The 144,179-nt window shown below is 45.8% G+C and overlaps 5 protein-coding genes and 1 pseudogene across 7 annotated transcripts; 1 reads left to right on the forward strand and 5 right to left on the reverse strand.

Annotated features, from left to right (window-relative positions):
• The first annotated feature begins 49,919 nt into the window (after positions 1-49,919).
• Positions 49,920-53,397, forward strand: LIF2 (RNA-binding (RRM/RBD/RNP motifs) family protein). 2 transcript variants are annotated; one of them, XM_048685206.2, is made up of 10 exons: positions 49,984-50,075; positions 50,230-50,247; positions 50,382-50,807; positions 50,893-51,009; positions 51,086-51,226; positions 51,297-51,488; positions 52,226-52,430; positions 52,684-52,841; positions 52,923-53,008; positions 53,088-53,397. In XM_048685206.2, the coding sequence occupies exons 3-10, from the start codon at positions 50,397-50,399 to the stop codon at positions 53,194-53,196; spliced, it is 1,419 nt and encodes a 472-aa protein (XP_048541163.1). In that variant the 5' UTR covers positions 49,984-50,075; positions 50,230-50,247; positions 50,382-50,396; the 3' UTR covers positions 53,197-53,397. The 2 variants fall into 2 exon arrangements, with proteins under 2 accessions (XP_048541162.1, XP_048541163.1); XM_048685205.2 differs by lacking the exon at positions 50,230-50,247 and having other exon boundaries at positions 49,920-50,075.
• A 13,899-nt stretch (positions 53,398-67,296) lies between these two features.
• LOC125520521 (endoglucanase 19-like) lies at positions 67,297-69,177 on the reverse strand. Its single transcript, XM_048685475.2, has 2 exons — positions 68,886-69,177; positions 67,297-68,802 (listed from the first exon to the last, which is right to left on the reverse strand). Exons 1-2 carry the CDS (start codon positions 69,093-69,095, stop codon positions 67,528-67,530), a joined length of 1,485 nt encoding a protein of 494 aa, XP_048541432.1. The 5' UTR covers positions 69,096-69,177; the 3' UTR covers positions 67,297-67,527.
• Positions 69,178-72,656: 3,479 nt separating this feature from the next.
• LOC147959997 (uncharacterized) lies at positions 72,657-76,026 on the reverse strand. The gene is made up of 3 exons (XM_087535057.1): positions 75,817-76,026; positions 73,824-74,716; positions 72,657-73,355 (listed from the first exon to the last, which is right to left on the reverse strand). The coding sequence occupies exons 2-3, from the start codon at positions 74,685-74,687 to the stop codon at positions 72,807-72,809; spliced, it is 1,413 nt and encodes a 470-aa protein (XP_087391183.1). The 5' UTR covers positions 74,688-74,716; positions 75,817-76,026; the 3' UTR covers positions 72,657-72,806.
• A 1,995-nt stretch (positions 76,027-78,021) lies between these two features.
• LOC147959998 (uncharacterized) lies at positions 78,022-81,382 on the reverse strand. Its single transcript, XM_087535758.1, has 3 exons — positions 81,182-81,382; positions 79,189-80,081; positions 78,022-78,720 (listed from the first exon to the last, which is right to left on the reverse strand). Exons 2-3 carry the CDS (start codon positions 80,050-80,052, stop codon positions 78,172-78,174), a joined length of 1,413 nt encoding a protein of 470 aa, XP_087391884.1. The 5' UTR covers positions 80,053-80,081; positions 81,182-81,382; the 3' UTR covers positions 78,022-78,171.
• Positions 81,383-81,953: 571 nt separating this feature from the next.
• On the reverse strand, positions 81,954-86,910 carry LOC147959999 (uncharacterized). 2 transcript variants are annotated; one of them, XM_087535366.1, is made up of 4 exons: positions 86,627-86,910; positions 84,863-85,527; positions 82,555-83,341; positions 81,954-82,467 (listed from the first exon to the last, which is right to left on the reverse strand). In XM_087535366.1, the coding sequence occupies exons 2-4, from the start codon at positions 85,496-85,498 to the stop codon at positions 82,016-82,018; spliced, it is 1,875 nt and encodes a 624-aa protein (XP_087391492.1). In that variant the 5' UTR covers positions 85,499-85,527; positions 86,627-86,910; the 3' UTR covers positions 81,954-82,015. The 2 variants fall into 2 exon arrangements, with proteins under 2 accessions (XP_087391492.1, XP_087391493.1); XM_087535367.1 differs by lacking the exons at positions 81,954-82,467; positions 82,555-83,341 and adding an exon at positions 83,388-84,085 and having other exon boundaries at positions 84,554-85,527.
• Positions 86,911-96,501: 9,591 nt separating this feature from the next.
• Positions 96,502-98,896, reverse strand: LOC125518931 (L-gulonolactone oxidase 2 pseudogene; annotated as a pseudogene).
• Between the last annotated feature and the right edge of the window lie 45,283 nt (positions 98,897-144,179).

Raw genomic sequence — 144,179 nt, forward strand, 5'->3', positions numbered from 1 at the left:
TGAACCATGACATATTGCTAGAATATGAAAGCCACTGGCTTATTATTTTTAACTTGGGGTATGGTTATGACCACGACATTGCAATTCTCTGTCTATGATATGTGTCACTGTTATAATAATGTTAATTCCACACATACTCTAAACATGATTGTTTATTTTTGTCCTTTTGGTCTCCAATTTGAATTGTTGCAGTAGACGCGAATGTGCTGGCCTTCATGATTCTAGGACCTGGAATCATACCAGCCGATGGGTGGTGGTTTATCGCTCGTTCAGCTGACGGCGGTCATTTGATGCTCATTCGCATGTACCAAATTGACCAAACCATTACATCAAACCACATGCAGTACAATGCATGGGGCGTTCGTGACATTGATGTTTATGGTTGCTTCATGTTTGAGAAAGATCCCGGCTCCGTTGGGCCAGGCGTATTCAAATGGAGGCAGGTTTACAGCCTCGGCAACCACTCCATATTCCTCAGACTCAATTATCCGATTATCCAACCAATCATCGATCATATCACCAGCGATGATTATCGTGCTATGCAACTTCCATTCACCAGGGGGGCTGTGTTTACACATCATACCATGGGTTTCATGAATCACCATATCCAGAGATTCATCGACACAACTTGTTGCGAGATACTCTTCAATGTGTGAAAGGCATCAAGCTTCCATGCGATGGATGGCTTTTGCAAACCCAACATGCGGCGATGTGGTTCATGCCAACAATAAATATGCACAACTTGATTCATACTGATATGTAGACTGAGCCATGTATTCTGCTACTGTAGCACGACCCTCTTTTGTTGGATATTATGTATTGTTGTTAGTTTGAAGCACTCCTCTGGTTTGAAGGACAGATACCTTTCTGGGATCAAGTGCATCCTAACTCACCTACGCAGGATGTACTGATAATGATGATGGAGATGTTGTGCAGTATATATATATATATCAATTAGGCTTCAAGTGTGTACTTCTTAGTTAAACCATGGTTAGAATGTGACACTAAATACGACTAGTAAGTAGTACAGTAGCAGTACTAGTATACATCGGTCAAATTATTCATCATGTCCACACATTGAATTGACATGACAACATGCTGCGCATGAGGTGACACAAGAATCCCGGCGGCGTGTTCGGGTATTCTGGACTTCAGATTTGGAGTACCACTTATCTGTCGAAATCTTTCATCATTCAATTAAATAGTCGATTGATCATACATTGAGTACCATATAACTGGAATTAACTGATGCAAGTCGAAGAAGGATTGGTCGGTGTTGTCGGCTGGCGTCAAGTTCGATCCCATGGATCAGGAGCTGATCGAGCACCTTGAGGCCAAAGTGAGTGCTGACAGCGCGAGATCTCACCCTCTCACCGATTTGTTCATACGAACCATCGACAGTGAGCACGACATATGCTACACCCATCCTGAGAAACTTCCAGGTAAGACACCGATCGGCCGTCTACTTGCACAAACATATTCCTTTATTTATAGCTCTATTTTTCTTTTTAGACGCAACCTGGTGAAGCAATTACAATTTGATAGTTAATAAAAAGTGAAACAAGTGACTGTAACAAGCCAAAGATGTTATGAAAATGCCAACTACGTACACTAAAACCTGTATTCGACGATACTGCAGGTTTCACACTGAGTGGCCTAAGCAAGCATTTCTTCCAGCGCAATTCTAGGGTGTTTAAAAGGGGCACGTGGACGCGTTGCAAGATATAGTCGGAGTGCGGCATGCACGTGATGTGTCACAACACCGGCAATACCTTGCTGTGATGGTCAACGGCCGGCAGACCGGCAGCAAAAAGGTTCTGGTGCTGCACACCAACAAGAACTTCGACCAGCAAAGGACCAACTAGGTGATGCACCAGTACCACCTCGGGGACCTGGAGCAAGAGAAGGAGCGGGAGCTGGTCCTCTGCAAGATTTTCTACCAGACGAACACTAGGGCCAGGAGTAAAAAGATTATAAGTTAGTTTGGTATTGGTACTTGTACTACCTTATCGTCCGCAAGTTGGTATTGTTGTTAACGATCTTTTGGTATGAACTTAGCATTTGCTTCCAACCATCATGCCGACGATCGAGGTGGATATAAAGCTAAATCATTTGTTTCGTAACGAATTTTCAGGCACTTGTTTTTTATTATCATGATGAAAAAACAATATCCCTGTTGCATCCCAGTTATCAGTCTGTACTTGCAGAATTCTCTCGTTTATTGAGCACGTATATTGTTTTTTCAGGTCGAGTAAGTTTCAACTGGGCTGTAGACTGCCCGGCTTGGTTTTGTTTTTAACAGGCCCAGCCCATGACGACAATGGGGCACAAAGATCCAGCAGGTATCTACTTGCCTCTGGCCCGCCAGCGTTAGTTATATTTTGTCTTACAACATCCGTAGGCAGTTTTTTTTACTGAATGAAATACACAGCCCAGTTCTATTTTCCTCTTGAAACGCATGTCCTACATCCGTTTTCTAATCTCTACCTATAGTTTTACTAGTTCATATACATGTATCATTATATTGAAAATACATAAAATTTCCTTTTCATATTTACATCCTTATTTTTGTTGTTGTTTTCCCTCCCAGCGCTGATTCTTTTACCACTGGTTTTCCCTTAAACCAACTCAATTGTCCCACGTCTTATTTGCTTACAAAAACAAAATGATTTTTTTGGCAAATCAATAAGTTCTTAAAAATGTTTATCATTTCGGGATTACAAAAGTTCGGACTCCACCGAAATATGCAAAATAAGGTTGAACTTTTTGACCATGGTCCTAGGCAGAAAATGGGCTGTAATAAATTACTTAAGAATTAGCAAATGGGCTCCAAATTATTAAAAAAATAGCAAATAGGCTCTATGTTGTCTGCCACAGATTTGGAGGCTGACTTGTGGGTCTACTAAGTTCGTGCGTACACAAGGTTTCTCAAAAAAGAAACTTAGGCAACAATTGACTCTACCAGCGTCAGACCGTTAGATGTCAATCTAACGACAATCATGCTTCTTCAGTCTCTGATCTTCCTGCCCCAGCCGCACAAACCAGCGCCGTTGGAACCGCCTGCTCCCGCCTCTCGTGGCCGGCCGTGCTGCCGGGCAAGCCTCACGGCCCCATCATATACTCGCATCCCTGGCATGTCTATCCCTCTAATCACCTGCACCTCCTGTTATTTTCCGGCGACGGCAGCTGAACCAGTCAACCCTCATACTCTCCACCGCGTGGGCAGCCATTATCATGTCTTCCCTGGCTCCATGTCGTTCCCTTCGCAGGCCTCGCCGTCGTCCACAGCCCTGGTGCTCTCGGCGCAGCGTGGTCAACATGGTCAACGAACGACATCCATCAGAAGTGGACTGTACATGGAGAGGCTGACAGTTGGGTCCACGGTCGCACACAAGGAAATGCCTCCTTATTACGCGCAAAATAATGATTCCTCCACCTGACATCTGGGACCCGTCATAAGGGCCTCTGTATTTTGTGAAGAAAATGTTCCCTCCGCTGACAGGTCGGACCCACCAACTATATCTTCGCAGGCAAGGAAGTGCCTCCTTATTGCGCACAAAAAAATGAATACCCCCTGCCAGCTGGGACCCACCATAGTGGGAGGCTGACTTGTGGGCCTACTAAGTTGACGGGGACGGAGGGCTTTGTGAACTTAGTTAATATATGAACGATTCTAACTCCAGTGACCGTACGATGTCCATCCAACAGTTGTAGTGCTTCTTCAACCTCTGGTCTTCTTGCTCCAGCCGCCCAAACCAGCGTCGGTCGTGTCATGTGCTCCTGCCTCCCGTGGCCGGCTGTGATGTCGTAGAGGCCTCATCGCCCCCTACTACTCCCACCGCTGGCCAAGCCATCCCTCTACTCACCCACACCCCTTGTTATTCTGCGGCGACGACATCCTCACACCGCAGCCGAACCAGTGAACCCTCGTACTCCTCTCCGCATGGGCATCCACTGTCGCGTCTTCCCTGGCTCCGCGTCGTCCCCTTCCTAGGCCTCGACATCGTTCACCGCCTTGGTGCTCTCGGTGCGGCGTGGTCAATGTGGTCAACGACTGACTTCCATCGGAAGAGTACTATACGTGGAGAGGCTGACAGCTGGGTCCACGGCACCCGCAAGGAAGTGCCTCCTTATTACGTGCAAAATAATTATTCCTGCGCCTCACAACGGGGACCCACCGGACGGGCCAGCGTATTTTGCAAAAAAATGTTTCCCCCCTGACTGATGGGACCCACCAGCTACATCTTCGCATGCAAGGAAGTGCCTGATAGTCAGGACCCACCTGGTCGAAGCGTACGTAGCGTTGTCATTCTGGTCGCAAACGTGTACGTACATACTGGTCGATGTAGAGCGCGCACGTGTCATAGTAGAGGCACGCATGTAGCATGTGCACGTACGTACATTGGCCAATGTGCAAGAAAGAAAATACGGCCACATACGTACATACGAGTGGGGTCTCGAACGCCTACTCGCGCATACGTACGGCCAGGGCTCGTGTACATGACTAGGTCGGAACGGAAAAACTGCGTCGTCGTCGCCCGCAAAAAAACAACAGTGTCGTCGTCGTATTCATGGGGAGGCAACAGAATGCGTCATGTTCATCGGGAGGCAACGGAACGCGTGGGAGCCAACCGGCTTGGACGGAACAGCCGATGGAAATGAGGCCTGGCATACCACAGAACGGAGGAAACGGCCTTGTGTTCGACCGGCCACGTTCGAAACGGGTTCCTGTTCATCGGGAGGGGTCTAGCGTACCGCAAAACGGAGGAAACGGACCTCCTACAATCGAAACGAGGGTCATGTTCATCGGGAGGGGTGTGGCGTACCGCAAAACGGGACTCCACGGGATACTGTTCATCTCCACCGTCGACCCCCTCCAGCCTCCACGGGCTACTGTTCATCCACCGTCGACCTCCTCCAGCCTCCACCTGCGACTGTTCATCCAGCCTCCACCGCGCGCTACTCCATCGGCTATTGTTCAACCGGCCCTCTCCACGGGCTCCTATTCAACCACCCCTCCACGGGCTACTATTCATCCAGCCCTCCATCGTCTACTGTTCATCCAGTCCTCCACGGGGTGGTCCTGTTCATCCAGCCCTCCACGGGGTCCTGTTCATCTAGCCCCAACCGGATCGATCGATCGGGGTCCTGTTCATCCATAGGCAACACCACGGGGTCCTGTTCACCCACCCCCACCGGGAACTATTCAGCCAAACCCCCCCAGCAACGCTCATTGTTCATCCAGAGGCAGCATCGATCGGCTTCAGTTAGTAGTAGTAGCGAAGGAATCGCTCGACCGAGTTCAGTTAACAGCCATCGATCGATCGCTCGGGTTCAGTAACGCGTAGCCTGCAGTGCAATCGCTCGGGTTCAGTTAGAGCCCAACGCCTCGCACCCACACGTGCGTGTACGAGAGGAATGTGCAAACCTCCTTGCATCGCTCGGCCCCGACCACCCACCGTAACCGGGAACACCCCGATATTTTCCTCGCCCTTGCTTCTACCACGGTTTTTTCCGTCATGGACGGCCCAAAGAATGTCATGCAGCTGCGTCTCCGGCCCGCCCAGGACGAAAAGCCCATTTTCTGTCATGATTTTTTGTCATAGAAGTAGGAGCCCACCACATCTATGATGATACCGGGTTTTGTCACAGTTATCGTCATAGAAGTGTCATAAGTATGACAGAAAAAATTCGTTCGGCCCAAAATGTCACGGATGTGTCTTTTTTTCTGTAGTGGTCGCCACCGCGACAAGCGGATCTTGAGGACGTTTGGCTAGCATATATCCAGCGGATCTGAGAGGGTCATCACGCCAGAGGCAGCCTGGATGGCGAAGCAGGGCTACAGGTGGACTGATTATGAGGAGGACACGGAGGAGACCGTCCCAACTGCCGAGTCTGACGAGGAGCGTGTGAGTAATTACTCTGCTTGAGCCACCACTTGTGTTGTAGGTGTCCTCTCTGCCTTTTTGGTGTCTCGATGCCAAAGATGGAGAGAGTGTAGGATTTGCGAGTTGAGTCGTGTTTTCGTTTGCTTTGTCGTTGGACCTCGTTTGCTTTGGTTGGTTTGCGCTTGTGAGACCTTCTATCATATGGTGTAAGACATATGCACTCTATCGTACCTTATTGAGCTTATGCTATCTTGTGCTATTTATATTATGCTCATATGCACTATCTTGCTTAGTGTTAGCCTTATTGTTGCAAGATATGCCTTGTCTATAAAATATAGGGGGAGTGTTGATCCTAGTATGTGTGCCGTGCAGTCCAAAGCACTCATCTAGATAGCACACATCTAGGGGGAGCCCGTCTATATTTTAGAGGTATGGGGTTTGCCCATGTTCTATGTTATCTCCTTTTATGCAAATCCCGTATTGTCATCAATCCACCGAAAAGGGGGAGATTGTAAGGGCATATTTATCCCTTGGTTGTTTTGGTGATTGATGACAATGCTTTTGCGGACTAATCGTGTGCATTGACTATTTCAGACATTTCATCACTAGGCACAAGATGATTTGGTGCCCCTCAAAGACTATTGAAGAAGGCGTTTCTCTACATTTCTTTTCGGTGGATTTGAGTCGTAGGAAAGCCGTACTATTAAGAGGGGGGTCCGGTTTGGAAAGGTTTGGGTGGAATCATCACGTACACGTCTTCTCCTTTGCACCGCCTTTCCTCTGGCACTTTGGAGCATCCTCCGTCTTTTCTTGTCTATGCAAAAATGTCATGTTTGCTGATCTGGGGCATGCGGTAGTACTGCTCCTAGGAGCAGTAGTACCGCAGGCCCTTGCAGTAGTACCGGCCTCTGGCGGGTAGTACCGCAAGTGCCCACGGTAGTAACACTTCCTTGGAGCGGTAGTACTGTGGCCTCAGGCCAGGCGCTGCTACTATTGCGGTAGTAGGGGCGGATGTATTTTTTTACATCCGCACCCTACGCGGTAGTACCGCGCCGGGCGCGCGGTAGTACCGCACGCTCTGGCCAGGCTCAACAGCTAGCGCGATAGTAGGAGCGGATGTAATTTTTTACATCCGCATCCCGCACGGTAGTACCGCTCCTGGCTTGCAGTACTGTCGTGTCGGATTTTTGCATAGATCCCATCTCAGCGGAAGTTGCCACGGATGTATTTTTATATGTCCGTGCCTTCCCAAAATCTGGACCATCCCTGCCTTGCGGTAGTACCGCAAGGGGGAGCGGTAGTATTGCGCCAGTGGTTCTACCACCCTCTGCCTCATAGCTTCAGGGATGTTCTGGTTTCTGCTGCTCGGGCGGTAGTACCGCGGGGCACTACGGTAGTACCGTGTGCCCTTGTGGTAGTACCGTGTCCCCGGCGCGGTAGTCCCGTGCCACGCAGGCTAAGTTGGTGGATAACGGTTGGATTTGTTCTTCCACTATATAAGGGGTGTCTTCTTCTCCGAGTTGACTATCTCTTCCATCCCCAAGCTCCATTATTGCTCCAAGCACCATTTTCGCCTGATCTCTCTCCCTAGCCAATCAAACTTGTTGATTCTCTAGGGATTGGTTGAGAAGGCCTAGATCTACACTTCCACCAAGAGAAATTTGATTCCCCCACTCATCCCTTGCGTATCTTGTTATTCTTGGGTGTTTGAGCACCCTAGACGGTTGAGGTCACCGCGGAGCCATATTCCATTGTGGTGAAGCTTTGTGGAATCGTTGGGAGCCTCCAATTAAGTTGTGGAGATAGCCCCAACCTTGTTTGTAAAGGTCCGGTCGCCGCCTCCAAGGGCACCAATAGTGGAATCACGGCATCTCGCATTGTGTGAGGGCGTGAGGAGAATACGGTGCCCTAGTGGCTTCTTGTGGAGCATTATGCCTCCACACCGCTCCAACGGAGACGTACTTCCCCTCAAAAGGAAGGAACTTCGGTAACACATCCTCGTCTTCACCGGCTCCACTCTTGGTTATCTCGTGCCTTTACTTGTGCAATCTTCTTTGTGTTATATTCCTTGCTTGCTTGTGTACTTGTTCTTATTGCATCATATAGGTTACTCACCTAGTTGCATATCTAGACAACCTACTTTGATGCAAAGTTTAAATTGGTAAAGAAAAACTACAAAATGTTAGTTGCCTATTCACCCCCCCCCCCTCTAGTCAACTATATCGATCCTTTCAATACCGATGACAAAGTGAACAGCATATATTGGTATTTCGGTTTGACCAATAAAGATCTTCGTAGAATATGTAGGAACCAATATGAGCATCCAGGTTCAGCTATTGGTTATTGACCGGAGATGAGTGTCGGTCATGTCTACATAGTTCTCAAACTCGTAGGGTCCGCACGCTTAACGTTTGATGATGATATGTATTGTGAGTTATGTGAATTGATGTACCGAAGGTTGTTCAGAGTCCCGGATGTGATCACGGACATGACGAAGAGTCTCGAAATGGTCAAGACATAAAGATTCATATATTGGAAGGTTATGTTTGGACACCGGATAGGTTCGGGCATTTTCCGGAGTACCGGGGGGTTACCGGAACCCCCCGGGGGTTAATGGGCCTTCATGGGCTTTAGTGGAAGAGAGAGAAGGCGACCAAGAGGAGAGGCACACCCCCCAAGCCCAATCCGAATTGGGGAGGGGGGTCGGCCCCCCTTTCCTTCTTCCCCTCTTCCCTTTACTTCCCCCTCCTAGTTGGACTAGGAAAGGGGGGAACCTACTCCTAGTAGGAGTAGGATTCCCCCCTTGGGGCGCGCCCTATGAGGCCGGCCAGCCCCCTCCTCCACTCCTTTATATACGGGGGAGGGGGCACCCCATAGACACACAAGTTGATTTCTTAGCCATGTGCGGTGCCCCCTCCACAGATTTCCACCTCAGTCATATTGTCGTAGTGCTTAGGCGAAGCCCTATGTTGGTAACTTCATCATCACCGTCAACATGTCGTCGTGCTGACGAAGCTCTCCCTCAACCTCAGGTGGATCTAGAGTTCGAGGGACGTCATCGAGCTGAACGTGTGCAGATCGTGGAGGTGCCATGCGTTCGGTACTTGATCAGTTGGATCGCGAAGATGTTTGACTACATCAACCGCGTTACTCAACGCTTCCGCTTTCGGTCTACAAGGGTACATAGACACACTCTCCCCTCTTGTTGCTATGCATCTCCTAGATAGATCTTGCGTGATCGTAGGCAAAAATGCAAAATTTTGAAATACTATGTTCCCCAACAGTGGCATCCGAGCCAGGTCTGTGCGTAGATGTTATATGCACGAGTAGAACACAAAGGAGTTGTGGCCGTGGGTATATACATATTGCTTGCCGTCACTAGCTGTTTCTTGATTCGGCATTATTGTTGGATGAAGCGGCCCGGACCGACATTACTTGACTGCGTTCATGAGACTGGTTCTACTGACGTGCTTTGCACACAGGTGGCTGGCGGGTGTCAGTTTCTCCAACTTTAGTTGAATCGGATTCAATGAACATGGTTCTTTCTGAAGATCAAAAAGCAATCACTATACCGCATTGTGGTTTTCTGATACATAGGTAAGAATGGTTCTTGCTAAGCCCGTAGCAGCCACGTAAAACTTGCAACAACAAAGTAGAGGACTTCTAACTTGTTTTTGCAGGGCATGTTGTGATGTGATATGGTCAAGGCATGATTATATAAATTGTTGCATGATATGATCATGTTTTGTAACATAGTTATCGACAACTGGCACGAGCCATATGGTTGTCGCTTTATTGTATGAATTGCAAACTCCATGTAATTGCTTTACTTTATCACTAAGCGGTACTGATAGTTGTGGAAGCAATAGTTGGCGAGACGACAACGATGCTAGGATGGAGATCAAGGTGTCAAGCCGGTGACGATGGTGATCATGACGGTGCTTTGGACATGGAGATCAAAGGCACAAGATGATGATGGCCATATCATATCACTTATATTGATTGCATGTGATGTTTATCCTTTTTGCATTTTATTTTGCTTAGTATGACGGTAGCATTATAAGATGGTCTCTTACTAAATTTCAAGGTATAAGTGTTTTCCCTGAGTATGCACCGTTGCTACAGTTCGTCGTGCCGAGACACCACGTGATGATCGGGTGTGATAAGCTCTACATTCACATACAGCGGGTGCAAGCCAGTTTTGCACAAGCAGAATACTCGGGTTAAACTTGACGAGCCTGGCATATGCAGATATGGCCTCAGAACACTGAGACGAAAGGTCGAGTGTGAATCATATAGTAGATATGATCAACATAATGATGTTCACCACTGAAAACTACTCCATCTCACCTGATGATCGGACATGGTTTAGTTGATATGGATCACGTGATCACTTAGATGATTAGAGGGATGTCTATCTAAGTGGGAGTTCTTAAGTAATATGATTAATTGAACTTTAATTTATCATGAACTTAGTACCTGGTAGTATTTTTGCATGTCTATGTTGTTGTAGATAAATGGCCCGTGTTGTTGTTCCGTTGAATTTTAATGCGTTCCTAGAGAAAGCTAAGTTGAAAGATGATGGTAGCAACTACACAGACTGGGTCCGTAACTTGAGGATTATCCTCATTGCTGCATAGAAGAATTACGTCCTGGAAGCACCTTTAGGTGCCAAACCCGCTGCAGGAGCTACTCCAAATGTTATGAAGACCTGGTAGAGCAAAGCTGGTGACTACTCGAAAGTTCAGTGTGCCATGCTTTACGGCTTAGAACCAGGACTTCAACGACGTTTTGAACGTCATGGAGCATATGAGATGTTCCAGGAGTTGAAGTTAATATTTCAAGCAAATGCCCGGATTGAGAGATATGAAGTCTCCAATAAGTTCTACAGCTGCAAAATGGAGGAGAACAGTTCTATCAATGAGCACATACTCAGAATGTCTGGGTACCACAATCACTTGACTCAGCTGGGAGTTAATCTTCCGGTTGATAGTGTCATTGACAGAGTTCTTCAATCACTACCACCAAGCTACAAAAGCTTCATGATGAATTATAATATGCAAGGGATGGATAAGACAATTCCCGAGCTCTTCGTGATGCTAAAGGCTGCGGAGGTAGAAATCAAGAAGGAGCATCAAGTGTTGATGGTGAACAAGACCACCGGTTTCAAGAAGAAGGGCAAAGGGAAGAAGGGGAACTTCAAGAAGAACGACAAGCAAGTTGCTGCTCAAGTGAAGAAGCCCAAGTCTGGACCTAAGCCTGAGACTGAGTGCTTCTACTGCAAAGGGACCGGTCACTGGAAGCGGAACTGCCCCAAGTATTTGGCGGATAAGAAGGATGGCAAAGTGAAAGGTATATTTGATATACATGTTATTGATGTGTACCTTACTAATGCTCGCAGTAGCGCTAGGGTATTTGATACTGGTTCTGTTGCTAATATTTGCAACTCGAAGCAGGGGCTACAGATTAAGCGAAGATTGGCTAAGGACGAGGTGACAATGTGCATGGGAAATGGTTCCAAAGTCGATGTGATCTCCGTCGGCACCCTACCTCTACATCTACCTTCGGGATTAGTTTTGGACCTGAATAATTGTTATTTGGTGCCAGCGTTAAGCATGAACATTATATTTGGATCTTGTTTGATGCGAGTCGGTTATTAATTTAAATCGGAGAATAATGGTTGTTCTGTTTATATGAGTAATATCTTTTATGGTCATGCACCCTTGATGAGTGGTCTATTTTTACTAAATCTTGATAGTAGTGATACACATATTCATAGTATTGAAGCCAAAAGATATAAGTTTAATAATGATAGTGCAACTTATTTGTGGCACTGCCGTTTAGGTCATATTGGTGTAAACCGCATGAAGAAACTCCATGCTGATGGGCTTTTGGGATCACTTGATTATGAATCACTTGATGCTTGCAAACCATGCCTCATGGGCCAAATGACTAAGACTCCGTTCTCCAGAACAATGGAACGAGCAACAGACTTATTGGAAATAATACATACTGATGTATGCGGTTCGATGAGTGTTGATGCTCGTGGCGGGTATCGTTATTTTCTGACCTCCACAAATGATTTGAGCAGATATGGGTATGTCTACTTGATGAAACATAAGTCTGAAACATTTGAAAAGTTCAAAGAATTTCAGAGTGAAGTGGAAAATCATCATAACAAGAAAATTAAGTTTCTACGATCAGACCGTGGAGGAGAATATTTGAGTTATAAGTTTGGTCTTCATTTGAAACAATGCGGAATAGTTTCGCAACTCACGCCACCTGGAACACCACAGCGTAATGGTGTGTTCGAACGTCGTAACCGCACTTTATAGATATGGTGTGATCTATGATGTCTCTTACTGATTTGCCGCTATCATTTTGGGGTTATGCTTTAGAGACGACCGCATTCACGTTAAATAGGGCACCATCTAAATCCATTAAGACAACACCATATGAATTGTGGTTTGGCAAGAAACCCAAGTTGTCATTTCTTAAAGTTTGGGGCTGCGATGCTCCTACGTCTTGAGCTTACGTTGGTTTTCCCCCGAAGAGGAAGGGATGATGCAGCAGAGTAGCGTAAGTATTTCCCTCAGTTTTTGAGAACCAAGGTATCAATCCAGTAGGAGGCCACGCTCAAGTCCCTCGTACCTGCACAGAATGATAGCTACTCGCAACCAACGCGATTAGGGGTTGTCAGTCCCTTCACGGTCACTTACGAGAGTGAGATCTGATAGATATAATATTTTTGGTATTTTTGATATAAATATGCAAAGTAAAAAGGTAAAGGCAAAGTAAAAAAGCAAAGCAAGATTAAAGTGATGGAGATTGATATGATGAGAATAGACCCGGGGGCCATAGGTTTCACTAGTGGCTTCTCTCAAGAGCATAAGTATTCTACGGTGGGTGAACAAAATACTGTTGAGCAATTGATAGAATTGAGCATAGTTATGAGAATATCTAGGCATGATCATGTATATAGGCATCACGTCCGTGGAAAGTAGACCAAAACGATTCTGCATCTACTACTATTACTCCACTCATCGACCGCTATCCAGCATGCATCTAGAGTATTAAGTTAAAAACAGAGTAACGCCTTAAGTAAGATGACATGATGTAGAGAGATAAATTCATGCAATATGAAATAAACCCCATCTTGTTATCCTCGATGGCAACGATGCAATACGTGCCTTGCTGCCCCTTTTGTCACTGGGAAAGGACACTGCAAGATCGAACCCAAAGCTAAGCACTTCTCCCATGGCAAGAACTACCAATCTAGTTGGCCAAACCAAACGGATAATTCGAAGAGACTTGCAAAGATAACCAATCATAGATAAAAGAATTCAGAGAAGATTCAAATATTATTCATAGATAGACTTGATCATAAACCCACAATTCATCGGTCTCAACAAACACACCGCAAAAAGAAGATTACATCAAATAGATCTCCACAAGAGAGGGGGAGAACTTTGTATTGAGATTCCACGAGAGAGAAGAAGCCATCTAGCTACTAACTATGGACCCGAAGGTCTGAGGTAAACTACTCACACTTCATCGGAGAGGCTAGGATGATGTAGAAGCCCTCCGTGATGACGGCCCTCTCCGGCGGAGCTCCGGAACAGGCCCCAAGATGGGATCTCGTGGATACAGAAAGTTGCGGCGGTGGAATTAGGTTTTTGGCTCATGTTCTGATCGTTTGGGGGTACGTGTGTATATATAGGAGGAAGGAGTACGTCGGTGGAGCACCGAGGGGCCCACGAGGCAGGGGGCGCGCCCTAGGGGGGGCGCCCCCACCCTTGTGACCTCCTCTTTGACTCCTTGGAGTAGGGTCCAAGTCTCCTGGATCACGTTCGGTGAGAAAATCACGTTGACTCCGTTTGATATTCTGTTTTTCCGAAACACTGAAAATAGGCAAAAAAAAACAGCAATTCTGGGCTGGGCCTCCGGTTAATAGGTTAGTCCCAAAAAATAATATAAAAGTGGAAAATAAAGCCCAATATAGTCCAAAACAGTAGATAATATAGCATGGAGCAATCAAAAATTATAGATACGTTGGAGACGTATCAGGCATCCCCAAGCTTAATTCCTGCTCGTCCTCGAGTAGGTAAATGATAAAAAGAGAATTTTTGATGCGGAGTGCTACTTGGCATAATTTCAATGCAAATCTTCTTAATTGTGATATGAATATTCAGATTCAAAAGATTCAAGACAAAAGTTTATATTGACATAAAAAATAATAATACTTCAAGCATACTAACAAAGCAATTATGTCTTCTCAAAATAACATGGCCAAAGAAAGTTATCCCTACAAAATCATATAGTCTGGCTATGCTATATCTTCACCACACAAAGTATTTAAATCATGCACAACCCCGATGACAAGCCAAGCAATTGTTTCATACTCTAACTTTTTCAAAACTTTTTCAATCTTCACGCAATACATGAGCGTGAGCCATGGATATAGCACTATAGGTGGAATAGAATGGTGGTTGTGGAGAAGACAAAAAGGAGAAGATAGTCTCACATCAACTAGGCGTATCAATGGCCTATGGAGATGCCCATCAATAGATATCAATGTGAGTGAGTAGGGATTGCCATGCAACGGATGCACTAGAGCTATAAATGTATGAAAGCTCAACAAAAGAAACTAGTGGGTGTGCATCCAACTTGCTTGCTCATGAAGACCTAGGGCAATTTGAGGAAGCCCATCATTGGAATATACAAGCCAAGTTCTATAATGTAAAATTCCCACTAGTATATGAAAGTGATAACATGAGAGACTCTCTACTATGAAGATCATGGTGCTACTTTGAAGCACAAGTGTGGTAAAAGGATAGTAGCATTGCCCCTTTTTTGGTCTTTTTTTGGCCTTTCCCTTTTTTTATTTGGCCTTTCTCTTTTTTTGGCCTTTCTCTTTTCTTTGGGACAATGCTCTATTAAATGATGATCATCACACTTTTATTTATTTACAACTCAATGATTACAACTCGATTACTAGAACAAGGTATGACTCTATATGAATGCCTCCGGCGGTGTACCGGGATATGCAATGAATCAAGAGTGACAAGTATGAAAAAATTATGAATGGTGGCTTTGCCACAAATACTATATCAACTACATGATCATGCTAAGCAATATGACAATGATGAATGTGTCATGATGAACTAGATGGTGGAAAGTTGCATGGCAATATATCTCGGAATGGCTATGGAAATGCCATAATAGGTAGGTATGGTGGCTATTTTGAGGAAGGTATATGGTAGGTGTATGATACCGGCGAAAGGTGCGTGGTATTAGAGAGGCTAGCAAAGGTGGAAGGGTGAGAGTATGTATGATCCATGGACTCAACATTAGTCATAAAGAACTCATATACTTATTGCAAAAATCTAGAAGTTATCAAAGCAAAGTATTGCGCGCATTCTCCTAGGGGGGTAGATTGGTAGGAAAAGACCATCGCTCGTCCCCGACCGCCACTCATAAGGAAGACAATCAATAAATAAATCATGCTCCGACTTCATCACATAACGGTTCACCATACGTGCATGCTACGGGAATCACAAACTTTAACACAAGTATTCTTTAAATTCACAACTACTCAACTAGCATGACTTTAATATTATCACCTTCATATCTCAAAACAATTATCATGCTTCAATCTTTTCTTAGTATTCAACACACTCAAAAGAAAGTTTCACAAATCTTGAATACCAAGCATATTATTATTAAGCAAATTACCATGCTATTAAGAGACTCTCAAAATAATTTAAGTGAAGCATGAGAGATCAATAGTTTCTTTAAAACAAATCCACCACCGTGCTCTAAAAGATCTAAGTGAAACACATAGAGCAAAATTATAACGCTCAAAAGATATAAGTGAAGCACATAGAGCAAAACTACTTAGCTCAAAAGATATAAGTGAAGCACATAGAGTATTCTATCAAATTTTAATTCATGTATGCTCTCTCAAAAGGTGTGTACAGAAAGGATGATTGTGGCATACTAAGACACAAAGACACAAATAATACAAGATGCTCCAAGCAAAACACATATCATGTTGGTGAATAAAAATATAGCTCCAAGTAAATTACCGATGGAAGTGGACGAAAGAGGGGATGCCTTCCGGGGCATCCCCAAGCTTTGAATTTTTGGTGTCCTTGGATTATCGTGGGGGAGCCATGGGCATCCCCATGATTAGGCTCTTGCCACTCCTTGTTCCATAATCCATCACAAGAATTCACCCAAAACTTGAAAACTTCACAACACAAAACTTAAAGCAGAAAACTCGTGAGCTCCGTTAGCGAAAGAAAAAAAAGACCACTTAAAGGTACTGTAATGAACTCATTCTTTATTTATATTGGTGTTAAACCTACTGTATTCCAACTTCTCTATGGATTATAAACTATTTTACTAACCATAGATTCATCAAAATAAGCAAACAACACACGAAAAACAGAATCTGTCAAAAACAGAACAGTCTGTAGTAATCTGTAGCTAGCGCAAGATCTGGAACCCCAAAAATTATAAAATAAATTGCTGGACATGAGGAATTTATCTATTAATCATCTGCAAAAAGAATTGACTAAATAGCACTCTCCAAATAAAAATGACAGCAGTTCTCGTGAGCGCTAAAGTTTCTATTTTTTACAGCAAGTTCAACAAGACTTTCCCCAAGTCTTCCCAACGGTTCTACTTGGCACAAACACTAATTAAACACAAAAAAACACAACGAAAACAGAGGCTAAATAATTTATTTATTAATAAACAGGAGCAAAAATAAATAAATAAAAATAAAATTGGGTTGCCTCCCACCAAGCGCTATCGTTTAACGCCCCTAGCTAGGCATAAAAGCGAGGATAGATCTAGGTATTGCCATCTTTAGTTTTAGAGAAAAAGAGAGCAAACTTGTTGTCTATGAAATTAATATTTCTATTTTGATAGAGTACATGTCCATTCATGGTATAAGATAGATTAAGAATGTTGCGGAAATTGGCATCTAGGCTAGCTTTTATTTCTTTAATAGATTCTTTTTGGTAAGAAGCAAGAGAGATGTGATTTCAGCTTTCTCATTAATGGGGTGCCCAAATATAGTTTTCATCCTCTCGTAGGTATCTATGGGATCCCCTTAAAGAAAACCCCCCGTGAAAATAGAATCTAAAACTTGTTTGAACGAAGCGGGTAGCCCAACATAAAAGCTTTTTAAGTAAACCTCAATTTGATATTGGGGTACATAGCTAGCCCGGATCCTTAACAGCCTATCCCAAGCATCTTTCAAAGATTCATCAAGTAAATAACGAAAATTCCAGAATCATCTTCATCAAAATTACTAAGGTTCTCATTGATAACTCCGGCAAGTTGTTCCATAGCATTCCGATTCATGAGTTTAGATAAGATAGCAGGATTGTCTAAAGCACTAGAACTTGGGAGAGAACCCCCAACTCTTTTTGGTTCTGACATGGCGAGGGAAAAGAGGCAAATAGAGAGGGAGGATAGAGAGAGGGTGAATAAAACGGAAAGGGTGAAGTGGGGGAGAGGAAAATGAGAGGCAAATGGCAAATAATATAATGCGAGAGATAGGGATTGCGATGGGTACTTGGTATGTTGACTTTTTGCATAGACTCCCCGGGAACGGCGCCAGAAATCCTTCTTGCTACGTCTTGAGCTTGCGTTGGTTTTCCCTGAAGAGTAAGGGATGATGAAGCAGAGTAGCGTAAGTATTTCCCTCAGTTTTTGAGAACCAAGGTATCAATCCAGTAGGAGGCCACGCTCAAGTCCCTCGTACCTGCACAGAATGATAGCTACTCGCAACCAACGCGATTAGGGGTTGTCAGTCCCTTCACGGTCACTTACGAGAGTGAGATCTGATAGATATAATATTTTTGGTATTTTTGATATAAATATGCAAAGTAAAAAAGTAAAGGCAAAGTAAAAAAGCAAAGCAAGATTAAAGTGATGGATATTGATATGATGAGAATAGACCCAGGGGCCGTAGGTTTCACTAGTGGCTTCTCTCAAGAGCATAAGTATTCTACGGTGGGTGAACAAATTACTGTTGAGCAATTGATAGAATTGAGCATAGTTATGATAATATCTAGGCATGATCATGTATATAGGCATCACGTCCGTGGAAAGTAGACCGAAACGATTCTGCATCTACTACTATTACTCCACTCATCGACCGCTATCCAGCATGCATCTAGAGTATTAAGTTAAAAACAGAGTAACGCCTTAAGCAAGATGACATGATGTAGAGAGATAAGTTCATGCAATATGAAATAAACCCCATCTTGTTATCCTCGATGGCAATGATGCAATATGTGCCTTGCTGCCCCTTCTGTCACTGGGAAAGGACACCGCAAGATCGAACCCAAAGCTAAGCACTTCTCCCATGGCAAGAACTACCAATCTAGTTGGCCAAACCAAACGGATAATTCGAAGAGACTTGCAAAGATAACCAATCATACATAAAAGAATTCAGAGAAGATTCAAATATTATTCATAGATAGACTTGATCATAAACCCACAATTCATCGGTCTCAACAAACACACCGCAAAAAGAAGATTACATCGAATAGATCTCCACAAGAGAGGGGGAGAACTTTGTATTGAGATTCGAAGAGAGAGAAGAAGCCATCTAGCTACTAACTATGGACCCGAAGGTCTGAGGTAAACTACTCACACTTCATCGGAGAGGCTAGGATGATGTAGAAGCCCTCCGTGATGAAGGCCCTCTCCGGCGGAGCTCCGGAACAGGCCCTAAGATGGGATCTCGTGGATACAGAAAGTTGCGGCGGTGGAATTAGGTTTTTGGCTCCTGTTCTGATCATTTGGGGGTACGTGTGTATATATAGGAGGAAGGAGTACGTCGGTGGAGCACCGAGGGGCCCACGAGGCAGGGGGCGCGCCCTAGGGGGCGCCCCCACCCTCGTGACCTCCTCTTTGACTCCTTGGAGTAGGGTCCAAGTCTCCTGGATCACGTTCGGTGAGAAAATCACGTCCCCGAAGGTTTTATTCCGTTTGGACTCCGTTTGATATTCTGTTTCTCCGAAACACTGAAAATAGGCAAAAAAAACAGCAATTCTGGGATGGGCCTCCGGTTAATAGGTTAGTCCCAAAAATAATATAAAAGTGGAAAATAAAGCCCAATATAGTCCAAAACAGTAGATAATATAGCATGGAGCAATCAAAAATTATAGATACGTTGGAGACGTATCAGATGCTTATGTGAAAAAGCTTCAACCTGATAAGCTCGAACCCAAATCGGAGAAATGTGTCTTCATAGGATACCAAAAGGAGACTGTTGGGTACACCTTCTATCACAAATTCGAAGGCAAGATATTCGTTGCTAAGAATGGATCCTTTCTAGAGAAGGAGTTTCTCTCGAAAGAAGTGAGTGGGAGGAAAGTAGAACTTGATGAGGTAATTGTACATGCTCCCTTATTAGAAAGTAGTTCATCACAGAAATCAGTTCCAGTGATTCCTACACAAATTAGTGAGGAAGCTAATGATGATGATCATGAAACTTCTTATCAAGTTACTACCGAACCTCGTAGGTCAACCAGAGTAAGATCCGCACCAGAGTGGTACGGTAATCCTGTTCTGGAAGTCATGTTACTTGACCATGACGAACCTGCGAACTATGAGGAAGCGATGATGAGCCCAGATTCCGCAAAATGGCTTGAGGTCATGAAATCTGAGATGGGATCCATGTATGAGAAAAAAGTATGGACTTTGGTTGACTTGCCCAATGATCGGCAAGCCGTAGAGAATAAATGGATCATCAAGAAGAAGACTGACACAAATGGTATTATTACTGTCTACAAAGCTCGACTTGTTGAGAAAGGTTTTCGACAAGTTCAAGGAGTTGACTATGATGAAACCTTTTCACCCGTAGCGATGCTTAAGTCCGTCCGAATCATGTTAGCAATTGCCGCATTTTATGATTATGAAATTTGGCAATTGGATGTCAAAACTGCATTCCTTAATGGATATCTTAAAGAAGAGTTGTATATGATGCAACCAGAAGGTTTTGTCGATCCAAAAGGTGCAAACAAAGTGTGTAAGCTCCAGCGATCCATTTATGGACTGGTGCAAGCATCTCGGAGTTGGAATATACGCTTTGATAGTGTGATCAAAGCATATGGTTTTATACAGACTTTTGGAGAAGCCTGTATTTATAAGAAAGTGAGTGGGGGCTCTGTAGCATTTCTGATATTATATGTGGATGACATATTGTTGATTGGAAATGATGCTGAACTTCTGAATAGCATAAAAGGATACTTTAATAAGAATTTTTCAATGAAAGACCTCGGTGAAGCTGCTTATATATTAGGCATCAAGATCTATAGAGATAGACCAAGGCGCTTAATTGTACTTTCACAAAGCACATACCTTGATAAAGTTTTGAAGAAGTTCAAAATTGATCTAGCAAAGAAAGGGTTCTTACCTGTGTTACAAGGTGTGAAGTTGAGTCAGGCTCAATGCCCGACCACCGCAGAAGATAGAGTGTAGCGATCAGACCTCAAACAGTCTGATCTCTATGCTCCGGTGTCATCCCTGGATCAGTAATGCTGACACCACACAGTACTCGGAGGATTTATAGCAGAGTAGCAATCACACACTTATTACATCGAGTGTCTCAAAAGAGAACTTAAAACAATAAATATGGCTTAAGGCCATCTAATAACGATAACAGCGGAAGGCTTGGAAGATAAGTGAGTCCATCAACTCCAACGGCATCACTGAGTATAGAACCACGACCTAAAACTCCTCAATCGTCGTCTGAAAAGTCTGCAACATTAACGTTGCAGCCCGAAACGGGTCAGCACATGGAATATGCTGGCAAGATAACACATAGAGAGTAATGGAATGCAACAGCTATACTATATGCATATTTGGCTAGTGGAAAGCTCTATGGTTACAGTTTTTGCGTAAAGCCAATTTTTCCCTACTTTAAAGGAATAAAATTAATTACTATCATGGTGGTTGTGAAACATTGAGAATGGTTGACAGCATCCTCAATCCCAATTAAGTAACATCATTAAAATCCCACAAAATTAACTTAGAGTAACATGTTGAGATTCACATGATAATCCAGGTACTAGATACTCAAGATGTCCATAACCGGGGACACGGCTAATCATGATTAGTTTGTTACACTCTGCAGAGGTTTGCGCACTTTTCCCCACAAGACTCGATCGCCTCTGTTTGGTTTCTCGCACTACATGGTGTTTGAGAAACGGATGACCGAGACACAGTCTTTCAGAAGCGCTAGCACCTTACATGTGGGTAGACCGGTACACCTACTTTCCCCTAAATCTGCTAGTCTACCCGTAAGAGTTTGCACAACTTAGTCAACTATGCCAGAGCCCATATTGGCTTGTGGCTGCACACAGAAGTTTCTAGTATGAATAATCTCATGATCCCTTTGGGCCTGGGTGGTGGTCCAAAGAAAAACAGGCAAGTCCTGGTAACCCCAGGTGCCTCAATCCACCCAGATGTGTGTTAGGTTGCCACCTTAGATAAACCCTTAATTAACAATCTCACATCTGTCATGGATATCACTCACCCAATCCACGTCTACTAGCATAGCATGGCATAATAAGCAAACGTAGAAGTAACTCCCAAAGGTTTGGTAATAAACAGGTAATAGGTACTACCTCATCTACATCCCATCCCACAATTTAATTAGATCCTAATCATGCAATGTGTGAGGATTGATCTAATGCAATAAAACTGGGTTGTAGAAAAGGTATGATCAAAGAGTTACTTGCCTTGCTGATGATCCGAGAAACCTAGAGATTCAAAGTAACAGGCGGCGCACTCTGGGTATTCTATCGCAGACAAACAATAAGCATACAATAAGTACTCATCTAATGCACAGGTAAAAACTCAAATAGAAGATCTAACCAGAAAGTTCAACTTAAGAACCCTGGTTGGCAAAAAGAATCAAATCGAACGAAGCAAAAGAAATCAAACGGCGAAAGAAAACAACTTCGTTCTAGTAATCTGGATCTAGGGAAAATTTTACAGTATCAAAAACTTGTTTAAGTTGATTATTCGGAAAGAGGGTTTCGAGACGAAACTCCAGGCGCTTGAATCGCCTGATTCCGATAAACGAGCGAAAAGTTATACTAAAACGAAAATCGGATCAGAAATCGCGATCAGAAAATAACCGCGGAAAATCCGACGAAAAAGAAAAACAACGAACAGATTTTTTTAAAAAAAAAACTGCACAGAAAATGAGGCGGCGGCGAACCTCGAAAGTCGCGCGGCTCCGGCGGCGAGCGGCGGCGGCGGCGGCGAGGCTGGGGCTAGGGTTAGGGTTTAGGCGGCGGCGGCGGCGGCTGGGCTCTCCTCGGGCCGGGGCGGTCGCTATTTAAAGGCCCGGTCGGCAGATTCCTGGCCGGGTACGGCCCGAAGTCGGTTTCCGTTTTTTTTTAAATCCGCTCGGAAGAAAAATAAAAAGAAATACTAAACGGACTCCAAAAATCACGAAATAAATTTTGCCGGGTTCCTAAAATCAAGCCCGATAAAGTGAACATTTATCTGGGCCCAAACTACAACTTTGAAAAACGCGCATTTTTCCTAAATTCAAATAAAAATACCGAAAAACTCCGAAATAAATCTTTTTTGATTTTTTTATTAAATCCTCAATATTTCTATATTTTGGGAAAGTCATTTTATTCCCACTCTCATATTTTTGTAATAGAAATAATTAATGATAAAATAAATAAAATCAAATGATCCTGTTTACATAATTTGAGAAAACTCAAATATGTAAATAACGAAATCCCCAACTCTCTCCGTGGGTCTTTGAGTTGCTTAGGATTTTCTAGGATCAAAACCAAAAGCAAAATAAAATATGAAATGCATGATGACCTAATGTATAACATTCCAAATTGAAAATTTGGGATGTTACAAACCTACCCCCCTTAAGATGAATCTCGCCCTCGAGATTCGGGTTGGCTAGAAAATAGGATGAGGGTGGTCCTTGAGCAAATCTTCCTCTCGCTCCCAGGTGGCTTCATCCTCCGTGTGGTGGCTCCACTAAACTTTGCAAAACTTGATAACCTTGCTGCGAGTAACTCGGCTGGCAAACTCGAGGATCTTGATTGGTTTCTCCTCGTAGGTCAAATTGTTATCCAACTGAATTGCTTCTAATGGTACTGTGTCTCTCAAAGGTATGTCAGCCATCTCCGCGTGACACTTCTTCAACTAAGAAACGTGAAACACATCATGCACTCCGGCCAATCCTTCTGGCAATTCCAACTTGTAGGCCACTTCTCCCATACGCTCCAAAACTCGATATGGTCCTACAAATCGTGGCGCTAACTTCCCCTTAACTCCAAAGCGTTTAATCCCTCGAAGTGGGGATACTCGAAGATAAGCTCTATCTCCAACTTCGTAAACTGTCTCCTTGCGTTTAGAATCTGTGTAGCTCTTCTGCCTGGACTGGGCTACCTTGATCCTATCGCGAATCAACTTCACTTTCTGTTCAGACTCTTTGATCAGATCTGGTCCAAACAACTGGCGGTCTCCAACTTCGTCCCATGACAACGGTGTCCTGCACCTCCTTCCGTACAAAGCCTCGAAAGGTGCCATCTTCAAACTGGTCTGATAGCTATTATTGTAAGAAAACTCCGCATATGGCAAATTATCGTCCCAACTAGATCCATAATCTAGCGCACAAGCTCTCAGCATATCTTCCAAAATCCGATTGACTCTCTCAGTCTGTCCATCTGTCTGCGGGTGAAAGGCTGTACTAAATTCTAACCTGGTACCCAAAGTCTCATGCAACTGCTTCCAGAACTTTGAGGTAAACTGGGTTCCTCTATCCGATACGATGCTCCTCGGAACTCTATGCAGACATACGATTCTGGTCATGTATATCTTTGCTAACTTAGCACTGGTGTAAGTGGTCTTTACTGGGATGAAATGTGCTACCTTCGTCAATCGATCAACTACAACCCAAATCGAGTCATAGCCTGAACGAGTCCTTGGTAATCCCGTGATAAAATCCATGCCTAGCTTATCCCACTTCCATTTGGGTATCGGCAATGGTTGCAACAATCCTGCTGGCTTATGATGCTCTGCCTTTACTCTCTGACATACATCACAAACTGCTACATACTCCGCAATATCCTTCTTCATTCCGGTCCACCAGAAAATATCCTTCAAATCCAAATACATCTTGGTATTTCCTGGGTGAATCGAATACGGTGAATCATGGGCCTCTTGCAGAATCAACTTTCTGATCTCCGGGTCATTGGGCACGTAAACACGGTCTTCAAACCATAGGGTGTCGTGCTCATCCTCACGAAATCCTTTAGCTTTTCCTTTGCTCAGTTTCTCCTTAATAGTGGCAATCTCTTTGTCAGTTTTCTGAGCTTCTCTGATTCTATCCATCAAAGTTGACTGAATTTCCAATGCTGCTACATAGCCTCTCGGAACTATTTCTAAACATAGTTCACGAAGATTTTCTGCTAACTCCTTGGGTATTCCTCCCGTCATTAATGTATTGACATGGCTCTTGCGGCTTAATGCATCAGCTACTACATTAGCCTTTCCGGGATGATAATGCAATTTCATATCATAATCCTTGATAAGCTCCAACCATCTCCTTTGTCTGAGGTTCAACTCCTTCTGTGTGAAAATGTACTTCAAACTTTTATGATCCGTGTACACCTCACAATGATTTCCAATGAGGAAATGTCTCCATGTCTTCAGTGCATGCACTACGGCTGCTAACTCCAAATCATGCGTAGCATAATTCAATTCATGGGGCTTCAGTTGTCGTGAAGCATACGAAACAACTCTTCCTTCCTGCATAAGCAATGCTCCAAGTCCTCGACGTGAAGCGTCGCAATACACCTCATAATCCTTGGTTTGATCTGGCAAAATCAACACTGGTGAGGTAACCAAACGTTTCTTCAACTCCTGGAAACTTGCCTCACACTCCTCAGTCCATTTGAGCTTAGTATCCTTCTTCAACAACTCCGTCATAGGCTTTGCAATCTTTGAGAAATTCTCCATAAATCTCCGGTAGTATCCTGCGAGTCCAAAAACTCCGGATCTCTCCAACTGTTGTTGGGGCTTCCCACTTGGTCACGGTTTCAACTTTAGCGGGATCTACTGCTATACCTTCTCCAGATATAACGTGTCCGAGGAATCCTACTTCCTTCAACCAAAACTCACATTTGCTGAATTTGGCATATAACTGATGTTCTCTGAGCTTTCCAAGTACCAAACGCAAATGCTCCTTATGCTCCTCTTCATTCTTCGAATATACCAGGATATCATCAATGAACACTACAACGAACTTATCCAAAAACTCCATAAACACTTTGTTCATCATGTTCATAAAATAGGCAGGCGCGTTAGTCAGTCCAAATGACATAACGGTATACTCATACAGCCCATATCTGGTGGTAAAAGCTGTCTTAGGTATATCCTGTTCTCGAATCTTCAACTGGTGGTATCCTGATTGCAAATCGATCTTGGAAAACACTTTATCTCCTTGCAATCGATCAAATAGATCGTTGATCATTGGTAGTGGGTACTTGTTCTTGATCGTTACTTCATTTAATCCTCGATAATCAACAACCATCCTTAACGTTCCATCCTTCTTCTCCACTAGAAGTACTGGCGATCCCCAAGGCGAAGAACTTGGGCGAATATATCCCTTATCCAGTAACTCCTTAATCTGCTTCTTAATTTCCACCAAATCTTTTGCTGGCATCCTATATGGTCTCTTCGATATTGGCCCAGTGCCTGGCAAAAGCTCAATCAAAAACTCAATGTCTCTATCCGGTGGCATGCCTGGCAACTCTTCGGGAAATACATCTGGAAAATCCTTTACCACTGGTACTTCCTCCTGCACAACTCCTGATAAGGAATTTACTTGTGTCCTGTTTGGCGCATGTCGGGATACATACTTGATCCTTCTTCCTTCTGGCGTTGTGAGCAAAATTGTCTTACTGGCGCAATCGATGTTTCCTCCATACATCGACAGCCAATCCATACCAAGTATCACATCCAGACCTTGGGATTCCAAAATAATTAAATCCGTTGGGAAAACATGCCTTCCTATACTTAATGGCACTTGAAAACATCCTTGTCTGGCCATGTACTCCGCTCCTGGTGAGCTTACTAGCATAGGTGTTTTAAGAATCCTAGTGGGCAAACTATACTTTTCCACAAATCCCCTTGATATGTATGAATGCGATGCACCAGTATCAAAAAGAACGAGTGCAGTAAATGACTTAACCAAAAACTTACCTATTACTGCATCGGGCTGAGCTTCAACCTCCTCCACGTTAACGTGGTTCACCTGTCCTCTATTGAAAGGGTTCGGCTTCTTTCCAGAACTTCCATTTCCGTTTTGTCCTTCAGGACAGTCATTTGCATAATGTCCTGACTTCGAACACTTATAGCAAGTGACGTGGCTCAAATCCTTCTTGGCTGGGGTTGATGGGGTGCTGCGGTTCTGTCCATTACTTCCTCCATTCCCGTTACCATTCTTGGTGCCATTGTGATTGTGCGAGCTACCTACTCCATGGGTATGCTGAAAATGTCCTCCTGGTCTAGGGGTAAAACGAGGCTTCTGCTGAGCTCCTGAATTATACTTTCCTTGTCCATACTTCCTCTTGCGGTTCTCAATTTGCTGTTGCTTCCCTTCAATCATAAGAGCACGATCTACCAACTCCTGGTAGTTGTTGAAGGTGGCTACCATCAACTGCATACTCAACTCATCATTCAGTCCTTCCAGGAATTTCTCCTGCTTAGTTGCATCTGTAGCAACGTCATCTGGGGCATAACGTGCTAGCTTACTAAACTCCTCCACATACTGGCCAACTGTCCGTCCTCCTTGGCGCAAGTTACGAAACTCACGCTTCTTCATGGCCATTGCTCCTGTTGAAACATGGGCAGTACGAAAAGCTTGCTGAAACTGGTCCCATGTGACAGTGTCGACTGGAAAGGTGGCTGTGAAATTCTCCCACCAAGATGCTGCGGGTCCTTCTAACTGATGTGCGGCAAACTTCACCTTCTCCGCATCTGTGCATCCTGATGTGGTCAACTCCCTAGATATCTTGCGGAGCCAATCATCTGCTACTATCGGCTCAGTGCTACTGGAAAACACCGGCGGATTCAGCCTAAGAAAACGGGCTAAGTGGTCAACAGGTGGTGGTGGTGGGTTGTTGTTGTTGTTCCCCTGATTCTGATTCTGAACTAGCAACTGCATCAAGGTGTTCTGTTGCTGGATCAACTGGGTGAGCTCCGGCGGAAAGGCAAATCCGGGGTCACGTCTCGGAGGCATCTGAGGGTTTAGAAAAGATGAGATATAAGAATAGAGGGGGTCTAAAGAGAAAACACTACCCATATGCACATGAGGCAAAAGCACACAATTCACTTCGATCAATCAAACAAAGGCATACAATCGATCTAACTATCGCAAAAGTGCTCGGACTACTATATTTACATGGTGGACTACTACTACTGATGAGGTGGTCTACTAGAAATATTCTACGATTGTAGACTCCATGATGTCCGCTCCTGCTTCATCCACATAGTCATCATCGCTACTATCTTGTTCTGAGTCGGTGGCGTCAATGATGATGTAGTCTTCCGGACTAATCTCCTTGGGTTCCTCGTCTTCATCTACTGGCGTCGGGCCTCCCATAAATATTCCAATCTTCTTGATCAGATCGTCATTCTTCTCCACCAATACTTTAATTTCTTCTTCATAACCTTCGCGTGTAGCCTTGAGTTCTTCCTCCAGTTCCTTGATTCTAGTCTTAGCCTTCTTCAGATCTATCATGTCGGCGCACATCTGATTCTCCTGTCGTCGAATGTGCTGGTTTAACTTCTGAATAAAAGCTGCAATTGATCTATCCTTCCTGGTGCTGATCATCTCCCAATGTTCATCTCGGCGCCCACAAATCTGGTAGATAGTATCCTTGAGATCCTTGCGGTAGACTTCTCCAATGCGTCCCATGGCGATGTGAGCTGCCATACTCTTTCCTAGACTCCAAGTTGGTGCATCAAAAGAAAACTCTATGGGCTCAGTGACTGGCATGAACGTCCTTCCTGGAACTTGAACTTGAATCATCCAGCGCTCTTCTTCAGGTAAAGTGGCGTTGTAGGTTCCCGTGAAGCTTGGTATTCCTATGTTCAGGTATCTAGTGACTTCCTTCAAGTGGCGTCCAAAGGGTGTATCTTCATCTGGTTGAGTGAACCTATTCCTTGCATCCGCCATCCTAAAGAGTAGAAAAGATGAGAAGTCAGAAGAGAAGAGAGTGAGTAGTGATCTAGGTCTTTAGCTTAGTGGTCGTGTCCTACAGTCAGCGTGTGCTCTGATACCATCTCTGTAGCGACCAGACCTCAAACAGTCTGATCTCTGTGCTCCGGTGTCATCCCTGGATCAGTAATGCTGACACCACACAGTACTCGGAGGATTTATAGCAGAGTAGCAATCACACACTTATTACATCAAGTGTCTCAAAAGAGAACTTAAAACAATAAATATGGCTTAAGGCCATCTAATAACGATAACAGCGGAAGGCTTGGAAGATAAGTGAGTCCATCAACTCCAACGGCATCACTGAGTATAGAACCACGACCTAAAACTCCTCAATCATCGTCTGAAAAGTCTGCAACATTAACGTTGCAGCCCGAAACGGGTCAGTACATGGAATATGCTGGCAAGATAACACATAGAGAGTAATGGAATGCAACAGCTATACTATATGCATATTTGGCTGGTGGAAAGCTCTATGGTTACAGTTTTTGCGTAAAGCCAATTTTTCCCTACTTCAAAGGAATAAAATTAATTACTATCATGGTGGTTGTGAAACATTGAGAATGGTTGACAGCATCCTCAATCCCAATTAAGTAACATCATTAAAATCCCACAAAATTAACTTAGAGTAACATGTTGAGATTCACATGATAATCCAGGTACTAGATACTCAAGATGTCCATAACCGGGGACACGGCTAATCATGATTAGTTTGTTACACTCTGCAGAGGTTTGCGCACTTTTCCCCACAAGACTCGATCGCCTCCGTTTGGTTTCTCGCACTACATGGTGTTTGAGAAACGGATGACCGAGACACAGTCTTTCAGAAGCGCTAGCACCTTACATGTGGGTAGACCGGTACACCTACTTTCCCCTAAATCTGCTAGTCTACCCGTAAGAGTTTGCACAACTTAGTCAACTATGCCAGAGCCCATATTGGCTTGTGGCTGCACACAGAAGTTTCTAGTATGAATAATCTCATGATCCCTTTGGGCCTGGGTGGCGGTCCAAAGAAAAACAGGCAAGTCCTGGTAACCCCAGGTGCCTCAATCCACCCAGATGTGTGTTAGGTTGCCACCTTAGATAAACCCTTAATTAACAATCTCACATCTGTCATGGATATCACTCACCCAATCCACGTCTACTAGCATAGCATGGCATAATAAGCAAACGTAGAAGTAACTCCCAAAGGTTTGGTAATAAACAGGTAATAGGTACTACCTCATCAACATCCCATCCCACAATTTAATTAGATCCTAATCATGCAATGTGTGAGGATTGATCTAATGCAATAAAACTGGGTTGTAGAAAAGGTATGATCAAAGTGTTACTTGCCTTGCTGATGATCCGAGAAACCTAGAGATTCGAAGTAACAAGCGGCGCACTCCGGGTATTCTATCGCAGACAAACAACAAGCATACAATAAGTACTCATCTAATGCACAGGTAAAAACTCAAATAGAAGATCTAACCAGAAAGTTCAACTTAAGAACCCTGGTTGGCAAAAAGAATCAAATCGAACGAAGCAAAAGAAATCAAACGGCGAAAGAAAACAACTTTGTTCTAGTAATCTGGATCTAGGGCAAATTTTACAGTAGCAAAAACTTGTTTAAGTTGATTATTCGGAAAGAGGGTTTCGAGACGAAACTCCAGGCGCTTGAATCGTCTGATTCCGATAAACGAGCGAAAAGTTATACTAAAACGAAAATTGGATCAGAAATCACGATCAGAAAATAACCGCGGAAAATCCGACGAAAAAGAAAAATGACGAACAGAATTTTTTTTAAAAATAAACTACACGGAAAACGAGGCGGCGGCGAACCTCGAAAGTCGCGCGGCTCCGGCGGCGGCGGCGGCAAGCGGCGGCGGGGCTGGGGCTAGGGTTAGGGTTTAGGCGGCGGCGGCGGCTGGGCTCTCCTCGGGCCGGGGCGGTCGCTATTTAAAGGTCCGGTCGGCAGATTCCTGGCCGGGTACGGCCCGAAGTCGGTTTCCGTTTTTTTTAGTCCGCTCGGAAGAAAAATAAAAAGAAATACTAAACAGACTCCAAAAATCACGAAATAAATTTTGTCGGGTTCCTAAAATCAAGCCCGATAAATTGAACATTTATCTGGGCCTAAACTACAACTTTGAGAAACGCGCATTTTTCCTAAATTCAAATAAAAATACCGAAAAACTCCGAAATAAATCTTTTTTGATTTTTTTATTAAATCCTCAATATTTCTATATTTTGGGAAAGTCATTTTATTCCCGCTCTCATATTTTTGTAATAGAAATAATTGATGATAAAATAAATAAAATCAAATGATCCTGTTTACATAATTTGAGAAAACTCAAATATGTAAATAACGAAATCCCCAACTCTCTCCGTGGGTCCTTGAGTTGCTTAGGATTTTCTAGGATCAAAACCAAAAGCAAAATAAAATATGATATGCATGATGACCTAATGTATAACATTCCAAATTGAAAATTTGGAATGTTACATAGAGAGTCATTCCCTATGCCTCAGCCATAAGTTATATCATGTATGCAATGTTGTGTACCAGACCTGATGTGTGCCTTGCTATTAGTTTAGCAGGGAGGTACCAAAGTAATCCAGGAGTGGATCACTGGACAGCGGTCAAGAATATCATGAAATACCTAAAAAGGACTAAGGATATGTTTCTCGTATATGGAGGTGACAAAGAGCTCGTCGTAAACGGTTACATCGATGCAAGCTTTGACAATGATCCGGATAAATCTAAGTCACAAACCGGATACGTATTTTTATTGAATGGTGGAGCTGTCAGTTGGTGCAGTTCTAAGCAGAGCGTCGTGGCGGGATCTATGTGTGAAGCAGAATACATAGTTGCTTCGGAAGCAGCAAATGAAGGAGTCTGGATGAAGGAGTTCATATCTGATCTAGGTGTAATACCTAGTGCATCGGATCCAATGAAAATCTTTTGTAACAATACTGGTGAAATTGCCTTGGCAAAGGAATCCAGATTTCACAAGAGAACCAAGCACATCAAGAGACACTTCAATTCAATCCGCGATCAAGTCAAGGAAGGAGACATAGAGATTTGCAAGATACATACAGATCTGAATGTTGCAGACCCGATGACTAAGCCTCTCTCAGAAGCAAAACATGATCAGCACCAAGACTCCATGGGTGTTAGAATCATTACTGTGTAATCAAGATTATTGACTCTAGTGCAAGTGGGAGACTGAAGGAAATATGCCCTAGAGGCAATAATAAAGTTGTTATTTATATTTCCTTATATCATGATAAATGTTTATTATTCATGCTAGAATTGTATTAACCGGAAACTTAGTACATGTGTGAATACATAGACAAACATAGTGTCACTAGTATGCCTCTACTTGACTAGCTCGTTAATCAAAGATGATTAAGTTTCCTAACCATAGACGTGAGTTGTCATTTGATAAACGGGATCACATCATTAGAGAATGATGTGATTGACATGACCCATCCGTTAGCTTAGCATTATGATTGTTTAGTTTATTGCTATTGCTTTCTCCATAACTTACACATGTTCCTATGACTATGAGATTATGCAACTCCCGAATACCGGAGGAACACTTAGTGTGCTATCAAACGTCACAACGTAATTGGGTGATTATAAAGATGCTCTACAGGTGTCTCCGATGGTGTTTGTTGTGTTGGCATAGATCGAGATTAGGATTTGTCACTCCGATTGTCAGAGAGGTATCGCTGGGCCCTCTTGGTAATGCACATCACTATAAGTCTTGCAAGCAATGTGACTAATGAGTTAGTTGCAGGATGTTGCATTACAGAACAAGTAAAGATACTTGCTGGTAACGAGATTGAACTAGGTATGATGATACCGACGATCGAATCTCGGGCAAGTAACACACCAATGACAAAGGGAACAATGTATATTGTTATGCGGTTTGACCGATAAAGATCTTCGTAGAATATGTATGAACCAATATGATCATCCAGGTTCCGCTATTGGTTATTGACCGGAGATGAGTGTCGGTCATGTCTACATAGTTCTAGAACCCATAGGGTCCGCACGCTTAACGTTCGATGATGATATGTATTGTGACTTATGTGATTTGATGTACCGAAGGTTGTTCGGAGTCTCGGATGTGATCACGGACATGACGAGAAGTCTGGAAATGGTCAAGACATAAAGAATAATATATTGGAAGGTTAAGTTTGGACACCGAAAAGATTTCGAATAGGTTTGGGCATTTTCCGGAGTACCGGGGGTGTCGGCGTTCTGGGAACGGGGGTCCCCAGACTTGCCTGCCTGCGGCCTGCGGGGTGGCTGAAAGGGGGGCCCAGCACGGCCCGTCTTCACCAACACAAACCCAAGACCCTCGTAAGGGGCCAAGCCTCACGGGGCGGACGACGCGGAGCTTCCTCAGGCACGACCTCGTCAGGCTGGCTCACGAGGAGGCGGAGAGATCAAGGCGGGGTACCTCACGAGGTGCCCGTGATGCAAGCCATGACGACTCAGGGCGCCAGGTGGGTGCTAGCCCGCGTAGCGTCCTCCTTTCCTCTTTGGTGCAAAGGGGGCAAGCGCAGCCGCGGAGTACCGAGGCATCAGGCAAAGGTTGCCATTTCGGTGCAACGAGACCAAGACCAGGAGGACTACGAGACAGAGGTCACCGTGGAGCCCAAGACGGCGTCATCACCAGAGCTTTGCGCAGGCGAAGACTACTTTTGTCAGGATAGCTGATACTTGTTGTCCCCCTTCAAATTAGCCCGCCATTGTTGGCTCCCTTCCCGCTCGATATTTGGGAAGAGGACCAGGGCCTCTATAAATAGGACCAGCCACCCACATAGCAAGGGGTTCGAGGTCGGTTGGTCGGAAGCAGAGAGAGAGAGAGAAAGGTGATTGAACTCCTCCGAGCAGTTCATCGCCCCAGCCAAGAACAGACCCTCGCGAGGCTGTTCTTCCTTGTATTGTTCATCATCATCAGCCCAAGAGGCAATCCACCACACCACACACTGGAGTAGGGTATTACACCACAACGGTGGCCCGAACCAGTATAAACCCTGTGTCTCTTGTGTTGTTCTTTCCTTAGTTTTAGATCCTAGCATGGCGGAGGGGCGCAGGTAGGTAGGAGGCGAAATCTCCGCGCGCACCCCAGTGTTCGAACCTCAAGGGTCTGCCGGAACCCGAAATCCGACATTTGGCGCGCCAGGTAGGGATGCGCAGGAATTCGTCTTCCACCGCCCCGTTCTCCTCCGACCATCACGCCCATGTCTGACGCTCGTCGGGCCCGCGCCGAGCGCCGGGCCGCACTCGCTTCCCGCGTCGCCCAGACGGCCCCTGTCGGCGGGCATCCACGCCGTTCCCCGTCACCTGCCGTCAACGCCGCCACCGGCCCGGCGGGGGACGAACAGCAAGCATCGTCCCAGCATCCGTCCGTGCGGCAAGACGGCCGCACCGCAACTCCCTCGCTCACCCCAGCTGGTTCTTCGTCCCGTGCACTCCACGCACCCATGGAGGCTCGAGCTGCGCTCATCGCGGCGAACGAGCTCCTGTGCTACCGTCCCGTCGACGACGTCTACGAAGAATGGCTCGACCGCGTCGCCGAGCTCGTCCGCGCCGCAGGGGGCTCTCCTGCGCCGTCCGTTCCACTGCACCGCACCCCGCCGCGCGCGGGCGATGAGGCTCCGGCGGCGCCCCGGCCGCCTCCTCCTCAAGAAGACGCCATGGCCCCAAGGCGCGGGCCCCTGGGCGGGACCCGCTCCGTCAGGTGCCAGCGCGGTAAGAGCAGAGTTGCCAAGAAGTCCCTCACCCGCAAGAAGCTGCCCGGGTGCTCCCTGCTCCAGCACGTCGCGACCATGCTCCTGCTCCCGCGCGTCAAGACCCCGCGCTGCTCCCAGCTGTAGCGCGTGGGGACATGCAAGACCAAGCTCCCCGTCACCCAAGGCCTCCCGTGGCCACAGCAGGCTGCCGCGCCTTCACCACCGAGCTACGCAGCATCGCGTGGCCCGGCAAGTTCAAGCCAGACTTGACTCCTCGCTACGACGGCACGGCTGACCCTGCAGAGTTCCTCCAGCTCTACGAGCTGGGCATCAAAGCTGCCAACGGAGACGAGAAGGTCATGGCGAACTGGTTTCCCATGGCGCTCAAGGACGGGGCCCGCACCTGGCTCCTGAACCTGGCGCCAGGCACAATCTCCTCCTGGGACGAGATGCGCACCCGCTTCATCGCCAACTTCCAAGGCACTCGCGACCGGCCACCCGCCGTGAGCGACATGCGCCGCATCAAGCAACAGCCCGGGGAAACCCTGCAGAAGTACATCCAGCGCTTCAACAACGCACGCCTCAAGATTCCCAAGGTGACTGAGGAGGCCATCATCTCGGCCTTCTCCGACGGCGTGCGCGACGTCAAGATGAAGGAGGAGCTAGCAATGCATGAAGACCTGTGCACTTCCTTGGAGCTGTTCAACTTGGCAAACAAGTGCGCCAGGGCTGAGAAAGGGCGTCTCTCCCTCCTCGAGCTGCCTGCCGCAGACCCAGAAGAGAAGAAGCCCAAGGCCAAGGATGTGAAGCGCAAGGGGGTTGCCGTGCTCGCGGCAGAACCATACACCAAGCGGGGCAGAGATCAGCCTGAACCTTCCAAGGGCAGCCGGTACTGTGTGTACCACGACCTCCACACCCACAACACCAATGAATGTCAAGAACTCTGAGCCGTGCGAGAAGGAAGGATCGGCCGTCGCCCCAACCACGGTGACCGGGGCTACGGTCGAGGAGGAGGAAGGAACGCAGGACGCTGGGAAGACCGTGGCCCGCGCCAAGGGTGGCGCGACCAACCTCGCGAAGATCGTTGGCAAGACCCGCCTCGCGAGAGAGGATGGAGGGATCAGCCTCGCAAGGGAGACTGGAGGGATCAGCCTCGCGAGGATCGCCCGCAAGGCAACGCAGGCCTCCCACTGCTGCCGCCGCAACCAAGGAGAAACAAGGACCGCCACCAGGACGAGGAGGCTGGGGGCTTCCAGGAGCCGCGCGCGATCGCCTGCATCTTGGGCGGAGCACAAGCCCCCGCCTCTCAGTCCATCTTCAAGCAGTTCGCCCGCGAAGTGAATGCAGTCCTCCCCAGGCTCGAAGCCACGCGCCCCCTCAGGTGGTCGGCGTGCGCCATCACGTTCAGCTCAGCAGATCAGCTCAAGTGTGCGGCTACAGCCGGAGTCCTCTCGATGCTTTGTTCCCCAATCATCAGCAACGTGGTGGTCACCAAGACCCTCATCGATGGAGGGGCAGGGCTCAATGTCCTGTCCGTGGAGACGTTCAACAACCTCCAAGTGCCCTACAGCCAGCTTCAGCCAACCAAGCCTTTCTCTGGTATCACCAACGGCTCCACGGTCCTGATTGGGCAGGTCCGCCTCCCTGTCACCTTCGGGGCACATGACAACTACCGCACCGAGCTCATCGACTTCGACGTCGCCCACATTCGCCTACCGTACAACGCCATCCTTGGGTACCCAGCGCTGGCCAAGTTCATGGCCGTAACTCACCACGGCTACAACGTCCTCAAGATGCCAGGAAGCGGTGGAGTCATCACGGTGCCCTGTGAAGAGAAGGACGCGGTGTGTTCCCTAGAACGAGCCTTTCAGGCTGCATCACTGGAAGACCCGGATCGCGGAAGCAGGAAGCTTCCCGAGGCCGCCCCCAAGCAGAAGAAGACATCGTCCGGCCCGACCACTCAGGAGGCAGGCCCCTCTGGGCCCGCGCCTGCCCAGGGGGAGCCTCCCTCCATCGCATAGGAAAGCGCGCCCAGCGCCCTCCTCAGGCAGGGCTCGGGGGCTCTCCCCTGGAGGGCCACCGACCTAGCTAGGGTCACGAGGGAGGCGCTTGGGCACCACATGAAGGCGTGTTTTGAAGCACGTTTCCCTCAGGAAGGAGCAAGGCAAGGAGATCCAGACCCTCAGGAGTTCGTCAGCAAGGCCATTCAGGAGCTACAGGAGTCAAGAGTCATGAAAGGCGGCCGCCGCCTGCCAACAGTGGCTCCCCATCCAGGCGAGGATGGTGGGCTGCGCGTCTGCATCGACATACCAGTGCTCAACCGAGTCGCCTCCCTGGAGCGCCTCTGGCCCTCGCGAGTGGGGCGCTGCGAAGGTCCACCCCACAGCTACGTTCGCATGCCTTATGGCTTGCCGAACGCGGCTGACGCGTACCAGCGCCTCATTAGGGGCATCACGGAGGCACGAGAGGCCAGGCGTTCCGCTGCCCTGGCAGGGGTGGAGATGGCCCGCGAGGAGCCGGCGGCGCCTCCGGAGCCTCCCGAGGCTCCTGGGCCTGGGGGCTCATGAGGATCGGCTTCCGCAGCCCACCGAGTCTGCTACACCAACACCCCTTCGTCTTCAGCGTCATCAGGTGACATCTTTCGAGTTTTACTTCCAACTGGGAGCGCCCCCAGGGCTGCATTATTCCCAGGCCGCGTGGGTCCGTCCCCGCGGCGTGTATCCCTTTTTATTCTATGTCGTTAGCTTACCTTGTTGGGGGCTCCCCTCAGGCTGCATCATCCCCAAGCCGCTCGGGCCAGGCCCAGCGGCACGTATCCCATCTGCTTTCATTTCCGGTTATGCGCTAGAACCACCATGCTCGATTATTTAATGCCGGTCCACGGCACCTCTTCTCCTCCATGCCGACCACTTGCACGTTAAAGGGGGAGTACCTGAGCATCACGACTCAGGGCTCTTACTGGCTCTCCAGCCCTCACCCTCTGGCCTTGTCCATGGCATCGCGACCTGGCATACCAGCGACGGCTGAGACCAGCTCGAGGGCCCGGACCCGAGGACGTAGAGTGCCGACATCTAACCAAATTTGCAGGAACACATCACAAGATAAGGCCCAGTGCCAGGCGCAACCCTCCTAGAGGTAGGGCCCCGTGAGTCCCGCGCTGGCTCACGGGTGCCCAGATACACCTCGCCAGGCCCTATCGTGCCAGCCACGTGTCAGGGCGGGGCTGTACATGCCCCGGGGGCTCCTCCCGGAGGGGGGCCCCCTCCCACGTACCAGTGGAAGCACCATGCTCCGTGCTGGCTGACGACACTGCCGAGGAGCGGCTATGCCCATACACATACGGTAGCACTATGCTTCGTGCTGGTGATAAACAACTGGGGGTGGCCCCCGGGCCGCATCAACCTCAGGGAGCCCAGAGCTCAGTGTCTAGCCTCATCGTAACGCCTCCCCTCGGGAGTGCCGCGCGAGGGGGCTGGGCACGAGGGTTGCGCCTGGGTCACACCCAGACGCACGCCGCCCAGCCAGGTCCCCCCGGGCCTGGTTCGTCGCGCGTCTCTCCCCGAGCGGAGCCAAGGTACGAAGGCCATTTGAGCATCAAGGGGGACTCCTGAGCATCGCGACTCAGGAGCCTAACTGGTCACGTAGCCCCTCACTCCGTGGCCCCGTCCTGGTTTCCGGTCGGGACCATTGCTGGGTGAGGTACGCGCGGGGCCGGGCTCTGCAGACGTAGAACGATGGATCCACCCACATCATACCTCCCTACTTGCTGTTCGTGCGTCAAGGGGGACTCCTGAGCATCGCGACTCAGGAGCCTAACTGGTCACGTAGCCCCTCACTCCGTGGCCCCGTCCTGGTTTCCGGTCGGGACCATCGCTGGGTGAGGCACGCGCGCGGCCAGGCTCTGCAGACGTAGAACGGTAGATCCACCCACATCATACCTCCCTACTTGCTGTTCGTGTGCCAAGGGGGACTCCTGAGCATCGCGACTCAGGAGCCTAACTTGTCACGTAGCCCCTCACTCCTTGGTCCCGTCCTGGTTTCCGGTCGGGACTATTGCTGGGTGAGGTACGCGCGGGGCCGGGCTCTGCCGGCATAGAACATAAGCAAGTAGGAAGGAAAAGCGCAAATTTCAAGGAATTCAAAAGCAAATATTACAGTCCACACTGTTATCTCGATGCCCAACGCAAGTTTAAACGCTTCCCCGAGGCATGATACATGTGCAGGAACTAAAAGCAGGACAGGAGCCGCGACGGAGTTACTTATCGGCGGTGGAGCAGCGCGGATCGGGTTCGCCTCACGGAGCAGCGGGGTCGGCAGCGCCTTGCTCCGGCTTGGTGCTGAAGGCCCGGAACTTCCCCAGCAGAGCCTCCGCGTGACCCTTCATGGCCTCGGCAGCGGCAGCGGCACGCTCACCACTCACTTGCTCCAGCAGGCCGTCGAGGTCGACACCGGGATCGCGAAGGTAGATGTGGGTGAGGACCTGCGTCAGTGCTGCAGAAGACAGGACACGCGCCTCGGCCTCGGCCGTGGGGCCAAGGCCAAGGGCAACATCTTTAAGAGCGTGAACCAGGAAGGGAAGCAGCTTGGCAGGGCCGTCCTCAGGGCCAGCCAGAGGGCTCTCCAGGCCGCTGTCGTAAAGCGTCCTCAGTGAGGAGCGAGCCCTCGCCTCCATCTCCGTGAAGGCCATGCAGTCTTCGGCAAGAACCAGGGCCTCATCGTCCAGCTTGGCCTTCCTCGCCCCCAACTCCTGCTCCAGCGTGCCTAAGCGGTCGCGGCGCTTCCTGAGCTTGGCCTCCCAGCCCTCGACGACCGCCTCGCGAGCCTTCACGCCTTCTTCCCGCTCTTGGCGAAGGCGGACCTCTTTCGTGAGCTGATCCCACAGGCCTTGCGGCTCGTCCTCCAGCGCCTTGTCGCGACCACGGACGTCGACCACCTCCCCCAGGGCTGCATCACGAGCAGCCTTCGCCTTCAGGACGGCCTGCTTCTCCTCGTCGCATGCCGTCGAGGCCTGGACCAGCGCCGCCCGAATCGAGGCGTCGGAGCAAACCCATCCTGAAGCCAGCTCCAAGCGCCCGGCCACCAAGCAGGGGTCGGCGCCAAGAAGATCCTGACGCAGTCGGTCCAGCTCAGCAATAGCACGATCCAGAACAGCAGAAGGAGTCGGAGAGACAGCGGCCGGTGGAGTAGGAGGAGAAGGCGGCAACGCAGCCGCGGCATCTTGAGGCGGAGTCTGCCGCGCCCCGACAGCTGTGGTGGCGGCGGCAGGCAAGAGCACCTCGGGAGCCACTTGGGCCGTGGGGGCTGAGCTCGCCCCAGCCGGCTCAGCCAGGCCTCGCGAGGACGACCGGGTAGGAGAAGCCTGTGCGTCGCGGACACCCTCCTTCGCGGGCAGAAGCGCCGCCACGGATGGAACCTCGGGAGCCCCCTTCGGCTTCTTTGCTGCGGGCGCCAACCTATCCAAAAGATGCGGACGTCAAGCCTCAGAAGTAGAGCAAGAGATAAAGACAGGAATCGAATGCTTACGGGTCGTTGCCAGTGAGCTCAAGCGGCCTCCGGCCAAATTTGAAGCCTGAGAGCCGGCTGGAAGGGTCAACCTCGGGAAGCTTGGAGGCGGAAGGTGCGTCTGCGGTTCGCCCCGGGGCCGGGGGAGACCCGCGGGAGATCAGCCCAGTCCTGTCCTTCTTCGGGATCGGGGGCGAGCTCATGCCGTCCTGCTCGTCGTCGTCTTCGTCGTCATCCTCGTCGTCATCGTTCGGAGAGAGGCGGAGAACGTGGGACCTGCGCCGGGGGAGGGGAGCCCTCGACTCTCCGTCAGTCGCCTCGGAGTCAGGCCCTTTTCCCTGCTCCCCTCCTTCCTCCTCCTCGCTGGAGTTGTCGGAGGGCATGTCCACCGGTCCCTCGGGAGCTTCCAGGGGCACGGGCCCATCCCCGTTGAAGACGGGCATGGACTTCACCACCCGCTCCCAGTCGTCGCGGAGGAACAAGGGCGTAGGAGCGCCCTCCAACCTCGCCACATTGCCCCCGACCAGAGATTGGAGAACCGCAGCCAGGTCTCCGTCGGCCAAGGCCGTGGGGCTCGGACGGGGCCTCCACATTGGAAGTGAGTACTGCCGAAGCGGAGCCAGCCGGTGCTCCAGGAACTCCCTCAGCAGCGACGCGCCGGTCAGCTTCGCCGCCGCCATGTCGGTCAGCCTCAGATCCGCGTCCATCTTCTCCAACACCATCTTCGCGCGGGGATCCGCGAGCGCTGCTCGACCCCATTCGCTGGAGCTCGTGGGCTGCTCCGTGGGCAGGATCAGCCAAGGGTGGACGCGCCCAGCATCCACCAAGATCCACGTACTCCTGAAGCCCTCAATTCTCTTCCCAGAGTTCGAGATGGCAATGGCGCCGCCGTATGCGACGAAGCTCGCGCACGCGGAAGCAGTCCCACGAGAGGTCCGGAGGTAGAAGTAGTGGCGCAGTAAGGCCACTGAGGGCTGCACCCCAACGTGAGCCTCACAATAATAAGCAAAGATTGCCAGGAGAAGGACGGGGTTGGGATGGAGATGCAGAGCCTGTAGCTTGTAATGGCGGAGGACAGAGAAGAAGAACTCGGAGAAGGGAGGCACCAGGCCAGCAACAATGGCACTTACGAAGAGTGGATAGAAGGTGCTCCTTTGACCCTCAGGGGTGGCGGAGCCGGCTTTGAACACCTTCGCCCCGTCGATGCCCCACGCCGTCGCCATCCGGCGCAACCGGGCAAGGCTCGCCTCTGACACGTTCGGTGAGTCCAGGGCAGACGAGTACCAAGCTGCGGCAGGGGGCTGGCGAGGCACCATGGCTCCCTAGGTCGCACGGTCAGAGCAGATCTGGAAATTTCAGAGGAAGGAAGGAGAGGCGCAAGAAAGGGGATCTGAGCAGCGACCGGGGAAAGCAAGAAGCAGGGCCTAGGCGGATGCCACTCCTTTATCAACTCGCGCGGTTGCTAAGGCGCCCACGTCCAGTCAACCGCCACGCGGCGCCCAAGGCCGCAGGCTGTTAGGGCCCGCGACGCTTCGCTCTTGCCCTTCCGTCTCCCTGCACGGCCAAGTCCGGGCGCGCCTTGGGCCCGGGGGCTACTGTCGGCGTTCTGGGAATGGGGGTCCCCAGACTTGCCTGCCTGCGGCCTACGGCGTGGCTCAAAGGGGGGCCCAGCACGGCCCGTCTTCACCAACACAAACCCAAGACCCTCGCGAGGGGTCAAGCCTCGCGGGGCGGACGACGCGGAGCTTCCTCAGGCACGGCCTCGTCAGGCTGGCTCACGAGGAGGCGGAGAGATCAAGGCGGGGTACCTCACGAGGTGCCCGTGACGCAAGCCATGACGACTCAGGGCGCCAGGCGGGTGCCAGCCCGCGCAGCGTCCTCCTTTCCTCTTTGGTGCAAAGGGGGCAAGCGCAGCCGCGGAGTACCGAGGCATCAGGCAAAGGTTGCCATTTCGGTGCAACGAGACCAAGACCAGGAGGACTACGAGATGGAGGTCACCGTGGAGCCCAAGACGGCGTCATCACCAGAGCTTTGCGCAGGCGAAGACTACTTTTGTCAGGATAGCTGATACTTGTTGTCCCCCTTCAAATTAGCCCGCCATTGTTGGCTCCCTTCCCGCTCGATATTTGGGAAGAGGACCAGGGCCTTTATAAATAGGACCAGCCACCCACATAGCAAGGGGTTCGAGGTCGGTTGGTCGGAAGCAGAGAGAGAGAGAGAAAGGTGACTGAACTCCTCCGAGCAGTTCATCGCCCCAGCCAAGAACAGACCCTCGCGAGGCTGTTCTTCCTTGTATTGTTCATCATCATCAGCCCAAGAGGCAATCCACCACACCACACACTGGAGTAGGGTATTACACCACAACGGTGGCCCGAACCAGTATAAACCCTGTGTCTCTTGTGTTGTTCTTTCCTTAGTTTTAGATCCTAGCATGGCGGAGGGGCGCAGGTAGGTAGGAGGCGAAATCTCCGCGCGCACCCCAGTGTTCGAACCTCAAGGGTCTGCCGGAACCCGAAATCCGACAGGGGGGTTACTAGAACCCCCCGGGGGGTTAATGGGCCTTCATGGGATTTAGTGGAAGAGAGAGGAGGCGGCCAAGAGGAGGGGCGCGCCCCCAAGCCCAATCCGAATTGGGGAGGGGGCAGCCCCCTTTCCTTCTTCCCCTCTTCCCTTTCCTTTCCTCCTAGTTGGAGTAGGAAAGGGGGGAACCTACTCCTAGTAGGAGTAGGATTCCCCCCTTGGGGCGCGCCCTATGAGGCCGGCTGGCCCCCTCCTCCACTCCTTTATATACGGGGGAGGGGCACCCCATAGACACACAAGTTGATTTCTTAGCCGTGTGCGGTGCCCCCTCCACAGATTTCCACCTCGGTCATATTGTCGTAGTGCTTAAGCGAAGCCCTGTGTCGGTAACTTCATCATCACCGTCAACACGCCGTCGTGCTGACGAAGCTCTCCCTCAACCTCAGCTAGATCTAGAGTTCGAGGGACATCACCAAGCTGAACGTGTGCAGATTGTGGAGGTGTCATGCGTTCGGTACTTGATCGGTTGGATCGCAAAGACGTTCGACTACATCAACCGCGTTACTCAACGCTTCCGCTTTCGGTCTATGAGGGTACGTAGACACACTCTCCCCTCTCGTTGCTATGCATCTCCTAGATAGATCTTGCATGATCGTAGGCAAAATTTTGTAATACTGCGTTCCCCAACACGATCATATTGCCTCCTAGTTGGTGCTTTTATAAGAGAAGATGGAGAATCAAAATAAAAATTGCATAAAGTAAAAGAAAGGCCCTTCGCAGAGGGAAGTAGGGATTTGTAGAGGTGCCAAAGCTCAAAGCGAAAAACTTAGAGATAAAAACATTTTGGGAGGTGTATACATCCCACCAACGAAAATGACTTAGAGTTCCCAATACTTTCCATGCATAGATATATCATAGGCGGTTCCCAAACAGAAAATAAAGTTTATTCCTTTTCCCACCATACTTTCACTTTCCATGGCTAACCGTATCCACGGGTGCCCTCCATACCAACACTTCCCAAGGAATTTATTATTTGACAACATAAAGTAAATTCATTTTTTTGCATTTCGGGACTGGGCATCCCTAATACCTTTGCCTTACTCTCGTGCAATGACAAGTGAATAAACACTCATCTTGAGAATAACACATCTAGCATGGAAAATATTATCCACCCCTCACCGCTCCGTGAGCGAAACAAACACACAAAATAGAAGTTTATTTTTGAAAATTAGAGATGGCACATGCAAATTTGCTTAGAACGGCAAAAGAATACCGCATATAGGTAGATATAGTGGACACATGTGGCAAAACTGGTTTAAAAGTTTTTGGATGCACAAGTAGAGATCATACTTAGTGCATAATGAAGGCTAGCAAAAGACTCGGAAAACGACCAACCAAGAAACGGATAATCTCATAAGCAAGCATTAAGCATAAATAACACCGAATAATGGACCACAAGTAGGATATAATTTCATTGCATGACTATTGACTTTCGTACTTGCATAGGGAATCACAAACCTTAATGCCAATATTCTTACTAAAGCATAATTACTCATCAAGATGACTCACATATCACATCATAATATCTCAAAACTATTACTAAGAATCAAGTTTATTTTGTCCAATGATATTCATGAAAGTTTTTATTATATCCTTCTTGGATATCTATCACTTTGGGAGTAATTTTCATGTGTTGCTTTTCATAAGCTCAAACAAATATAAGTGAAGATCATAAGCATAATATTTCTTTCTCTCAAATTAATTTAAGTGAAGCAAGAGAGAATTTTCTTGAAAATTTTAATAACTCTCAAATAAATCTAAGTGAAGCAAGAGAGCATTTCTTCAAAAATACTAAATCACACTGTGCTCAAAAAAGATATAAGTGAAGCACTAGAGCAAGTCCATAGCTCATAAAAATTTAAGAGAAGCATAGAGAGCAATTCTAACAAGTCATGACATAATTTTGGCTCTCTCAAATAGGTGTGTCCAGCAAGGATTGATGACTCAAGACACAAAAAATAAGCAAAGACTCATATCATACAAGATGCTCCAAGCAAAACACATATCATGTGACGAATAAAAATATAGTTTCGAGTAAAATACCGATGGTCGTTAGAAGAAAGAGGGGATGCCACTAGGGGGCATCCCCAAGCTTAGTTGGTTGCTCATTTTCGGATAATAGATTGGGATGTCGGGGAATCCCCAAGCTTAGGCTATTCTATCATTTATTCCTTCATCCATTGTAAGATAACCCAAAACTTGAAAACTTCAATCACACAAAACTCAACAAAACCTTCGTGAGATCCATTAGTACAACAATAATAAATCACTGCTATATGTATTGTATCAAACCAATTCATATTTTGTTTTTGTATTATATCTACTATATTCCAACTTTTCTATGGCAAAAACTCATCAAAGAAAATCATAGAGCCATCAAAATAAGCACACAGCACAAAGAAAACAGAATCTGTCAAAACAGAACAGTCTGTAGCAATCTGACTATTTCAAATACTTATGTAACTCCAAAAATTCTGAAAAATTAGGAGGACCTGAGCAATTTGTATATTGATCTAAAGAAAGTGGAATTGATATTTTATCTCTCTCTGGTAAAAATGGAAATTATTTTCATGAGCGTAAAAGTTTCTGTTTTTTCAGCAAGATCAAACAACTATCACCCAAAAAGATCCTAAAGGCTTTACTTGGCACAAACACTAATTAAAACATACAAAACACAATCATAAACAGTAGCATAATTGTGCTAACACTCAAAAATAGGAATCAAAAAGAAAAAATAAATTTTATTCATTGGGTTGCCTCCTAACAAACGCTATAGTTTTACGCCCTTAGCTAGGCATAAAGCAAGGATCTAAGTTTTGTCATCTTTGGTTCGAGATCCATAAGATTCCCTCATGATTGATTCATATGGTGGCCTAATTCTTGTTCTAGGGAAGTTTTCCATACCCTTCCTCAAAGGAAATTGGAACTTAATATTGCCTTCTTTCATATCAATCACAGCACCGATAGTGCGTAAAAACGGTCTACCAAGAATAATTGGACAAGACGGATTGCAATCAATATCAAGAACAAAAAAATCTATGGGCACATAATTCCTATTTGAAAGAATAAGAACATCATTAATTCTTCCCATAGGCTTTTTAACAGTAGAATCCGCTAAGTGCAAATTTAAAGAGCATGATTCAAGATCGGTAAGACCAAGCACATCACATAAAGATTTCGGAATTGTAGAAACACTATCACCCAAGTCACACAAAGCAAGACACTAATAATTTTTAATCTTGACTTTGATAGTAGGTTCCCATTCATCATGCAATTTTCTAGGAATTGATACTTCTAATTCCAATTTTTCTTCAAAAGCTTTCATCATAGTATCAACAATATGTTTCGTAAAAGCCTTATTTTGTTCATGAGCATGGGGTGAATTTATCATGGATTCCAACAAATAAATACAATCAATCAAGGAGCAACTATCATAATTATTGTCTTTGTAATCCAAAAGAGTGGGCACATCACTAGTTAAAGTTTTGACCTCTCCAAACCCACTTTCATCAATTTTCTCAACAAGATTTTCACCCTCCGAAATATTGGGACGCCTTCTACCTAAAGTTGAATCTTCTCTAGTCCCCTTTTCATCAATATTAACTTTACTAAACAAGGAATCAATCGAAGAAACACCAATCATTTTAAGATCTTCATCACTTTTTCGAACGAAATCACTAGAAAACACTTTTTCTAAAAATTCTCTTTTAGCTCTAAGCATAGCGGTTCTTTTCTTACTTTCATCCATAGAAACATAAAGAGCTTTAATTGATTCATCTACTTTAGGCACAAAAAATTTCATCTGGAGATTTTCCACATCATGAGCAATTCTATCAACACTTATAGACAAATCATCAATCTTACTCAATTTTTCTTCTATGGAAGTGTTGAAAACTTTTTGTGTATTGATAAATTCTTTAATATTATTCTCAAGATCAGAGGTGTTTCTATTATTATTATAAGATTGATTTCCATAGGAATTACCATAATTATTAGAGGAATTACTAGGAAAAGGCCTAGGATTAAAATTACCTCTATAAGCATTGTTGTTGAAATTATTTCGAGAGATAAAATTCACATCTATGGCATCACTATTTTGCTCTTATGCAGCACAATGGTGGTAGGTATTTCCCTCAAATATGAAACCAAGGTTATCGAACCAGTAGGAGAACCAAGCAACACAACGTAAATAGCCCCTACACACAGATAACAAATACTCGCACCCCGACGTGTTAAAGGGGTTCTCAATCCCTTTCGGGTAACGGTGCCAGAAATTGGTGCGTGACGGGAAAAAGTTGTAATAGATTGAATAAATAGATCGCAAATAAAATAAAGTGCAACAAAGTATCTTTGGGTTTTTGGATTAATAGATCTGAAAATAAATGCAAGAAAAAAGTAGATCGCAAAGACAAATATATGAGAAAGAGACCCGGGGGGGCGTCACTAGTGGCTTCTCTCGAGAAAATAGCAAACGGTGGGTGAACAAATTACTGTTGGGAAATTGATAGAACTTCAAATACTCATGACGATATCCAGGCAATGATCATTATATAGGCATCACGTCCAAGATTAGTAGACTGACTCATGCCTGCATCTACTACTATTACTCCACACATCGACCGCTATCCAGCATGCATCTAGTGTATTAAGTTCATCGAGAAACGGAGTAATGCAATAAGAACAATGACATGATGTGGACAAGATCTATCTATGTAGAGATAGACCCCATCGTTTTATCCTTAGTAGCAACGATACATACGTGTCGGTTCCCCTTCTGTCACTGGGATCAAGCACCATAAGATCGAACCTACTACAAAGCACCTATTCCCATTGCAAGATAAATAGATCAAGTTGGCCAAACAAAACCCAAATATTGGAGAAGAAATACGAGGCTATAAGAGATCGTGCATAAAAGAGATCAAAGAAACCCAAATACTTTCATGGATATAAAAAGATAGATCTGATCATAAACTCAAAGTTCATCGATCCCAACAAACACACCGCAAAAGAGTTACATCATATGGATATCCAAGAGACCATTGTATTGAGAATCAAGAGAGAGAGATGAAGCCATCTAGCTACTAACTACGGACCCGAAGGTCTACAAAGAACTACTCACACATCATCGGAGGGGCACCAATGGAGGTGGTGAACCCCATCCAAGATGGTGTCTAGATTGGATCCGGTGGTTCTGGACTCTGCGGCGGCTGGATGAATATTTTGTCGACTCCCCTAGGGTTCTGGAAATATTGGGGTATTTATAGAGCAAAGAGACGGTCTGGGGGGCACCCGAGGTGGGCACAACCCACCAGGGCGCGCCTGGGCCTCCTGGCGCGCCCTGGTGGGTTGTGCCTCCCTCGGGGCACCCCCAGGCGCAGCCAGGGCCCGTTGTGTTCCTTTTGGCCCATAAAAATTCTTCGTAAAGTTTCGTGGCATTTGGACTCCGTTTGATATTGATTTTCTGTGATGCAAAAAATATGGAAAAACAGCAACTGGCACTTGGCACTATGTCAATAGGTTACTACCAAAAAATGATATAAAATGGCTATAAAATGATTATAAAATAACAACATGGAACAATAAAAAATTATAGATACGTTGGAGACGTATCAACCTGCACGAGTCCTGCATCAAGAATCAGTTGTCCTACCGCAGGTCCTATCCGTCGCACGGGGTTACCTCGAAAATTAAGATAATGAAATCAGACAAGAGCTTTGGGCGTTTAATGACTACACCTCATTTCTCCCCAAGGATATGATCCATGTTACCCTATTAAACCTTACCGTCACCAGTGTTCAGTATAACACTTCACGGTCTCCTTGCTCCGAGCCTCACGTTGCTCGATCTCCATGATTTTAGGTAGCTGCAGGGATGAAAATCACGGACAAGACATGAGACATCTTCACGGAACAATTTTATTTCACACATATGGGACGTTATATCAAAGTCTTCGATTGATCCCATCAACAAATACCTCGGGTTGCAAGGCTTATGCCTCAACCCATACCTTACCAAACTACTCACACATGGACATCAGATCGCGGGAAGAAAACATTGAAGAACACGTCTTGAGATCTATTGATTGCAATATGTTTTACAATGGATGCCTAGTGCGATGCACTACTACAAGTATGAATGGGATGGATGAGCACTATGGTGGTGGTGGAGATAGCTATGGAGATGGCGGCGGCTAGGGTTTGCGAATGAGGATGATGATGAAGAGGTTCTGGCTTCCGTGCTCCGTGCTTGTCTCTCTGTTCACATTTCGACGGAGTCCCTTTAACGAAAGTTGTTGGGTTGGACGATCTGCCTCGGAATCCATGCCATATGGAACACCATCTTTTTTGTTGTTTCCGCGCAGATGTCTCCTGGTGATTCCTGCCTCGCCCATTCTTCTTCCATTTCATTCCCACACATGATTTCTTCCCTTTTTAGCCCATTTCTCGTGGAAACACATCAAAGAGAGGATTTGTGAAATCCTTTGCATTCATTAGTCATTAGTACCAATATCGGAGCGAATATCTCCTTTTAATTGAAATATCTCAGTTTAAATAAAGGTGAAAAGAGTGTAAAAATATCACTCATCAACACCTGCTAGCTTAATGACATGCCCTGACCTCACACCAACACACACCATCTAAACTGGTGGCTTTGCCAAGCCACCCCACTGGGAGTCGAAAGCACCAATCAATCTAGCAGACCCTCAACGCGCACCGCATGCGCATACTCTAGAATCCTCCGCCACCAACTTTCGTCGTCCCATCTTCAAGAGGGATCAACACATTGACCTTGTCGAGCCTAACTGTCTTCAATGCCACCATGACGCTAGACATCGCCACCACCCTGTGTGCGTCCATCCACATGCATGTCCCCCCCGAGACTCCACTGTGCCACGCCGCCGAGACCCGCCGCCGTTGATGCGGTAGATAAAACACCTCTCTACCTCTTGGCTTCTCCAGCTAGCACCTGCTCCAAAACGATGCCCTCAGGAGGGAAAATGGCACCAAAGGCGCTGAGATCATCCGATCCGGGAGACCCAGACCTAGAGTTTACCTCGGAGCATCACGGGCGAGGTGACATTGATCACAACGACGATTTCTCGATAAGTAAATGACGTAAAAGACGCCGTCATGACCGAAGTCAGAACGATTTTCACCGGCATTCGCGCTACCCGACTCCGCAGCTGACTAGATCCACGCGGAGCCTCTCCGTGAAGACGCATGCACGCGCCAGAATGCCGACCGAGTTCCGTCAACCGTCCTCACCAATCCCTCCATGCGTCTCCAGCCAGGCAAGGGCCACACTGCGATGGATTTGGGCCGGGATCAGATCCATAGCCACCGCCACCAACCATCGCCTAAGAGCACGTCGGAGACCGATCACGCTGACCCACCAGCCATAGAGGCGAACGATGTAGCCGCTCGACCAGGGAACTCTGCCTTGGCCGCCGCACTCGGTCCAACGACCACCACCCGCCTCCCCGGATAGGATCCCCCGTCGATGACCCATGGGCACCTCGCGGCCATGCCCGACAGCGACCTGAGAGAGAGAGAGAGAGAGAGAGAGAGAGAGAGAGAGAGAGAGAGAGAGAGAGAGAGATCGGGACGAGGGTGGCGGCGGCCGGCTAGGTTTGCGAGAGGAGGGAGGCTTAGTGTTTCATAGCAATGAAGATACTCGATTCTTAAGGATTGTATCTATATATTGACCTAATTTTCAAGAATTCTTACATCATGTGAGACCTTGTGTAATTTTCATAAGGATTGAAATGCGCACCAAACCTTCTAATTTTCCTATTTGTGTCATCAAGAAATCCTGAAAACCCAATAAGCCATCTCGTCAAGGTTTTAAACGCCCAATTCTCTGATTATTATTTTTCACAATTTTCTTTTGCCGGTTATTACACCGTACCAAAAATCCAAGGGCAGTGCTGGCGAGCACTCCAAGCCCTAGCTATAAACACTCCCGAAAGGCCCCCCCATCCTACCCTCTCCGTTCACCGCGCGAGGCAGCGGCAGCAGCAGCAGCTTCCCCCCCAAAGCCAGCCAGCCAAATTCCCCAACCCACACAACTCCACTCCCCCAGTAAGCTTCGCCTCCTCCTCTCCTCCAATAATTCCTTCTACTCACATATATCGAAATCAAATCGAATCGAATCCTCTCGTCCCCCCCACTACTACTGCTGCTAATCTTATACTGTTTCTCTCTCGCATCATGCCGCGCTTTTCAATTTCCCTAGGTTTTTTCCGGGTCAAAGGTACCGATTTTCGATCCCCCGCCGTCAGATCCGTACCACGCGTGTTCGATTTGTATCTTCCACTGTGAATTTCTGCGGTTTAATGCGGATTTCGCGGGCGACATCTGATGGTTCGGGGATTTTCGTTTGTCTAGGGCTAGGGTTTTGGGATGTCGGATCGGCAGCCGTCCGAGGAGCCGGAGGAGCAGGTGGACCTGGAGGGAGACGACGACGTCATGGACGACGAGGAAGGTTACCGCCGCCGCCGCCACGGTGGCGAGGACTCTGATGAGCCGGAGGAGGAGCCCGAGGAGCCTCAAATCGAGGTCGAGGGCGATGGCGATGGAGATGGCCGGGAGGAGGACGCCGGTATGGTGGTTGCCAGTGATGAACCTGCCGTAGGAAGTGGTGATGAGATGGAGAAGGGTGATGGGCCTGAGGACGAAGAAGAGAAAATGAAGTGGGAGGAGCTCCTCGCACTACCCCCGCAGGGCTCGGAGGTATTCGTCGGGGGCCTCCCCCGAGACACCACCGAGGAGGACCTCCGCGAGCTATGTGAGCCATTGGGCGAAATCTTTGAGGTGCTGAAAGCTCACAGCCTTCTCATATTGGTTATTTGCTTTGTAACACAGAGTATGTTATGTGATGGGTGCGATGGTTTAACAGGTGAGGTTGATGAAGGATAAGGAAACAAAGGAAAACAAAGGATTTGCCTTTGTCACATTTACTGCCAAGGATGTGGCGCAGCGTGCTATCGAAGAACTGCATGACAAGGACCACAAGGTAGTATGTGTTATCTTTGCAGGATACTCTGGATAACAGTGATTTCTGATCCATAACAATGGATACTTCTGTGCAGGGGAGAACACTGCGATGCTCATTGTCCCAGGCCAAGCACAGGTTATTTGTTGGCAATGTACCCAAAGGGTTGAGTGAGGACGAGCTGACGAGCATAATCAAAGGGAAGGGGCCAGGGGTCGTGAATATTGAGATGTTCAAGGTGCGGTTGTAATCTGTTCTTGTTTTGTGGCAGGGAGGTTCCAGATTTGCTAATAGAAACTGCCTTGCAGGATTTGCATGACCCAAGCCGTAACCGCGGGTTCCTCTTCGTTGAGTACTATAACCATGCTTGCGCAGACTATGCCAGGCAGAAATTGTCATCACCAGACTTTAAGGTTGATGGAAGCCAGTTGACTGTTAGCTGGGCTGAACCTAAGGGCTCATCATCGTCATCATCAGATTCTTCTTCATCTGCTGCTCAGGTAGACATTGCATGAAAAATTGAACTGTAAAGCATAGCATTGTATTTCAATGTACGTTGTGTAGCACTACAATCTGAAGCAGCGATCCTTATTAAGACCTGCTTATATTGATAGTTGGATTGGCTAATTTAGTGACAGAAGTACCTTGCTTGTGTTTTTATGCTGCTATTTGCGAGACACAAACAGAAGCCGCTTAAATGAAACCATGGGAGCATGGCTTATTTGGATCTTAATTTTAACATCCTTACCATACCATTTTTCACATTAAGGTTTGCTGGAGCATAATTTTCCAAATAGATAGTATATTAGATGTAACTGATGTTTCCTTGTTCTTTTTGTGGCTTACAATAGCTCTTCAAGTATTGTGCATTAGATTTGAATAATCCTTGTTCATAATTTGTTGTGCATAGAAAAAGAAAGTAATAACTGCAGTCTGACTTCATCTTCTGTACATCACGTCAGGAATCAGATACGCAGCGACTTCTTTTTTTGCAGCATATGCAAGAAGTTGTTGATTGCACTAACATAATATCCTGACTTTGAAGTCATTTTTTAATTTACATCAGCCCAGCCTATGCAAACTCCATTCTGTGACGGATGAAATATCCATTCTATTTAAGGCTGTATTGTCTTGTTATTTTTTGTTTTCATACCTATAATTTAGTACATCCAGATTACGAGTACATCGGATTTTGTTCAAGTCTGCTGAACATCTGTAACACTTATTTTCTTCACAGGTGAAGACTATATATGTGAAGAACCTGCCGGAGAATGTTTCTAAAGAGAAAGTTAAGGATCTCTTCGAAGTTCATGGAGAGGTTACAAAAATTGTTTTACCGCCTGCTAAGGCCGGGCATAAGAGGGATTTTGGGTTTGTTCACTTTGCTGAAAGATCAAGTGCACTGAAGGCAGTTAAAGGAAGTGAAAAATACGAAATTGATGGTAATTTTCATTGTCATTCCATTATCAAATGAAATTTAGTGTTGTAGAGTTTTGTCTTCTTGTTGGAATCGGTTAACATGAATGAATGTAATGATTATGTGGGAGTACTAACAGTTCATGAGGAATTAGTTGTTGGTTTATATTTCAAGGAATATCTATCGTAGTAAAATTAGATTTATTCCAGCATGAACTGCTACACCTGAAAAACTGTTCAAGCAGTACCATGGTTAATTGGTGGCTGTCTGAAATACAGGGCAAGTGCTCGAAGTTTCCATGGCCAAACCTTTGAGTGATAAGAAACCTGACCACTCGTTCAAGCCTGGAGGAGCTCCTAGCTATCCTCTTCCACCTTATGGTGGCTACATGGGAGACCCATATGGTGCCTATGGTGGTGGCCCTGGATTCAACCAGGTAAGACATCACAAGTTAATAACTCATGTAGAGTACCGTGCTATGTATTTCTTTGGCTTTACCCACATCCTTTTTTCGCAGCCTATGATCTATGGTAGAGGACCAGCACCAGCTGGAATGAGGATGGTACCGATGGTGCTCCCTGACGGTCGCCTTGGCTATGTTCTGTAAGACTGTTTTTCTACATACTAGTGTCCATGCATACACATCTTCAATTCCTTGACAATGTGTTGCTAATGTTGCTAGGCAACAACCTGGTGGAATGCCGCCTCCACCCCCTCCTCGACGTGGTGACCGGCGGGATGGCGGTGGCCGAGGCGGTGAGGGAAGCCACCGGCGTTATCGGCCCTACTAGTTTTTCCCTTGCCTTGCATTTTTCGTCGTGCTAGGTGATGGATTTGTTAACTTTGATGGAGTGCGTTTAGGAGCGTGTGTTGTTTTGCCCTGTAAGACTTCTATAGCCTTAGACTTGGTACTCTTCTGTTTTATTTTTTGATAAACACCCGAGACTTGTACTGTTGCGCCGTCCTTTTCAATAACTTGTTTAATTGTGAAATTGTGAATAGCTCAACCTCTTGAAATGCTGCAAAATGCACCAAGAAAATCAATGCACTAATATATGTCCTTCAGAAATCTTGAAATATTTATCATAGTTTCCCTCTCCCTGTAATTTCTCATGAACTTTGAATGCACAAAACTCCCAAATAATTTTCAACTCTCAATAACAACTAAATGATAGACCGAAGTTCTATTAAATTGAGAGAATTTCTCGTTGTGAAATCTCTTGAATAGTATTCCAATAATATTAGGAAACTACAATAAAATTTTCATTAATTTTGGAAATACATATTACATATTTGTAGTTTAAACCCCAATTTAAATCAAACATTTTTTTTGAAAAGAAAGATTACATATTTAAATCAAACCTGAGTCAGAATTATAAATTGTAAGTCACAAGATAATATTTTATTTGGACTTAAAATAATTTCATCAAGCCATGTATTATTTTAGTAGATTTAAACCTCACTAGAATATTCAAATAATCTGGAAGTTGTTTAAATCAAAATAAAAGTGAAAGAATAAAATAAACTCTATTCCCGGAGCAACTGGGCCAAAATAGCCACCCACGACCCATGTTCTCTCCCTGAGGCCCAGTCCACCTAGCGTTACTACCTCATTCTTCAATCTCGTGCCAGTAGACGAGGGTGTGGTCATTAGGGCATGTACAATAGTGCTATCTTAAAAGTGACATGTAGGATAATTGCTGAGGTGGAAGAGAGAGAAACCGTAAAAAAATGTTTGCCTTCTCTTAATTAAGAGATGATCTCTTAGCACCAATTGTCTCACCATATATTTAGAGATATCTAGTTATTGGAGACAAAACTAAGAATAATCATTGTGCATCACTTTTTATTGTCTTATCTAGATTACATGTTAAACATAAGATAAGATAACCTTATCAACCATTGTACATGCCCTTACATGCGCGTTTACTCATCGTCGACCTTGCTCGCTCGCGTGGCCAACGCCCTCCCCTAGCCCAAAACCTTATCCCATGAATTTGAAAAATGTCATGATTTCAAATATGTTCATGAGTTACAAAAATGTTTGTGATTTCATGAAATTGAGAGTGACAATGTATCTCGGTGATGAAGCAAAATGTGATCATGGTCATTGGAGATTATAATTTTCTTTTTCTCTTGTTGCAACACACATGCCCTTTTGCTAGTACTTTTAAAGTTTGAAAAATCCCAACTAATTCTTACGAACTCAGAAAAATATGTATGATATATCAAATGTTTAGAAAAATAGCACTCATCTGTTCATCTACTTTGCATTAATGAGAAATACACTGAAAATACCTGATTAGGTTAAACAACTTAAATGGCCTTTTATAAATTTTCAGAGTTGCTATAATGCTACAACCAGTGCATTTCAACTTCAATTAATTTGTAAATTGTTGCATTAGGTCAAATACTGAAAACCATATGTCATGTGACACATTGCATATATTCAAAAAAAAAATTTGATGCATTACATATCATGAACATGCCTATATCTTTGAAGAAGATCTAAGTGCCATGCCTTGCTCTTTTCCAGTGTTTTGCTTCTTCTCGAATAGGATCCCGAGATGACATGAGAAACAAACAATAGTTGAGAAGTGCCAAAGCAGTGATAACATGCAAGAAAAACCCCTTGACCATCTTGATAATCCTACTTTTGTTTGCTCCCTCTTGTAGTACATTAGCTTTATCGATTCAACTGTGTTACTATGATGCTAAGATCCGCCCATCCTTTGCATGAAACATCCTTGTAACCTCATATGGCCTTTATCAATGATCCTAGCATAATTAGGAGTTGCCTAATGTTACAACAATATTTGCCCTACTCCATGTTCTGCCTAGCCATGCTTAGTCTCGTGTAAGTCTTGATCCATCTTGGGAGATGTATGGAAGTTGGTAGTTGATCATGATCTTGTGGTGTTAAAGTGTTGAATATGACTAAATGTGAAGATGAGAGGCCATGTCGGATAAGATGGTGGGTCGTCTCATTTAAACCACCCTTAGGACCCAAGTTCTAATTTCACCGATCTAAGATTGAGATTACTAGTTTACTACCATGTGAGCCCTAATGAAGTATAACCTTTGACCTACTAACTTGCTTCAGATATTGGCCACCATAATGAAATATATGGGGTAATACTCATTGACTTTGAAAAGGCGTATGATAAAGTCAATTGGTCTTTTCCCCAACAAACTCTCAGAATAAAAGGCCTCTCTGCAGAATGGCGCGCTCTGATCCATAGATTCGTTTCTAGAGGGAGTGTGGCCATTAAAGTCAATGATGACGTTGGCCACTACTTCCAAACGAAGAAATGATTGAGACAAGGTGACTCATTATCGCCCATGCTATTTAATATAGTGGTTGATATGATAGCTGTTATGATTGAGCGTGCAAAGGTTGATGACCAAATTGATGGGTAGTTAATCACCTTGTAGATGGTGGTCTTTCTATCCTTCAGTATGTCGACGATACGATTCTCTTTAGGCTGGTTGTAATGGGTTGTATCGTATACTGGTATCATGCATATGATACTAGTGTATGATACTATATCCGTAATGCATAATATCATATGTTGATATCATGGATGACTACATTTATGCATGACACAAAGTAGTATATTATTTAATGTGATACGATATCATGATATGATACTTAAGCATCTCTTTTTTCATTTAATTCTATGCCACCTCAACAAAATTTCTTAGTTGGCATGCATGATACTACCTATGATACTCCCATTACAGGCAACCTTATGGATCATAACCTTGATAGAGCGAGAAATCAGAAATTAATTTTGTCAGCCTTCGAGCATCTGCCAGGTCTTATGATAAACTTCCATAAGAGTGAGTTGTATTGTTTCAGCGAGGCCCAAAATGAGGCTCACCTGTACACTGACTTGTTTGACTGCGGGCTAGGCCAGTTTCTGATGAGCTACTTAGGGATACCGATACACTATCTGCGTCTCACAAATACTGAATGGAAACATGTCAAGAGACTACAAAAACGAATAAGTAGTTGGAAAGGTAAACTGTTATCTCTGGGTGGAAGATTGATCCTCATAAACTCAGTGCTAAGTAATATGGTATTGTATATGATTTCCTTCTTCCAATTGCCTAAAGGAGTTTTACATCGATTGGATTTTTCCGATCAAGATTCTTTTGGCAAGGAGATAGCGAAAAGAAGAAATATCGACTCGCTAAATGGAGTGTAGTTTGTCATCCCAAAGACCAAGGAGGGCTACGCATTCATGACCTTGAGGTTAAAAATACGGCCCTACTTGGCAAATGGCTATTTAAGTTACTTACAGAAGATGGTGTATGGCAAACCCTCCTAAAAAGAAAATATGTGGGATCAAAGGCAGTGTCCCAAGTATATTGAAAGCCTGGAGACTCACACTGGGTTGGTCTAACGGCCACGAACAAATATTTCTTCCGCTACGGATCCTTCGCCATTAAAGACGGATTAGAGATTAGGTTCTGGGAGGATAAGTGGCTAGGCAATGTCACTCTCTGGGAACAATATCCTTCCCTGTACAATATTGTGCGTCACAAGGGTGATACTATCGCCATGGTTATGGAATCCTTTCCGGCGAATGTGACGTTCATGAGAGATTTAATTGGTCTTATACTTGTATTGTGGAACAATTTCGTATATAGCATGTCCTGAAGGAAATATGCCCTAGAGGCAATAATAAAGTTATTATTTATTTCCTTATATCATGATAAATATTTATTGTTCATGCTAGAATTGTATTAACCGGAAACATGATACATGTGTGAATACATACACAAACAGAGTGTCACTAGTATGCCTCTACTTGACTAGCTCGTTGATCAAAGATGGTTATGTTTCCTAGCCATAGACAAAGAGTTGTCATTTGATTAACGGGATCACATCATTAGGAGAATGATGTGATTGACTTGACCCATTTCATTAGCTTAGCACTTGATCGTTTAATTTGTTGCTATTGCTTTCTTCATGACTTATACATGTTCCTGTGACTATGAGATTATGCAACTCCCGTTTACCGGAGGAACACTTTGTGTGCTACCAAACGTCACAACGTAACTGGGTGATCATAAAGGTGCTCTACAGGTGTCTCCAAAGGTATTTGTTGGGTTGGCGTATTTCGAGATTAGGATTTGTCACTCCGATTGTCGGAGAGGTATCTCTGGGACCACTCGGTAATACACATCACTTAAGCCTTGCAAGCATTGCAACTAATGGGTTAGTTGCGGGATGATGTGTTACGGAACGAGTAAAGAGACTTTCCGGTAACGAGATTGAACTAGGTATTGAGATACCGACGATCGAATCTCGGGTAAGTAACATACCGATGACAAAAGGAACAACGTATGTTGTTATGCGGTTTGACCGATAAAGATCTTCGTAGAATATGTAGGAGCCAATATGAGCATCCAGGTTCCGCTATTGGTTATTGACCGAAGACGTGTCTCGGTCATGTCTACATAGTTCTCGAACCCGTAGGGTCCACACGCTTAAAGTTCGATGACGGTTATATTATGAGTTTATGGTTTTTGATGTACCGAAGGTAGTTCGGAGTCCCGGATGTGATCATGGACATGATGAGGAGTCTCGAAATGTTCAAGATGTAAAGATCGATATATTGGACGACTATATTTGGATACTGGAATGTTTTCGGGTGAGATCGGGATAATACCGGAGCACCGGGAGGTTATCGGAACCCCCGGGAGGTATATGGGCCTTAATGGGCTTTAGTGGAAAGGAGGGGAAAGGAGCAAGGGAGGGGGCGCCCCCCCAAGCTCAATCCAAATTGGGAGGGGGGCCGGCCCCCCCTTTCCTTCCTCCCTCCTTCCTCTTCCTTCCCTCTCTCTCTCCAAATAGGAAAAGGAGGGTAGGACTCCCCCCTTGGGCGCGCCTCCTCCCCTTGGCCGGCCCTCTCCTCTCCTCCTTTATATACGGAGGAGAGGGGCACCCCATAGACACAACAATTGATCTCTTGGATCTTTTAGCCGTGTGCGGTGTCCCTCTCCACCATAGTCCACCTCGATAATATCGTAGCGGTGCTTGGGCGAAGCCCTGCAACGGTAGAACATCAACATCATCACCACGCCGTCGTGTTGATGGAACTCTCCCTCAAAGCTCGGATGGATCGGAGTTCGAGGGACGTCATCGAGTTGAACGTGTGCAAAACTCGGAGGTGCCGTGCGTTCGGTACTTGATCGTTCAGATCATGAAGACGTACGACTACATCAACCGCATTGTGCTAACGCTTCCGCTTTCGGTCTACGAGGGTACATGGACACACTCTCCCCTCTCGTTGCTATGCATAACCATGATATTGCGTGTGCGTAGGATTTTTTTTGAAATTACTACGTTCCCCAACAGTGGTATCAGAGCCTAGTTTTATGCATTGATGTTATATGCACGAGTAGAACACAAGTGAGCTGTGGGCGATACAAGTCATACTGCTTACCAGCATGTCATACTTTGGTTCGGCGGTATTGTTGGATGAAGTGGCCCGGACCGACATTACGCGTGCGCTTACGCGAGACTGGTTCTACCGACGTGCTTTGCACACAGGTGGTTGGTGGGTGTCAGTTTCTCCAACTTTAGTTGAACCGAGTACGGCTACGCCCGGTCCTTGAGAAGGTTTAAACAACACTAACTTGACAAACTATCGTTATGGTTTTGATGCGTAGGTAAGAACGGTTCTTGCCCAGCCCGTAGCAACCACGTAAAACTTGCAACAACAAAGTAGAGGACGTCTAACTTGTTTTTGCAGGGCATGTTGTGATGTGATATGGTCAATACATGATGCTATATTTTATTGTATGAGATGATCATGTTTTGTAACCGAGTTATCGGCAACTGGCAGGAGCCATATGGTTGTCGCTTTATTGTATGCAATGCAATCGCCCTGTAATTGCTTTACTTTATCACTAAGCGGTAGGGATAGTCGTAGAAGCAATAGTTGGCAAGATGACAACGATGCTACGATGGAGATCAAGGTGCCGCATCGGTAACGATGGTGATCATGACGGTGCTTCGGAGATGGAGATCACAACAACAAGATGATGATGGCCATATCATATCACTTATATTGATTGCATGTGATGTTTATTTTTTATGCATCTTATTTTGCTTTGATTGACGGTAGCATTATAAGATGATCTCTCACTAAATTTCAAGATAAAAGTGTTCTCCCTGAGTATGCACCGTTGCCAAAGTTCATCGTGCCCGGAGACCACGTGATGATCGGGTGTGATAAGCTCTACGTCCATCTACAACGGGTGCAAGCCAGTTTTGCACACACAGAATACTCAGGTTAAACTTGACGAGCCTAGCATATGCAGATATGGCCCCAGAACACTGAGACCGAAAGGTCGAGCGTGAATTATATAGTAGATATGATCAACATAGTGATGTTCACCATTGAAAACTACTCCATTTCACGTGATGATTGGTTATGGTTTAGTTGATTTGGATCACGTGATCACTTAGATGATTAGAGGGATGTCTATCTAAGTGGGAGTTCTTAAGTAATATGATTAATTGAACTTAAATTTATCATGAACTTAGTACCTGATAGTATTTTGCATGTCTATGTTTGTTGTAGATAGATGGCTCGTGCTGTTGTCCGTTGAATTTTAATGCGTTCCTTGAGAAAGCAAAGTTGAAAGATGATGGTAGCAATTACACGGATTGGGTCCGTAACTTGAGGATTATCCTCATTGCTGCATAGAAGAATTACGTCCTGGAAGCATCGCTAAGTGCCAAACCTGATGCAGGAGCAACACCAGATGTTATGAACACCTGGCAGAGCAAAGCTGATGACTACTCGATAGTTCAGTGTGCCATGCTTTACGGCTTAGAACCGGGACTTCAACGACGTTTTGAACGTCATGGAGCATATGTGATGTTTCAGGAGTTGAAGTTAATATTTCAAGCAAATGCCCGGATTGAGAGATATGAAGTCTCCAATAAGTTCTATAGCTACAAGACGGAGGAGAATAGTTCTGTCAGTGAGCATATACTCAAAATGTCTGGGTATCATAATCACTTGACTCAACTGGGAGTTAATCTTCCTGTTGATAGTGTCATTGACAAAGTTCTTCAATCACTGCCACCAAGCTACAAAATCTTTGTGATGAACTATAATATGCAAGGGATGAATAAGACAATTCCCGAGCTCTTCGCAATGCTAAAGGCTGCGGAGGTAGAAATAAAAAAGGAGCATCAAGTGTTGATGGTCAATAAGACCGCCAGTTTCAAGAAAAAGGGCAAAGGGAAGAAGAAGGGGAACTTCAAGAAGAACAGCAAACAAGTTGCTGCTCAGGAGAAGAAACCCAAGTCTGGACCTAAGCCTGAGACTGAGTGCTTCTACTGCAAACAGACTGGTCACTGGAAGTGGAACTGCCCCAAGTATTTGGCGGATAAGAAGGATGACAAGGTGAACAAAGGTATATGTGATATACATGTTATTGATGTGTACCTTACTAGAGCTCGCAGTAGCACCTGGGTATTTGATACTGGTTCTGTTGCTAATATTTGCAACTCGAAACAGGCACTACGGATTAAGCGAACACTGGCTAAGGACGAGGTGACGATGCGTGTGGGAAATGGTTCCAAAGTCGATGTGATCGCCGTCGGTACTCTACCTCTACATCTACCTTCAGGATTAATTATAGACCTAAATAATTGTCAATTGGTGCCAGCATTGAGCATGAACATTATATCTGGATCTTGTTTAATGCGAGACGGTTATTCATTTAAATCTGAGAATAATGGTTGTTCTATTTATATGAGTAATATCTTTTATGGTCATGCACCCTTAAAGAATGGTCTATTTTGATGAATCTCGATAGTAGTGATACACATATTCATAATGTTGAAGCCAAAAGATGCAGAGTTGATAATGATAGTGCAACTTATTTGTGGCACTGCCGTTTGGGTCATATTGGTATAAAGCGCATGAAGAAACTCCATACTGATGGACTTTTGGGATCACTTGATTATGAATCACTTGGTACTTGCGAACCATGCCTCATGGGCAGGATGACTAAAATGTCGTTCTCTGGAACTATAGAGCGAGCAGCTGATTTGTTGGAGATCATACATACTGATGTATGTGGTCCAATGAATGTTGAGGCTCGCGGCGGGTATCGTTATTTTCTCACCTTCATAGATGATTTAAGCAGATATGGGTATATCTACTTAATGAAACATAAGTCTGAAACATTTGAAAATTTCAAAGAATTTCAGAGTGAAGTTGAAAATCATCGTAACAAGAAAATAAAGTTTCTACGATCTGATCGTGGAGGAGAATATTTGAGTTACAAGTTTGGTCTACATTTGAAACAATGCGGAATAGTTTCGCAACTCACGCCACCTGGAACACCACATCGTAATGGTGTGTCCGAACGTCATAATCGTACTTTACTAGATATGGTGCGGTCTATGATGTCTCTTAATGATTTACCGCTATCATTTTGGGGTTATGCTTTAGAGACGGCCGCATTCACGTTAAATAGGGCACCATCAAAAGCCGTTGAGACGACACCTTATGAACTATGGTTTGGCAAGAAACCAAAGTTGTCGTTTCTTAAAGTTTGGAGCTGCGATGCTTATGTGAAAAAGCTTCAACCTGATAATCTCGAACCCAAATCGGAGAAATGTGTATTCATAGGATACCCAAAGGAAACTGTTGGGTACACCTTCTATCACAGATCCGAGGGCAAGGCATTCGTTGCTAAGAATGGATCCTTTCTAGAGAAGGAGTTTCTCTCGAAACAAGTGAGTGGGAGGAAAGTAGAACTTGATGAGGTAATAATACCTGCTCCCTTATTGGAAAATAGTTCATCACAGAAACCGGTTCCTGTGACGTCTACACCAATTAGTGAGGAAGTTAATGATGATGATCATGAAACTTCAGATCAAGTTGTTAGTGAACCTCGTAGGTCAACCAGAGTAAGAACCGCACTAGAGTGGTACGGTAATCCTGTTTTGGAGGTTATGTTGCTAGACCATGATGAACCTACGAACTATGAAGAAGCGATGGTGAGCCCAGATTCCGCAAAATGGCTTGAAGCCATGAAATCTGAGATGGGATCCATGTATGAGAACAAAGTGTGGACTTTGGTTGACTTGCCTGATGATCAGCAAGCCATCGAGAATAAATGGATCTTCAAGAAGAAGACTGACGCTGATGGTAATGTTACTGTCTATAAAGCTCGACTTGTTGCAAAAGGTTTTCGACAAGTTCAAGAGATTGACTACGATGAGACCTTCTCACCCGTAGCGATGCTTAAGTCTGTCCGAATCATGTTACCAATTGCCACATTTTATGATTATGAAATTTGGCAAATGGATGTCAAAACTGCATTCCTGAATGGATTTCCGGAAGAAGAGTTGTATATGATGCAACCGGAAGGTTTTGTCGATCCAAAGGGAGCTAACAAAGTGTGCAAGCTCCAGCGATCCATTTATGGACTGGTGCAAGCCTCTCGAAGTTGGAATAAACGTTTTGATAGTGTGATCAAAGCATATGGTTTTATACAGACTTTTGGAGAAGTCTGCATTTACAAGAAAGTGAGTGGGAGCTCTGTAGCATTTCTGATATTATATGTGGATGACATATTGTTGATTGGAAATGATATAGAATTTCTGAATAGCATAAAAGGATATTTGAATAAGAGTTTTTCAATGAAAGACCTCGGTGAAGCTGCTTATATATTGGGCATCAAGATCTATAGAGATAGATCGAGACGCTTAATTGGACTTTCACAAAGCACATACGTTGACAAAGTTTTAAAGAAGTTCAAAATGGATCAAGCAAAGAAAGGGTTCTTGCCTGTGTTACAAGGTGTGAAGTTGAGTAAGACTCAATGCCCGACCATTGCATAAGATAGAGAGAAAATGAAAGATGTTCCCTATGCTTCAGCCATAGGCTCTATCATGTATGCAATGCTGTGTACCAGACCTGATGTGTGCCTTGCTATTAGTTTAGCAGGGAGGTACCAAAGTAATTCAGGAGTGGATCACTGGACAACGGTCAAGAACATCCTGAAATACCTGAAAAGGAAGAAGGATATATTTCTCGTTTATGGAGGTGACAAAGCGCTCGTCGTAAATGGTTACGTCGATGCAAGCTTTGACACTGATCCGGACGATTCTAAATCGCAAACTGGATACGTGTTTTTATTAAACAGTGGAGCTGTCAGTTGGTGTAGTTCTAAACAAACGTCGTAGCTGGATCTACATGTGAAGCGGAGTACATAGCTGCTTCGGAAGCAGCAAATGAAGGAGTTTGGATGAAGGAGCTCATATCCGATGTAGGTGTCATACCTAGTGCATCAGGTCCAATGAAAATCTTTTGTGACAATACTGGTGCAATTGCTTTAGCAAAGGAATCCAGATTTCACAAGAGAACCAAGCACATCAAGAGACGCTTCAATTCCATCCGGGATCAAGTCCAGGTGGGAGACATAGAGATTTGCAAGATACATACGGATCTGAATGTTGCAGACCCGTTGAGTAAGCCTCTTCCACGAGCAAAACATGATCAGCGCCAAGGCTCCATGGGTGTTAGAATCATTACTGTGTAATCTAGATTATTGACTCTAGTGCAAGTGGGAGACTGAAGGAAATATGCCCTAGAGCAATAATAAAGTTATTATTTATTTCCTTATATCATGATAAATGTTTATTATTCATGCTAGAATTGTATTAACCGGAAACATGATACATGTGTGAATAGATAGACAAACAGAGTGTCACTAGTATGCCTCTACTTGACTAGCTCGTTGATCAAAGATGGTTATGTTTCCTAGCCATAGACAAAGAGTTGTCATTTGATTAACGGGATCACATCATTAGGAGAATGATGTGATTGACTTGATCCATTCCATTAGCTTAGCACTTGATCGTTTAGTTTGTTGCTATTGCTTTCTTCATGACTTATACATGTCCCTATGACTATGAGATTATGCAACCCCCGTTTACCGGAGGAACACTTTGTGTGCTACCAAACGTCACAACGTAACTGGGTAATTATAAAGGTGCTCTACAGGTGTCTCCGAAGGTACTTGTTGGGTTGGCATATTTAGAGATTAGGATTTGTCACTCCGATTGTCAGAGAGGTATCTCTGGGCCCACTTGGTAATACACATCAATTAAGCCTTGCAAGAATTGCAACTAATGAGTTAGTTGCGGGATGATGTGTTACGGAACGAGTAAAGAGACTTGCCGGTAACGAGATTGAACTAGGTATTGAGATACCGACGATCGAATCTCGGGCAAGTAACATACCGATGACAAAAGGAACAACGTATGTTGTTATGCGGTTTGACCGATAAAGATCTTCGTAGAATATGTAGGAGCCAATATGAGCATCCAGGTTCCGCTATTGGTTATTGACCGGAGACGTGTCTCGGTCATGTCTACATAGTTCTCGAACCCGCAGGGTCCGCACGCTTAAAGTTCGATGACGGTTATATTATGAGTTTATGGTTTTTGATGTACCGAAGGTAGTTCGGAGTCCCGGATGTGATCATGGACATGACGAGGAGTCTCGAAATGTTCGAGACGTAAAGATCGATATATTGGATGACTATATTTGGATACCGGAATGGTTCTGGGTGATATCGGGATAATATCGGAGCACTGGGAGGTTATCAGAACACCCCGAGAGGTATATGGACCTTAATGGGTTTTGGTGGAAAGAAGGGGAAAGAAGAAAGGGAGGGGGCGTGCCCCCCCAAGCCCAATCCGAATTGGGAGGCCCCCCCCCTTTCCTTTCTCCCTCCTTCCTCTTCCTTCCCTCTCTCTCTCCAAATAGGAAAAGGAGGAGTCCTACTCCCGGTGGGAGTAGGACTCCCCCCTTGGGCGTGCCTCCTCCCCCTGTCCAGCCCTCTCCTCCCCTCCTTTATATACGGAGGAGAGGGGCCCATAGACACAACAATTGATCTCTTGGATCTTTTAGCCGTGTGCGGTGCCCCTCTCCACCATAGTCGACCTCGATAATATCGTAGCGATGCTTAGGCGAAGCCCTGCGACGGTAGAACATCAACACCGTCACCACGCCGTCGTGCTGACGGAACTCTCCCTCAAAGCTCGGCTGGATCGGAGTTCGAGGGACGTCATCGAGTTGAACGTGTGCAGAACTCGGAGGTGCCGTGCGTTCGGTACTTGATCGGTCGGATCGTGAAGACGTACAACTACATCAACCACGTTGTGCTAACGCTTCCGCTTTCGGTCTACGAGGGTACGTGGACACACTCTTCCCTCTCGTTGCTATGCATCACCATGATTTTGCGTGTGCGTATGATTTTTTTGAAATTACTATGTTTCCCAACATGTCCACGGTACAATTTTCGCAAGGGACCGATGTATTTCGTTGGAATCTACACGCGAGTGGTAATTTCTCGCTGGAGTTCATGTATAGAGTGTTGATCCAACTAGATGTGTGAACTGATAATAATAAAATGATTTAGAAAATGAAGATACCACTCAAGAATAAAATCTTTACCTGATATCTTCGTCGAGGAGTCATTTTTATCAAAGATAACCTTAGTAAAAGGAATTAGCATGGAAGCGTGTAATGTGTTTTTTGTCACCATGATGAGACCATAAAACACTCGTTCTTCCAATGCAAATTGGCTCGTTCTATATATATGGTCAGTCATCCAAATAGCTTGTGGCTTGTATCCTTCATATAGTGTGTTGCTAATATTTTTGACAACTAGTTACATGGGATCAATAGCAAGTTTAGATTTCTTCTTAGAATGAGAGCGCTTCCTGTGATTTGGTCGCTCTAGAAATGATAAATTTTTTAATGATAAAAGTTCTCTTCTGCAGGTTATATACAGATGTACACGTTTCATTTACAAAAGTGTGTACACGCTTGGAGGCCACGGCGAAGGATACTTTTACCACACATGGATGGCAACCTGATCTTCGGATTGGCCCTCCTACATCTTAGGCGTTATACATTCTTCACATGATTACTTGTATTCCGCCTTTTTTGACTTTTTTTTAAACTTGGACTTAGTTATGGCTGTGTGCATCCCAATTACGCAGAGCTCGGTGTAATGCTTAAATCTTTTAAGTAATAAAGGGTCTTTTATTAAAAAAATCATTGGTCTAGAAGCACATGCATGTCCTATATACCAGGACGGAGGTAGTATTAGAAAAGCTTTCATTATGTGTTTGTGGGAGAGAAAAATACAAGTAAATATTGGTTTGGTGCTAAGAACTATATCTAAATTAAGATAAGATATATTTCCTTTTATTAATTAGGGTGTCACATTACCCTTAGTGAAGTGTATATGCCGTTTTTGGGTTATATTCTCAAGTTATCATGGTGATAGGACATTGACGAAACGAATTTGGTGAAGAATATAGCCATGAAGCCATTTTTTATTGAACAACAAACAGACAGTATAGCGACAACTTAAAAAAGAAAGGGGAAATAACATCCAGCCTGAGCGTGTCCTCCCGAACTCTTGAAAGGAGTTTGTATCTGCAAGGTCCTACGAAATAATTTTTCCATTCTAGAAAAAATAAGCTTATTGTAAGTCAGACTTGTTTAAGTTTGACCAATTTTATAAATTATTACTCGTATGTGTAATACCAAATACACATGCTATGAGAGTATATTTTATAAAAAATCTCATGAGACTAACCAGTAGTACGCGTATTTGGTATTCTAGGTCTTAGCACATAGGAGTAGTACATAGTAGTATGTGTATTTGGTATTGTATAAATCTCATGTTTGTTTCCCGTGTAGTATATGTTATACTAATATTTATATACTTCTTTTGATAACATGTTTTTTTATAAACTTAATCAAACTTAAATAAACTTGACCTAGGAGAAAAATATTATTTTGGAACGAAGGAAGGACTAGTATACTTTGATAATTGGCACCTTGCAGTTCAGATATTTAGCAAGAAAGGCCGCATACGACTCGACACGATACGGTTACCAGCGAGCCCAATACAATACGGGCGCAGGCGACGGGGGAGCTCAGCTCACACAGCTTCTGCTGTCTGCCATGGCGCTCCCACTCTGTCACATGCCAATCTGATCCACACACACGTCACACGTGACACACTACACGGGAACGCACACCCCCTAGCTACTTCCTGGTGGTTCCGGCAAAGAACGCGAGGGCACCGACGAGCGGCGCATTGATGTAGGTGGCGGGCTCGGACTGCGCGTAGTTGCCGCGATCGTCGTCGAAGCCGTCCCTCGAGTCCGGCCCGCCCACCACGGCGCCGACGAGCACGTTCGGGTTCGCCCCGCCGGCGTGGAGGTACTGGAACCCGGCGTCGCAGCCGATTCGGCCCGGGTGCGCGCGCACCGACGGCATGGACGCGCCCCGGTGGTGCGCGCGCTCCGGGTACCGCGCCCCGAACCCGACCATGTACGACCTCCCCGCCGGGTTCTTCCCCAGGATGTAGTCCACCTGCCGCTTCGCCAGCGCCACCAGGTCGGCCGGCGACACGACGCCGCCGCCGCAGCACACGGTGGCGCCGCTGGACTTGAGGTACTTGGAGTAGGCGAGCAGCAGGAACGTCGCCGTCGTCACGTACTGCATGTTGCTCTCGCCCTCCTTGTAGATGAGCCCTCCCGGCGTGTACTGGCCGGCCTGGAAGCCGCTCGTCCCGGGGACGAGCGAGCAGATGTAGCTGTCGGAGTGAGCCTTGTAGAGCTGCAGCCCCTGCAGCTTGCGCCGCAGGAACCCCCTGGAGAGCAGCACCTTGGTGCCGACCCTCTTGTCGTCCCAGCTGAAGGAGTAGTCGTCGTCGCCGGCGCCCAGCTGCATGCCGTACGCCTCCACGTACGTCATGTACGACGCGTTGTTGGACGCGCGGTGCAGCCACGACGCCGCCCACAGGAGCTCGTCGTGGTAGCCCGAGTAGGAGCAGTAGAACGGGCAGACCTCGGAGCTGAGGGAGTCGCTGTAGGAGCCGCGGTGCCGGTCGGCGAAGTCGAACACCTCCATGGCGGCGTGGAGTAGGCGGGAGGCGTAGGCCGGGTCGGAGCGGCGGAACGCGATCGAGGACGCCGCCAGCGCCGCGGCCGTTTCGCCGGCGACGTCGGAGCCCGGTTTGTTGGCGTCGACGCGGTAGACGCTCCGGGGCGTGTCCATGTCCTCGGGGCGCTCCCAGCACGCGTGGTCGCGCCCCGGCTCGCCGACCTGGACGTAGAGCGCGCCGGGGGTGGCGGTGGCGGCCTTGAGGAGGTAGTCGGCGCCCCAGCGCACGGCGGCCCTGGCGTGGGGCAGCTCGGCGCCCATGAACTTGCCGAAGTCGGCGACGCTCCAGGCCAGCATCGTCGTGGAGAAGGCCATCGGCAGCCCGAACTTGAGGTTGTCGCCCGCGTCGTAGTACCCGCCGACCAGATCCACCTGAAAACACACACGGCGAGGTCAATGCCGGACCCGGACCCGGTGACTCACACACACGAAGAACCGAGCGAGAAAAGGCGTACATTGTACTGCGCGCCGTCGGTGAGGCCAGAGTCGGCGCGCCACGGCATGCGGTTGCCGGGGGGCAGCTTGCCGGAGCGCTGGCCCTCGAAGAAGATGATGGACTTGGCGAGCGCGTCTGCGTAGTTGAACGCCGCTGCCATGCCCGGAGCGAACAGCAGCAGGTGGAGCACCGCCACAGTGGCGACCAGGCCGCCTCTGCTCGGGTCCATTGCTCTCTCAGCTCGGTGCAGGGACAGGGCAGCTAGAGCTTGTGGGGCTACTGCTGTGCTGCTTGCTTGGTGCGACCAGATGAGAGACCGGTCCTATATATAGATAAGATGTGGCGGTTAAGTTAGTTTGCGGTTGTAGTACTAATCCCTCCGGTCCTTTTTATTCTGCACATTAGATTTGCCGAAAATCAAACTTTGCTAAGTTTGACTAAATTTATATTAAAAATTATTAGCATCTATAATATCTAATAAATATAATATGAAAATATATTCCAAGATGAATCTAATGATATTGGTGTTGTTATGTGAATGTCTATAATTTTTTATATAAACTTAGTCAAAGTTGGATGAGATAGACTTCGAAAAAATCTAATATGCAAAATAAAAAGGACCGAAGGGAATACGTATCATCGATTTGCTGCGAGAAATGGGGAGGTTGGGGCCGGAGACAAGGCAAGCAGGAGTTCAGAAAGAAAAGCCAAACGAAATTAAGCAGTACTCCTCCAGTGATCAAGCTTTGACTATATATAGGGAGTAGTATAGCTTGCTTGCCCCTCTGCCTTCAGGCTCTGAGTTCGGTGCATTATTTTCACCAATCTTGCTTAATTAAAGAGAATTCAAAAATTGATTTTCACTCCTTTATGAGCAAATTCGGAGATAAGGTGGTTCGTTTCTTGGGAGCAAAATCAGCCGGCAGTTTTCCGGAGTAAAACACCGGCCTTTCTGTTGTTTTTGTTCCCTGATTCTTAATTCAGCTGGTCTGCGTGCCGCGACGACATGATCAACAGTCTCCTTTTTTTTGTTTCCTTTTCTTTTGGGATTGACCGGAGTCTCGCCATGGAAAGCTGAGGCACATAGCCACCGGCCATTGCGCATCAAAAGCGACCGTGCGTAGTACATCGTGATGCTTCTCGCAGGATACGGCGGATGGCCGGCCAGTCTTTGGGGTACGTAGCTAGCTAGGGCATCGGCGGCCGGTCACTTTTCTCGGAGCAAAGCAAAAGCACGCGGCTGCCTGGTCTCCGGCTTCCCCGTTCCACGGCCCATCGGTTGGCGGTTACAGTCTCCTTTCTTTCTTTCTTTCTTTCTTTCTTCTCAGCGTGAATGCTTTGCTTAGCCTACGGCCGGCTCGGCATGGACCCATCTCTCTTGCCATGAGTGCATCAGATAATTACATGCAGGGTAGAGCCGAGAAGGCATGATCACTGTTAGTGGCAGGCTTGCGATGCGGCCACACCACAACATGGATCATTCATGTGGGATGGGCCTGAGTACGCCGCCTAATGATGCCCCCCAATTCGCAAGCATGTCTCCAACTTGCTTTTTGCACTTGACTATAGTACTATAGCAGCATACTCCGTACCTTACCCGGGACTTGGAGTGGCAAAACTGCGGCAATGCCATTATGAAAAACTAATCGCGGTGATGTTGCTTGTGTCAACAGCTCCCGGAGCTCGAGGCAGACGCACTTCTTCTCATGTCCTGGGAACCCGTCGCTTGTCACCTTCTTTATAACTCCGTTTCCCTGTGTCCTGCTTCCAAGCGCGGAGCAGGAAATGGGCTTGGGCTGTGACTGACTGATTGCAAGGAGTGCTGTGTAGCATGAAACTGTAGGTCACGTGACCAAGCGCGTGAGAGAGAGAGAGAGAAGACAAGAACGGAAATGGGAGGTCAAGGTCAAGTGGTCAAAACTGACTGACACGGGCTAGCGTGCGTTGCGTGCAGCGGAAAGTTGTGCAGCAGCAGTGGCTATAAAGCCCAGTAGGAGTAGTAGCTCGCGTGCATGCATTCGTCACGCTTCACGGGAACAAGGCTTCAGTCAGAGAATCCAAGAGACAAGGGCGCTTACTATGGGCCTGTTTGATACTCTAACTAAGTTAGAGGCTAGAGTTAGATTCTAACTCTAAACTAACCTTGAACTAACTCTAACCAAAATGATGTTTGGATAGCAAGGTTAGATTGACAATAAATGCTTCTTCTCAATCATTTGGCTACTTTAGACCCTATTTTCTGCCGGATTTGATGTGGCCGGCTCTTGTGTGGCCTCCTCCCGCTCACAATTGACATAAACGAACCATGTTTACAAATCAAGCATGCAAAACTTGATAAAAAAAATTGTTCATACAAATGAGATGTCTCACTTAAACATAACTTAAACATACAAGTCGTCAATCAAAGCTTCAAAAAATATTACACTCCATAAAACAAAGCATGAGCTAACTCATCACGGAAGGCATTCATGTTGATATCTTCAACAAGAGGTTCGTCTTCTGTCCATACGAATGCAGAAGAACTAGGCATTGGGTTATAATTTTCATCTGCATCACAAGCATCAAATTCCCTATCCGCAATTCTGCTCTCTCGAATAAAATTATGAAGAGCCATACAGGCAACAATAATTCTACTTTGCTTGTCCTCTGGAAATTTTGGCATGTTCAATAAAATCCTAAATTTCATCTTCAACACTTCAAAGGATCGCTCAACGACATTCCTAACTTTGGCATGTGCATGGTTGAAGGTTTCTTTCATACCTTGTGGCGGCGGGCCATTTTGCCATTGTTGCACATGGTACCTTGTACATCTGTATGGTGAAAGGTAGCCTGGCCGGTTTGGGTATCCCGCATCAACCACATAATACTTCCCTACATATTATGAAAGGCACAGAATGAGACTTAGATGAACTAGTGTAGTTGGATAAAAAATATTGCAAGACAGTTCAAGTCGCAAACCTGGTGGTGGATGTGGAAATTTGTCTTGATGAGTAGTTACGGCATCTTTGAAAACTACCATGTCATGTGCTGAACCAGGCCATCCCGACATCACAAATGTAAATCTCATGTCGAAATCACAAACAGCAAGCACATTCTGACTGGTTTCATTGTGCCTGTTCAAGTATGGAACCCTCTTACTCTTATCCACCACAACATTCACATGTGTCCCATCTATAGCTCCTATGCAGTCATTGAAGTGTGGCCAGAATACTGGATTTTCTAAGTTTGGGTGCACCTCTGAAAATGTTGGATCCTTAGGTACAATTATGTCATGTGCTAACCTGAGGAGGCATGCCAAAACTCTATTAAATGTCCTACTTACTGTCTCCATAGACCTTCTGAAACGGTTCTCAGCCTGTCTAACTGACTGTGGTGATCCAACAATCCATAAAAACATAGCTAGAGCCTCTACAGATGTCATTTTTGTAGTGGACTTCAAGCCATATGATTGCACCAAAGTATTATGTAGCCTATTAAACAAAGGTCTCTCAACCCTAAACATGTTATAGCATTGGGTATCTCGGGCTAGTGTCTCCTGCACCCAATCCAAACCAGAATATCCACTGACCCTCCTAGGTAGTTTCACAAAGTAGTTATCAGAGTACATACCCAAGATAGGAACCAACTTCAAGATTAAATTCTCGGACTGCACCAAATTGTTGCGGCACATGGATATGATCTCATCCTCACTTGTGCTACCTCCATCATATTCTTCTTCCTCAGTCATGGGGACATGATCTTCTTCCTGCTTCAACACATGTACCAAATCGTCAACACATAGCATAAAACTTGAAGGAATGTAAGCAAATGAAATTAATTCGGCCCGCAGATAAAACAAAATAGGTTCAACACAAATAATAGTTCAACGCCTCACAAACACATGACAGGTTCAACATACAACAATTTAAATAGGTTCAACATCTTAACACACACTTCCCAACTACTCCAAATTGTTGTCTCTGCACCATTTCTTGAAGTAACCCAACCTAAGCTCAGGAGTTAATAGGCCACAAAAGAACTCCCTTTGGTACTCCGTTTCGAACATCTTGGACATAGCATAGACAGAGTCAACTATTTGCTGAACACCGCACTCAAATGCCAGCTCCTGACACCTCTTCACAGAAAATGCAGCCTTCTCATTTGCACGTTTCTGCATTTGCTTAGTGTTGGCTGCGGCAGACTCCTTGTAGGTATTGGCTATGTCCTTGAAATTTTTCACCATTGGGCTCTTGCTCTTCTTCAATGGACTAGTCAAAGTGCTTGAAGTGCTTAATGACCTCTTGCCCCTCTGGCTCCTCTGGTTGCTTGTACTTGTAGGTGTTCCTTGAAACTCCTCTTCTGCCCCTGCATCTTGCCCTTGAGTCTGACCATAATCATCTCCAGGCACAAAGGCTGTGCTTCCATCCACGGTGCAACCTCTGAACAGTTGATCAAGCAACTCCTCGTTTGCTGGAGGACCCCACTGCAACTTCCTTAGGTATGGTTTCTTCTGCAAGATAGTGAAAATGTAAAACTAGTTAGGATATGAGAGCACACTTCAGAATCTATCTACTATATTATTAAAATGAGTCATCCTGTATGTGCAGCCAAGAAAAAGTGAAAAAGGAGTGCAAAATAATCTGATTCACTAATTGTATAGTGGGTTCAAATTAGAACAAACAAGATTTAAAAATAGTACAATGCGCAGAAGAATAAAGCATTTATATTATGTAAAAATAATTCAGAATTGTAGTTGAACTTCACTTTTTGAGTAAATTTTGTTGCCGCTGACCAAAATAAGCACAACCCACCCTAGCATATGAAACATAAGTACAGTATGTAGTTGAGTCACATCTAGCTAGCCTTAGTTAAAAGTGCACCTCTGCTAACCAAAATAAGCACAACCCAGCCTAGCATATGAAACATATGTACAGTATGTAGTTGAGTCACATCTAGCTAGCCTTAGTGAAAAGTGTACCTCTGTGTGTGTTATCCAGAACTCAGAGTCGGCATCAATGGTTCCATCTGGTTTCCTCCCCAACCCTGTGTGCACTTGCATGTATCGCCAAAAGGAGTGGGTGTTTTTGAGTACGACTATCTGGTTCTTCACCTGCACACGGGAATACACCAACCCCCTTCTAGCAAGTAAGCCGTCCATAACAGCTTGGTACCCTTCAGCAGTCATTGTTACACCATTATACGTTCCTGCTGCACGTTGCTCAATGCACAATTCTAACAAGCAAGCACTATTAGCATCATTCCATTGGGCTCGATTGTTTTGGCTCACCGAGGGACCTCCGGAGCTCGCAAACTCTTCCACGTCATCCTCCAATTCTTCATCACCATTGCCGAAGGGAGCGCCAGAGCCGGATGCTTGCGCACGGACAGCACTCCTCGGTCCCCGGCGGCTGGGTGCCGTGGCGGCCGAGTTGGCGCGCTGCCGAACGCCGCCGCCACTGAACGCCGTGCCGGTGCGCTGGTTACGGCGGCTGGGTGCCGCGGCGGCCGAGTTGGCGCGCTGCCGAACACCGCCGCCTGCCCCTGACGATGACCCGCCAAGGAACACGCCACCGTTTCCTCCTCCGCGACCGGCTGCCGCCGCCGAGGAGCCGCCGAAGTTCAGTCGCCGGGCGTAGGATGGGCGATAGGGAGGGAGCCCGGAGCCCCTGACGCGCCCAGGGAGGAGCTCGTCATCATCGCTCTGGAGGAAGGCTCCGTAGAGCCCAAGCCCCGGGAACCCCTCCGACACCGGTGCTTGCGAGTTGAGGTCGAGACCGGCATGGGTAGCAGGGCCGCTTGCCGATGGCTGCGAACCCCACACGTCGAAGCCGTCTCCATCCATTGCGGGTGCTCTACTCCAAGCTATACTACCTGCACCAGAAGAGAAGAATCAGTAGCACATTCAAGAAAGCACAATGGAAACACGCAGAAAGAAGAGAGTAAGGAGACCGGAGTAATATTCGGGAACACACGAAAAGATGGATAAAATATATAGGTTAAGATAACCAACTTCTACGACAAACAACTATACATAGGATTGTGATACACACGACATTTGTACAAGCATGCGGTTCCACTTTTACACAAGCATTTTATAACAACGATTGTGATACACAGGACAAGAGTAAATATACACATTTTAGGCAAAGCAATGTAAGTAAATATAAATAGCAAAGAACAACCTCAGCCCCCACCTTTTCACATGCCTGTATTGCAGCCATTTAGCAATGATAGTAGAAAACGAAACACAGCAGAAGGAATTGAGGTACAAAGTATCCTATAAAATCCAAGCCATAGTAGCCCGGAACGCGGGTCGACGCCGCGTCCCATGTACCGTTCCCATGATGACCGGACGTTGCAGGTATACAAGGAATGAAAAAACACAGCGTGGCCGTAACTGTAGGCGAGATAATTTAGGAACAGAAGGCCAGAAAGGACGTAAATAACAGCAGTCCTCTAATACCGGATGGACTTCCTTAATTTGCTCTTGCCTTGAACGATATTGCACTCTTTCCTTAATCTGTTTTTGTTTCCATGTACAATACTTGGAAGGATCAGATTGATCGACCCGGGCTAATCGTCCCCGATTTAACAGGATCGTGTTCCCGCTGTCGAACGGCCGTTTCAGAGATGTATACCCCAATCGATCCCTAGTTTTGGTAACCAGCGATCCTCGACCCTCGTTCCCGTACCTCGACCCGGTCGAACCGGGAACTTGGCAACTATGATCCAAGCATCACAAGTCACTTAATTAGGACAATAATAAGCATGAAGGTTTGCTTTCCTTCACCACCTGAATCTAAACAATAGCACAAAGCACTCAACATTGGATGTATAATAATAGTCTTCCTTCTTCACGAAATTCATGAATTAGACTGGCCATCTAGCAACCAAAACACATGACCGAAATTACAGAAATTCATGGAATAAATTGTCCATCTAGCAACCAGAGAAGGAACCCTCGAACTCACCCCTAGATGCGCTGCGAGCGGCGGTCGGAGAAGGGCGAGCGGCGGCCGGTGAGGAGGGAGCAGTGGGAGCGGCGACCGAGGGAGGGCGAGCGGCTGACGGAGGAGGGCGAGTGGCGGCCGGTGAGGAGGGAGCGGCGCGAGCGGCGACCGGAGGAGGGCGAGCGGCTGACGGAGGAGGGCGAGCGGGGCCGCAGGAGGGCGCGCCCGGGGTTCCGGCGGCACGGCGCTGCGCTTGGGCGAGCGGCGCGATGGGGAGGAGTCATGCGAGGTGGGTGGAGAGGAGGGATCTGGTGCGGGAGGGGTGAGTTTTTTTTACTATTTTTTTAGTGGGCCCAGAAAAACTAACCCAAATAAGCTCCTCTAGTGTGGGCTAGTTTTTTGGGGTGGGTTAGATCCAACTAACCCAAACTAACCCATCATGTTTGGATCCTTTTGGGTTATTTGAGCCCAATCTAACTATATCTAACTCTAACTTAGGGATCCAAACAGGGCCTATGGCCCTGTTTGGATACTCTAACTAAGTTAGAGGCTAGAGTTAGATTCTAACTCTAAACTAACTTTGAACTAAATCTAACCAAAGTGGTGTTTGGATAGCAAGGTTAGATTGACAATAAATGCTCCTTCTCAATCATTTGGCTACTTTAGACCCTATTTTCTGCCGGATTTGATGTGGCCGGCTCTTGTGTGGCCTCCTCCCGCTCACAATTGACATAAACGAACCATGTTTACAAATCAAGCATGCAAAACTTGATAAAAAAATTGTCCATACAAATGAGATGTCCCACTTAAACATAACTTAAACATACAAGTCGTCAATCGAAGCTTCAAAAAATATTACACTCCATAAAACAAAGCATGAGCTAACTCATCACGGAAGGCATTCATGTTGATATCTTCAACAAGAGGTTCGTCTTCTGGCCATGCGGTTGCAGAAGAACTAGGCATTGGGTTATAATTTTCATCTGCATCACAAGCATCAAATTCCCTATCCGCAATTCCGCTCTCTCGAATGAAATTATGAAGAGCCATACAGGCAACAATAATTCTACTTTGCTTGTCCTCTGGAAATTTTGACATGTTCAATAAAATCCTAAATTTCATCTTCAACACTTCAAAGGATCGCTCAACGACATTCCTAACTTTGGCATGTGCATGGTTGAAGGTTTCTTTCATACCTTGTGGCAGCGGGCCATTTTGCCATTGTTGCACATGGTACCTTGTACATCTGTATGGTGAAAGGTAGCCTGGCCGGTTTGGGTATCCCGCATCAACCACATAATACTTCCCTACATATTATGAAAGGCACAGAATGAGACTTAGATGAACTAGTGTAGTTGGATAAAAAATATTGCAAGACAGTTCAAGTCGCAAACCTGGTGGTGGATGTGGAAATTTGTCTTGATGAGTAGTTACAGCATCTTTGAAAACTACCATGTCATGTGCTGAACCAGGCCATCCCGACATCACAAATGTAAATCTCATGTCGAAATCACAAACAGCAAGCACATTCTGACTGGTTTCATTGTGCCTGTTCAAGTATGGAACCCTCTTACTCTTATCCACCACAACATTCACATGTGTCCCATCTATAGCTCCTATGCAGTCATTGAAGTGTGGCCAGAATACTGGATTTTCTAAGTTTGGGTGCACCTCTGAAAATGTTGGATCCTTAGGTACAATTATGTCATGTGCTAACCTGAGGAGGCATGCCAAAACTCTATTAAATGTCCTACTTACTGTCTCCATAGACCTTCTGAAACGGTTCTCAGCCTGTCTAACTGACTGTGGTGATCCAACAATCCATAAAAACATAGCTAGAGCCTCTACAGATGTCATTTTTGTAGTGGACTTCAAGCCATATGATTGCACCAAAGTATTATGTAGCCTATTAAACAAAGGTCTCTCAACCCTAAACATGTTATAGCATTGGGTATCTCGGGCTAGTGTCTCCTGCACCCAATCCAAACCAGAATATCCACTGACCCTCCTAGGTAGTTTCACAAAGTAGTTATCAGAGTACATACCCAAGATAGGAACCAACTTCAAGATTAAATTCTCGGACTGCACCAAATTGTTGCGGCACATGGATATGATCTCATCCTCACTTGTGCTACCTCCATCATATTCTTCTTCCTCAGTCATGGGGACATGATCTTCTTCCTGCTTCAACACATGTACCAAATCGTCAACACATAGCATAAAACTTGAAGGAATGTAAGCAAATGAAATTAATTCGGCCCGCAGATAAAACAAAATAGGTTCAACACAAATAATAGTTCAACGCCTCACAAACACATGACAGGTTCAACATACAACAATTTAAATAGGTTCAACATCTTAACACACACTTCCCAACTACTCCAAATTGTTGTCTCTGCACCATTTCTTGAAGTAACCCAACCTAAGCTCAGGAGTTAATAGGCCACAAAAGAACTCCCTTTGGTACTCCGTTTCGAACATCTTGGACATAGCATAGACAGAGTCAACTATTTGCTGAACACCGCACTCAAATGCCAGCTCCTGACACCTCTTCACAGAAAATGCAGCCTTCTCATTTGCACGTTTCTGCATTTGCTTAGTGTTGGCTGCGGCAGACTCCTTGTAGGTATTGGCTATGTCCTTGAAATTTTTCACCATTGGGCTCTTGCTCTTCTTCAATGGACTAGTCAAAGTGCTTGAAGTGCTTAATGACCTCTTGCCCCTCTGGCTCCTCTGGTTGCTTGTACTTGTAGGTGTTCCTTGAAACTCCTCTTCTGCCCCTGCATCTTGCCCTTGAGTCTGACCATAATCATCTCCAGGCACAAAGGCTGTGCTTCCATCCACGGTGCAACCTCTGAACAGTTGATCAAGCAACTCCTCGTTTGCTGGAGGACCCCACTGCAACTTCCTTAGGTATGGTTTCTTCTGCAAGATAGTGAAAATGTAAAACTAGTTAGGATATGAGAGCACACTTCAGAATCTATCTACTATATTATTAAAATGAGTCATCCTGTATGTGCAGCCAAGAAAAAGTGAAAAAGGAGTGCAAAATAATCTGATTCACTAATTGTATAGTGGGTTCAAATTAGAACAAACAAGATTTAAAAATAGTACAATGCGCAGAAGAATAAAGCATTTATATTATGTAAAAATAATTCAGAATTGTAGTTGAACTTCACTTTTTGAGTAAATTTTGTTGCCGCTGACCAAAATAAGCACAACCCACCCTAGCATATGAAACATAAGTACAGTATGTAGTTGAGTCACATCTAGCTAGCCTTAGTTAAAAGTGCACCTCTGCTAACCAAAATAAGCACAACCCAGCCTAGCATATGAAACATATGTACAGTATGTAGTTGAGTCACATCTAGCTAGCCTTAGTGAAAAGTGTACCTCTGTGTGTGTTATCCAGAACTCAGAGTCGGCATCAATGGTTCCATCTGGTTTCCTCCCCAACCCTGTGTGCACTTGCATGTATCGCCAAAAGGAGTGGGTGTTTTTGAGTACGACTATCTGGTTCTTCACCTGCACACGGGAATACACCAACCCCCTTCTAGCAAGTAAGCCGTCCATAACAGCTTGGTACCCTTCAGCAGTCATTGTTACACCATTATACGTTCCTGCTGCACGTTGCTCAATGCACAATTCTAACAAGCAAGCACTATTAGCATCATTCCATTGGGCTCGATTGTTTTGGCTCACCGAGGGACCTCCGGAGCTCGCAAACTCTTCCACGTCATCCTCCAATTCTTCATCACCATTGCCGAAGGGAGCGCCAGAGCCGGATGCTTGCGCACGGACAGCACTCCTCGGTCCCCGGCGGCTGGGTGCCGTGGCGGCCGAGTTGGCGCGCTGCCGAACGCCGCCGCCACTGAACGCCGTGCCGGTGCGCTGGTTACGGCGGCTGGGTGCCGCGGCGGCCGAGTTGGCGCGCTGCCGAACACCGCCGCCTGCCCCTGACGATGACCCGCCAAGGAACACGCCACCGTTTCCTCCTCCGCGACCGGCTGCCGCCGCCGAGGAGCCGCCGAAGTTCAGTCGCCGGGCGTAGGATGGGCGATAGGGAGGGAGCCCGGAGCCCCTGACGCGCCCAGGGAGGAGCTCGTCATCATCGCTCTGGAGGAAGGCTCCGTAGAGCCCAAGCCCCGGGAACCCCTCCGACACCGGTGCTTGCGAGTTGAGGTCGAGACCGGCATGGGTAGCAGGGCCGCTTGCCGATGGCTGCGAACCCCACACGTCGAAGCCGTCTCCATCCATTGCGGGTGCTCTACTCCAAGCTATACTACCTGCACCAGAAGAGAAGAATCAGTAGCACATTCAAGAAAGCACAATGGAAACACGCAGAAAGAAGAGAGTAAGGAGACCGGAGTAATATTCGGGAACACACGAAAAGATGGATAAAATATATAGGTTAAGATAACCAACTTCTACGACAAACAACTATACATAGGATTGTGATACACACGACATTTGTACAAGCATGCGGTTCCACTTTTACACAAGCATTTTATAACAACGATTGTGATACACAGGACAAGAGTAAATATACACATTTTAGGCAAAGCAATGTAAGTAAATATAAATAGCAAAGAACAACCTCAGCCCCCACCTTTTCACATGCCTGTATTGCAGCCATTTAGCAATGATAGTAGAAAACGAAACACAGCAGAAGGAATTGAGGTACAAAGTATCCTATAAAATCCAAGCCATAGTAGCCCGGAACGCGGGTCGACGCCGCGTCCCATGTACCGTTCCCATGATGACCGGACGTTGCAGGTATACAAGGAATGAAAAAACACAGCGTGGCCGTAACTGTAGGCGAGATAATTTAGGAACAGAAGGCCAGAAAGGACGTAAATAACAGCAGTCCTCTAATACCGGATGGACTTCCTTAATTTGCTCTTGCCTTGAACGATATTGCACTCTTTCCTTAATCTGTTTTTGTTTCCATGTACAATACTTGGAAGGATCAGATTGATCGACCCGGGCTAATCGTCCCCGATTTAACAGGATCGTGTTCCCGCTGTCGAACGGCCGTTTCAGAGATGTATACCCCAATCGATCCCTAGTTTTGGTAACCAGCGATCCTCGACCCTCGTTCCCGTACCTCGACCCGGTCGAACCGGGAACTTGGCAACTATGATCCAAGCATCACAAGTCACTTAATTAGGACAATAATAAGCATGAAGGTTTGCTTTCCTTCACCACCTGAATCTAAACAATAGCACAAAGCACTCAACATTGGATGTATAATAATAGTCTTCCTTCTTCACGAAATTCATGAATTAGACTGGCCATCTAGCAACCAAAACACATGACCGAAATTACAGAAATTCATGGAATAAATTGTCCATCTAGCAACCAGAGAAGGAACCCTCGAACTCACCCCTAGATGCGCTGCGAGCGGCGGTCGGAGAAGGGCGAGCGGCGGCCGGTGAGGAGGGAGCAGTGGGAGCGGCGACCGAGGGAGGGCGAGCGGCTGACGGAGGAGGGCGAGCGGCGGCCGGTGAGGAGGGAGCGGCGCGAGCGGCGACCGGAGGAGGGCGAGCGGCTGACGGAGGAGGGCGAGCGGGGCCGCAGGAGGGCGCGCCCGGGGTTCCGGCGGCACGGCGCTGCGCTTGGGCGAGCGGCGCGATGGGGAGGAGTCATGCGAGGTGGGTGGAGAGGAGGGATCTGGTGCGGGAGGGGTGAGTTTTTTTTACTATTTTTTTAGTGGGCCCAGAAAAACTAACCCAAATAAGCTCCTCTAGTGTGGGCTAGTTTTTTGGGGTGGGTTAGATCCAACTAACCCAAACTAACCCATCATGTTTGGATCCTTTTGGGTTATTTGAGCCCAATCTAACTATATCTAACTCTAACTTAGGGATCCAAACAGGGCCTATGGCCCTGTTTGGATACTCTAACTAAGTTAGAGGCTAGAGTTAGATTCTAACTCTAAACTAACTTTGAACTAAATCTAACCAAAGTGGTGTTTGGATAGCAAGGTTAGATTGACAATAAATGCTCCTTCTCAATCATTTGGCTACTTTAGACCCTATTTTCTGCCGGATTTGATGTGGCCGGCTCTTGTGTGGCCTCCTCCCGCTCACAATTGACATAAACGAACCATGTTTACAAATCAAGCATGCAAAACTTGATAAAAAAATTGTCCATACAAATGAGATGTCCCACTTAAACATAACTTAAACATACAAGTCGTCAATCGAAGCTTCAAAAAATATTACACTCCATAAAACAAAGCATGAGCTAACTCATCACAGAAGGCATTCATGTTGATATCTTCAACAAGAGGTTCGTCTTCTGGCCATGCGGTTGCAGAAGAACTAGGCATTGGGTTATAATTTTCATCTGCATCACAAGCATCAAATTCCCTATCCGCAATTCCGCTCTCTCGAATGAAATTATGAAGAGCCATACAGGCAACAATAATTCTACTTTGCTTGTCCTCTGGAAATTTTGACATGTTCAATAAAATCCTAAATTTCATCTTCAACACTTCAAAGGATCGCTCAACGACATTCCTAACTTTGGCATGTGCATGGTTGAAGGTTTCTTTCATACCTTGTGGCGGCGGGCCATTTTGCCATTGTTGCACATGGTACCTTGTACATCTGTATGGTGAAAGGTAGCCTGGCCGGTTTGGGTATCCCGCATCAACCACATAATACTTCCCTACATATTATGAAAGGCACAGAATGAGACTTAGATGAACTAGTGTAGTTGGATAAAAAATATTGCAAGACAGTTCAAGTCGCAAACCTGGTGGTGGATGTGGAAATTTGTCTTGATGAGTAGTTACAGCATCTTTGAAAACTACCATGTCATGTGCTGAACCAGGCCATCCCGACATCACAAATGTAAATCTCATGTCGAAATCACAAACAGCAAGCACATTCTGACTGGTTTCATTGTGCCTGTTCAAGTATGGAACCCTCTTACTCTTATCCACCACAACATTCACATGTGTCCCATCTATAGCTCCTATGCAGTCATTGAAGTGTGGCCAGAATACTGGATTTTCTAAGTTTGGGTGCACCTCTGAAAATGTTGGATCCTTAGGTACAATTATGTCATGTGCTAACCTGAGGAGGCATGCCAAAACTCTATTAAATGTCCTACTTACTGTCTCCATAGACCTTCTGAAACGGTTCTCAGCCTGTCTAACTGACTGTGGTGATCCAACAATCCATAAAAACATAGCTAGAGCCTCTACAGATGTCATTTTTGTAGTGGACTTCAAGCCATATGATTGCACCAAAGTATTATGTAGCCTATTAAACAAAGGTCTCTCAACCCTAAACATGTTATAGCATTGGGTATCTCGGGCTAGTGTCTCCTGCACCCAATCCAAACCAGAATATCCACTGACCCTCCTAGGTAGTTTCACAAAGTAGTTATCAGAGTACATACCCAAGATAGGAACCAACTTCAAGATTAAATTCTCGGACTGCACCAAATTGTTGCGGCACATGGATATGATCTCATCCTCACTTGTGCTACCTCCATCATATTCTTCTTCCTCAGTCATGGGGACATGATCTTCTTCCTGCTTCAACACATGTACCAAATCGTCAACACATAGCATAAAACTTGAAGGAATGTAAGCAAATGAAATTAATTCGGCCCGCAGATAAAACAAAATAGGTTCAACACAAATAATAGTTCAACGCCTCACAAACACATGACAGGTTCAACATACAACAATTTAAATAGGTTCAACATCTTAACACACACTTCCCAACTACTCCAAATTGTTGTCTCTGCACCATTTCTTGAAGTAACCCAACCTAAGCTCAGGAGTTAATAGGCCACAAAAGAACTCCCTTTGGTACTCCGTTTCGAACATCTTGGACATAGCATAGACAGAGTCAACTATTTGCTGAACACCGCACTCAAATGCCAGCTCCTGACACCTCTTCACAGAAAATGCAGCCTTCTCATTTGCACGTTTCTGCATTTGCTTAGTGTTGGCTGCGGCAGACTCCTTGTAGGTATTGGCTATGTCCTTGAAATTTTTCACCATTGGGCTCTTGCTCTTCTTCAATGGACTAGTCAAAGTGCTTGAAGTGCTTAATGACCTCTTGCCCCTCTGGCTCCTCTGGTTGCTTGTACTTGTAGGTGTTCCTTGAAACTCCTCTTCTGCCCCTGCATCTTGCCCTTGAGTCTGACCATAATCATCTCCAGGCACAAAGGCTGTGCTTCCATCCACGGTGCAACCTCTGAACAGTTGATCAAGCAACTCCTCGTTTGCTGGAGGACCCCACTGCAACTTCCTTAGGTATGGTTTCTTCTGCAAGATAGTGAAAATGTAAAACTAGTTAGGATATGAGAGCACACTTCAGAATCTATCTACTATATTATTAAAATGAGTCATCCTGTATGTGCAGCCAAGAAAAAGTGAAAAAGGAGTGCAAAATAATCTGATTCACTAATTGTATAGTGGGTTCAAATTAGAACAAACAAGATTTAAAAATAGTACAATGCGCAGAAGAATAAAGCATTTATATTATGTAAAAATAATTCAGAATTGTAGTTGAACTTCACTTTTTGAGTAAATTTTGTTGCCGCTGACCAAAATAAGCACAACCCACCCTAGCATATGAAACATAAGTACAGTATGTAGTTGAGTCACATCTAGCTAGCCTTAGTTAAAAGTGCACCTCTGCTAACCAAAATAAGCACAACCCAGCCTAGCATATGAAACATATGTACAGTATGTAGTTGAGTCACATCTAGCTAGCCTTAGTGAAAAGTGTACCTCTGTGTGTGTTATCCAGAACTCAGAGTCGGCATCAATGGTTCCATCTGGTTTCCTCCCCAACCCTGTGTGCACTTGCATGTATCGCCAAAAGGAGTGGGTGTTTTTGAGTACGACTATCTGGTTCTTCACCTGCACACGGGAATACACCAACCCCCTTCTAGCAAGTAAGCCGTCCATAACAGCTTGGTACCCTTCAGCAGTCATTGTTACACCATTATACGTTCCTGCTGCACGTTGCTCAATGCACAATTCTAACAAGCAAGCACTATTAGCATCATTCCATTGGGCTCGATTGTTTTGGCTCACCGAGGGACCTCCGGAGCTCGCAAACTCTTCCACGTCATCCTCCAATTCTTCATCACCATTGCCGAAGGGAGCGCCAGAGCCGGATGCTTGCGCACGGACAGCACTCCTCGGTCCCCGGCGGCTGGGTGCCGCGGCGGCCGAGTTGGCGCGCTGCCGAACGCCGCCGCCACTGAACGCCGTGCCGGTGCGCTGGTTACGGCGGCTGGGTGCCGCGGCGGCCGAGTTGGCGCGCTGCCGAACGCCGCCGCCACTGAACGCCGTGCCGGTGCGCTGGTTACGGCGGCTGGGTGCCGCGGCGGCCGAGTTGGCGCGCTGCCGAACACCGCCGCCTGCCCCCGACGACGACCCGCCAAGGAACACGCCACCGTTTCCTCCTCCGCGACCGGCTGCCGCCGCCGAGGAGCCGCCGAAGTTCAGTCGCCGGGCGTAGGATGGGCGATAGGGAGGGAGCCCGGAGCCCCTGACGCGCCCAGGGAGGAGCTCGTCATCATCGCTCTGGAGGAAGGCTCCGTAGAGCCCAAGCCCCGGGAACCCCTCCGACACCGGTGCTTGCGAGTTGAGGTCGAGACCGACATGGGTAGCAGGGCCGCTTGCCGATGGCTGCGAACCCCACACGTCGAAGCCGTCTCCATCCATTGCGGGTGCTCTACTCCAAGCTATACTACCTGCACCAGAAGAGAAGAATCAGTAGCACATTCAGGAAAGCACAATGGAAACACGCAGAAAGAAGAGAGTAAGGAGACCGGAGTAATATTCGGGAACACACGAAAAGATGGATAAAATATATAGGTTAAGATAACCAACTTCTACGACAAACAACTATACATAGGATTGTGATACACACGACATTTGTACAAGCATGCGGTTCCACTTTTACACAAGCATTTTATAACAACGATTGTGATACACAGGACAAGAGTAAATATACACATTTTAGGCAAAGCAATGTAAGTAAATATAAATAGCAAAGAACAACCTCAGCCCCCACCTTTTCACATGCCTGTATTGCAGCCATTTAGCAATGATAGTATAAAACGAAACACAGCAGAAGGAATTGAGGTACAAAGTATCCTATAAAATCCAAGCCATAGTAGCCCGGAACGCGGGTCGACGCCGCGTCCCATGTACCGTTCCCATGATGACCGGACGTTGCAGGTATACAAGGAATGAAAAACACAGCGTGGCCGTAACTGTAGGCGAGATAATTTAGGAACAGAAGGCCAGGAAGGACGTAAATAATAGCAGTCCTCTAATACCGGATGGACTTCCTTAATTTGCTCTTGCCTTGAACGATATTGCACTCTTTCCTTAATCTGTTTTTGTTTCCATGTACAATACTTGGAAGGATCAGACTGATCGACCCGGGCTAATCGTCCCCGATTTAACAGGATCGCGTTCCCGCTGTCGAACGGCCGTTTCAGAGATGTATACCCCAATCGATCCCTAGTTTTGGTAACCAGCGATCCTCGACCCTCGTTCCCATACCTCGACCCGGTCGAACCGGGAACTTGGCAACTATGATCCAAGCATCACAAGTCACTTAATTAGGACAATAATAAGCATGAAGGTTTGCTTTCCTTCACCACCTGAATCTAAACAATAGCACAAAGCACTCAACATTGGATGTATAATAATAGTCTTCCTTCTTCAGGAAATTCATGAATTAGACTGGCCATCTAGCAACCAAAACACATGACCGAAATTACAGAAATTCATGGAATAAATTGTCCATCTAGCAACCAGAGAAGGAACCCTCGAACTCACCCCTAGATGCGCTGCGAGCGGCGGTCGGAGAAGGGCGAGCGGCGGCCGGTGAGGAGGGAGCAGCGGGAGCGGCGACCGAGGGAGGGCGAGCGGCTGACGGAGGAGGGCGAGCGGCGGCCGGTGAGGAGGGAGCGGCGCGAGCGGCGACCGGAGGAGGGCGAGCGGCTGACGGAGGAGGGCGAGCGGGGCCGCAGGAGGGCGCTCCCGGGGTTCCGGCGGCGCGGCGCTGCGCTTGGGCGAGCGGCGCGATGGGGAGGAGTCGTGCGAGGTGGGTGGAGAGGAGGGATCTGGTGCGGGAGGGGTGAGTTTTTTTACTATTTTTTTAGTGGGCCCAGAAAAACTAACCCAAATAAGCTTCTCTAGTGTGGGCTAGTTTTTTGGGTGGGTTAGATCCAACTAACCCAAACTAACCCATCATGTTTGGATCCTTTTGGGTTATTTGAGCCCAATATAACTATATCTAACTCTAACTTAGGGATCCAAACAGGGCCTATGGCTTTGATATGGTGTTAGAGCAACTCCAACGGGCCGACTCAAATAGACGGCGATTTCATCTACTTTTTGTCCATTTGAGTCGGTCAGACAGACACAGATACCCGTTTATGCATTTGGGTCGGCGCATGCGTTCAACGCTGGCCTAAAACCCATTTTGACGCCGTCAAAAAAAATGAACGCATGCATATTAAAAGAAGAAAAACTACATTAATTAAACATTAAAGACGGCCACGAAGGCCGGCGAAAGTCCACGCGTCCATGTTTGCATTTTAAAAAAGAAAACAGCCTAAATTACGAGGCGGCACGCTGCCCCAGACGTCATCATCATCCTCGGGGTCCGTGAGGTCGATGAGCGTCGGTGCCGGCCCGGCTCAGGCGAACGTTGTGTTCCAGAGCACCGTCATGTCGGGCTATGCCGGCGCAGGCAGTGCCGGCGCGGGAGGTTGTGCGACCGCCTGTGCAGCCGCGGCCTCGCGCTGCTTCTCCTCGAGGTCTCGCTCGAGCATCTCGAGGTACTCGCCGTCGCAGCGCTCCTCAGCCACCCTGATGCTGCGTCAGTGCTCGAGGTACGCCTGCTCCTGCGCCCGCGTCGCTCCTACCCAGACTGGCGGCGCGCGTACCCATTCGCGCACTACTCCCGTCCAGGAGTAGCGCTCGATGGGGGACGGCTCGGGCTCCGCCTCCGGCTTGATGGGGGACGGCGGGGCCACCGGCGGCACCATGCTGTCCCCGCCACGGAGAGGGCAAGGGCCTGCGCTATTGCCGCCTCGTACCGAGCCTCTTCTTCCGCCTCCGCCCTGCGCCGCTCGTCCTCCTCGCTCTCCCGGTTGACGGCCGCAAGTGCCGCCTGGTAGGCGTCCTCCGCCGCCTGGTCCTTCTCGCGGACGACGAGCGCCGGTGGCGGCGACCTCCGGTCGACCTAGCGCACGCCCCGTCGCCTCGCCTCCTCGTGCTCGAAGACGAACCACCTCGCCTAGTTGGGCGAGTCGGTTGTGTAGGCGGCCTCGCGCGCTGCTCCGGCGTCAGCATCGCCCGCCGGCGCCGCACCTCCTCCGCGTGAGCACGTGCCGACCGCGGCGCCGCCGGCATTGGGATCCTCTCTGGATCCAGATGCCAGTCGTGCGGCAGCTTCACGTCGAGATACAGCAGAGGCTGGCGGTGCTGCCAGTGCCACTCCGCCTGGTGCACTGGCATGTTCACGCGCTGCCTTTGTCGGCAAGGCGCCGGCGCCGGCGGAGGCGGGGGACTTGCCCTTGGCCTTGCTGCCGCTGGCGCTGGAAAAGAGGCCCATCTCTGCTGTGGTTGTGGTGGCTAAAGTTTGCCGGCGATGAGGGAGCAAAGAATGGCAGATGTGGACGGCGAGTTTGGATGAGGACAGCCCCGCCGCACGATCGGCTTAAAAAAAGACGAGCGCCATCGCTGACGCGTGGGCCCGTCATCATAAATTAAACTGACCACGTAGGTAGCGGGTAGTTGGACGGTCGCCATATGGGGACGCGACGGACAGCGGAAAGGCGCGCGAAGCATCCGTTCGATGTCCGCGCCGACGCATTAGGGGCACAAATTCGGGCCGCAAATACGTCGACGCGAACGTGATTTGGGTTTGGGTCGGCACGTTAAGCCGTCACTTTTATCCACACCGACCCAAACGAATGCAGGTGAACGAAATAGGTCGGCACTTTGGAGTTGCTTTTATCCCTCTTCTTTGGTATCGTGTCCGCATAGCTCTTCCCCGCTGTGGAAAGAAGCTGGCTTGCCTGCACGTATCGGTGATTGAATTTACGATAGTGCTAAATTCCTGCCGGCAGTAATTCTGCAATAGATCCGCACGCTATATTATTGACTATACTATATTCTGATCGTTAGATCCGCACGCTATATTATTGACTATACTATATTCTGATCGTTAGAACGATTCAGGCCGTAGTGTGTCTAGCGCAAGCGCATGCAGTCCTTCTTCACATGCGTGATGATTATTGATTCTGTGACTTTCATGAGCTTATTAAAATGCTTAATTACAGTCCACCCTAAATTCTCTTATATTTAAAAGTTTAAAATGTTTTACAGTTCAAACTGTCGCTTTGATTGAAAAATCGTTTTCACATAAAAAAATCATCACGATAAGAGCTCTAAAACTAGATCTCATGTTGATATGTTCCGACAACTTTTTTTCCAAGTAAAAATTACCATGCCTATGCTATATGAGTTATCACATCTATAGTACATAAGTTACCATACTATGTACACAAAAAGTTACCGAACTGTTCCTTCGACCTTCTACGCATGCACATGCAATACACTAGAAGACAAAAGGTAATGTTATCCAAGAATCCCTCTCTTTCGAAACTTGAAAATGTTTTTTTGTCTCAAAACGTCAGTCCGATAGAAAATTTATTTTCACATACAAAATCCATCGCGATGAGATCTTCAAGACTATATCCCATATTGATATGTTCCGATGACTTTTTGAAAGTTAAAATATATCATACCCAAGGTTGGAAAAAGCGGTAGGCATAAGCGAGGCGGTTGGCCTTCGTCTAGTGTCTAGGCGGTGCTTAAGCGCCCTAGACGCAGCCTAGGCGGTTATATAATTTTTACTATTAAGGTGTATATGTGGTTATTATATATATGTATTTTATTAATTTAGAGCATATAAGTATGTTAACGACCAGCTACTACGATTGGAATATGACCCTTTTGGCATATTAGTGCAATATGGCATGATTTCTCGTTTGGGTAGACAAATTTTACTTGCTCTACCTAGACTTCTGCTTATGCCCTAGGCGAGACGTTTGGCCATTGCCTAGCGCTTAGGCGTGCCTAAGCGCCTCCTAGGCACTGCCTTTTCCAACAGAGATCATGCCTGAAGTGTGTACATTACCATGTTATTTTACCCAGAAACTACCGGCTTATGTTTTCAACAGAAAATTTCTCCGGGGGTCAAAAGTTACCACGGTGTTCGTGCGTAAGTTATCAACTCTACTGTGCGTATATTACCATGCTAATGACAACATTTTTTTCAACAACTTTTTGCCCCGGGTCGAAAGTTATCGCGGTGTTTGTATGTGAGTTATCAGCTTTGTTGTGCATGTATTACCATGTTATTGACACACAAGTTATTGGGTTTTTTTCTAACAACTTTTTCCCCACGCGTCAGAAGTTACCGCGGTGTTTATACATAAGTTATCAGCTTTGTTGTGTGTATATTACCATGTTATTTACATAGGTCACCGGCTTATAATTTTAATATTGTTTTTCCGGATCAAAAGTTACCGTGGTGTTTGTGCATAAGTTATCAGATCAGTTGTGTGTGTATTACCATGCTATTTACACATATGTTACCTCGGGACGTTTTACAACAACCTTTTTGTGGCAAAAAGTTACCATGGTATTTTACATGGGTTATCCGCCCTGCCATCTAATTTACTCAGAAGTTAGGAGGGGTATGTTTTCCAAATAATTACCGAAGGGGTCAAAAGTTACATACTTCCTATAGCATCGTAACTTACTTAGCCCGGGCGGTGTCAATAGCATTGGTAATATACGCAAAACAGAGCTGATAACCTACTTAGCCCGGACATGATACCTTTTGACTAGGGGGTGTGCTTTTATGTAGAAATTACTGGAGGGTATGTTTTTCAACAACTTTTCTCTCCCGTGTCAAAAGTTATTGTCGTGTTTGTACATGGGTTATCAACTTTGTTGTGCTTGTATTATCATACTATTCACACAGAAGTTACGGTGGTATGGTTTTCTACAAGTTTTCTCCTCGGTCAAAAAGTTACCACAATGTTTGAACTTGAGTTATTACGTTGCGGTGTGTATGTTAACAAACTATTTACATTTAAGTATCGAGGAATTTAGTTTTCAACAACTTTTACCTCAGATCAAACAGTTATTGCGGTGTATGTACATAGCTTATCATATCTATGTATGTGTATTATCATGTTATTTAGACATAAATTATCGAAGATATGTGTTTCAACACCCTTTTCCAAATCAAAAGTTACCACAATCTTTGTTATCAGATCAACGGTGCGTATATTACCAAGATATGTATGCATGTGTGACCGAGGGTATATTTTTCAATAACTTTTTCCCCGATCTAAATTTACCGTGGTGTTTGCACATATAAGTTATCAAAATCTTCGGTGCGTACATTAGAATGCTATTACAACTTTTTTTTTCACAGGTCAAAGTTCATGTAAATAGGAAGTCTTGAGTTAGAAATAGCAACAAAATCGTTGCTTGTCTGGTTGTTTGGTTCAACTAAGGTCCTAAGCGTAGACACCAAACACCAATCAAAGTGCAACACCTATGAAGGACTAGAAAAAAACAAGTGAGTAGCTCTGTCGTGTATTAATTTTCAGTGGCTGAGTTGGTTAGCAGGTACCTACGGTCGACCCATCGGTTCTACACGGCGCAGGATCGAGTCTTGGCCTCGTGCCTTCTTTTTTTCCTTTCTAGATCGAGCGCGGTCGCGCGGTTTTCTCGGAGAAGTGGATGGGGGAATGCGGGTTGAACCGGTCAACTGTACGATAGGGAAAACAGAAAAGAATAACCGCGTCCGTCAGATCCGGATCGAACGGCAACAAGTTCGTTCGGATCTGTTGCAAAAATACTGTCGTACGGAAGTTAGCTTTTACGAGTTACTATGAAAATGAACAGATTTGACTCTTCCAAAAAACTTCAGCACAAAATGAAGCCAGTCTAATTTTTCTTCTTCATAAACTGGCCCTTTTTGCATGATGCCCCTGGCAGGGCGCCAATGCTAGATATCATGACGCCCTGGCCTGGGATGCTATGATTCATGACGGGGCAACTACGTACACCAAAGACGTCATGCTATCTGACATGACGCCCCAGACCCAGGGCGCCATGAAAAATCGGGAAAGAAGAACCGACAAATCCAACACCGAGAAAGAAGATCCGGTTTGTCGGATTTGCTCCGTAAACACTGGGAAAGAAGAATCGGAAAATCAAATTAACCAGACTAGCTAGGGGTTGAGGGAGGGTGTGTGTCGAAAAGAACAAGAGATCGATGCGCTTACCGTTTGGATCATTCATCCAATTTCGTCGCGGCTGGAAATGATATCCAGTCCGCCAAGCATCGCACGAAGATCCAGCCGGGGTGGCATCGTGTCGTTCGTAGCTTCGGCGGTGAACGGGATCAGCAGCAGGAGGATCACCGCAACCATCTCGTACAATGACTAGGGGTATACTTAAGAGTTTTCTAGAGTAGGGGGGCAATGGCCCCCTCTGGCCCCATGAAGCTCCGCCATTGGAAAACAACATCTTGTATGGGTGGACGCAATGCCAAGAATGGACGTATTGCATGACCCCACTATGACTCCACTTCTTGCCTTGGTGAAGATTGCCACCTCATGTCCACATGGGGAGGTTGATACGTCTCCGTCGTATCTATAGTTTTTTATTGTTTCATACCAATATTCTACAACTTTCATATCAAACGAAGTCCAAATGCGATAAAATTTATGAAGATTTATTTTTGAATATATGTGATTTTTAGGAAAAAGAATCAGCATGAGACGATGTCCGAGGGGTCCACAAGCCTAGAGGGCGTGACCTGCTACCCTGGCTGCGCCCAGTAGGCTTGTGGCTCCTCTGTAAGGCGGTTGGTGCCCTTCTTTTGCCGCAATAAAGATAATATCCGGAAAGAAACCCCCTCAAAATTTCAGCCCAATCGGAGTTACGGATCTCCACGAATTTAAAAAACAGTGAAGGACTAGAAAACAGGAACGTGAAACAAAAGAGAACAGAGAGAGAAATCCAATCTCCGAGGGGCTCCTGCCCTTCGGGAGCCATGAAGACCAAGGACCAGAGGGGAAACCCTCCTCCCATCAAGGGGGAAGGCCAAGGAAGAAGAAGAAGAAGAAGAAGGAGGAGGAGGAGGAGGAGGAGGAGGAGGGGGCTCTTCCCCCTCTCTCCCGGTGGCACTGGAACGCTGCGGCGCAATCATCGTGTGAGGGCGATCTACTTCAACAACTCTGTCATCTTCACCAACACCTCCATCACCTTCCCTCATCTATATTTAGTGGTCCACTCTCCCGCAACCAGCTGTACCCCTCACTTGAACATGATGATTTATGCTTCATATTATTATCCAATGATGTGTTGCCATCCTATGATTTTTGAGTAGATTTTTGTTGTCATTTGGGGTAATTGGTGAATTGCTATGATTGGTTTAATTTGCTTGTGGTTATGTTGCTGTCCTTTGGTTCCCATCATATGAGTGTGTGCGTGGATCACATCATAGGGTTAGTTATATGTTGATAGGATTATGCATTGGAGGGCAAGAGTGACATAAGCTTCTTCCTACCATAGAAATTGATTCATACGGAATTGAAGGGGAACCAATATATCTTAATGCTATGGTTGAGTTTTACCTTAATGAGCTTTAGTAGTTGCGGATGCGTGCTAATAGTTCCAATTATAAATGCATAGAATTGTAGTAAGGCATGTCATACTAGTAGTGGCCTCTCCCACATAAAAACTTACTATCGGTCTAGTAACTTAGCCAATTGCTTAGGGACAATTCCGCAAATCCTACCACCGCTTTTCCACACTCGCTATACTGACCTAATTGTACTTTTAGTAAAAAACACCTAACTTTTATTTTCACGTTCTTGGTTATCTTGCAAATCTGTCCCTTTATACCTACAAAGTACTTCTAATTTTATTTTTGTTGTTGGTAAAGCAAACATTAAGTGTGTGTAGAGTTGTATCGGTGGTCGATAGAACTTGAAGGGAATATAAATTCTACCTTTAACTCCTCGTTTGGTTCGACACTCTTGTTTATAGAATAAGCTATAATTGATCCCCTATACTTGTGGGTTATCAAAACCTTTTTCTCGCGTCGTTCCCGGGGAGCAATAGCATGGGGTGAATATTCTTATGTGTGCTTGTTTGGTTTATCACTAAGTAGTTTTAATTATTTTTTTGTCTAAGTTGTTTCTATATTTAGTTATGGGTAGGAAACGTAAAATACCAAAAAAATAGGTGTACTTGCTAATCCAATGGTTTGAAGAACCATCCAAAATCTATCATACTACTGAAGCTTTCTACTTGAATCATATTCAACCCTTTTATGCTCGTGCTGAAAACCCAACTAGCTTAGTTGAGAAAAAAATCATTAGATGAGGATGCTTATTTTGTGTGACACCGCTTATCTCAAAAGGGAAACTTTTATGGCATCATATTAATAGTTTGCATTGTTATGCTTGGAATTTATGCGCAATACATGGTTTTATTTGTTGTTTTGAAGACTCTAAAAACTCATTTCCTTCCAATGTGAGTTTAAGGATAATGGAATCTTATTTTGTTATGTCAAGGGTGTTTATAATTATTATGATATTGAACAAATTGAAGAATTTGTTTCCTTTAAGGGTGCCTATGAAATTGCTTCTTGGCCCAAATAAAGTGATCTTGTATCCGAACATTTCGGAAAACATCCAAAACCCCTTCCGGTGGATTCCGGAACCCTTTCGGAGACCAAACACTATTATCCCATATATCAATCTTTACCTCTGGATCATTCCGGAGCTCCTCGTCATGTCCGTGATCTCATTTGGGACTCTAAACAACATCCGGTCGAACATTAAGCATGCGAACCCTACGGGTTTGAGAATGATGTAGACATGACCGAGATGCTTCTCCGGTCAATAACCAATAGCGGCATCTGGATGTCCATATTGGTTCCTACATATTCTACGAAGATCTTTATCGGTCGAACCTTTATGACGACATACATAGTTCCCTTTCTGTCGGTATGTTACTTGCCCGAGATTCGATCGTCAGTATCTCCATACCTAGTTCAATATCGTTACCGGCAAGTCTCTTTACTCGTTTCGTAATACATCATCTTGTAACTAACTCCTTAGTCGCTTTGCTTGCAATCTTCTTGTGATGTTGTATTATCGAGAGGGCCCAGAGATACCTCTCCGTCATACGGAGTGACAAATCTCAATCTCGATTCATGCCAACTCAATAGACACCTTCGAAGATACCTGTAGAGCACCTTTATGATCACCCAGTTACGTTATGACGTTTGATAGCACACAAGGTATTCCTCGGTATTCGGGAGTTGCATGAACTTATGGTCGAAGGAATATTTATTTAAAATTAAGAAAGTAGTAGCAATAAACTGAATGATCATATGCTAAGCTAACGGATGGGTCTTGCCCATCACATCATTGTCCTAATAATGTGATCCTGTTGCCAAGCGATAATAGATATCTATGGTTAGGAAACCTTAACCATCTTTTAATCAACGAGCTAGTCTAGTAGAGGCTTACTAGGGACACGGTATTTTTTTATGTATCCATACATGTATTTAAGTTTCCGGTCAATACGATTCTAGCATGAATAATAAACCTTTATCATGATTAAGGAAATATAATAATAACCACTTTATTATTGCCTCTAGGGTATATTTCCAACGGCGAGGAGGCGTGTTCAGCCGGGTGTGCAATGGGCGGCGCTCTCTCAGCTATCGCGCAGCTTCGATGACGACAGTTAGAGGTCACGTTCGATCTGCGTTGGCGTCAATGCGGATCGGCTGCTCTCTAGCGACATGAATGCGCAGCTGGCGCCGGGTGCGAAGCGCGCGCGGGCGAGGGTGGGGGCTTTTTAGTGGGTTAGGGCAATCAGACGTGGGCGTGACGGTCCAGACGTGCGCGAAGCCCTCAATTTGTCTTCGGTTTGTGGGAAAAAATGCGTCCGGACCGCCAAGCGAACTGATACACACCCGCGTTTGACGGCTGCGGGTGGTTTGAGGGTCCGTGTTGAAAATGCCTTAAGGCAATTTTTCGTGGGGTATGGGGATTTATGGTTACCGTCCGGTAACCATTTTTTCCGCGCCGTATCCAAAATATTGCTGACAATAACATCTTTTGCGTAATGCAAGTGAAGTAAGTACACATGAAACTAAAAATGAATGAAAACATAACGTGAAGTAAAGTACACATATAACAATTCGAGGGAAACAAACATGGAGATAAATCTATAGAAGCCTACATAGGGATAATTCTATGGAAGAAAGTGAAGAATATCAACAAACCACTAACAAAAAAATGTACTACTTCAACATTAGATTGCAGAGCTTCTTGACCCATACATCGAGCTTCTATTATCTTCCTTTGTTGTAAAATGGAGTTTCAATTATCTATTTCAATCACAGTTCATCCTGATGATTGGTATGCGTGTTGCCAGAGGCAGGTTGGAGCGAGCAAATCCTCGCCTCTGCATACACCCTTCCCGTTCCAACAGAAATAGCCCTGTTCTGGCGCACAGTGCGACTCATGAGAGCAGATGCGTGTAGAACAATTAGCTCATAAGGACCATCATTGTTTAACCACTCATCAACAGATGCAGTGCCCTTCCATGGCGCAACCCTTCTGGACAATTTTTGTCCCTTGATGCCAAGCACCTGGTTGCTCCACTCGCTAGAGAAGATCCCGTCAGGGTCATACCTCTCCTTCACCTTGAGGAACTCGCCGGCCTTTGCGTACTTGGTGATGGCACCGTCGAAGGCAAAGTTGCGGTTCTTGCCCCAGTGTGTGACGGCATTGTACTTTCGCAAAGCCAGTTGTTCGAGCTCGTCGATTACATCATAATGCGCTCATGGCGTGCCTTCAGTGTAGCTCCGGTAGTAGGTGATGTCGAAGTCGACCGAGTCCTCCACCTTGCCGAGGTAAGTAGATGAGGCCCTGACATAGGACGAGCACACCCATCTTGGCGTCCAAACCACATAAGGCGCACGGGTTGAGGTCACAGAGTCGCCGCATGTCGGCAACCAACGCCGGAGCTTTGGAGAGCGCAACACTGAAGCCAGAGTTGTAGAAGAAGAAGCTCCGGATGCGTGGGTCCCACGGGCACGAGGAAAGGAGCCCGTCCTCCTTGCCGTCAATGCATGTCCCAGATGCCCGGATGCGGTGTTGGTACCCGACCATCGGGTATCCGGTGAAGAAAGAGCCGTCGTTCGTGAAGCCGTACCCCTGCAGCTTGAACGTCGCTGCGGGCACCAGCGCCGTCAGGCACCGTACGATGTCGTCACGGTCCTCCTCTAGGCGTTCCTCTGCGACTCTGGCATAAGCCCGAGCGTCGGGTTAGAGCGGAAACCGAGGTAGTTGTTGAGGCCATTGCCAGGCGACGAGACATCAACGCGGTCGTCCTCGCGGTAGATGACCTTGGCCTGCCGTGGCAGCCACGTCATGTCGCCAAACTTGTGCCGATCGGCCCACATAGCCACCTGTGCCACGAAGTCCAAGTCATCGCGCTCGACGAACGTGACCGACCGCTTGAACATTGGTTGCAGCTGCAGAGTAACCTTCATATGACACCAAAGAAGGGTTAGTTAACGGCAAAGTCCATTCTACATTTAAGCCGCCTGAGTTTTCGTTGCGTCTATGTCGACGCACTGAGCTGATCTAATCTCACCACATATAGACGTGAGAACCTACAGGTGGAGAAGTCGAATGGCTCAAGACCTAGACGAAACCTCACCGGAGAGAATGGGATTTTGCAAAAACCGTACGTGAACAAACAGCGACGGCTAATTAAATCCAATTAAAACCCATAGTTAAGTAAACTCGTCTTTCACTCCAAAGCAATAAGATGGTACTACTCCGTAGTGGTTAATCTCCATAGATGCAGCAGTTGATACATTTCACAGTACACACACACACCTATAGCCACGTAGGGTTCATACCTGTGAGACGACGCCAAGAACGCCGAGGGAGACCTTGGCCGCGTCGAGGTCTGGGTGTTTGTGGCCGAGCTCCCTGACCACAGCGAATCCTTGGCTCGCTGGCGCCGACGTCACGATCCTCATCCAGACCACGTACTCGTGCACGGCGCTGCCCTTTCCCCACAGCGAGCTCCCGTGCGCGCCCGTCGCGAGCAGCCCCCCGATGGTGAGGCCGTACCAGGACGGCGAGTGCGGCAGCGCCAGACCGGCCGCTGCGGGGCAAAATTGACAAATTTAACCTCAAAGCGAAAGTATTTCATAAACTAAACTGCTTTTGAAAATATTTCATACTGTTGACCCTTTTATGTAGCGCCCGACAACAAGGCGCTGCACTCTACTGTGCAACTCCTTACAGCTAGGCGCTGCACAGTGTAGTGCAACTCCTTAGAGCTAGGCGCTGCACAGCGTGGCGCCTAAGTGTTAGGCGTTGCACAGTAGAGTGTAGCGCCTTGCTGTCAGGCGCTGCACATTAAAGGCCAGCCGGGTGAAATACTTTCAAGAACAGTTTAGTTTGTGAAATAGTTTTGATCTAAGGTCAAATTTGTGCCTTTTGCCCCGCTGCGGCTGCGTGGATCACGTCCCAGAGCACCATGCCGCTCTCGACGGTCATCAGCACCTTGGCGGCGTCGACGCTCACCGCCCGGTTGAGCCGCTCCGTGCTGATGATCGTGCCGTCGCGGCCGCCCGGGCAGGCTAGCTTGGGGAAGCTGTGGGAGTGCCTGGTGGCCACCTTCACCTTGGCTTCACCTGGCGGCCACGAGCTCCCCTTCGGTGCGCGGGAACGTAGCGTTGGCTGCGCGGCAGATGGTGCGGTCCGGGAAAGAGCCATACACGTAGGTGATGGTGCCAGTCGGACATGCCACGGGCACAAACCACTCCGGCGGAGGGCTGGAGCCAGCGCGGCTCAAAAGGAGGCCCAGGAGGAGAACGGGCCGGAAGCAACGACCTAGCTGCCATTGCTGTTGTAAGTTAGGAAGAGGAGGATTGCATGCACCGATAATTCTCATTGATCATGTATTAAGCACATATATAGGTATAAGGGCTGCGAGATCTCAACCGTATCCGCTATATAGGGATATGATCGGGAGATATCGCTAAGCTAGAAAGTAAATACAAAAGATCCTAGACGCCAGATATAAATGCAATGACAACCGTGCTTACCCCCCCCCCCCCCCCCCGCGCGCAGTTGAAGCATCGCCGGAGACGCAAAGACTGGACCGAAAACCATCGAAACTCAAGGTAGGTAGTCCCTTCGTCATGACATCGACGAACTGTTGATCGATGGGTACATGCAAGACTCGAACACGACCAAGTGCAACGTGCTCCCGGATAAAGTGAATGTCGAGCTCAATATGCTTCATCCGACGATGATGAACAGGGTTGGTGGAAAGGTAGACCGCGGAGACGTTGTCACAATAGACAATCATGGCCTTGGGAACCTCACATAGCAACTCCTGAAGCAGCTGTGTAGCCAGGAGCACTCCGCGACGGCGTTGGCCACAACCCTGTACTCGGCCTCGGCGCTCGATCGTGAAACCGTGGGTTGTCATTTAGACGACCACGAGATTAGAGTGGGCCAAAGGTAGACGCAGTAGCCGGAGGTAGAGCGCCGAGTGTCGGGGCACCCAGCCAAGTCGGTGTCGGAGTAGGCGACGAGGTCGGTGTTGGAGGAAGCCGTCAGGGTGAGACCCATAGGCATGGTGCCACGTATATACCGGAGAATATGTTTCACCAGAACCCAATGAGTGTCACGGGGGGCGTTCATGTGAAGGCACTATCGATGTTAAAACTGGCAAATCTCGGGTAGGGGGCCCGAAGCTGTGAGTCTAAGGATCAATGGTAACAAGGAACAATGGGGACACAGTGTTTACCCAGGTTCGGGCCCTCTTTAAGGACGTAAAATCCTATGTCCTGCTTGATTGTATTCGATGAGTATAGGGGTTACAAGAGTCGATCTACCTCGAGATTGTAATGGCCAAACCCTAGCTGTCCAGCCTATGATTGTTCTGATAGCCACTACGAACTAAACCATTCAGTTTATATACACACCGGAGGGGCCTAGGGTTGTACAGAATCGGTTTGCAGAGGAAGGAAATAGTACATCCGGACACCAAACTTGCCGCCCACGCATATAGGAGCCCTACCCGGACACGGGGGATAGTCTTCTGTTTTGTCTTCACGGCCCATCAGTCTGGCCGATATCGAATAGACCGGACACCCGAGGCCCCCCTAATCCAGCACTCTCTCTGTAGCCCCTGAACTTGCCTTCAATGACGATGTAGTATCCGGCTTATGTCTTCGGCTTTGGAAGGCGGGTTCTTCATCATACTCCGGATTGATAATAGTCCGGTCTTGACCTCCATGTTCTGCCTTTATGATTCCTTCCTATCGTTGCCTCGATTTCCATGCGCCGGGTGAATGCGAATGGTCCATAATATTTTTTTACAAATAAGCCCCTTACCACGCAAGGGCGGCATCTATATAAGGATGTTAGATCCCCAAATGCCATCCACATTGCGTAAAGATCATCAGAGCCAACCACGAAAAACTTCAAAACATGGTAGTGCCCTTAGCTCTTCCTCGCGCCCTCATGACCCTCAAGCAGGTGATTGGCGAAGCTGCTCCGTCTCTCACCTCTAGCTGAATCGACTTCAGACGCAGGGATATCTACCTCCCGCAGATCTAGTCCCTGTGCGGGCGGGATTGGCCTTGATTGGCAATGACGTGCTAGCAGAGAATTTCCCCAACCCCAACAAGGAGGAGAGGGTGTGCTTCGTCTCGTTTCTTCTGAGGGGCTTAGGATTCCCGATTCCCCCCTTCCTCAGGGGTCTATTGGAATTCTACGGGATCTAGCTACACAACCTTACACCAGGTTCTATCCTGCACATATCAGGTTTTGTCGTTCTCTGGGAACTGTTCTTAGGCTATGAGGCTCATTTTGAACTATGGAGAAAGTTCTTTTGCCTCGTCCCTCGTCATCAAGGGGGTTCTATATTTGAAGTGGGCGGCGCCGAAGTATGTCATATAGCCGGATCAGGTTACCTTGTCGGAACTCCCAAAAAGGGATCCGAAGAATGGACTTCGGAATGGTTTTATATTGAGGATGTTCCCCTTCCGGACCCAGTTCGACGTGGAATTCCCAAATTCTCCAGCGCTCCTTTGAAGAAACGCCTCAACTAGCGCCCCCGGGGACCCAAGCAAGAGGACAGTGCAGAAGTAATGAGGCTGGTCAGCAAGGTCAGGTTACTTGCCCATTACGAACTCTCGATAGTCGAAGTCATGGCCGTCGCGATAAAACGATGCATTCAGCCCCTTCAATCTAGAGTAACCCCTTTATGGTATTACAATGGAGAGGACGACGCATCCCGTTATAAGCGCGAGGGCCGGATACCCCAGCCGCTCTGGCGGCCATTCTAGTAGATCTTTATAAAGGGGAGAAAGAAGAATTCGCCCATTTAAATTGTGGGGAAGGTTTCTCCATGTATAACCCGATTGAATGGGTAAGTTTTTGATTATCAACATTGTACTGCCTCATTATCGAGGTATGCTAACCGAATTGTTCTGGTCATCTTAAAACAGACATGGAGGAAGGTGGTCGCAAATATTCATTGCCCCTCCCCACAACCAGAGGACTATGGTCGCAACGAGGACCCCGGCTCCCGCGAAGATCCATATATTTATAGAGTTTGATGATGGAGTGTTTTATCAAGCGAGCCTTGATGGCTTGGAAGTGGCTATTATGGCCGACTACCCCGACCTCCTCCCTTTCTCCAATGTAAGTATTCGGAGATCATCCTCAAAAAGGAACCCCCACTTGCGTCTCACCCATCACACTGAATCGTGCTTCATAGGATTGGCGCTCAGTGAGCCGCACCCCATCAAGGGCGGCCCCTAGGAAGGTAGCATCTACGCAGGGTGAGCCTTCAAAATGAAAGGAAATCGGGAGTGCCGTCGAGCCCCCTCCTTCATCAAAGAGGTATAACCTTTAATATATGCCTAGGCATAAGACCAGATTGTCATATTTCTCCTCCCATCTTATTTCAGGAGGAGCACACGGCGAACCATGTCCAAAGTCCCAGTTAACCGATCATCAGCTAATCTGGCGCCAGGCTCATCAACCAAGACAAGAGCCAGTACGGATGCAGCGCCAGCTCATCCACCTCATGAGGATTCAAATGACGTATCTTTCACAAATTCCGAAGTGGAGAGCGTGATGAATCATCGACGACTGAAAGAGACTATGCGCGCTCCAATTTTTACTGAGCAGGAATTTACTGCCCTCAGCACGTGGATGCATATATCCGAGCCGCCCGGGACGGACTTGTTGGAGCTGCTCACCTGTTTTCAAAAGATATGTAGGTAATGGTTTGTGCAATTTTATGCCAGTAGCCCCTGAGACTTGAAGCGGTTTAGACCAACCAATTTAAGGATCGTTATGACCGCAGGTTCTCAAAGAGAAGAACAACGCGTTGTCCCAAGAGCTTGAAATGAGCCGGACAAAGCTAAATGCCGCCACCACAGAGCTAGAGGAGATGAAGAAAGTCACGACGACCACTGAGCAAAAGAACAAACTGGAGGAGGAAAAGTATAAGCAAGCCAAAGAGATAAAGAGCTTAAAGGCTCAATTATCGGACGCACAAAAAGAGAATAAAAAGTTGAAAGGCGGCATACTCGGTATGACCTTTGAACCATCCAGAGGAATCATATTATCCCATAATTCGGAGTGTTATAATGCTGTTCTTGCAGGTCTGTTAACCGGGTGTCCTGAAGAGGAAGTATCCGGATTCCGAGGCGACGTTCTAAAAGAGTTTTCCATAGTGCATGAGCGGGCCCGGAAAGCCATGAAGAGTATGGTCAAAGCCTTATGGCCATCTGATGCCCCTCCAGAAAGTATGGAGGGGTTGGCGAACCTGTTCAAAGGTGCCTGATGCCGTTTGGAGCTATGGAAGGCCTCAGCATGCCGGGAAGGTGCATGGGAAGCATGGGCGATGGTGAAAACGCGCTACACCGGGCTCGATCCGAATCATATGGCCCGAGTTGGACCTTAGGGACCAGACGGAAAAGAGATTCCCGTGAACTTGGTGTATGCCCAAGTGATGATAGTTACGAAATATTCGCAAGAAGACTGTAGTTTAGGCAGTCTTATAGATGTCATAGATAAAGATAGGCATCCAGTTCGATTTATCAATGTACTTTATTATCGAACTTATCTCCAACCGAACTTGTCAAAATTTGTCATCGCAGGCCTTCGGCTTCAACCTCTGAACCAAGAAGTTGGAGTGTTTTCGGATACCATGTTGGAATGTGATAAACATTCATTATGTCTGGAAACAGGCAATCCGGTCATATTGCTCAAACAGACAAAATTTGTTCGGGGAGTTATGTTATATTACTATTTAACGTAAGAAACATCTTCCAGGGAAAATAGTTCCGTTAAGGTTTCCTTTCCTTGGGCCGGCATGCCTAATTATGCATGCCTAGGCTTTGATTCGAAAGATAGAATTACGGGCAGCATGTCCCTTATTTGTGAGAAGAATTACATAAATGTAAGTAATCTATCATTATTTGCCGACCAATTATTACCTTAAGAACGCTAGCTTTTGGCTTCACCCGTCTGAGGTACAGATCCTGATTACCTGGTTGTAACAATCACAGAGGTGCTTCCTTTACACCCTAGCCAAACAATCGGGAACGTAGGGTATAAACACAGGAGCGAGGCAACCCAGCTTGGCAAAAACTTAAGTCATAGAGGTGCATATAATGGCAAAAAGTGTATGGAACAAACGATGTAAACAATGTAAGCCACAAGCTTTTAATAATAAACTTCGTCAAAGAAGCCCCCGGTTATAGTGGGGTGTATACATTTAAAGATGTGTACCCCTAATAGTTCGGTAGATCTGAACATACCATGGGATACGAAAATAAAAAATAAAAAAGGAGAGCAGAAAAAGGGACCTAGTCAAAGTTAAAAAGGTGCTACCGAACTATCTGTAGAATCGTTGGAGCCGAGCAGCACTCCATGGATTCGTCTCAAGGCGATTATCCGATGCATTACGAAGGCGATAGGCTCCTCCAGTGAGAACTTCATCTATGATGAAGGGGCCCTCCAATCTTGGTTTGAGCTTATCCTTCTTCTCTGGGAGACGCAAGACGAGGTCACCAACATTATAAGTCTTGGCCCGCACTTCTCTGCTTTGGTATTGCCTGGCTTGTTGTTGATGAAATGTGAAACGAGCTTGTGCAATATCGCCCTCCTCTTCAAGCCCGTCTAGGTCGTCCTGTCGATCGAGCTCGGCTTCTCGCTCTTCGTACATGCGCACTCGAGGTGAGTCATGAATAATGTCGTAGGTCAGTGTTGGAAATATGCCCTAGAGGCAATAATAAATTGGTTATTATTATATTTCCTTGTTCATGATAATCGTTTATTATCCATGCTATAATTGTATTGATAGGAAACTCAGATACATGTGTGGATACATAGACAACACCATGTCCCTAGTGAGCCTCTAGTTGACTAGCTCGTTGATCAATAGATGGTTACGGTTTCCTGACCATGGACATTGGATGTCGTTGATAACGGGATCACATCATTAGGAGAATGATGTGATGGACAAGACCCAATCCTAAGCCTAGCACAAAGATCGTGTAGTTCGTGTGCTAAAGCTTTTCTAATGTCAAGTATCATTTCCTTAGACCATGAGATTGTGCAACTCCCGGATACCGTAGGAATGCTTTGGGTGTATCAAACGTCACAACGTAACTGGGTGACTATAAAGGTGCACTACAGGTATCTCCGAAAGTGTCTGTTGGGTTGGCACGAATCGAGACTGGGATTTGTCACTCCGTGTAAGCGGAGAGGTATCTCTGGGCCCACTCAGTAGGACATCATCATATGCGCAATGTGACCAAGGAGTTGATCACGGGATGATGTGTTACGAAACGAGTAAAGAGACTTGCCGGTAACGAGATTGAACAAGGTATAGGGATACCGACGATCGAATCTCGGGCAAGTACAATACCGCTAGACAAAGGGAATTGTATACGGGATTGATTAAGTCCTTGACATCGTGGTTCATCCGATGAGATCATCGTGGAACATGTAGGAGCCAACATGGGTATCCAGATCCCGCTGTTGGTTATTGACCGGAGAACGTCTCGGTCATGTCTGCATGTCTCCCGAACCCGTAGGGTCTACACACTTAAGGTTCGGTGACGCTAGGGTTATAGAGATATTAGTATGCGGTAACCCGAAAGTTGTTCGGAGTCCCGGATGAGATCCCGGACGTCACGAGGAGTTCCAGAATGGTCCGGAGGTAAAGAATTATATATAGGAAGTGCTATTTCGGCCATCGGGACAAGTTTCGGGGTCATCGGTATTGTACCGGGACCACCGGAAGGGTCCCGGGGGTCCACCGGGTGGGGCCACCTGCCCCCGGGGGCCACATGGGCTGTAGGGGGTGTGCCTTGGCCTATATGGGCCAAGGGCACCAGCTCCAAGAGGCCCATGCGCCAAGAGAGAGAAAAAAAGGGAGAGTCCTAAAGGGGGAAGGCACCTCCGAGGTGCCTTGGGGAGGATGGACTCCTCCCCACCCTTGGCCGCACCCTTCCTTGGAGGAAGGGGCAAGGGCTGCGCCTCCCCCTCTCCCTTGGCCCTATATATAGTGGGGAAAAAGGAGGAGCAAACCAATCTAAGGCCTGGCGCCTCCCTCTCCCTCCCGTGACACATCTCCCTCCTCCCGCAGCGCTTAGCGAAGCCCTGTTGGAATCCCGCTACTTCCACCACGCCGTCGTGCTGTTGGATCTCCATCAACCTCTCCCTCCTCCTTGCTAGATCAAGGCATGGGAGACGTCTCCGTTCCGTACGTGTGTTGAACGCGGAGGTGCCGTCCGTTCGGCGCTAGGATCATCGGTGATTTGAATCACGACGAGTACGACTCCATCAACCCCGTTCTCTTGAACGCTTCCGCGCGCGATCTACAAGGGTATGTAGATCCAGTCCTCCCTCGTTGCTAGATGACTCCATAGATTGATCTTGGTGACACGTAGGAAAATTTTGAATTTCTGCTACGTTCCCCAACAGTGGCATCATGAGCTAGGTCTATGCGTAGATTCTATGCACGAGTAGAACACAAAGTAGTTGTGGGCCTTGATTTTGTTCAATATGCTTGCCGTTACTAGTCTTATCTTGATTCGGCAGCATCGTGGGATGAAGCGGCCCGGACCAACCTTACACGTACTCTTACGTGAGACCGGTTCCACCGACAAACATGCACTAGTTGCATAAGGTGGCTAGCGGGTGTCTGTCTCTCCCACTTTAGTCGGATCGGATTCGATGAAAAGGGTCCTTATGAAGGGTAAATAGCAATTGGCATATCACATTGTGGTCTTTGCGTAGGTAAGAAACGTTCTTGCTAGAAACCCATAGCAGCCACGTAAAACATGCAACAACAATTAGAAGACGTCTAACTTGTTTTTGCAGGGTATGCTATGTGATGTGATATGGCCAAAAGGATGTGATGAATGATATATGTGATAGATTGATCATGTTCTTGTCAAGGGAATCACGACTTGCATGTCGATGATGAGACAACTTCAAGAAGACACGATGATGGAGATCATGATGATGGAGATCATGGTGTCATACCGGTGACAAGATGATCATGGAGCCCCAAGATGGAGATCAAAGGAGCTATATGATATTGGCCATATCATGTCACTATTATTTGATTGCATATGATGTTTATCATGTTTATACATCTTATTTTCTTAGAACGACGGTAGTAAATAAGATGATCCCTCATTAAAATTTCAAGAAGTGTTCTCCCCTAACTGTGCACCGTTGCTACAGTTCGTCGTTTCGAAGCACGCCGTGATGATCGGGTGTGATAGATCCTTACGTTCACATACAACGGGTGTTGACGAGCCTAGCATGTACAGACATGGCCTCGGAACACAGCAAAAACACTTGGGGTTAACTTGACGAGCCTAGCATGTACAGACATGGCCTCGGAACACAGAGACCGAAAGGTCGAGCATGAGTCGTATGGTAGATACGATCAACATGATGATGTTCACCGACGTTGACTAGTCCATCTAACGTGATGATCGGACACGGCCTAGTTCACTCGGATCATGTAATCACTTAGATGACTAGAGGGATGTCTATTTAAGTGGGAGTTCATAAGATGAACTTAATTATTCTAAACATAGTCAAAAGGATTTTGCAAATTATGTCGTAGCTCGCGCTTTAGTTCTACTGTTTTAGTTATGTTCCTAGAGAAAAAAAAATTAGTTGAAAGTTGATAGTAGCAATTATGCGGACTAGGTCCGTAAACTAAGGATTGTCCTCATTGCTTCATAGAAGGCTTATGTCCTTAATGCACCGCTCGGTGTGTTGAACCTCGAACGTCGTCTGTGGATGTTGCGAACATCTGACATACACGTTTTGATAACTACGTGATAGTTCAGTTGAACGGTTTAGAGTTGAGGCACCGAAGACGTTTTTGAAACATCGCAAAACATATGAGATGTTTTGAGGGCTGAAATTGGGATTTCAGGCTCGTGCCCACGTCAAGAGGTATAAGACCTCCGACGATTTTCTTAGCCTGCAAACTAAGGAGAAAAGCTCAATTGTTGAGCTTGTGCTCAGATTGTCTGAGTACAACAATCATTTGAATCGAGTGGGAGTTGATCTTCCAGATGAGATAGTGATGTTTCTTCGAAGTTATTACCACCAAGCTGCTTGAGCTTCGTGATGAACTATAATATATCAGGGACATATATGATGATCCTTGAGATATTCGCGATGTTTGACACCACAAAAGTAGAAATCAAGAAGGAGCATCAATTGTTGATGATTGGTGAAACCACTAGTTTCAAGAAGGGCAAGGGCAAGAAGGGATACTTCATGAAACGGCAATTCAGCTGCTGCTCTAGTGAAGAAACCCAAGGTTGAACCCAAACCCGAGACTAAGTGCTTCTGTAATAAGGGGAACAGCCACTGGAGCAGAATTACCCTAGATACTTGGAAGATGAGAAGGCTGGAAAGGTCGATCGAAGTATATTGGATATACATTGTGTTGATGTGTACTTTACTAGTACTCCTAGTAGCACCAGGGTATTAGATACCGGTTCGGTTGCTAAGTGTTAGTAACTCGAAATAAAAGCTACGGAACAAACGGAGACTAGCTAAAGGTGAGCTGACGATATGTGTTGGAAGTGTTCTCAATGTTGATATGATCAAGCATCGTCCGCTCCCTCTACCATCAAGATTGGTGTTTGCGTTGAGCATAGATATGATTGGATTATGTCTATCGCAATGCGGTTATTCATTTAAGGAGAATAATGGTTAATCTGTTTATTTGAATAATACCTTCAAATGGTCTTACACCTAAAATGAATGGTTTATTGAATCTCGATCGTAGTGATACACATGTTCATGCCAAAAGATAGTAATGATAGTACCACCTACTTGTGGCACTGCCACGTAAGTCATATCGGTATAAAACGCATGAAGAAGCTCCATGTTGATGGATCTTTGGACTCACTCATTTTTGAAAAGTTTGAGACATGCGAACCATGTCTATTGGTGTGTATGCATGAAGAAACTCCATGCAAATGGACCGTTTGGACTCACTTGATTTTGAATCACTTGAGGCATGCAAATCATACCACATGGGCAAGATGACTGAAAGCCTCGGTTTCAGTAAAATGGAACTAGAAAGCAAATTGTTGGAAGTAATACATTTTGATGTGTGCAGTCCAATGAATGCTGAGGCATGTAGTGGATATCGTTATGTTCTTTCTTCACAGATGATTTGAGTAGATGTTGAGTACATTTACTTGATGAATCACGAGTCTGAATTATTGAAAGGTTCAAGTAATTTCAGTGTGAAGTTGAAAGATCGTCATGACAAGAGGATAAAAGATCTATGATATGATCATAGAGATGAATATCTGAATTACGAGTTTGGCACAAAATTAAGACATTGTGGAAATCGTTTCACAACTAATACAGCCTGGAACACCATAGTGTGATGGTGTGTCCGAACATCATAACTGCACCCTATTGGATATGATGCATACCATGATGTCTCTTATCGAATTACCACAATAGTTTATGGGTTAAGAATTAGAGACAACCACATTCACTTTAAATAGGGCACCACGTAATTCCGATGAGATGACACCGTATGAACTATGGTTTAGAGAAACCTAACCTGTCATTTCTTAAAAGTTTGGGGCTGCGACGCTTATGTGAAAAAGTTTCAGGCCGATAAGCTCGAACCCAAAGCGGATAAATGCATCTTCATAGGACAACCCAAAAACAGTTGGGTATACCTTCTGTCTCAGATCCGAAAGCAATAAAGGATTGTTTCTAGAATCGGGTCCTTTCTCGAGGAAAAGTTTCTCTCGAAAGAATTGAGTGGGAGGATGGTGGAGACTTGATGAGGTTGTTGAACCGTTACTTCAACTAGTGTATAGCAGGGCACAAAGAGTTGTTCCTGTGGCACCTACACCAATTGAAGTGGAAGCTTATGATATTGATCATGAGACTTCAGATCAAGTCACTACCAAACATCGTAGGATGACAAGGATGCGTACTACTTCAGAGTGGTACGTGACCCTGTCTTGGAAGTCATGTTGCTAGACAACAATGAACCTACGAGCTATGGAGAAGCGATGGTGGGCCCGGATTCCGATAAATGGCTCGAGGCCATATAATCCGAGAGAGGATCCATGTATGAAAACAAAGTGTAGACTTTGGAAGAACTACTTGATGGTCGTAAGGCTGTTGAGTGTAGATGGATTTTAAAAGGAAGACGGACAATGATGGTAAATGTCACCATTAAGAAAGCTCGACTTGTCGTTAAGATGTTTTCTGACAAGTTCAAGGAGTTGACTACGGTGAGATTTTCTCACTTGTAGCGATGCTAAGAGTCTGTTGGAATCATATTAGCAGTCACTGCATTATTTATGAAATCTTGCAGATAGGATGTCAAAACATTGTTTCCTCGACGATTTTCTTGAGGAAAGGTTGTATATGATACAACCGGAAGGTTTTTGTCAATCCTGAAAGATGCTAATAAGTATGCAAAGCTCCAGCAATCCTTCTAAGGACTGGAGTAAGCATCTCGGAGTTGGAATGTATGCTTTGATGATGATCAAAGATTTTGGGTTTATACAAAGTTTATGAGAAACTTGTATTTCCAAAGAAGTGAGTGGAAGCACTATAGAATTTCTGATAAGTATATGTTGACATATTGTTGATCAGAAATGACGTAGAATTTCTGGAAATCATATAGGGTTATTTGGAAAGTGTTTTTCAATGGAAAGCCTGGATTAAGCTACTTGAACATTGGGCATCAAGATCTATAAGGATAGATCAAAACGCTTAATGGTACTTTCAAATGAGCACATACCTTGACATGATCTTGAAGGTGTTCAAGATGGATCAGTCAAAGAAGGACTTCTTGCCTGAGTTGTAAGGTATGAAGTTAAGACTTAAAGCTCGACCACGGCAGAATAGAAAGGACGAAGGTCGTCCCCTATGCTTAAGACATAGGCTCTACAGTATGCTATGCTGTGTGCCGCACCTGAAGTGTGCCTTGCCATGAGTCAGTCAAGGGGTACAAGAGTGATCCAAGAACGGATCACAGGACAGTGGTCAAAGTTATCCTTAGTAACTAGTGGACTAAGGAATTTTCTCGATTATGGAGGTGGTAAAAGAGTTCGTCGTAAAGGGTTACGCCGATGCAAACTTTGACACTAATCTAGAGTATTCTGAGTAGTAAACTGGATTCGTATAGTAGAACAGTTATTTGGAATAGCTCCAAATAGAACGTGGTAGCTGCATCTAGGAGATGACATAGAGATTTGTGAAGCACACACGGATCTGAAAGGTTCAGACCCGTTGACTAAAACCTCTCTCACAAGCAACATGATCAAACCCAGAACTCATTGAGTGTTAATCACATAGTGATGTGAACTAGATTATTGACTCTAGTAAACTCTTTGGGTGTTAGTCACATGGGGATGTGACCTTGAGTGTTAATCACATGACGATGTGAACTAGATTATTGACTCTAGTGCAAGTGGGAGACTGTTGGAAATATGCCCTAGAGGCAATAATAAATTGGTTATTATTATATTTCCTTGTTCATGATAATCGTTTATTATCCATGCTATAATTGTATTGATAGGAAACTCAGATACATGTGTGGATACATAGACAACACCATGTCCCTAGTGAGCCTCTAGTTGACTAGATCGTTGATCAATAGATGGTTACGGTTTCCTGACCATGGACATTGGATGTCGTTGATAACGGGATCACATCATTAGGAGAATGATGTGATGGACAAGACCCAATCCTAAGCCTAGCACAAAGATCGTGTAGTTCGTGTGCTAAAGCTTTTCTAATGTCAAGTATCATTTCCTTAGACCATGAGATTGTGCAACTCCCGGATACCGTAGGAATGCTTTGGGTGTATCAAACGTCACAACGTAACTGGGTGACTATAAAGGTGCACTACAGGTATCTCCAAAAGTGTCTGTTGGGTTGGCACGAATCGAGACTGGGATTTGTCACTCCGTGTAAGCGGAGAGGTATCTCTGGGCCCACTCGGTAGGACATCATCATATGCGCAATGTGACCAAGGAGTTGATCACGGGATGATGTGTTACGGAACGAGTAAAGAGACTTGCCGGTAATGAGATTGAACAAGGTATAGGGATACCGACGATCGAATCTCGGGCAAGTACAATACCGCTAGACAAAGGGAATTGCATACGGGATTGATTAAGTCCTTGACATCGTGGTTCATCCGATGAGATCATCGTGGAACATGTAGGAGCCAACATGGGTATCCAGATCCCGCTGTTGGTTATTGACCGGAGAACGTCTCGGTCATGTCTGCATGTCTCCCGAACCCGTAGGGTCTACACACTTAAGGTTCGGTGACGCTAGGGTTATAGAGATATTAGTATGCGGTAACCCGAAAGTTGTTCGGAGTCCCGGATGAGATCCTGGACGTCACGAGGAGTTCCGGAATGGTCCGGAGGTAAATAATTATATATAGGAAGTGCTATTTCGGCCATCGGGACAAGTTTCGGGGTCATCAGTATTGTACCGGGACCACCGGAAGGGTCCGGGGGGTCCACCGGGTGGGGCCACCTGCCCCCGGGGGCCACATGGGCTGTAGGGGGTGTGCCTTGGCCTATATGGGCCAAGGGCACCAGCCCCAAGAGGCCCATGCGCCAAGAGAGAGAAAAAAAGGGAGAGTCCTAAAGGGGGAAGGCACCTCCGAGGTGCCTTGGGGAGGATGGACTCCTCCCCACCCTTGGCCGCACCCTTCCTTGGAGGAAGGGGCAAGGGCTGCGCCTCCCCCTCTCCCTTGGCCCTATATATAGTGGGGAAAAAGGAGGAGCAAACCAATCTAAGGCCTGGCGCCTCCCTCTCCCTCCCGTGACACATCTCCCTCCTCCCGCAGCGCTTAGCGAAGCCCTGTTGGAATCCCGCTACTTCCACCACGCCGTCGTGCTGTTGGATCTCCATCAACCTCTCCCTCCTCATTGCTGGATCAAGGCGTGGGAGACGTCTCCGTTCCGTACGTGTGTTGAACGCGGAGGTGCCGTCCGTTCGGCGCTAGGATCATCGGTGATTTGAATCACGACGAGTACGACTCCATCAACCCCGTTCTCTTGAACGCTTCCGCGCGCGATCTACAAGGGTATGTAGATCCACTCCTCCCTCGTTGCTAGATGACTCCATAGATTGATCTTGGTGACACGTAGGAAAATTTTGAATTTCTGCTACGTTCCCCAACAGGCAGGACACCTTCTTTGCCGTACACCATGAAGAAATGTGTATATCTGGTTATTCGGTTAGGTGTAGTCTGTAGCCCCCTAGAGTACAGAATCAAGTTGCAAGTTCCTCAACCCAATGCTTATCCGACTCCCGTAGGGAGTGCACTAGTCAGGGTTTAATGCCGCTCATTATCAGGCCATTAGCCCGTTCAACCTGACCGTTTGTTTGAGGGTGGTAGACGGATGCATTGTCGAGTTTAATGCCCAAGTTAGCACACCAGTTTTTCACCTTCTTAGCTATAAAATTGGAGCCATTATCAGTGATGATGCTGTGCGGGACACCATAGCGGTGTACCACGCCGGATATAAAGTCACTCACTGGTCCTACTTCAGCTGTTTTTACTGGTTTGGCCTCTATCCACTTAGTGAATTTATCCACCATAACCAGTAAATAATTCTTTTTGTAGCTTCCCCCTTTAAGGGGTCCGACCATATCGAACCCCCAGACCGCGAAGGGCCAAGTGATGGGGATTGTTCTTAAGGCAGTGGGAGGCATATGACTTTGATTGGCGAAAAGCTGACATCCCACACAACGTTGGACAAGGGCTTGCGCATCTGCTCGGGCCATTGTCCAGAAAAACGCAGTATGGATGGCCTTGCTTAAGAGGGCCCGAGCTGCGGCATGATGGCCGCCTAGACCAGCGTGTATTTCAGCCAAGAGTTGTCGTCCCTCCTTTTTCAGAGATGCACCTTTGGAGAACTCCGGTAGTACTTTTCTTGTACATTTCACCTTCATGAACTTTGTAGGCTTTAGAACGCCGAACTATGCGATGGGCCTAATTTTGATCATCAGGAAGCTCCTGCCTGTTAAGGTAGGCCAGGAAGGGTTCGGTCCATGGAGCAATAACGGCCATGATCTCATGAGAAGAGGGTGTTATTTCGGTATCCAAACCCCTGATGATATCGGTATTGTGCTCGACTGCTGGGGGCGTGATCAGGTCCATACTGGCATCTCCGATCTCGTCCTACCATACCACAGATGGCTTAAAGAGCCTTTCCACAAAGGTGTTAGGCAGGACGGGGTCGCGCTTAGCGCCCATGCGAGCAAGTACGTCCGCTGCCTGGTTACTGTCTCGAGCGACGTGATGAAATTCAGGCCCCTCGAACCGAGCTGATATTTTTAATACGGCGTTTCGATATGCCACCATTTTTGGATCTTTTGCATCAAACTGTCCATTTACCTAAGATATTGCGAGGTTTGAGGCGCCGCGCACCTCTAGGCGTTGTATGCCCATGGAGATAGCCATGCGAAGACCATGTAGAAGTGCCTCGTATTCTGCTGCATTATTGGAGTCCGTATACATGATTTGTAACACGTAGCGGACTGTGTCCCCCATAGGGGATGTCAAGATGACACCAGCCCCCAGTCCGGCTAGCATTTTAGAGCCGTCAAAGTACATGATCAAGTTGGAGTATGAACTATACTCTTTAGGGAGCTCGGCTTCCGTCCACTCGGTGACGAAGTCGGCCAACACCTGAGATTTAATAGCTCGGTGTGGCTTGTATGTTATTTCAAATGGTAAGAGCTCAATGGCCCATTTGACTATGCGGCCGGTGGCGTCCCTGTTGTTTATGCTGTCGTTAAGTGGTACTTCGGATGCCACCATGATCGAACACTCTTGAAAATAGTGTCGGAGTTTTCGGGATGCCATAAAGACCGCATAAGCTATCTTTTGGTAGTGTTGGTATCGGTATTTGCATGGTGTAAGAACCTCCAATACGTAATACACTGGCTTTTGGATGGGGAATTTATGTCCCTCTTCCCCTCGCTCGACGATGAGTACATCGCTCACTACCTGGTGAGTTGCGGAGATATAAAGCAACATAGGCTCGCCAACACCTAGGGCAGCTAGGATTGGGTTGCCTGCTAATAAGGTTTTTATTTCCTCCAATCCGGCTGTGGCCCCATTCATCCATTTGAAGTTGTCGTTCCGTCTAAGCAGTCTGTAAAGTGGTATTGCTTTTCTCCTTATCCGGAGATAAAGCGGCTCAAAGCCGCCATGCACCCTGCTAGTTTCTGGACCTGCTTTAAGTCTGTTGGTGTGGCCAATTGCGACAAGGCTTGGATTTTAGCTGGGTTTGCTTCAATTCCTCTATGGGAGACAATGAACCCAGTAGCTTTCCGGCTGGAACACCGAAGACGCATTTTTTCGGATTGAGCCGTATGTCGTATGTTCGGAGGTTGCCAAATGTGAGGCGGAGATCGTCCACCAATGATTCGACGTGTTTAGTCTTGATGACCACGTCGTCCACATATGCTTCAACTGTCTTGCCGATTTGTTTTTCCAAGCACGTTTGAATCATGCGTTGGTAAGTGGCACCAGTGTTTTCAAGCCCAAAAGGCATAGTGCTGAAACGGAAAGGCCCATACGGGGTGATGAACTTCGTTGCGGCCTAGTCAGACTCCTTCATTTTAATCTAATGGTATCCGGAGTAAGCATCGAGGAAACACAATGAGTCGTGTCCCACGGTCGCATCGATGATCTGGTCAATGTGGGGCAACGAGAAAGGGTCTTTAGGGCAAGCCTTATTGAGGTCCTTGAAATCGACACAAAGGCGCCAAGATTTATCCTTCTTCAGCACCATGACCAAGTTGGCTTGCCAATCTGCGTGTTTGATTTCTCTGATGAACCTGGCCTCGAGTAGTTTGGCTAGATCCTCATGTAGGATCGAAAGTATGTCCAGAGGGGGGGGGCTGATTATACTACTTGACCAAATAAAAATCTAGCCTTTTCCCAATTTTAAGTCTTGGCAGATTTTAACAACTTAGCACAAGTCAAGCAATCAACCTACACATGCAAGTCTAAGAGTATAGCAGCGGAATGTAAAACATTGCACATGAAGGTAAAGGGAGGAGTTTGGAGGGAGCAAACACAATGTAGACGCGGAGATTTTTGGCATGGTTCTGATAGGTGGTGCTATTGTACATCCACGTTGATGGAGACTTCAACCCATGAAGGGTAACGGTTGCACGAGTCCATGGAGGGCTCCACCCATGAAGGGTCCACGAAGAAGCAACCTTGTCTATCCCATCATGGCCATCGCCCATGAAGGACTTGCCTCACTAGGGTAGATCTTCATGAAGTAGGAGATCTCCTTGACCGTACAAACTCCTTGGTTCAACTCCATAATCTTGACGGAGGCTCCCAAGTAACACCTAACCAATCTAGGAGACACCACTCTCCATAAGGTAATAAACGGTGTGTTGATGATGAACTCCTTGCTCTTTTGCTTCAAATGATAGTCTCCCCAACAGTGAACTCTCTCTCACAGATTTGGATTTGGTGGAAAGATGATTTGAGTGGAAAGCAACTTGGGGAAGGCTATAGATCAAGATTCAAATGGTTGGAATGGAATATCTTGGTCTCAACACATGAGTAGGTGATTCTCTCTCAGAAAATGAATGCTGAAGTGTAGGCACGTTCTGATGGCTCTCCTCTCTAATGAAGGAAGGGTGGAGGGGTATATATAGCCTCCATAAAAGTCTAACCGTTACACACAATTTACCAAACTCGATGGGACCGAATCCGAAAACTCGGCCAGACCGATTTAGTTCAAAATGTCAATGTTAGGCTTTTCGGTGGGACCGATTTCATTAGGGTTAGGGCATAACGTAATCTCGGTGAGACCGATTACACCAAGTCGGTGGGACTGACTTTTGTAATAAGCTAACCAGAGAGTTGGTCAGGCAAACTCGGTGGGACCGAATCGCTCATTTCGGTGAGATCGAAATGTTACGAAAGGGAAACAAAGAGTTTGCATTGCAAAGTCGGTGGGACCAATCACTATCTCGGTTGGACCGAAACATTACGAAGGGAAATAGAGAGTTTGCAATCCCATCTCGGTGAGACCGAGATCCCTATCAGTTAGACCGGAGTGACTAGGGTTTGTGGAAGTGGCTATGTCAAGTGAACTCGGTGGCGCCGGATAGAACATTTCGGTGGGGCCGAGTTTGATTTTTGGTTTGGGACATATGTGGATATGAGAAAGTGGTTGAAGGTTTTTGGAGCATACCACTAAGCATTTTGCGCAATTAAGCCATTAAGGAACACCTCATCCCCTTTTAATAGTATTGGCTTTTCCTATGGACTCAATGTGATCTTAGACCACTAAAAGTAAAATGTAGAGTCTTGAGCTTGAGCCAATATGTGTCCTTAGCATTTTGAGGGATCCACAATCCTAATCCATGCCATGCCAATTATTGAACTTTCCTAAAATATTTATCTTGAAATAGCGTCGGCTTCTTGCTCTTCGTACATGCGTACTCGAGGTGAGTCATGAATAATGTCGTAGGGCAGGACACCTTCTTCGCCGTACACCATGAAGAAATGTGTATATCTGGTTGTTCGGTTAGGTGTAGTCTGTAGCCCCCCTAGAGTACGGAATCAATTTCCTCAACCCAGTGCTTATCAGACTCCTGTAGGGAGCGCACTAGTCGGGGTTTAATGCCGCTCATTATCAGGCCATTAGCCCGTTCAACCTGACCGTTTGTTTGAGGGTGGTAGACGGATGCATTGTCGAGTTTAATGCCCAAGTTAGCACACCAATTTCTCACCTTCTCAGCTATAAAATTGGAGCCATTATCAGTGATGATGCTGCGCGGGACTCCATAGGGGTGTACCACGCCGGCTATAAAGTCACTCACTCGTCCTACTTTAGCTGTTTTTACTGGTTTGGCCTCTATCCACTTAGTGAATTTATCCACCATAACCAGTAAATAATTATTTTTGTGGCTTCCCCCTTTAAGGGGTCCGACCATATCGAGCCCCCAGACCGCGAAGGGCCAAGTGATGGGGATTGTTCTTAAGGCAGTGGGAGGAATATGACTTTGATTGGCGAAAAGCTGACATCCCACACAACGTTGGACAAGGGCTTGCGCATCTGCTCGGGCCATTGGCCAGAAAAAACCCGTCTGGAAGGCCTTGCTTACGAGGGCCCGAGCTGCGGCATGATGGCCATACAGACCAGCATGTATTTCAGCCAAGAGTTGCCGTCCCTCCTTTTTCAGAGATGCACCTTTGGAGAACTCCGGTAGTACTTTTCTTGTACATTTCACCTTCGTGAACTTTGTAGGCTTTAGAATGCCGAACTATGTGATGGGCATCATTATGATCATCAGGAAGCTCCTGCCTATTAAGGTAGGTCAGGAAGGGTTCGGTCCATGGAGCAATAACGGCCATGATCTCATGAGAAGAGGGTGTTATTTCAGTATCCAAACCCCTAATGATATCAGTATTGTGCTCGGCTGCTGGGGGCGTGATCAGGTCCATACTGGCATCTCCGCTCTCGTCCTACCATACCACAGATGGCCTGAAGAGCCTTTCCACAAAGGTGTTAGGCGGGACGGGGTCGCGCTTAGCGACCATGTGTGCGAGTATGTCCGCTGCCTGGTTACTGTCTCGAGCGACGTGATGAAATTCAGGCCCCTCGAACCGAGCCGATATTTTTAATACAACGTTTCGATATGGCACCATTTTTGGATCTTTTGCATTAAACTGTCTATTTACCTAAGATATTGCGAGTTTTGAGGCGCCGCGCACCTCTAGGCATTGTATGCCCATGGAGATAGCCATGCGGAGACCATGTAGAAGTGCCTCGTATTCGGCTGCATTATTGGAGTCCGTATACATGATTTGTAACACGTAGCAGACTGTGTCCCCCATAGGGGATGTCAAGATGACACCAGCCCCCAGTCCGGCTAGCATTTTAGAGCCGTCAAAATACATGATCAAGTTGGAGTATGAACTATACTCTTTAGAGAGCTCGGCTTTCGTCCACTCGGCGACGAAGTCGGCCAACACCTGAGATTTAATAGCTCGGTGTGGCTTGTATGTTATTTCAAATGGTAAGAGCTCAATGGCCCATTTGGCTATGCGGCCGGTGGCGTCCCTGTTGTTTATGTTGTCGTTAAGTGGTACTTCGGATGCCACCATGATCGAACACTCTTGAAAATAGTGTCAGAGTTTTCGGGATGCCATAAAGACCGCGTAAGCTATCTTTTGGTAGTGAGGGTATCAGGATTTGCATGGTGTAAGAACCTCCAATACGTAATACACTGACTTTTGGATGGGGAATTTATGTCCCTCTTCCCCTCGCTCGACGATGAGTACATCTCTCACTACCTGGTGAGTTGCGGAGATATAAAGCAACATAGGCTCGCCAACACCTGAGGCAGCTAGGATTGGGGTGCCTGCTAATAAGGTTTTTATTTCCTCCAATACGGCTGTGGCCCCATTCGTCCATTCAAAGTTGTCGTTCCGTCTAAGCAGTCCGTAAAGTGGTAATGTTTTTCTCCTAATCTAGAGATAAAGCGGCTCAAAGCCGCCATGCACCCTGCTAGTTTATGGACCTGATTTAAGTCTGTTGGTGTGGCCAATTGCGACAAGGCTTGCCAATCCAGATGTTTGATTTCTCCGATGAACCTAGCCTCAAGTAGTTTGGCTAGCTCCTCCTGTAGGATCAAAAGTATGTCCAGAGGGGAGGGGTGATTATACTACTTAACCAAATAAAAATCTAGCCTTTTCCCAATTTTAAGTCTTGGCAGATTTTAACAACTTAGCACAAGTCAAGCAATCATCCTACACATGCAAGTCTAAGAGTATAGCAGCGGAATGTAAAACATTGCACATCAAGGTAAAGGGAGGAGTTTGGAGGGAGCAAACGCAATGTAGACACGGAGATTTTTGGCGTGGTTCTGATAGGTGGTGCTATCGTACATCCACGTTGATGGAGACTTCAACCCATGAAGGGTAACGGTTGCACGAGTCCATGGAGGGCTCCACCCACGAAGGGTCCACGAAGAAGCAACCTTGTCTATCCCACCATGGCCATCGCCCATGAAGGACTTGCCTCACTAGGGTAGATCTTCATGAAGTAGGCGATCTCCTTGCCCGTACAAACTCCTTGGATCAACTCCACAATCTTGACGGAGGCTCCCAAGTGACACCTAACCAATCTAGGAGACACCACTCTCCATAAGGTAATAAACGGTGTGTTGATGATGAACTCCTTACACTTGTGCTTCAAATGATAGTCTTCCCAATAGTCAACTCTGTCTCACAGATTTGGATTTGGTGGAAAGATGATTTGAGTGGAAAGCAACTTGGGGAAGGCTAGAGATCAAGATTCAAATGGTTGGAATGGAATATCTTGGTCTCAACACATGAGTAGGTGGTTCTCTCTCAGAAAATGAATGCTGAAGTGTAGGCACATTCTGATGGGTCTCCTCTCTAATGAAGGAAGGGTGGAGGTGTATATATAGCCTCCATACAAAATCTAACCGTTACACACAATTTACCAAACTCGGTGGGACCGAATCCGAAAACTCGGTCAGACCGATTTAGTTCAAAATGTCAATGTTAGGCTTTTCGGTGGGACCGATTTCATTACGATTATGGCATAACATAATCTCGGTGAGACCAATTACACAAAGTCGGTGGGACTGATTTTGGTAATAAGCTAACCAGAGAGTTGGTCAGGCAAACTCGGTGGGACCGAATCGCTCATTTCGGTGAGACCGAAACATTACGAAAGGGAAACAGAGAGTTTGCATTGCGAACTCGGTGGGACCAATCGCTCATCTCGGTTGGACCAAAACATTACGAAGGGAAATGGAGAGTTTGCTATCCTATCTCGGTGAGACCAAGATCCCTATCGGTGAGACCGAAGTGACTAGGGTTTGTGGAAGTGGCTATGTCAAGTGAACTCGGTGGCGCCAGATAGAACATTTCGGTGGGGACGAGTTTGATTTTTGGTTTGGGACATATGTGGATATGAGAAAATGGTTGAGGGTTTTTGGAGCATATCACTAAGCATTTTTAGCAAGCAAGACATTAAGCAACACCTCACCCCCTTTTAATAGTATTGGCTTTTCCTATGGACTCAATGTGATCTTGGATCACTAAAAGTAAAATGTAGAGTCTTGAGCTTGAGCCAATATGTGTCCTTAGCATTTTGAGGGATCCACAATCCTAATCCATGCCATCCCAATTACTGAACTTTCCTAAAATATTTATCTTGAAATAGCATTAGCTCAATGAGCTATATGTTGTTAATAATTACCAAAACCACCCACGGATAGCTGCACTTTCAATCTCCCCCTTTTTGGTAATTGTTGACAACATATAGATCAAAGCTTCAAGAAATGATAATAAGATTTAAATACATCGTCGCTTTTAGAAGTATGTGATAAGCAAGAGCTCCCCCTAAAGTTGTGCACTATTTAAGATTTGCTTTTGAATGCAAATGCACAATCGATTAGGATCATGTGGGACTCTTCCATGTAGCATATGATCAAACGCATGATCATACACGTATCTCACACAAACATAAAGTATCAAACAAGCACACAATAAAGTTCAACCAAAATGCAAGAGAGACATAGGAGCAAAACACACTCTCTCGAAGCCTATGATCTATACATTTCTCCCCCTTTGGCAAAAAGTTCAAAAATGCATAGTGCTATGCGTCTCTCAGGCTTGGTCTTTGGGAGGTGGTGTAGAGAGAACTCCAGGGACGAAGGCATCAGTTGATGTGGTTGGAGCTGATGGAGTAGGTGCTGGAGGTGGCACTGAAGCTGTCGCTGCTAGTGCAGACGAAGTAGCTCTTGTATCTGATACTGGCACTGCAAATGACCTCTGACTCCTTGGCACACGCTGAAAAGCATCCGTAGTTTCCTTACCTCTCTTCTCCTCAGCTTCCTCCTGAAGCTGCTCGACTGTAGTTTGTTTCTCAGTCACCTTGAGGTCAAGATCATAGAATTTTGTCTCAACAATCCTTTCCAAGCTCTCTTGATTCTGAGTCAGGGTGGCCAAGCCCTTCTCAATCCTCAATGTTGCTTGTATCAAATAAACCAATTGATCTTGTTTCCTCTTTAAGAATACCTGAGATGCTTCCTCTACACTTGGCATCCTTGTAGCCTTTTTTGCCTTTGCCTTAGCTCTTCTCTTGTGCTTGTGCGGATGAAGGTTCATTCTCATTCATCACAACTGTGTTATCTTCAAAATCTGGGTGCAAGGGTAAATGCTCCTTGTCCATAAAGTAAGTACATGTGCCCATCTTTGAGTTGATGAGCACCTGAATATGTGGAGCATACCCACAAGATCTTCTCTGGTCAGCAACTGTCCTCTTGATTGTCTCCACAATCAGACTCATGACCTTGAATTTTTGTGGTACATCAAAGATTTGCAACAAGTTTATGGAATATCCTATGATCATCTTGTGATCTCCAGATTTGGGTAACAGAGTATGCCTTAAGATGGTGTTGATAGTAGGTAGACCAGACAACAAATAGTGCACAGATCCAAGCTTGTGTGTCTCCAAAGCTTTGTCAAGGATCTCCTTGTACATGTTTGCCATAGAGTTGTGGTCTTTCTTATTTTTGGTATACACATCCAAATAATCATCTTGCTCTTCTGGGGCATTGATCAACTTGGCCCATTCATCAATAGTTGATTGGTACCTCGTACCTTCAGACATCCACACGATTCTGTCGTCTGGATAGAAATGAGCAGTGGAGTAGAACTGTCGAGCTCATCATTCCATTTGGTCAACTTTTGACCCACAAACTCATCAACTCCACAAGCTTTGAAGCTTTCATGTACACCTGGGAAGAAGTCTTCATTCTCATCAATGAATTCCCAATCGACCCCTTTCATATCATAGACAATTGGCTTCTTGTCAAGCAGAATGTCCTCATAGAAATCTTACTGTTCCTTGGTGTGGAACCTATAGTCCACTGCAGTTCTCCTTCTTACATCATATGGGTCAGACTGCCTCCAAAGTCTCAATCCTGCATCCTTTCTGATGTTCATGTCCTCAGCCACTAGATGAGTGTCATTGTGTTCTGAAATCTTTGGTTTCGGTTTTCTCAACACTTGGGCTTCTGCATCTTCTTCTTCAGCTTCAAGCACTGGGGCCTTGTTTTTTTCCTCAGTAGGAATGTTCCTGGTGCTTCTCTTGGGTTTAGAAGGCTTCTGAGCTTGAGCTGTTGCTTTGGGAGCAGTTTTGGGCTTTGATGTTGCAGCCCCTGACTTGATTGCATCTCCCATGAGCTTCTGAGACTTGGGTGCTGGTGCAGCATCCTCTTCCTCTTCATCTTCTTCTGGCTCTCTCATTATGGAGGATCTACCAAGCACTCTGGCAGTGGTCTTCTTGACCCTCTCCTTCCTCTTCTTTCCCTCTCTAGCAGCCTCTCTAGTTGGCTTAGAGGTTTCAGCAGTTGAGGCTCTGACATTTAAGGTTGGCACCCTCTTGGCAGGGGCCTTCTTGTGCAAACCAGGCTTTGTAGTTGCAGCAATACCGTACTCTTTCTTCAGCACCTTCTTCTTGGAGCTGACTTCCTCCTCAGTGGCCACATAGTCCTCATCTTCAGAATCTGAGGTTTTCTTCTTCCTTGACCTGGTGGCTGCCTTTGGCAAATTACTAGGAGTGCTCCTACTACCATCATCTGAGGTGCTTGAGGGACTAGTGCCCTCACTCAATTCCATTTGCTCTTCAGCTCTGTTTTGGCTGTCAGTTTGGTCAAACATCTTAGCAATCACACTGACAGCAAACCCTGTGAATAGATGTAGATGAGGTAGAATGGATGAGCATCACAAAATGCAGGGTTTTGCAAAACAGATGAGTCAAAAACTTAGTTTTAGTTCTCCACAGAAAACATTTTGGAACTACCGATTTGTTAAACTCGGTGATACTGAAGCAACTTTTGGAACCTAAACTAGTGAACTCGGTCAGACCGAGTCACAGTTCAGTGGCACCGAGATTTCTAGGGTTTCACAGAAAGTCAAACTCGGTCACACCGATCTGCAATTTTTGGTCAGACCGAAAAACGCATGTGCAATGGCCTAAGCCAAATTGGTGAGACCGATTTCTACAACTCGGTCGGTCTGAGACGATTTCGGCGGAGACCTAACCCTAAATTTTCGAATCAAACCTAACCTAAAGGATGTTTTCTCTGGATAGATTGTTTTCATACATGGAAAAGATCATGGCGAAGCAATGTGCTAGGAATCGGAGTAAGGAAATAGCACAAAGTATCGAACCAATACCCTAGTTCGGTGGGAGTTCGCTACGGCGACAACGGTGGAGTACAATTCCGTTGACGGCGACAGGAACCAGCGGCGGGAGGTCGCTGGCGGCTAGGAGACGATCCCGAGACCCGAGGAGGCAGAGCAAGATATGCGCGGGCTGATGGCTTTTGAAGAAATTTCGAAAATCTCACCCATGGATATATATATCCCGACCCTGTCGGTGTGACCGAGTGGAGCAACTCGGTGGCACCGAGACGCAGAATCGCAAGCGGTTACTGCAACTCGGTGTGACCGAAAAGTTCAAATCGGTTGCACCGAGATGGAAAACCTAGATCAACTTGGTGAAATCGGTGTGACCGAAGTGGATGACTCGGTCATACCGAAATGCACAAAGAGGTTTTGGAAGTTTAATCCTATGACGAATCGGGAACTCCGAGTGCTCCTCACACAGAGTGGTTTGAATCTGACTTGATCAAACTTTGCGATGTAGTATGGATATAGTTTGAGACGAGAAAAGCATAGATAGCTAGAGAAGGTTCTTAGGCATTCTTGTCCATCCATTTGGCAAAAGAGAAATAGCCAAACAATCAAAGCAACAAATGGATGTCCTCGAATGAGTAAAATATGCAATCAACATGCTCACTCAATAAAATGGCAAATGAAATATGTGGCAAAGCAGGCACAAACATTCTAGCATCTATCAAGCAATTAGCGATGACTAGGTCATCTATATATGAGTATATTGACTTAGGAGTCAAATGAGAACATTTGATCGTAGGTCATACTCATCGTTTAAGCACAAGTGGAGTTACCACTTTTACATAAAGCAATGTTATGTTCACACCATTAGAGTTGCTTTAGCTCAATTGATTAGAGTAAAGCTCCCCCTAGATGTGATATCCCCCCTAAGAGGTATGAACTAACCTTGGATTTCGTCGATGATGACTTCATGTAGATGTTGAAGATGTGGATGCTCAATGTTGATGTAGATCATTTGGAGCAATCCATTGGAGTGGGTTGCACTTTCAATACCTACATGGGTTAGTCCCACAAGGAACAAACAAGGATATCCATAGACATCGAGAGATGTACACAGAAGATGATGGCCATGAAAGCATTAGGTTACCTTGTCCCTTGTCTTACAAGAGGGTTTTTGACTCCTTGAACTAGTGCATGATGTGGAAGTTGTTTACACTTGTTCTCGCCAAAGTGATATGAGTGAAGTATGTTGGCAGAGTCACCCTCAAGAACTTTCTAGTTCTCATTCTTCAGGATCCACATCATCTTGATGGGAATCCTTGGAGTTGTAGTCGTACTTGATGTAGTAGAACTTGATGTAGTCTCGGGAACCCACTTGACCAAGGCTGTCGTGGTTTTGTCACGGCAGATGTCCACGTGAAAGGACTTAGTCGTGGAGCCATCACGACAGGTTAGCTTGAAGGGGTTAAAGCAGACAAGGGATGCGAGGAATTATACTAGTTCAGACCCTCACGATGAAGGTAAAAGCCTACGTCCAGTTGTGATGGAATTGCTAGGGTTTCGATGATCAAGGAGCGAATCCAATTTGCCTGGCCCTTGAGTTATTGTTTGTTGTCTGTCCCTAAACCACCGCCGGGTCGTCCCTTTATATACACAGGTTGACGCCCGGCGGTTTCTACCTTTCCTTGCCTTACAACATAAGTTACATATCATACGGCGGTTTATATCTACGGGCCCTAATCCTCTTTTGGGCCCTGGGCCTTCATGTAGATCTCCTCTGTAAAGCGCCATATCTCTTGCCTTCACGGGCTTCGAACATGATTAACTCCTTGTGGGCATAACCCGGCCCCTCATGGCCGGTTTATATTTAATAGTAATATCCCCAACATTAGGCCCCAGATTGATTTGAACTCGTTCATGTCGATCTTCAATACTTAGAAAAATTCCTCCCTCTCCACCTTCGCGTAGATCTTGTAAACCTCCATGACGTCATGTTCCTGCTACGTCTTGAGCTTGTGTTGGTTTTCCCTGAAGAGGAAGGGATGATGCAGCAGAGTAGTGTAAGTATTTCCCTCAGTTTTTGAGAACCAAGGTATCAATCCAGTAGGAGCCCACGCTCAAGTCCCTCGTACCTGCACAAAGCGATAGCTACTCGCAACCAACGCGATTAGGGGTTGTCAAGCCCTTCACGGTCACTTACAAGAGTGAGATCTGATAGATATAATATTTTTGGTATTTTTGGTATAAAGATGCAAAGTAAACAAGTAAAAGCAAAGTAAAAAAGCAAAGCAAGATTAAAGTAACGGAGATTGATATGATGAGAATAGACCCGGGGGCCATAGTTTTCACTAGTGGCTTCTCTCAAGAGCATAACTATTCTACGGTGGGTGAACAAATTACTGTTGAGCAATTGACAGAATTGAGCATAGTTATGAGAATATCTAGGCATGATCATGTATATAGGCATCACGTCCGTGACAAGTAGATCGAAATGATTCTGCATCTACTACTATTACTCCACTCATCGACCGCTATCCAGCATGCATCTAGAGTATTAAGTTAAAAACAGAGTAATGCCTTAAACAAGATGACATGATGTAGACAGATAAATTCATGCAATATGAAATAAACCCCATCTTGTTATCCTCGATGGCAACGATACAATACGTGCCTTGCTGCCCCTTCTGTCACTGGGTAAGGACACCGCAAGATCGAACCCAAAGCTAAGCACTTCTCCCATGGCAAGAACTACCAATCTAGTTGGCCAAACCAAACGGATAATTCGAAGAGACTTGCAAAGATAACCAATCATACATAAAAGAATTCAGAGAAGATTCAAATATTATTCATAGATAGACTTGATCATAAACCCACAATTCATCGGTCTCAACAAACACACCGCAAAAAGAAGATTACATCGAATAGATCTCCACAAGAGAGGGGGAGAACTTTGTATTGAGATTCAAAGAGAGAGAAGAAGCCATCTAGCTACTAACTATGGACCCGAAGGTCTGAGGTAAACTACTCACACTTCATCGTAGAGGCTATGATGATGTAGAAGCCCTCCGTGATGACGGCCCTATTTCGGCGGAGCTCCGGAACAGGCCCCAAGATGGGATCTCGTGGATACAGAAAGTTGTGGCGGTGGAATTAGGTTTTTGGCTCCTGTTCTGATCGTTTGGGGGTACGTGTGTATATATAGGAGGAAGAAGTACGCCGGAGGAGCAACGAGGGGCTCACGAGGCAGGGGGAGCGCCCTAGGGGGGGGCGCCCCCCACCCTCGTGACCGCCTCTTTTGTTCCTTGGAGCAGGGTCCAAGTCTCCTGGATCACGTTCGGTGAGAAAATCACGTTCCCGAAGATTTTATTCCGTTTGGACTCCGTTTGATATTCCGTTTATCCGAAACATTGAAATAGGCAAAAAAACAGCAATTCTGGGCTGGGCCTCCGGTTAATAGGTTAGTCCCAAAAATAATATAGAAGTGGAAAATAAAGCCCAATATAGTCCAAAACAGTAGATAATATAGCATGGAGCAATCAAAAATTATAGATACGTTGGAGACGTATCAGGCATCCCCAAGCTTAATTCCTACTCGTCCTCGAGTAGGTAAATGATAGAAAGAGAATTTTTGATGCGGGGTGCTAGTTGGCATAATTTCAATGCAAATCTTCTTAATTATGGTATGAATATTCAGATTAGAAAGATTCAAGACAAAAGTTTATATTGACATAAAAAATAATAATACTTCAAGCATACTAATAAAGCAATTGTGTCTTCTCAAAATAACATGGCCAAAGAAATTTATCCCTACAAAATCATATAGTCTGGCTATGCTCCATCTTCACCACACAAAGTATTTAAATTATGCACAACCCCGATGACAAGCCAAGCAATTGTTTCATACTCTAACTTTTTCAAAACTTTTTCAATCTTCACGCAATACATGAGCATGACCCATGGATATAGCACTATAGGTGGAATAGAATGGTGGTTGTGGAGAAGACAAAAAAGGAGAAGATGGTGTCACATCAACTAGGCGTATCAACGGGCTATGGAGATGCCCATCAATAGATATCAATGTGAGTGAGTAGGGATTGCCATGCAACGGATGCACTAGAGCTATAAGTATATGAAAGCTCAAAAAGAAACCAAGTGGGTGTGCATCCAACTTGCTTGCTCATGAAGACCTAGGGCAATTTTTGAGGAAGCCCATCATTGGAATATACAAGCCAAGTTCTATAATGAAAAATTCCCACTAGTATATGAAAGTGATAACATGAGAGACTCTCTACTATGAAGATCATGGTGCTACTTTGAAGCACAAGTGTGGTAAAAGGATAGTAACATTGTCCCTTCTCTCTTTTTCTCTCATTTTTTATATATTTTTTTGTTTTGGCCTTTTCTCTTTTTTTATGGCCTCTTTTTATTTGGGCTTCTTTGGCCTCTTTTTATTTATTTATTTTTCGTCCGGAGTCTCATTCCGACTTATGGGGGAATCATAGTCTCCATCATTCTTTCCTCACTGGGACAATGCTCTAATAATGATGATCATCACACTTTTATTTTTCTTATAACTCATCAATTACAACTCGATACTTAGAACAAAATATGACTCTATGTGAATGCATCCGGCGGTGTACCGGATATGCAATATGACAATGATGGAGTGTGTCATGATAAACGGAACGGTGGAAAGTTGCATGGCAATATAACTCGGAATGGCTATGGAAATGCCATAATAGGTAGGTATGGTGGCTGTTTTGAGGAAGGTATATGGTAGGTGTATGATACCGGCGAAAGGTGCGGTATTAGAGAGGCTAGCAAAGGTGGAAGGGTGAGAGTGCGTATAATCCATGGACTCAACATTAGTCATAAAGAACTCATATACTTAGTGCAAAAATCTAGAAGTTATCAAAGCAAAGTATTACGCGCATGCTCCTAGGGGGATAGATTGGTAGGAAAAGACCATCGCTCGTCCCCGACCGCCACTCATAAGGAAGACAATCAATAAATAAATCATGCTCCGACTTCATCACATAACGGTTCACCATACATGCATGCTACCATCTTTAGGAATTTATTTATTTTTATTAATTACCAAACTTTTAGGCACAAGATCGAAAAATTCTTTAGTAATAAATGGTTCCTTAATGATAGCAAAAAGATTGGGATGAACACTTATAGATTTAAGATCCGCAGTTTCCTTACTAGATGATTCACCCTTATTTTTAGGAACATACATAAGCTTGGCAATTTTAGTAGGAGGACTTGGAGTATTCTTTACGGAAGAAAAAGCGGTTCCCAAATTTGTAATGATACCCTCAAGTTTATCAATTCTCATAGAATCTAAGTTCATTCTCTCATTAACTATGGGTTCTTTTTCCTTAATATTTTTCAAAGACATTCCTACCTAAGATCCATATTGAGTAATTTGATTGTGGATCTTTTTATCTAGATTTTCAATTGATTCAACAGTAGCAACTTTATTTTCGATAATTTCAAGTCTTTGCATAACATGTTCCAAAGTTAACGTGGTTCCATTAACCAAAAGAGGTGGTGAGCCAAATAAATTTAGCATAGCATTATAAGAATCAAAAGTATGGCTACCCAAGAAATTCCCTCCGGTAATTGTATCGAGGATATATCTATACCAAGGATTAACACCTACATAGAAATTGCGGAGAAGAACTAAGGTAGATTGCTTCCTGGTGGATCTTTTTTGAGCATTGCAAATTCTATACCAAGCATCTTTTAGATTTTCTCCCTCCCTTTGTTTAAAATTTAGAACTTCACTCTCGGGAGACAACAGAGAAGATATGAGACTAGTCATGAAGACAAGCAAACAAACTTGCTCGCGAGCAAACAAGAGGCAAATAGAGAGGGAGGATAGAGAGAGAGAGGGTGAATAAAACGACAAGGGTGAATTGGGGGGAGAGGAAAACTAGAGGCAAATGGCAAATAATGTAATGCGAGAGATAGGGATTGTGATGGGTACTTGGTATGTTGACTCTTTGCGTAGACTCCCCGGCAACGGCGCCAGAAATCCTTCTTGCTACGTCTTGAGCTTGCGTTGGTTTTCCCCGAAGAGGAAGGGATGATGCAACATAGTAGCGTAAGTATTTCCCTCAGTTTTTGAGAACCAAGGTATCAATCCAGTAGGAGCCCACGCTCAAGTCCCTCGTACCTGCACAAAGCGATAGCTACTCGCAACCAACGCGATTAGGGGTTGTCAAGCCCTTCACGATCACTTACGAGAGTGAGATCTGATAGATATAATATTTTTGGTATTTTTGGTATAAAGATGCAAAGTAAACAAGTAAAAGCAAAGTAAAAAGCAAAGCAAGATTAAAGTAATGGAGATTGATATGATGAGAATAGACCCGTGGGCCATAGGTTTCACTAGTGGCTTCTCTCAAGAGCATCAGATTCTACGATGGGTGAACAAATTACTATTGAGCAATTGACAGAATTGAGCATAGTTATGAGAATATCTAGGCATGATCATGTATATAGGCATCACGTCCGTGACAAGTAGATCGAAACGATTCTGCATCTACTACTATTACTCCACTCATCGACTGCTATCCAGCATGCATCTAGAGTATTAAGTTAAAAACAGAGTAACGCCTTAAACAAGATGACATGATGTAGAGAGATAAATTCATGCAATATGAAATAAACCCCATCTTGTTATCCTCGATGGCAACGATACAATACGTGCCTTGCTGCCCCTTCTGTCACTGGGTAAGGACACCGCAAGATTGAACCCAAAGCTAAGCACTTCTCCCATGGCAAGAACTACCAATCTAGTTGGCCAAACCAAATGGATAATTCGAAGAGACTTGCAAAGATAACCAATCATACATAAAAGAATTCAGAGAAGATTCAAATATTATTCATAGATAGACTTGATCATAAACCCACAATTCATCGGTCTCAACAAACACACCGCAAAAAGAAGATTACATCGAATAGATCTCCACAAGAGAGGGGAGAACTTTGTATTGAGATTCAAAGAGAGAGAAGAAGCCATCTAGCTACTAACTATGGACCCAAAGGTCGGAGGTAAACTACTCACACTTCATCGGAGAGGCTATGATGATGTAGAAGCCCTCCGTGATGACGGCCCTCTTCCGGCGGAGCTCCAGAACAGGCCCCAAGATGGGATCTCGTGGATACAGAAAGTTGCGACAGTGGAATTAGCTTTTTGGCCCCTGTTCTGATCGTTTGGGGGTACGTGTGTATATATAGGAGGAAGAAGTACGCCGGAGGAGCAACGAGGGGCCCACGAGGCAGGGGGCGCGCCCTAGGGGGGGCCCACCCTCGTGACCACCTCTTTTGTTCCTTGGAGCAAGGTCCAAGTCTCCTAGATCACGTTCGGTGAGAAAATCACGTTCCCGAAGATTTTATTCCGTTTGGACTCCGTTTGATATTCCGTTTATCCGAAACACTGAAATAGGCAAAAAACAGCAATTCTGGGCTGGGCCTCCGGTTAATAGGTTAGTCCCAAAAATAATATAAAAGTGGAAAATAAAGCCCAATATAGTCCAAAACAGTAGATAATATAGCATGGAGCAATCAAGAATTATAGATATGTTGGAGACGTATCACTTCCCGGTTTGTAATAAACCGCCATGACGTCACCTGTTCATTAAAACCGAAGATACCCTTCATTAATGATCCTTCAACAATCGATGCAACAACTTTGCTACATATCCATTTTTTGGGATCCTCTATTTCCGCGCTTGTCGCTTATCTCTTTGTCTTATAAATAGGGCCGAGGGTCCCTTTCCTTTCCTCCCGTTGCATCTTCGTCTCTCTTCTATCTCGCGTCACCTCAGCACCCAAGCGCCACCACCGTCGTCGACCTTCACTTCTGCCTCAACTCCGGCCGCTGCATCACCCTGACCGTACGAGAAAAACGTGACGCGTCTCTGCTGCTTCAACCACTTCGGTAATTTCCTCTTCCCGTCTTCTGTAGATCCGCTAGGGTTTGCAAGTTCTTCTGTGTTCTTCGCTGTTCCTTACGGATTCTTCATAGTTTCTCCACGACATCTTCTTTTGATCTAAAAGAAGTATAGAACTCACGCGGTAGCTGTTTCGCATCCATTTCAGATACTAGTAGATCCCCTTTTCTTGTACAAAGACCTCCTTAGAACTGATGACCTCCTCTATACTGGTTTTTAGGTCTAGACTTATTTTCCTTTTCCTAACATGTGGTAGATCCAAAATTCTAATGTAAAACTGTGAAACTTGTTTTCCCTCACTTAGTCATTTTTGCTTCAGATCTATACTTTGACTGTCTGCGTGGGCGGTTTATCCTTTAGAAAATAATTGCCATATGCCATTAGTCCCCTTGTAAACCGCTAATCGCTTTACCATTTATAATAGCATCCACCTCCAGTTTAACAATCTTGCATGCTTGAATATCTTTCCCTTAATCTGCTTTGCTTTACGCTTGTCTGTCGTGAACCTTAGACCGACATTTGATCTTTTTCCAGCTTTTTCATTTGAAATGGCCAAAAAAATTTATGCCTGTAACTGGGTCCCTTACCGGGTTACTGAAGAGCAGCTAGATGGATGCGTCAGAACTGGCGTTTTACCAAAACAAAGCGAAATCCACTGGCATGTTCCCGGTCCAGAGAACCCTCCTACCCCCAAGGATGGCGAGGTAGTGGTATTTGTTGATCACATGAGCCATGGTTTTAAACCGCCCGGGTCCAAGTTTTTCCATGATGTGCTTGCCAGCTTCCAGATCCACCCTCAAGACATTGGACCTAACTCTGTGTCCAATATTTGCCACTTTCAAGTGTTCTCTGAGGCCTATCTGCAAGAAGAGCCAACCATTGAATTGTTCACGGATTTCTTCTACTTGAACCGTCGAACTGAATTTGCAGACGGGCCCAACACCGAACTTGGCAGCATTTCTATTCAGAAAAGGAAGGACATCAGCTTTCCTTATGCAAAGCTTCATAGTCATCCTAAAGACTGGAACCAGACTTGGTTCTACTGTAAGGACACTTCCCCTGATGATGAGAACCCTCTGCCGGGTTATCGTGCTCACCGGCTTACCAATACACATCCACTTCCACAATGGCTGACTGCCAAGGAACGATCCACATACGCTTCACAACTCGCCAAGCTTAGAGCCTTTATTGCTAATGGTTTGACAGGAGTTGATTTTGCTCGTTGCTGGATAACTTGGAGTATTTTACCGTTAAGCCGTCACCCTGGTTTAATGTGTCAGTACACATGGGACTTAAAAGATCCTCAATGACATATTGATATTCAGCTAACAGAGGCTGAAGTTACTGAATTTGTTAAGAAGATGTTGGATGAACCAGTGGCTGGCTGCAGCAAAACAGGCTTATTCCCTTCTTCGTTGCCAATAAACCACTAGCTGTAAGACTTGCCTCACTCCTGCTTGTACTTGATATTCTTATTTGTGTAATATTTTGTATCTTCTGTCAATCTTTTAACAGGGTGAAGACCCATTCTGGAAGAAGAAACCACAGAATAAAACGGCCAAGACCCCTCGACCAAAGACGAAGGTTGTTAAAAGACCTGCCAAGAAAAAGGCAGCTGAACCCATTGGGTTAAACCTTGATGACGACCTTGATGATCCGGACATAGAGGTAGAACTTGACTCTATTGGTTCATTTTTCATACACCTCATTGACAATGATTATTATCAGGATGACGCTGAAGGCAGCCAAGCTGATGACGCCGAGGTAATTATCCTTTCCTTCGGTTCAGACCCTCTGCCAACACAAAAAATCTGCCAAGCAGTCCGGAAAGTAAGATTTTCTCACCCCCTAGCTCACTTGGACCCAAACTTTATTTTGAAGAAGCAGGAACATGAAGCTCGTCGCACAACCCAGAACAGCGGCCAAGTAGTCACTTCAGCCGGTTTACCGAACACTCCGGTTCGGAAGCGTCGATCTGAGGTCTCAAACACTTCTGATACTTCTTATCCCAAGGCGGGTTATTTCCGACAACCTCTTAATCCATCCGATTCAAATTATCAGGGAACGCCTCTTTCATCATCCGGCGAGTCAACGGCCACACAGCTCCCTCATCTTAAGACTCTCCCTGGGTAAACACTTTAAACTTACTCCTTTTGACGCTTTATATTTACGTGTTATACTGACCTTTATATCTTTTTCTTTCAAAGCCAAGGCCAGACCCAGCAAGAAAGCTCATGTAGATAAACTGTCTGACGACCATGTGGTTGTTGAACCGGAGAGAACTCCAGAACCAGAAAGAACCAATGTTGATGCCATGCTTGATGATCCACCCCCTCAAGACCATGATTTTGTTGAACAAGTAGAATTTGATGCAACAGGTCATACTGATAAATCAGAAAGCCCGGTCCAAACTGATGATAAAACGTCAAGTCCAGCTAAGGCTGCTGATGAATCGTCAACTCTAGTAAAGGCTGCTGGTGACAAGGAAGATGATGTTATAATTACTGGCGTTGGCCACACCACCCCTGGCAATCCTGTTGCGTTATCAAAGCATAGTGCTAAGGAGGAACTCTCTGCTATGGACAAAGGCGAGTGGAGCACAGACTTGTCAAGCTACGCCCACCTCAACGCCCAAGAACTTCATTCTGGTTTCTTAAACCGTCTGTACACAAACCGTGACTACGAAGCCGGTTTAGTGAATCTGATGAAGGAGCGATATGAGGTAACTTCATAACTGTTTCTCTTTTATGTCTAAGTTCAAGTACCAACTTTGGTAGCCCCCAAGGGCCGATTGATGATGCCAATCTAAACTGGGACTTTGCAATATCGCAACTCTGCATGCTTATCTTCCAAGGGCCGGTTTATCTTTTTAGGATGAACCGGTACTTTTAACTTTGTAATCTTGAAACTTTTGTCAGTGTAGTCCCCAAGGGCCGGTTTATCTTTCCAAGCTGAACCGGGACTTTAACCAATGTTACTTTGAGCAAACGTACATTAGCCCCCAAGTGTCAAGAATAATACTTGTATTGTGCTTGGGACTTGTTAAAAAATTTCTGATAATCAAGCAAATAGGCATTAGCCCCCAAGTGCCAAGTGTATAACTTGTTATGTGCTTGGGACATCAAAATTTCACTGCCACCTCATAATATGTCTTTCTCTTATAGGCTGAGCTGAGCAAAAAGGAAGCCCAAACCGCTGACCTTCAAGAAAATATCAAAACCCAGCAAGCAGAGACCTCCAAAGCCAAAGAAGAATTAACCAGTGACTTAGCAGCCATGGAGAAGCTGAAGGAAACTTTGAAGAAGGAACAGGCAGACTGGGGCATAGAGAAAGCCGCTTTACAAAAGAGAGCTGAAGACGCATAGGCATACCTTAAACCGGTGGTCGAAGAGCTGACCGGTTTAAAGTGGCAGATCAATGCCATGACCTCTTCTGTTTTTGGTAAGTACCTCACCTGAAGCTTTTCAATATACATTATCTCATCGGTTGCCGGTTTACTGATGCTTGCAATGACACAGGAACTTGCATTACCCATCTGGGCTCTGACATGCGCATGAAGCTGAAGGCTGCCTATATGCTGATAGAACAATTATATTCCGGAGACCAACGGGCCATTTGCACCGCTGCGCATAACAAACCGCCTCCAACCTTGATAAAGGAAACCATTGAGAAGCTGTTAATGCTGCCCGCCCGGTTGGATAAACTAAAAAGATCAGCTGCAAGGTCAGGTGCGCTGATCCGGGCAAAGGCATGGATACCGGATCTTGAACCATCGGATATAGGCAACGACTATCCTGGTGTAAAGGAGGACGGATCAGAATTTAGCAACGACGATCTTCGAAGGTTGACAAGGGAAATGCGCCCCATAGCGAGCAAATTGGCTGAAGAAACGGATCTCTCTCACTATCAGCCGGTTTATGATTCTGATCAGAAAAGATATCCCGCGCCAACACATGATGTAGAAGATCTTATTCCACCAATCCGTAAGCACACCTATGCCCCTGATGTTGACCCCTCAAACCTTATAAGTGATGAAGCTGTGTTCCAAGCCTTAACTAGAATCGACTGCGCAACCATTGAGTTCCAGCCACTGGGTAGAGAGGAGGAAGATGCACCAGCGCAGGATGATCCACAGCCGTCAACTCAGCCTGGTGACGAGTCATGATCTGGAGGCCGGTTTAGCTTTCTGCGCACTGCCACACTTGGCGAAAACAATTATTATTTTGGGCATTAAAACACCTTGTAATAGGCTAGTTGAAAACACTTGGTCTGCCATGCCATCATGCATACTTATTTTTCCTGATACTGTGAATCCACCATGCTTTAGGAGATGTTATGTTTCGTAACCCGTAACGGTGTTATTCAAATTGTTCCTGCATACAATAAGTTTGAAAGTGTCCTAGCGGTTTACCGCTGGACGGGTCATGATGCCCAAAGATATAGCCGGGGTTTATAATGAAGGCTGTACTTTGAAAATAATCAAAGACGAAAGAAAGCATACCTGTGATATTGAATCACTCTGTTGGTTGACCAACTTTTGTATAGTTAGGGCTATAACCCCAATCCTGAGTATTTATAACTCCTTCCATGTTTTGCCGGTTTATGATAAAACCGTACCGGGCTATGATAAACACCGGTGTATCCATATATAATATTGGTGACTTGTGGTCAAAACCAGATCGGGTCAATAAACACCGGATTTTAACTGATCATGTACTTACAACTTATTGTTGAAAGCCAACCCGGGTCAATAAACGCCGGTTTATCATAAAATATTATAAATCTCACCAGAGGAGAAAAAACTTGTCAAATAAAAACACAAAGAGAACATGCAAGGCTTTTCATGGGCTGCCAGGCCCTAAATCGAGGCTTTTCATGGGCAGCGAGGCCACTGAGTTAAACCATTTTTCAAAGCCTTTTAAGATGGGCCTCAATCATTAACCAATCATCGTTTTAACATTGACAAGTTCAGGGTCTATGATATTGACTTGTCAAACGTTCGACGGGTGCTACGTCTTGAGCTTGCGTTGGTTTTCCCCGAAGAGGAAGGGATGATGCAATAGAGTAGCGTAAGTATTTCCCTCAGTTTTTGAGAACTAAGGTATCAATCCAGTAGGAGGCCACGCTCAAGTCCCTCGTACCTGCACAAAACGATAGCTACTCGCAACCAACGCGATTAGGGGTTGTCAATCCCTTCACGGTCACTTATGAGAGTGAGATCTGATAGATATAATATTTTTGGTATTTTTGGTATAAAGATGCAAAGTAAAAAGTAAAGGCAAAGTAAAAAGCAAAGCAAGATTAAAGTGATGGAGATTGATATGATGAGAATAGACCCGGGGGCCATAGGTTTCACTAGTGGCTTCTCTCAAGAGCATAAGTATTCTACGGTGGGTGAACAAATTACTGTTGAGCAATTGACAGAATTGAGCGTAGTTATGAGAATATCCAGGCATGATCATGTATATAGGCATCATGTCCGTGACAAGTAGACCGAACCGATTCTACATCTACTACTGTTACTCCACTCATCGACCGCTATCTAGCATGCATCTAGAGTATTAAGTTAAAAACAGAGTAACGCCTTAAGCAAGATGACATGATGTAGAGAGATAAATTCATGCAATATGAAATAAACCCCATCTTGTTATCCTCGATGGCAATGATACAATACGTGCCTTGCTGCCCCTTCTGTCACTGGGTAAGGACATCGCAAGATCGAACCCAAAGCTAAGCACTTCTCCCATGGAAAGAACTACCAATCTAGTTGGCCAAACCAAACGGATAATTCGAAGAGACTTGCAAAGATAACCAATCATACATAAAAAAATTCAGAGAAGATTCAAATATTATTCATAGATAGACTTGATCATAAACCCACAATTCATCGGTCTCAACAAACACACCGCAAAAAGAAGATTACATCGAATAGATCTCCACAAGAGAGGGGGAGAACTTTGTATTGAGATTCAAAGAGAGAGAAGAAGCCATCTAGCTACTAACTATGGACCCGAAGGTCTGAGGTAAACTACTCACACTTCATCGGAGGGGCTAGGATGTAGAAGCCCTCCGTGATGATGGCCCTCTTCCGGCGGAGCTCCGAAACAGGCCCCAAGATGGGATCTCGTGGATACAGAAAGTTGCGGCGGTGGAATTAGGTTTTTGGCTCTTCTTCTGATCGTTTGGGGGTACGTTTGTATATATAGGAGGAAGGAGTACGTCGGTGGAGCACCGAGGGGCCCACGAGGCAGGGGGGCGCGCCCTGGGGGGGGGGGGGCGCCCCCACCCTCGTGACCTCCTCTTTGAATCCTTGGAGTAGGGTCCAAGTCTCCTGGATCACGTTCGGTGACAAAATCACGTTCCCGAAGATTTTATTCTGTTTGGACCCCGTTTGATATTCTGTTTCTCCGAAACACTGAAATAGGCAAAAAAACAGCAATTCTGGGTTGGGCCTCTGGTTAATAGGTTAGTCCCAAAAATAATATAAAAGTGGAAAATAAAGCCCAATATAGTCCAAAATAGTAGATAATATAGCATGGAGCAATCAAAAAATATAGATACGTTGGAGACGTATGAGGCATCCCCAAGCTTAATTCCTGCTCGTCCTCGAGTAGGTAAATGATAAAAAGAGAATTTTTGATGCGGAGTGCAACTTGGCATAATTTCAATGCAAATCTTCTTCATTGTGATATGAATATTCAGATTTGAAAGATTCAAGACAAAAGTTTATATTGACATAAAAATAATACTACTTCAAGCATACAAACAAAGCAATTATGTCTTCTCAAAATAACATGGCCAAAGAAAGTTATCCCTACAAAATCATATAGTCTGGCTATGCTCTATCTTCACCACACAAAATATTTAAATTATGCACAACCCCGATGACAAGCCAAGCAATTGTTTCATACTCTAACTTTTTCAAAACTTTTTCAATCTTCACGCAATACATGAGCGTGAGCCATGGATATAGCACTATAGGTGGAATAGAATGGTGGTTGTGGAGAAGACAAAAAGGAGGGGAAGATAGTCTCACATCAACTAGGCATATCAACGGGCTATGGAGATGCCCATCAATAGATATCAATGTGAGTGAGTAGGGATTGCTATGCAACGGATGCACTAGAGCTATAAATGTATGAAAGCTCAAAAAGAAACTAAGTGGGTGTGCATCCAACTTGCTTACTCATGAAGACCTAGGGCAATTTGAGGAAGCCCATCATTGGAATATACAAGCCAAGTTCTATAATGTAAAATTCCCACTAGTATATGAAAGTGATAACATGAGAGACTCTCTACTATGAAGATCATGGTGCTACTTTGAAGCACAAGTGTGGTAAAAGGATAGTAGCATTGCCCCTTTTTATTTATTTTCTTTTTTTGGGGCCTTCTTTTTTTCGGCCTTTCTTTTTTTATTGGGACAATGCTCTATTAAACGATGATCGTCACACTTTTATTTATTTACAACTCGATTCTAAAACAAAGTATGATTCTATATGGATGCCTCCGGCGGTGTACCGAGATATGCAATGAATCGAGAGTGGCAAGTATGAAGAAATTATGAATGGTGGCTTTGCCACAAATACTATGTAAACTACATGATCATTCTAAGCTATATGACAATGATGAATGTGTCATGATGAACTAGATGGTGGAAAGTTGCATGGCAATATATCTCGGAATGGCTATGGAAATGCCATAGTAGGTAGGTATGGTGGCTGTTTTGAGGAAGGTATATGGTAGGTGTATGATACCGGCGAAAGATGTGCGGTATTAGAGAGGCTAGCAAAGGTGGAAGGGTGAGAGTGCGTATGATCCATGGACTCAACATTAGTCATAAAGAACTCATATACTTATTGCAAAAATCTAGAAGTTATCAAAGCAAAGTATTACGCGCATGCTCCTAGGGGGATAGATTGGTAGGAAAAGACCATCGCTCGTCCCCGACCGCCACTCATAAGGAAGACAATAAATAAATAAATCATGCTCCGACTTCATCACATAACGGTTCACCATACATGCATGCTACGGGAATCACAAACTTGAACACAGGTATTCTTTAAATTCACAACTACTCAACTAGCATGACTTTAATATTATCACCTCCATATCTCAAAACAATTATCATGCTTCAATCTTTTCTTAGTATTCCACACACTCAAAAGAAAGTTTCAGAAATCTTGAATACCAAGCATATTATTATTAAGCAAATTACCATGCTATTAAGACTCTCAAAATAATTTAAGTGAAGCATGAGAGATCAATAGTTTCTTTAAAACAAATCCACCACCGTGCTCTAAAAGATCTAAGTGAAGCACATAGAGAAAAATTATAACGCTCAAAAGATATAAGTGAAGCACATAGAGCAAAACTACATAGCTCAAAAGATATAAGTGAAGCACATAGAGCAAAACCACTTAGCTCAAAAGATATAAGTGAAGCACATAGAGTATTCTATCAAATTTTAATTCGTGTATGGCTCTCTAAAAAGGTGTGTACAGCAAGGATGATTGTGGCATACTAAGACACAAAGACACAAATAATACAAGACGCTCCAAGCAAAACACATATCATGTTGGTGAATAAAAATATAGCTCCAAGTAAATTACCGATGGAAGTGGACGAAAGAGGGGATGCCTTCCGGGGCATCCCCAAGCTCTGACTTTTTAGTCCCCTTGTATTATCTTGGGGGTGCCATGGGCATCCCCAAGCTTAGGATCTTGCCACTCCTTGTTCCATAATCCATCAAAAGAATTCACCCAAAACTTGAAAACTTCACAACACAAAACTCAAAATAGAAAACTCGTGAGCTCCGTTAGCGAAAGAAAACAAAAGACCACTTCAAGGTACTGTAATGAACTCATTCTTTATTAATATTGGTGTTAAACCTACTGTAGTCCAACTTCTCTATGGATTATAAACTATTTTACTAGCCATAGATTCATTAAAATAAGCAAACAACACACGAAAAACAGAATCTGTCAAAATTAGAACAGTCTGTAGTAATCTGTAGCTAGCGCAAGATATGGAACCCCAAAAATTCTAAAATAAATTTCTGGACGTGAGGAATTTATCTGTTAATCATCTGCAAAAAGAATTAACTAAATATCACTCTTCAAATAAAAATGACAGCAGTTCTCGTGAGCGCTAAAGTTTCTGTTTTTTTACAGCAAGTTCAACAAGACTTTCCCCAAGTCTTCCCAACGGTTCTACTTGGCACAAACAGTAATTAAACACAAAAAAACACAACCAAAAACAGAGGCTAAATAATTTATTTATTACTAAACAGGAGCAAAAAGCAAGGAATAAAAATAAAATTGGGTTGCCTCCCAACAAGCGCTATCGTTTAACGCCCCTAGCTAGGCATAAAAGCGAGGATAGATCTAGGTATTGCCATCTTTGGTAGGCTATTCTTCGATGAGCCATCTATTTCCCTTAGGAATTTCTTTATTTCTAGTAATTATCAAACTTTTAGGCACAAGATCGAAAAATTCATTTGTAGCAATTGGTTCCTTAATGATAGCAAAAAGATTGGGATGAACACTTATAGATTTAAGATCCGCAGTTTCCTTACTAGATGATTCACCCTTATTTTTAGGAACATACATAAGCTTGGCAATTTTAGTAGGAGGACTTGGAGTATTCTTTACGGAAGAAAAAGCGGTTCCCAAGTTTGTAATAATACCCCCAAGCTTATCAATTCTAGTAGAATCTAAGTTTATCTTCTCATTAACTATGGGTTCCTTTTCCTTAATATTTTGTCATTCCAACCTTAGATCCATATTGAGTAATTTGATTGTGGATCTTTTTATCTAGATTTTCAATTAATTAGATAGTAGCAACTTTATTTTCAATAATTTCAAGTCTTTGCATAACATGCTCCAAAGTTAACATGGTTCCATTAACCAAAAGAGGTGGTGAGCCAAATAAATCTAACATAGCATTATAAGAATCAAAAGTATGGCTACCCAAGAAGTTCCCTCCAGTAATGCTATCGAGGATATATCTATACCAAGGATTAGCACCTACATAAAAATTGCGGAGAAGAACTAAGGTAGATTGCTTCCTCGTAGATCTATTTTGAGCATTGCAAATTCTATACCGAGCATCTTTTAGATTTTCTCCCTCCCTTTGTTTAAAATTTAGAACTTCACTCTCGGGAGACAATGGAGAAGATATGAGACTAGCCATGACGACAAGCAAACAAACTAGCACACGAGCAAACAAGAGGCAAGCGGAAAGGAGAGGGAGGATAGAGAGAGAGAGAGGGCGAATAAAACGGCAAGGGTGAAGTGGGGGAGAGGAAAATGAGAGGCAAATGGCAAATAATGTAATGCGAGAGATAGGGATTGTGATGGGTACTTGGTATGTTGACTTTTTGCGTAGACTCCCCGGCAACGGCGCCAGAAATCCTTCTTGCTACGTCTTGAGCTTGCGTTGGTTTTCCCCGAAGAGGAAGGGATGATGCAGCAGAGTAGCGTAAGTATTTCCCTTAGTTTTTGAGAACCAAGGTATCAATCCAGTAGGAGGCCACGCTCAAGTCCCTCGTACCTGCACAAAACGATAGCTACTCGCAACCAACGTGATTAGGGGTTGTCAATCCCTTCATGGTCACTTATGAGAGTGAGATCTGATAGATATAATATTTTTGGTATTTTTGGTATAAAGATGAAAAGTAAAAAGTAAAGGCAAAGTAAAAAGAAAAGCAAGATTAAAGTGATGGAGATTGATATGATGAGAGTAGACCCGGGGGCCATAGGTTTCACTAGTGGCTTCTCTGAAGAGCATAAGTATTCTACGGTGGGTGAACAAATTACTGTTGAGAAATTGACAGAATTGAGCATAGTTATGAGAATATCTAGGCATGATCATGTATATAGGCATCACGTCCGTGACAAGTAGACCGAAACGATTCTACATCTACTACTGTTACTCCACTCATCGACCGCTATCCAGCATGCATCTAGAGTATTAAGTTAAAAACAGAGTAACGCCTTAAGCAAGATGACATGATGTAGAGAGATAAATTCATGCAATATGAAATAAACCCCATCTTGTTATCCTCGATGGCAACGATACAATACGTGCCTTGCCGCCCCTTCTGTCACTGGGAAAGGACACCGCAAGATCGAACCCAAAGCTAAGCACTTCTCCCATGGCGAGAACTATCAATCTAGTTGGCCAAACCAAACGGATAATTCGAAGAGACTTGCAAAGATAACCAATCATACATAAAAGAATTCGGAGAAGATTCAAATATTATTCATAGATAGACTTGATCATAAACCCTCAATTCATCGGTCTCAACAAATACACCGCAAAAAGAAGATTACATCGAATAGATCTCCACAAGAGAGGGGGAGAACTTTGTATTGAGATTCAAAGAGAGAGAAGAATCCATGTAGCTACTAACTATGGACCCGAAGGTCTGAGGTAAACTACTCACACTTCATAGGAGGGGCTAGGATGATGTAGAAGCCCTCCGTGATGACGGCCCTCTTCCGGCGGAGCTCTGGAACAGGCCCCAAGATGGGATCTCATGGATACACAAAGTTGCGGCGGTGGAATTAGGTTTTTGGCTCCTGTTCTGATCGTTTCGGGGTACGTGTGTATATATAGGAGGAAGGAGTACGTCGGTGGAGCACCGAGGGCCCCACGAGGCAGGGGCGCGCGCCCTAGGGGGGGCGCCCCCCACCCTCATGACCTCCTCTTTGACTCCTTGGAGTAGGGTCCAAGTCTCCTGGATCACGTTCGATGAGAAAATCACGTTCCCGAAGATTTTATTCCATTTGGACTCCGTTTGATATTTTGTTTGTCCGAAACACTGAAATAGGCAAAAAAACAACAATTCTGGGTTGGGCCTCCGGTTAATAGGTTAGTCCTAAAAATAATATAAAAGTGGAAAATAAAGCCCAGTATAGTCCAAAACAGTAGATAATATAGCATGGAGCAATCAAAAATTATAGATACGTTGGAGACGTATTAGCGGGTCATACCAGGTTTACCTGGACGGAGTGGCTTACTTAAAAGGCAGGATAACCCAGGGTTTTAGGTGAATATACCTGGCTTCCAAGCCTGCCTTGATAGCCTATTGCAAGGGTGCAAGCTTTTGTTCTTTGAGAAGCAAAGAGCCCCCAAGCAACATTTGAGCTGTGCTCGGTGGGTGCCTATGTTTGAGTTGTGCTGTTGCAACACTCTCTTTGGCCCCACATAATTTCCTTTTGGCCTTAAGCCGATCAAGAGGTGTTGCTATGGTTCGAATACGACCAAGCCCCCTAGTGATTTCCCTTTTGGCCTTAAGCCGATCAAGAGGTGTAGCTATGGTTCAAATACGACCTAGCCCCCCAGTGATTTCCTTTGATATGCGTGGCTTTATAAGCCGGATCAATAGAACTCCGCTTTATAAACAGAAGACCCCCATGTAAGCACACATGATGTAAAAAACA

The sequence above is a fragment of the Triticum urartu genome, chromosome 7A (assembly GCF_056163025.1).
Source record: "Triticum urartu cultivar PI428250 chromosome 7A, HENAU_Tu73, whole genome shotgun sequence".
Taxonomy (NCBI): Eukaryota; Viridiplantae; Streptophyta; class Magnoliopsida; order Poales; family Poaceae; genus Triticum; species Triticum urartu.

Excerpts from the sequence above, each read along its gene's own strand:
- LOC147959998 (XM_087535758.1), bottom strand. The coding sequence starts at position 80,052 with ATGGATGGAGACGGCTTCGACGTGTGGGGTTCGCAGCCATCGGCAAGC. Across the intron at positions 78,721-79,188 it reads TCTGGATAACACACACAGAG|AAGAAACCATACCTAAGGAA; the intron begins GTACACTTTTCA and ends ACTATCTTGCAG.
- LIF2 (XM_048685205.2), top strand. The coding sequence starts at position 50,397 with ATGTCGGATCGGCAGCCGTCCGAGGAGCCGGAGGAGCAGGTGGACCTG. Across the intron at positions 51,010-51,085 it reads TGCATGACAAGGACCACAAG|GGGAGAACACTGCGATGCTC; the intron begins GTAGTATGTGTT and ends ACTTCTGTGCAG. Across the intron at positions 52,431-52,683 it reads TGAAAAATACGAAATTGATG|GGCAAGTGCTCGAAGTTTCC; the intron begins GTAATTTTCATT and ends TCTGAAATACAG.
- LOC125520521 (XM_048685475.2), bottom strand. The coding sequence starts at position 69,095 with ATGGACCCGAGCAGAGGCGGCCTGGTCGCCACTGTGGCGGTGCTCCAC. Across the intron at positions 68,803-68,885 it reads CCGACGGCGCGCAGTACAAT|GTGGATCTGGTCGGCGGGTA; the intron begins GTACGCCTTTTC and ends GTGTGTTTTCAG.
- LOC147959997 (XM_087535057.1), bottom strand. The coding sequence starts at position 74,687 with ATGGATGGAGACGGCTTCGACGTGTGGGGTTCGCAGCCATCGGCAAGC. Across the intron at positions 73,356-73,823 it reads TCTGGATAACACACACAGAG|AAGAAACCATACCTAAGGAA; the intron begins GTACACTTTTCA and ends ACTATCTTGCAG.
- LOC147959999 (XM_087535366.1), bottom strand. The coding sequence starts at position 85,498 with ATGGATGGAGACGGCTTCGACGTGTGGGGTTCGCAGCCATCGGCAAGC. Across the intron at positions 83,342-84,862 it reads CGAGCTCCGGAGGTCCCTCG|GAAGAAGATCATGTCCCCAT; the intron begins GTGAGCCAAAAC and ends GTGTTGAAGCAG. Across the intron at positions 82,468-82,554 it reads ATTTCCACATCCACCACCAG|GGAAGTATTATGTGGTTGAT; the intron begins GTTTGCGACTTG and ends CATAATATGTAG.